Raw genomic sequence first — 121,896 nt, 5'->3', positions numbered from 1 at the left:
GCATAACAAAGAGCAGTGGGTGATATACAACAAAAACAGAACAGGTAACGCAGCACTACAATGTAAAATCAGTTACAGCATTTTTAAACTAGTCGGCGTTTGTAATGGAGGCGATGGAAGCGGGAAGGTGGTTCCATTCCTAAGCAGTCTTGGGGATAAAAGAGGCGAAGTGTAAGTTGGTGTGGCTGCTGGGTACGCCAACTTTGATCTGGCGGTCGCTGTTGGGATGAAATGTCAGATGGTGGTACAAGCAACGTATCACTGAGATGATGGTTTGAATGGTAGATTTAGTGGAATAGGCATAGATGGGAAATTCTCCAACGAATTGAAAGATCCGGTAAGTTCAAATTTGCTTTCATTTGAGTTACACTTCCAGTTCTATGATAGTTAGAGAAAATGAAACGGACAGCCCGATTTTGAATGGCTTTGATTTTCCGAATTAGTGAGTTAAGAGGAGGGTCCCATACAGACGACGCATATTCAAGTTTTGGCCTGACTAGTGTTTTGTACAGTATAAGTTTCAAGTTAGTGGGCGCCATAGAAAAGTTGCGACGTAAGTAACCGAGAGTACGGTTAGCGTTAGTTGTGACGTAGTCCACGTGACCTTGCCACGGAAGGTTACTGCAGATATGCACACCAAGGCACTTGTATGTAGAATTATGGGTTAAAGAGTATCACATAGTGAATAATCAGAGGAAACTTGAGTAGGTAGGCGGAGGAAATTCTCATAAACTTGCATTTCCTTACATTCATCTTAATTAGCGCTACACCAAGAGGAAATCTCATTAATGTCCGACTGGAGGGTAGGGCGGTCAGCAGAGCTTTTAATTTGACGGTAAATAACACAATCATCAGCAAAGAGTTTTATGGAAGAAGAAATGTTATTAGGTAAGTCGTTAATATAAATTAGAAAGAGCAACGGCCCCAGCACTGATCCCTGTGGAACACCAGAGGCTACACCGCAAGGATCAGAGCTATGGCCGTTAGCAGTTACAAATTGTGTGCGGTTAGACAAGAAGCATTCAATCCATTTTAAGACGTTCGGATCAAAGTTAAGCCTGCTTAGTTTCAGAAGTAGTAAACTATGGCAAACAGTATCGAAAGCCTTGGGGAAATCAATGAAAATTCAGCCAATAACTAAGTTAGAATCAAGAGCTGAAAAGAAGTCGTTTGCAAAGGCTAAAAGTTGAGTTTCACATGAATAGTTCTTTCGAGTTCCTGGTGTTCCAGGTTGGTTATTACGAGTGTTCTTGTTACCGTGATGATGATGTCTGTCTTGTAGCAGTGTCGTGGCCACCCCATATTCTGAAACGTTTCCGCTCGGCGGCAGTGTACATTTGGCGCATTTTGGTCCTGGGTGGGGACGTTGAAACAAACCCAGGCCCTATGACGAAGGGCCAAGAGGAAAAGCTCGAACTGGTATATGAAACTGTTCAAAGGCTTGAGATGAACCACACGAATATCCTCGAAAGTGTTAACAAGATTCTTACAATTCATATTGGCTTGTAAAATGAAATGAAGACTTTAAACGATCGTGTGCATGAACTTGAACTTAAAATCGAGTCTATTCCAGTTCTTCAAAGTGACTTACAGTCTTTAGCTACCCGTGTGCAGGAACTGGAACTTAAAAAACAGTCAGTGCCTACCACAGTATCTGCCACGAGTTGTACACACGATGTATCCAACATTCAAGTAAAACTTGACGACCTGGAAAATCGTTCCCGCCGATCTAACATTCTTTTTTATGGTGTTCAGGACACTGATGAGTCTGAAACTTGGGAAGACTCTGAGCGTCTTGTGAACGAATTCTGTTCTAGCAAACTTGGTATCACGTTGTCTTCCTTAGCCCGTGCTCACCGCATAGGCCTTTTTCTCAGGAAAAAAAGAGACCCATTATTGCAAAGCTGTTCAACGAAAAGGAAGTCGAAACGCTTATGAGTAAGGGCTATAAACTGAAAAATACCGATTTCAGCATTTCGCGAGATTACTCGAAAACGGTTCGTGAGAAACGCAGCCAACTGTGGAAGTATGCCAAATCAGTAAAAAAAGAAGGTGACAAGGTCCGTTTGTCTTTTGATAAACTGCTTATCAATGGTGTCTCGTATTTCTGGGATGATCAAACCAGTAGCGCAGTGCGCGTGTCCCTTGCCTGACACATCCCTTCCAGTCCTCGTAAAGTGGCTGGCAAACCACCCGGGCGGCCAAACGCGCAGCGTTGCTCCAATTACGATGTCAGTTTTCTGTACACTAACATAAGGAGTGTTCTTTCTAAAAACGTAGCTCTTTCTTCTTTAATTGATTCATGCTGCTCCTTGGTCATCGCGCTTACCGAGACTTGGTTAAATGACATGGTTCCTGATGATGTCATTTTCGCCTGTGACTCCGAATTCAACATATTTCGTTGTGACCGCACGGGCCGTAGAGGTGGCGGTGTTCTTCTGGCTGTCAATAAAGTGCTCACTGCTGTGCCTATCGAGGTCACGTCGTACATAGAATCGGTATGGGTTCGGTTGAGTTGTGGTCGCACGGTCGCCATCATTGGCGTCATTTACCGCCCTCCGGACATGAATTCGTCATTCGCAAGTCAGTTTTCTAATTTACTAAGCGATCTTACTTGTCGTTTCCCGAATTCAAGCTTACTTTTACTTGGTGAATTTAACTTTCCGGCTATTAACTGGTCGTCTTTAACAGCTCCTGCCAATGATCCCGAAGCTCAGGCTTTCCTCCAGTCCTGTCTCGATTTCTCTTTGTAACAACTTATTTCTGAACCCACGCGTCGTTCCGCCACTACAGCCAATATTCTCGATCTTATCTTGACAAGTGATCCTTACCTTTGCTCCAACGTTGCGCTCTTAGAAGGCCTTTCCGACCATTCCATAATCACGGGTAACCTGAATTTTGTGCCCCATAAAAAGGTAACTCGTACTAAATAAATAAGGTGCTACAACCGAGCAAACTTCGGCGAAATAAACGCTCAGTTGTCAGTCTTTGCTGATGATTTTCTTCACGATTTTTCGTCACGCTCCGTGGAAACGAACTGGAACCTGTTCAGCGTGAAACTTGCCACTCTCATTGACAGATTCATACCCGTCATCAGTATCCCTTGCACTAACACAGCGCCTTGGTTTAATAGGCATCTACGTCGCCTTAATAACAAGAAAAAGCGCCTTTACAGACAAGCCGACAAGAACAGACACTCCGAATCTTGGCAACGGTACAAACTATGTGATAAGGAATATCAGTCTGAGTTGATATCTGCACGTAGGCACTTCTTCACACACGATCTACCGGCAATGCTAACAAACAATCCACGGAAGTTCTGGCAGATAATAAACCCCGCTAATCATCCTGACATTACTCTTACTAACGCGGAAGGCAGCAGTGTTCCAGTGGCCGAATGCGCCGAACTTTTCAATAACGCATTCACATCCGTTTTTACCCGTGAAGATCTCCATCTACCTCCTATTTCTGTCAGCACTTCTAATACATCAATGTCCGAAATATTTATCAGTGAGACCGGCATCTTATCCTTACTAGGGAAGCTTAAAACAACATCAGCATCAGATTCCCTTGGCTTTAATAACAAAATACTCAAAAATTCATCTGATGGTATTCATCGCATCTTGTCCGCTATTTTTTCACAATCTCCATCATCAGGCGTGATTCCGCTGGACTGGCGCCTAGCTAAAGTTGTGCCAATTTTCAAGTCTGGCGATCGTTCCTCACCACTAAATTACCGACCCATTTCTTTAACTAGCACTGTTTGCAAACTTCTTGAACACGTAATTAACTCGCAGGTAATTAACTATCTTGAAGAACATAACATTATCTTTAAATATCAACATGGGTTCCGTAAAGGCTACTCTTGCGAAACGCAACTTGCCGGATTCATTCAAGACATACATTCATCGATTGATGCTGGCATTCAAGTAGACTCCATATTTCTTGATTTTTCTAAAGCTTTCGACAGAGTACCACACAACCGGTTATTAATGAAACTAGCACTTCTTAATATTAACCCTCTTGTGATTGCATGGGTTAAAGATTTTCTCTTTTCCAGGTCTCAATTTACAACTGTCAATAACCTCAATTCGTCTTTCAGCCAAGTACACTCTGGCGTCCCACAAGGAAGTGTGCTTGGCCCCTTACTTTTCCTAATATTTATCAACGATTTACCGGATTCCATTTCTTCCCATATCAGACTTTTTGCTGATGACTGTGTAATTTATCGCAAAATTTATTCTAACACCGATTGCCAATCCCTTCAATCTGACCTGGATTCAGTAACAGCATGGTGCTCAACCTGGTTTATGCAACTTAATCATTCAAAAACTAAATTGATGTCTTTTACTAACCGAATGTCTCGAATTCAAACAGCATACTCCTTAAATAATACCTCACTCGAGCTAGTCACCACGTATAAGTACTTAGGACTTCACCTTCATTCAGACTTAGCATGGAACCACCATATTAACCTTATGCTTGCATCTGCTAATCGGTCATCAGGTCTCTTAAAACATAACCTAAAGCATGCTCCTCCTCACCTCCGTGCTCATGCCTATACCACTCTAATTCGACCTAAAATTGAATATGCCTCGGCTATTTGGGACCCTTACCAATCTTACCTAATAAATAACATTGAATCATTGCAGAACCGCGCCGTTCGTTTTATTTACTCCGATTATTCACGTAACACCAGCGTCAGAGCCTTAAAGAAACGCGCAGGTCTCCAGGATTTATGTCTCCGCCGTAAAATTGCACGACTGTCACTTTTTCATAAACTTTATCATCATCCATCACTTCATAACGACTTTTTTTCTTTGCCTACTTCGATTTTTGACCGCCGCGATCATCCCTTTAAAGTTAGACGTTTCACGTGCAGAACATTTATCTATGCGCATTCATTCTTACCACGCACAATATCTGACTGGAACACTCTGCCTTCACATATCGCAACCACCACTGATCCTGATAAGTATTTTAAACTTATATCTTCAATAACTACTGCTTAACTCTTCGCACACATTGTTATTTTATTTGTTCATGGCTTCCTTTTTTGCAGGGTTTGTGACTAAAAAGATTCATTGTATTAGTGTTCTGTTTGTATAATTTTGATAATGCCGTAATCTTCGTTCTTTGCCGCGCTGCCATTCTTCTGATTCTTTTGCTTACTTATATGTCATGCAAAGTGTCTTATTTGTGCTTTTGATTGATTCTTTTGCTTACTTATTTCATCCAGTGTGTCTTATTTGTGCTTTCGTTGTTTGTTTTATATTTGTGGTTTTTCTTTTATTCTGTTCAATTGCCTGTGCCCCCCCCCCGATGTAATACCCTCTCGAGGGCCTTTAGGGGTATTCTGTATAAATAAATAAATAAATAAATGACATGTTCCAGTAGCTTGCAGGGAATGCTTGTTAGTGAGACCGGTCTGTAATTGGTAGGGGAATGAACGTCACCTGACTTGTGCAAAGAAACCACCTTCCCCACTTTCCAGTCCTCCGGAAGTTTACCACATTGCAAGGACTGCGAAAAAAGTTTCGTTAACAATACTGCAGAATACGCTTCAGTGTTTTTCAGGAATTTCGGACTAATATCATCGATGCCTGGTGAGGAAGAAAGCTTAATTCCAGATATTAATTTGCATATTTCGGTCCACTCTAAAACGACAGGATCAATACATGGGTGACCAATCTGAGACACAATAGGAAGGGTAAAGGGAACGCTTTTCAAAAAGGATGCTGAAAACACTGCATTTAAAACAGTTCGACAGCTTTCCGGAGGAAAGACAGATTGATCAGCAGCGAGTACAATCTGCGTAGTGCCATCACCGTGGACAACATTCCAAAATTGGCGCGGATTTGAGGCAAGCATCGATGGCAATGTGCGTTCGAAAAACGTGCGTTTGGCGATTGAAAGTGCATTTGTGTACGCTGCTGCCACGTGATGATAAGTCTCCCATCATTCTTCGCACGTGGATAACTTGGCCTTCCGGAAGATACGCTTTTTTTGTTCAGTAATCGCTTCAGTGAGGCTGTTAACCAGGGTGCATTGGACCTGCTTTTTATTCTACTTAGCGGAATAAATCGGTGAGTAAGCTCTAGTATTTTCGATTTTAAAGCAAGCCAGTTTTCTTCTACTGATCTGTCAGAAAATCTGGAAAAGTAATCACTTGTAAACTCTGCCAGTCCTGCGTTAATAGACGCATAGTCCGCTCTTCCGTAGTGTCACTGGTTTTAGAGCGCAGCTCTTTGGCGTCCGTTCCTGGGTTTCGCGTCGTCGTCGGCGTTGTCGTCGGCCTCGTAACCAGCTCCGCCCCCCTTTCATCCCCCCAGCGCTAGCAGCGACCGACTGATACCGCTGGATGCCGCTGACGCCGCTAGAGAGTCAAGATAACGTGACTGCATAGAACACCGTCGCCGCCATGCAGAAAGAGGAGGAAAGGGTCCCCCCCCTCCCCCTGTTCTTGTGTGGCGGATAGGGTGCTCTTCAGTTGCCGACGCGCCGGTTATTTCACGTAGGCCCCGGCACGTCGACGAATACGTGACCACCTTCCCACGGCTAGACCTGGTTCTTAGCGCTGCGGAAGCGAGGGTATCATATTGTTTGTGTCGGCATCGGCGGCGTTGTCCCTGAAACCAACTCCGCAGCTGGGGTTAACTATCGAAAAGGTGAAACAGCTTATTTGCTGCGCTCAAATTTCGCATTAGGAAGTAACGTAATCGTCGGTAATTTTTTTTAGTCTTTTGCAGTCTTTTCTTTGTTAGCACTCATCCTCGTTGTATCCTTCATAACCCGGAAAAAACTGATAATTTACTCGTTCACGCTCTGATTGTGTTGTGCTTAGATAAACCCCCCAGGTGGGCGTGTTCTGTGGCGTGTGTATTTAAGAGCGGGGCCTTGGGCATTCTTGAAATAAAGTTGATAGTTCAGCGCTCTGTCCTGTCCGCCTTCTGTCTTTTCCTAAAAGTGTTCGCGCTGCTAAAATCGTATGGCTTCCGTAGTCCTACTAAATTTTGTTCTTACTTGCTTGCGAGGGGAATTATTCCGCATATTAAAAAGTATGACGGAGTGATCACTCAAGACAGGCAGCTGAGAAAGTGACTGACTGAACGAGGTCCGGATGTGTGGTAAGTATAGATCAAGGAATCAAGGGATCAAGGAACGCGGATCGGGAGATATTGCGTGTTTGGGTGTACATTCATGAACACTGGTTAAACGAATTGTTCGAATCTAGCTTGGTTAGCTCTAAAACGACTTGTCTCGTCAAGGTAAGCTCGAATACGTCCATTTCAAGCAGATTGGGAGATATTACGTTTTTGAGTGTACATTCACGAACACTTGTGAAATGAAGTGTTCGAATCTAGCTTGTTTAGGTCTCAAACGAAGTCTCTCGTCGAGTCAAGCACGAATACGTGCATTTCACGATGATCGGGAGATATTACGGTTTTGAGTGTACATTCACGCACACTGGTGAAACGAAGTGTCCAAATCTAGCTTGTTTAGCTCTAAAATGATGTGTCTCGTGGAGGTAAGCACGAATACGTGCACTTCACGCAGATCGGGTGGTATTACGTTTTTCAGTGTACATTCACGAACACTTGAGAAATGAAGTGTTCGAATCTAGCTTGTTTAGCTATAAAACGACGTGTCTCGCCGACTTAAGCACGAATACGTGAATTTCACGCAGATTGGGTGGTATTACGTTTTTCAGTGTACAGTCACGAACACTGGTGAAACGAAGTGTCCAAATCTAGCTTGTTTATCCCTAAAATGACGTGTCTCGTTGACTTAAGCATGAATACGTGCATTTCACACAGATCGGGTGGTATTACGTTTTTCAGTGTACATTCACGAACACTTGTGAAACGAAGTGCTCGAATCTAGCTTGTTTAGCTCTAAAACGACGTGTCTCGTGGAGCTAAGCACGAATACGTGCATTTCTCGTAGATTGGAAGATATAACGTTTTTGAGTGTACATTCACAAATTGAGGCTAAAAAACAGCGCAAACGGGGACGAAGCAGAGAGAGAGAGGGACACGACGCTGACTATCAACCAAGTTTTATTGCACGTTCACCGGTTAAATTCCTCTCGTTCGTGCAAAAAAGGAAAGAAAAAAGAAGAAAAAAGAGAAAGAGGGAAGGCGTGATCGACGAAAAACCACGTGGCATGAGATTATGGATTCATACACAGATAATTAATTTCGCTGTCGCGAAGTGAAATGGAAGGGATGCTGACGTACTCTTCACCATTTTGGCGAATGTTGATGGCTTCTTCAATTTTTCTCGTCCGAAGGTCTGGGCAGATATGATTGTGGTGTTGCCAAGTTGGAGAGAACATTCATGCTGTCGGCAATGTCTTGCCAGTTCACTGCTGATGGCGCCTTTCAAAGAACTTTTATGCTCTTGCAGCCGTTCATTTAAACAGCGCCCTGTTTGGCCGATGTAGGTGTGCCTGCATGACAGTGGTATCTGATAGACGACGTTTTTAGTACATTTCACGTGCATGTTCTTGTGCTTCTTTTGGCACTGCTTCCTTCCCGTTCGCTCACTATTTACCTTGGCACACATCCTCCTTAACTTGCTAGGTGCTGACATCAGCACTTTTACGCCAACGTTTTCGCCTATCTTCTTCAGGTTGTGTGAAAAGCCATGAATGTACGGAATTACTGCATACGGCTTCCTTTCTCTTGATGTGGCCTTGATCTTTTTCCTGCCTCTAAGTTCTTGCAGTAATCCTTCTGCGATACTGGACAGTAGCTGCGTCGGGTAGCCTGCTGCTTCCAGCCGAAAAATTTGGGCGTTGAAACTAGCTTGTACATCATGGTGGCAAGATCTTGTCAATGCGGCTTAGAGTGCTGCTTTCACTATTCCCTGTTTGATGATCTTGGAGTGGGCTGAGGTGTAAGGAAGCAGTCCCTTTTTGCTTCGTGGTCCGTACCGCCAACAAACATGACTGTCTAAAAAGGTTAGCGTCAAGTCGAGGAATCGCAGAACGCTGTTTTCTGGGAGTTCGCTCGTTATTTCTAGTCCTTTTAGTTCTTCTTTTGAAACGTCAATGATTTGGCCAACGTGCTGTTGCGGTCGTGCTGTCTGGTCCTCTTTATAAAGAATTAGATAGTCATCTAAATAACGGACCACCTTAATGATGCTTGTCACTTGAATAGCAGTCATAAAACTTCTGTCAATACGCGCCAGAAACAAATCACTCAGAATGGGGGCGAGCGAAGACCCGATGCATAACCCCTCCCGCTGAATGTAGAAACTACCCTTATGACTGATGATAGTGGATTGTAAACAGCTCGTTAATAATTCCATAAAATTTCCTTTCGACAGGCCGCAGGAGATCTGAAATTTCACCACGCCGTGTCGGTCAATGCATTCTTCGACTTCTCTGCACACCAAATTCTGCGGGAGTGAGTAGTACAAGTCTTTTGCATCTATCGATAAGCCACTCACGTTGCGCTGACAGGAACCCTGAAGAAAGTGGTGCACGCTTTGAGGCTTGCGTATCAGGCACGGGTCGTCTACCGTGAGTTCGGTGAGGGCCCGTTGTAAAAAACCGCCCACAATGCTCTGCCAGGTTCATTTTTCCGACAAAATGGCTCTGAAAGGACACTCTTCTTTGTGAGTTTTGGCTATGAAGAAGACTGTCAGAGTTGTCTCTTCGCACTTGCTTATGGCAGAGGCCATCTTCGCCAGGCCCATATCCTCGCACATCGTCATCATTTTTTCTTCAATCTCGCCGGTTTCACACCTACCAGCTAATTGAAGTTGTCTGACACTGCCTTGTTCGCTTTATCGTTGTACACATGAGGTGAGGCTAGGACAAATCCTCCTTCCTTGTCGGACTGCAGTAGCCGCAGGTCAGCTTCATCCAGGGTCGTCACCGTTGACCCCAGAAGGTCAAGGCACGCTTGAGGCTGTCTTCTGGCAAGGCACTCTACTGCGCTGTCAATGCACCTGTATCCACTGCCATTCTTTGCCTTGGATGCCACGCTCCTGACAAGTCCCAAGAGCTCGGTCCTGTTCGGACGTGGGGGAACGCAAAACTTGGGTCCCATGTTCAAAAACCTCGTCGTCGTGTCGGATGCTGACGCATCGCCTAAGACCACTAACTCTTGACCTTGAGGTGTGGAAGGCCGCTGTTTCTTCTTCAGGAGCTGCTGTAGAATTTGGTGCCAAAGGATATTCGCCGTTTGGTTGGCTACACGACGATCTTGGCGATAGCGGCTCCGGCCGCATCGATCTGCGGAACAGTTCAGGTTCACCGCTAGCAAGCAGTCGGAGTAAAACCGAGCTTGTATCCACGCTTCTGAACGAAGAATCCGGCAAACTCTCTTGGCGTGACCTTCCGACGGTGCCGGGCCTCCGAAGAGCACTGCCACATCGAGTGGAAGAAATGAAGTCCGTATGGAAAGACTGTAGAGCAGGGCTCTGCAAGTTGGCCATGAAACTAGGTTGACATAGAACGAAGGAGGGTGGAACACTGAAGGGTAAAAGAAAGTGCCCGTTGAACTAGAAAGGTACTTCAAAAGGGTGGAAATTTTTGCTGGTTGCTGCACGATCTGAGGCTAAAAAACAGCGCGAACGGGGACGAAGCAGAGAGAGAGAGAGAGACACGACGCTGACTATCAACCAAGTTTTATTGCACGTTCACCGGTTAAATACCTCTAGTTCGTGCAAAAAAGGAAGGAAAAAGAAGATAAAACAGAAAGAGGGAAGGCGTGATAGACGAAAAACCACGTGGCATGAGATTATGCATTCTTACAAAGATAATTAATTTCGCTGTCGCGAAGTGAAATGGAAGGGATGCTGACGCACTCTTCACTATTTTGCCGAATGTTGATGGCTTCTTCAATTTCTCTCGTCGGTTGGTCTGGGTAGGTAGATATGGCCTAGTTTCATGGGCGGCTTGCAGATCCCGTATCTACAGTTTTTCCATACGTACTACATTTGTTCCACCCGATGTGGCAGTGCTCTTCGGAGGCCTGGCACCGTCGGAAGGTCACGCCAAGAGAGTTTGCCGGATTCTTCGTTCAGAAGCGTGGAGACAAGCTCGGTTTTACTCTGACTGCTTGCTAGCGGTGAACCTGAACTGTTCCGCAGACGGATGCGGCCGCAGCCGCTATCGCCAAGATCGTCGTGTAGCCAACCAAACGGCGGATATCCTTTCGCACCAAATTCTACAGCAGCTCCCGAAGAAGAAACAGCGGCCTTCCCCACCTCAAGGTGAAGAGTTGGTGGTCTTAGGCGATGCGTCAGCACCCGACACGACGACGAAGTTGTTGAACATGGGACCCAAGTTTTGCGTTCCCCCACGTCCTAACAGGACGGAGCTCTTGGGACTTGTCAGGAGCGTGACATCCAAGGCAAAGAATGGCGGTGGAGACAGGTGCATTGACAGCGCAGTGGAGTGCCTTGCCAGAAGACAGCCTCAAGCGGGCCTTGACCTTCTGAGGTCAACGGTGACGACCCTGCGTGAAGCTGACCTGCGGCTACTGCAGTCGGACAAGGAAGGAGGATTTGTCCTACCCTCACCTCATGTGTAAAATGATAAAGCGGAAAAGGCAGTGTCAGACAACTTCAAAGGGCTGGTAGGTGTGAAACCGGCGAGATTGAAGAAAAAAGTGATGACGATGTGCGAGGATATGGGCCTGACGAAGATGGTCTCTGCCATAAGCAAGTGCGAAGAGACGTCTGACAGTCTTCTTCACAGCCAAATCTCACAAATAAGAGTGTCCTTTCAGAGTTATTGTGTCGGAAAAAAGAACCTGGCAGAGCATTGTGGGCGGTTTTTTACTACGGGCCCTCACAGAACTCACGGTGAACAACCCGCTCCTGGTACGCAAAACTCAAAGCGTGGACGACTTTCTTCAGGGTGCCTGTCAGCCCAACGTGAGTGGCTTATCGATAGATGTAAAAGACTTGTAGTACTCGCTCCCTCAGAATTTGGTGTGCAGAGAAGTCGAAGAATCCATTGACTGACACGGCGTGGTGAAATTTCAGAACTCTTGCGGCCTGTGGAAAGGAAATTTTATGGAATTATTAACGAGCTATTGAAAATCCACCATCATCAGTCATAACAGTAGTTTCTACATTTAGCGGGAAGGGATATGCATCGGGTCTTCGCTCGCCCCCATTCTGAGTGATTTGTTTCTGGCGCGTATTGACAGAAGTCTTATGACTGCTATTCAAGTGACAAGCATCATAAAGGTGTTCCGTTATGTACATGGCTATCTAATTCTTTATAAAGAGGACGAGACAGCACGACAGCACCAACACGTTGGCCAAATCATTGACGTTTCAAAAGAAGAACTAAAAGGACTAGAAGTAACGAGCGAACTCCCAGAAAACAGCGTTCTGCGATTCCTTGACTTGACGCTAACCCTTTAGACAGTGATGTTTGTTGGCGGTACGGACCACGAAGCAAAAAGGGACTGCTTCCTTACACCTCAGCCCACTCCAAGATCATCAAACAGGGAATAGTGAAAGCAGCAATGAAAGCCGCATTGCCAAGATCTTGCCACCATGATGTACAAGCTGGTTTCGATGCCCAAATTTGTCGGCTGGAAGCAGCTGGTTACCCGACACAGCTACTGTCCAGTGTCGCAGAAGGAGTACTGCAAGAATTCATCTTAAAGCAGCGCGGTACACAGGACGAGAGAAAGAAACAAGAGACGACACGAGCGCAATGCAAGAACTGCAAGAACTTAGAGGCAGGAAAAAGATCAAGGCCACATCACAAGAAAGGAAGCCGTATGCAGTAATTCCGTACATTCATGGCTTTTCACACAACCTCAAGAAGATAGGCGAAAACGTTGGCGTAAAAGTGCTGATGTCAGCACCTTGAGAAGTTAAGGAGCATGTGTGCCAAGGTAAACAGCGAGCGAACGGGAAGGAAGCAGTGCCAAAAGAAGCACAAGAACATGCACGTGAAAATGTACTAAAAACGTCGTCTATCAGATACCACTGTCATGCGGGCACACCTACATCAGCCAAACAAGGCGCTGCTTAAGTGAACGGCTGCAAGAGCATAAAAGATCTTTGAAAGGCGCCTTCTGCAGTGAACTGGCAAGACATTGCCGAGAGCATGAATGTGCTCCCAAACTTGGCAACACCACAATGATATCTACCTGCCTAGAGAAACGGACGAGAGAAATTGAAGAAGCCATCAACATTCGGCAAAATGGTGAAGAGTGCGTCAGCATCCCTTCCATTTCACTTCGCGACAGCGAAATTAATTATCTCTGTATGAATGCATAATCTCATGCCATGTGGTTTTTCGTCTATCACGCCTTCCCTCTTTCTCGTTTTTCTTCTTTTTCCTTCCTTTTTTGCACGAACGAGAGGGATATAACCGGTGAACGTGCAATAAAAATTGGTTGATAGCCAGCGTCGTGTCCCTCTCTCTCTCTGCTTCGTCCCCGTTTGCGCTGTTTTTTAGCCTCAGATCATGCACCAACCAGCCCAAATTTCCACCCTTTTGATTCACGGACACTTGTGAAACAAAGTGTTCGAATATAGTTTGTTTAGCTCTAAAACGACGTGTCTCGTCGAGTTAAGCACGAATACGTGCATTTCACGCGGATCAGGATATATTGCGTTTTTGGGTGTACATTTATGAACACTGGTTAAACGAATTGTTCGAATCTAGCTTGTTTAGCTCTAAAACGACTTGTCTCGTCGAGTTAAGCACGAATACATCCATTACAGGCAGATCGGGAGATATTACGTGTTTCAGTGTACATTCACGAACACTTGTGAAACGAAGTGCTAGAATATAGCTTGTTTAGGTCTAAAACGACGTGGCATGTCGAGTTAAGCAAGAATACGTGCATTTCACGCAGATCGGGACATATTACGTTTTTGAGTGTACATTCACGCATACTGGTGAAACGAAGTGTCCAAATCTAGCTTGTTTAGCTCTAAAATGACGTGTCTCGTCGACTTAAGCACGAATACGTGCATTTCACGCAGATCGGGAGATATTACGTTTTTGAGGGTACATTGAAGTTTGAAGTTTGAAGTTTATTTCCATTTCAGTAAGAAATGATGGACTCGAGAGAAAAAGTGAACGTTAATTTACTTGACGGCGCTCGGGCCCTATTACATGGCAAGACAGGCAGGTATCGGTAGTAACTAACAGTTGTACTAGTACATTTACAGACATTGTAGCTTTTACTACACATAGTTCAGTTTTTGTGTGTGTGTTAAAGGCAAAGGCACAATGTGAAGAATAAACATGATCAGCAAATAGCAGCAATTGTGAATAGCAGCAAACCCAAAAAATACAAAAAAGACATAGGGACACACTGCTGGAAACAAGAAAATATTACATTTGTGAGAGAAAAAATGAATGTATTGTTTTCTTATTAACATTTTCAATATGAACATTACTTTGGCGAAAATCATTTAACAGAGTGGGGAGAGTATGTGCGAGCATTTGCTGGCCAAACGTCGTTCGTAGAAAAGGTACTGTCCAGTTATGAGCAGAGCGCGAAGGATATGTTCGTGTAAGTGTTGTTAAACTGGCGATAGACAGCATTGCACTCTCAGAGGTAGTTATGTGCTGTTTGTAGCGAACTGCTAAGTTATACGAGTAGAGATAGTGTGCTGAGATTACTTCAAAATTCTTAAAAAGCGGCGCGGTATGAGTGTAGTAGTCTTTCCCAGCTATATGGCGAATAGCCTTTTTTGTAGTGTATATATTGGATTTGAATTTGTTTGTGTAGTTGTACCCCATACAAGGAAACAATAATTTAGTTGAGACAAGAAAAACTAGTTACAGATATTGCCACACTGCTGACACTCTGCAGGCGCCACCTGGTGGCCGAAACTTGGCTCCCAGCGCGTGGCGGAGCGTCGTCTTCGTCTAGCTTGTGCTCGGCGGTTCGGAGCCCCGTCTGAGAATACGGCTGTGCTTCCCGCTTCCTGGTGACATTTGGTGGAGCCGTGCTGGGTACCGTCCCATGTACGCTGACCCCGACGACAGCCGTGACGCTCCTCCCCAACGCGCGGACACCACACCCGTCCACAAAACGAGCCGTCGCCTGCGAGGCCTGCAACCCGAGTTCGAGCCACTGACCAGGCCTGTGCGCGCTATGACGTCCGCCACTGGCAGCAGCCAGACAGGTCAGTGCTCCGGCAGTGCTACGCCGTTCGTCCTACTCGCACCTCGGTCGCCACCATCCTTCCACGGCGACCGGTTCGAAGATGTAGAGGATTGGGTGGCCAGTTTTGACCGTGTGGCCGCATTCAATCAGTGGGACGACGAGCGGAAACTGTTGAATGTGTATTTTGCACTGCTCGACTCGGCGAAAACGTGGTTCGAGAACCACGAGGCGTTCTTCTCCAACTGGGCAGCTTTTCGCCGCGAGTTGCTCGCTACATTCAGCTCGAGCCAACGGAAGGAAAATGCTGAGATCGCCCTTCGCTCTAGGTCACAGCAGTCGAACGAGAGCGTGGCCATGTTTATAGAGGACATGGCACGCCTCTTCAATCGGGCCGACCCTGCCATGCCCGAAGCTACAAAGGTACGGAACCTTATGCGTAGGGTGAAGGAGCAGCTGTTCATTCATTCATTCACATTCACATTCACATTCATTTATTCCACATTTATCCTGGTACAGAAAAAATGTGAGGGCAAGGACTAAAAGCTGCTAGTTAAGCAGCTTGACTAAGGCCCTTGCCCCCTTTGATGGCAGCGTACAGGGGTTTAAAATCACACAAAAAATTACACACAATGATTAGATTAGTTTCTGCAGAAATTCTTGCACTACAGCACAAAATACGATCAAATAATATTTTACGCGCGTGCACCAGAAAGCATTATACCGAGTCAACACACACACACACACATTATATATATATATATCTAACTCTATACACAAAAATTTATACATGTACATACTTCAAAAATGAAATCTGAAACACAGACAAATGTATTTATGCAGATATGTTTCTCTAATTACAACATGGAAATGCCAGTCCTTAATCTATTGCTTCATACAGTTAAATTCCTAAAATATTTAACGAGTGCGGGTCTTGACGATGTTCTTATGTCCATGTCTGTGTCTTGAAGTGTGTTTAATAATACTGGCAAGCGATGTTCCAATCTATTAAAACCGTTATTTGTGCGCGAAAAGGGGACTAGCCAAATGTTTCTGTGTCTTATGTTGTAAGGAACATCTAAAGATTGTCTAAGATTGCACAGCGAGAGAAAGCATGTATTGGATTTTGCCAACGAGATTTTATACTTCATACTTAAGTTTAAATTGTACAGATGTACAGCAGGGACTATATTATATGTTGAGAAAAGCTCTGTTGTATGGCCATCATACGGTAAGCCTGCAATGTGACGGATTGCTTTCTTCTGCATTAAAAATAGCCGGTGTATGTTCGCCTTTGATGTCGTTGCCCAAACAAGGCTACAGTAATTGATGTGTGGGGTAAATAAGGCATTATATAACATTAGCTTTATCTTAGGTGGGACAATGTAACGAAGTCTGCACAGAACACCACAGGCCTTGGCCAAGTTGCGAAGGACATTTGTTACATGTGCATCCCAATTTAGATGTTCATTAAATACTACACCTAAGGTTTTCACCTCATGTACAGTATCTATTTTTTCTTGGCCTATCTTTAAACAAATACTGTAATCAAGAATTTTTTGCACAGGTCGAAATAGGACAGCCTTGGTTTTTTTCGTATTTATTTCTAATAAATTTACTTTACCCCATTCTAACAGTTTACTAAATGTAATATTACCTAAAGACGATAATTCACTAATGTCCTCTGACTGAATAAAGAAACTTGTGTCATCGGCATAGACTACAAATAATGCCTGGTTGCTTATTGTTACTATGTCATTTATATAGATAGTAAAAAGAATGGGTCCTAATATACTACCTTGGGGCACTCCACAAGATATATTGCGTAGAGCTGACGACTCCTCGAGCTGGCCTCATGCGCGACCCTCCGCTAACCGTCGCCGCCTTTGCCAAGGAAGATACCTGCATGGAACGTTCGCTGCAGGAACGGAGTGCCCAATACGGCCGTCAGGCGAATGTAGCGGCCAATCACTACTTCACGTCCTTGCCAGGCCCAGGGGACGAGGCGCTGCGAGAGGTTGTACGGAGCATTGTCCGCGAAGAACTGCGACACCTCCGCTTGGATGCTCCGTCGGCAGGTATACCTTCAACGGCGAACGTCATCCGTGACGAAATCCAGCGAGCGGTGCAGTCACCACCAGCACCACTACCAGAGCCGCACGTCATGTCGTACAGCGATGCCTTGCGCCGACCTGCCCCCGTGCCGCGAGCGTTTCGCCCCGTTGCCGGACCTCGACCACCCCACCGTTACCTGCGCCCCGTCGAGCAGCAGCAGGATCTGCGCCCTCCTATCAGAAAAGTGCACGTGTGGCGCACGTCCAACGATCGCCCGCTCTGCTACCACTGCGGGGAGCCTGGCCATATTCTGCGGCATTGCCCGTACAGGCGTATGGGTTTGAGAGGATTTCCGCCGGACGCGCCTCGACCGCGCTATGATGAAAGACCGCAGGACATAGATGAGTACCTCGCCGCTCACGTGCTGCCCCCGACGACGTCGCAGCAGCGCCAATCGCGATCGCCTTCCCCGAGGCGCTTTACTTCGCCCAATCGGCCCTCCACCTCTGGTCAGTTCAGACGCACGTTCCCTCGCCGGGAAAACTGAAGACGGCGTCCTCCGGGGGTAGGGCCGCCGCCACTGCACATAGTCAACAGCCTCCACCCGACGATTCGACGCGACGACTCGGGCAGCGACCACCCGATCCGACGACGTCCCCGACGTGCTGCGAACGATTAGTTTCAGCTGAAATTTTAGTTACCGCCGACAGTTATCAAGTGAACGCACTCGTCGATACCGGCGCTGATTTTTCCGTGATGAGCAGTGAGCTCGCCACGACTCTCCGTAAGGTTCTGACGCCTTGGTGTGGACCCGTGATCCGCACCGCCAGTGGCCATGTAGTGACGCCGATCGGTGTCTGCACCTGCCGTATCCAGATCCGAGGTCTTACTTTCACTGGCTCCTTTGCCGTATTACGTGACTGTTCGAAAGATCTGATTCTGGGCATGGATTTCCTTCGAGAGTATGGTGCGGTCATCGACCTTCGGGAGCTCATGGTATCTTTTTCCGCCCAGCGAGCCGTTGACACCAAAAGCGAGCCCAGCAGAGTAGTGTTGCGCCTATGTGCCGACCACATAACGCTTCCTCCTCGAGCCAGCAAATTCGTCGCAGTCGAGTGTGATAGCAGCACCGGCACCCTTGGCATCGCTGAAGCGAACATGTCGCTGCTACTCGCTCGGCAAGTTTGTGTAGCCCGAGGCCTCGTAGAACTTACTAACGGTCGTACCGACATCCTAGTCACCAACTTTACCTGTGAACCGCAACATCTAACGAAGACAGCGGTCGTCGCTTATTTTGACGAGCTTGGAGAGTGTACCCGGCAGTGTTCTTTGTCCACGACGTCAGATCTGCACGACGCGACGGCTACAGCCATCCCGACCGATGTAAACCCGCACCTCTTGGCCAGTCAGAAACGCTGCGTAGAAAATCTCATTTATTCTTTCCGCGACTGTTTTGCATCAACTTCCAAGGTGCGACAGACGCCGCTCACCAAGCACCGAATTATCGTTGCGGACGACCAAAGACCCCTGTGTCAGCGGCCTTATCGTGTGTCTTCAAAAGAACGTGACGCCATCCGCCACCAAGTTACCCATATGCTCCAGGACGACGTCATACAACCATCCACGAGCCCCTGGGCATCGCCTGTTGTCCTCGTCACGAAGCAAGATGGCACCCTCAGGTTCTGCGTGGATTACAGGCACCTCAATAACGTCACAAAAAAAGATGCGTACCCTTTCCCACGCATTGATGATTCCCTAGACCGCCTGCGCCATGCCACTTACTTCTCGTTCCTTGACCTCCGCAGTGGGTATTGGCAAATCGAGGTGGACGAACGCGACCGCGAGAAGACCGCCTTTATTACCCCTAACGGTTTATACGAGTTTAAGGTGCTTCCTTTTGGCTTGTGTTCGGCCCCTGCCACATTCCAACGAATGATGGACACGGTGCTGTCTGTCCTGAAGTGGCAGTCGTGCCTCGTATATCTCGACGATGTCGTGATCTTCTCCGACACGTTCGATGAACACCTGAAACGTTTGCGTGCTGTTTTCGAGGCCATACGTTCCGCTGGTCTCTATCTCAAACCGGAAAAATGTCACTTTGCGTTTCATGAGCTGAAGTTTCTTGGTCATATTGTCAGCGCTCAAGGCGTTCGTCCAGACCCCGAAAAGACGGCCGCCGTAGCTGCCTTCCCCAAGCCCACAGACAAACGGAGCCTACGTCGTTTCTTGGGCCTCTGCGCCTACTATCGCCGGTTTGTTGCTAATTTCTCCAAGCTAGCTGAGCCTCTGACCCGCCTGAGCAAAGACGCTGAACCCTTCTTCTGGGGCCAGGACCAAGAAAGAGCCTTCACGGAGCTCAAGTCGCGTCTCCTATGTACGCCTGTACTTGGCCACTTCGACGAGGAGGCCGACACGAAACTACACACACATGCCAGTAACGTTGGTCTCGGTGCGGTTCTTGTTCAGTGGGAAGATGGCCTAGAACGCGTGATTGCTTATGCCAGTCGCACTTTATCCCGTTCCGAAGTCAACTATTCCACCACGGAAAAAGAATGTCTGGCTGTGCTGTGGGCCATTACAAAATTTCGTCCGTACTTGTATGGCCGCCCATTTCGGGTTGTGAGCGATCATCATTCACTGTGTTGGCTGGCGAATCTGAAAGATCCCTCGGGGCGGCTTGCTCGATGGAGACTTCGCTTACAAGAATTTGATATCACCATCGTGCACAAGTCCGGACAGAAACACAGCGACGCTGACTGTCTGTCCCGCGCTCCTATTTCCTGCCCCGCGGACGAGTCCGACGACGATTCCGCTTTCCTCGGTGCTGTCACCACATCCACCCACTCTTGCCCGCCAACAGCGGGCCGACTCCGAACTGCTTCCCCTCATCGAGTACCTCGAAGGAACCGCTCCATCTCCTCCTCAACTCTTCAAGCGCGGACTGTCGTCGTTTTGCTTGCGTGATGGTGTCCTCACAAAAAGAATTACGGCCCAACGGACACTGTCTATCTGCTTGCAGTACCTACAGCGCTTCGTGACGAAGTTTTGTGTGCGTGCCACGACGAGCTTTCTTCGGGCCACCTCGGGTTTTCCCGCACGTTGGCGCACATACGTCACAAGTACTACTGGCCCAGGCTTGCTGCGCTTGTCCAACGCTACGTACGAACATGTCGTGAGTGCCAGCGCCGGAAGACGCCGCCAACTAAACCAGCCGGGCTCCTGCAGCCTATTGATCCCCCGCGCCTCCCATTTCAACAGGTTGGCATGGACTTACTCGGTCCATTTTCGGCGTCTTCCATGGGTAACCGGTACATTGCTGTTGCCACTGACTATCTTAGCCGCTACTGTGAGAATATGTAGCTTAATTTTCGGCGGTAGGAAGAAATGGAGTTTTGCTAAAATACCTACTATTTTTGCCAGGCGGAAAATTATTTCATTTATGTGCCTATCCCAGGACATATTTTTGTGAAAATAAACACCTAGGGTTTTCATTTCATCAACAACTTCGATAGGAGCGTGGCCAAAAATTAGGTTATGATTTGAGGGCATGATAGGCATTGGAGACTGCCTTGTGGAAAAAAAACACGGCTTTTGTTTTGGTTACATTTATCTCCAGTGAATTTAATTTGCTCCAAGCGTTTAAATTATCTAGTGATTGATTTATGTTATTTACAAGCTGGCTGTGATCATTGTTTCGAAATAAAAGTGTTGTGTCATCAGCGTATATTATATATTCTGGCCTTGTACTAATGTTTACAATGTCATTGACATAAAAATTAAACGATAGGGGCCCTAGGATGCTTCCTTGAGGCACGCCTGTAGTAACACGCTGAGAAGAAGAAAGATTTTCGCCTATTACAACTCTCTGTGTGCGATGCTCCAGGCACGAACGTATTAAGTCCAAGGGTGTACCTCGAATTCCATATATTTCTAACTTTTTTAGTAGAGTCTGGTGATTTAAACGGTCGAATGCTTTGGAGTAGTCAATGTATACTACACCAGCGACCATCTGTTTTCAAAGCCTTTCAGGATAAATTCTTTCTGTGCCAGGAGGGCCAGTTCAGAGGGTCAGCCTCTACGAAAACCGTACTGTGCGGAATTTATTAGATTACATTTTTCTGTACACTTAATGATTCTAGATTATATTAATTTTTCTAAAGCCTTAGAAAAAACAGGTTGGATAGATATCGGACGGTAGTTCGACAAGTTGTTTTTATCACCCCCCTTGTACAGAACGACTACTTTTGATGCCTGCATTTTGTGAGGAAACTTTCCTGTGGAAAAAACCAAATTATATATAAATGAAAGAGGTGGCAAAATTAGATCTAAAACATATTTCACTGGCTTAATTTCTATATCATCGATATCACGAACCATTCTATTGTTCAAAGAAATGAATGCTGTATGAATCTCAGTCTCATTTGTGGGACTCAAGTAGAAACTCTCACTGTTCCTATTGATTCCATTTGTAGCCTCAGGATGATATGAACTCGAAACTAAACTTACAAAATGATTGTTGAAAGCCTCCGCCAACTCAATGCCAGAAACCAGGGAGTTGTTTATTGTTAATTCACCAACGCTATGATCTGTAAAAGAACGGTTAAAGATTTTATTTATGTTTTTCCAGAGAACATCCGGTTTAGAGTTGCGCTCTGGCTGAAAAAGGTCGTAAAGGTACTCTCGCTTCTTATTCCGTATAAAAGCATTGGTTTTGTTTCTATGGCGTTTAAATATCTCCCAGTCAGTTGTGTTTCTTGTAGGGATGAACTTATTAAACAATTTATCTTTCCTTCGTATCATTTTAAGGCATTCTTTTGATATCCAAGGTTTCTGAGATCTTGTTGGTTTTTACTTAGGGACTGAAATAAATGATACGAGATAGGCTTTTAGAAATAGAGACGAGAAATTATTATACGCTTCATCAGATGTTTCTGAGGTATATATGACATCCCAGTTTGTTCCTAGGAGCATAGTGCGAAATTTTTGTAATGTGCTATTGTTTACGTTCTGTACTTTTGGGATAACGGCTGGCTTCTTCAGCCTGTCTTTAAGTGTCATTCGACTAAATAGAAAAATTGACATGTGGTCACTGATATGTAAGGCAAGAACACCGGAGGTAGTATTTTGTGTAGCTTCATTGGTTATAAATAGATCTAAGAGCGTGTTGCTGTTTGGTGTCACGCGTGTAGCCGCTTCAATTAAGGTTGTTAAATCCATGCGAGTCAAGGAGTGTTTCAAAGTTATGCTGTAATGTAGATGGAGTTATGACGTCATTATTGAGATCACCTCCAAGGATAAGAACGAGCTTATTTTCATTTACATAATTATGTATCCTATCAGTAAGAAAGAGAAAACTAGAGACGCAACCCTCAGGGGGACGAAAGATTACTACAAGCAGATATTTTTTACATGTTACAGCAAGACACTCAGTACTCAACGTGATAAAAGAAAATTCTTCAAGTAATTCACACTTAAATGATCGTTTCATATGCATGAGCACACCACCTCCGCGTTTGTTTGGTCGGTTTAGAAAAAACGTGTTGTAATCTGCATCCTTCATGACGTCAGAATCGGATGTAAACCATGTTTCGGTAAGTATTATTACGTCGAATTGAAATCTAAAACTGTTTAGAAGAGCGGTTAACTGATCCTCTTTGTTTCGCACCGGCCGTATATTTAAGTGAAAACATGTGACACTGTTTAGACCATGGGAGCAAAAAATTGAGTTAACTTCTACAGGTGCTTTCGCCATTTCGGGATGCAGAAACACAGCACGAGGTCAGGCACACACACACGTTAGGCAATCTTTTCAGCATCACGCTCACACTGAACATGCCGCACGTTTGACTTTTCTTCCTTACGGGCAAAGATTATGCCATCCTTAACCCAGACAAATTTCCAGTTGCAAGCCTTTTTCCTTTGAACAGTTTTACCCAATAGCACATTTAGGGCTCAGCAGAGGTGTTCATTGAATTAAATGGGGTTATTTGAAGAATGTCCAAGGTCAGTCATTGAAAGTCGGGTTTTTTTGGCCTTCTGAAGAAGCAGGCTGCGCTGCGATCGGCTTTTCAGTTTAACATCAATGTTAGGGCAAGTTAAGTCATTGCGAGCCTTTATTCTGTGGCAAACGTGAATGTCGTCAGGCGTTATTGTCATGTCCAGCAATGTTGCAACTTTGCATACAGTGCCTGTAACATCCTCATCCTGCTGCTGCAAAATACCTTTTATTTCGACATTGCAGTTTCTAGAGTACTGTTCTCCTGCTACGATTCTGAGATCGTGCTCCTCTAGTTTCTTTTTTATTTTGTCATAGTTGTTCCGCAGAGCCTCGTTTTCCTTTTTCAATACTGCATTTTCCTTCTCTAGGGCTTCGTTTTTCCTTTAGCGTCTTCAAATTCGTTGTTGTTGAACTCAAGACTTTCTTTAATCTCCCTCAGTTTTTTTCGGGAATCTCGTTCAACCTTGCTCTTAAATTCCTTCATTTCTTTCTTTAACTCTTCAAAACGCGATTACATGTTACTGTACAGACAAGCAAACAGGAATGACAACAAGAAAACACGGGTGTGTGAAAATACTGGCAATATGAAAACAAACACTGGCAGCAGCGAAAGCAGCAGTATGCGACTTAAAGAAACCATAAAAATGGATGTAAAACCTGAATGTGCAAGAAAAGAGGATGCTCGGTGAAGAAAGCGTCCTTTGTTCCCTCGCTCCTGCCAAGTGGCTAGAGGCACCGATGTTCCCAGCTTTTGTAGCCTTCAGGTGACCACGTGGTAGCTGTCGTGCAGGGTCACGCCCCTCTTTAAGCGATGACAGTCCGGAAGTTCTTGGCCTCGCTATCTGATGCAGTCAAAGCGCAGCCGTAGTCACCAGTGCAAAATCGTTCGTTGTCGGGTTGTATCTGAATGTGCAAGAAAAGAGGATGCTCGGTGGAGAAAGCGTCCTTTGCTGCCTCGTTGCTGCCAAGTGGCTAGAGGCACCAATGTTCGGAGCTTTTGTAGCCTTCAGGTGACCACATCGTAGCTGTCGTGCAGGGTCACGCCCCTCTTTAGGCGATGACAGTCCGAAAGTTCTTGGCCTCGCTATCTGATGCAGTCAAAGGGCAGCCGTAGTCACCAGTGCAAAATCGCTCGTTGTCGGGTTGTGTCTGAATGTGCAAGAAATGAGGATGCTCGGTGAAGAAAGCGTCCTTTGCTGCCTCGCTGCTGCCAAGTGGCTAGACGCACCGATGTTCCCAGATTTTGTAGCCTTCAGGTGACCACATTGTAGCTGTCGTGCAGGGTCACGCCCCTCTTTAGGCGATGACAGTCCGAAAGTTCCTGGCCTCGCTATCTGATGCAGTCAAAGGGCAACCGTAGTCACCAGTGAAAAATCGCTCGTTGTCGGGTTGTATCTGAGTGCGCAAGAAAATAGGATGCTCGGTGAAGAAGCCGTCCTTTGCTGCCTCGCTGCTGCCATGTGGTTAGAGGCACCGATGCTCCCAGCTTTTGTAGCCTTCAGGTGACCACATGGTAGCTGTCGTGCAGGGTCACGCCCCTCTTTAGGCGATGACAGTCCGAAAGTTCTTGGCCTCGCTATCTGATGCAGTCAAAGGGCAGCCGTAGTCACCAGTGCAAAATCGCTCGTTGTCGGGTTGTACCTGAATGTGCAAGAAAACAGGATGCTCGGTGAAGAAAGCGTCCTTTGCTGCCTCGCTGCTGCCAAGTGGCTAGAGGCACCGATGTCCCCAGATTTTGTAGCCTTCAGGTGACCGCATGGTAGCTGTCGTGCAGAGTCACGCCCCTCTTTAGGCGATGACAGTCCGGAAGTTCTTGGCCTCGCTGTCTGATGCAGTCAAAGGGCAGCCGTAGTCACCAGTGGAAAATCGATCGTTTTCGGTGTTATAGCGCGTGGTCGCGTTTCAGTCGCGGAAGCATTGCCCGCCATTTGAGTGCATGACGTCACTGGCGGCAGTATATATATATATCTGTACTGCGTCGTGAATAAACGCTCAGTTGTTTCCCGGATGCCCTTGTGATAAGTTATATCATTTGGCGACGAGGGTGTCTACGTCCCGCGTAGGCATGCAGCAACAGGCGCCGGGTCGGCAGTGCAGGCACGGAAACGAATGGCAAGAGCAGCTTTCGTCTGGCACTCGAAGCCGTTAGCGAAGTACGTACTCCGGGACATTGTTCCTGACCACTGAACGACGCCTGGGATTGCCGACGGGTGGCAGCGCCAAACGACCACTGAAAGAGGACGGAGAAGCGCCGACCAAAGCGGACTACGCAAAGGAAGGAGCCAAGCTGATGAGTACTGCGTTTTGTTTTCGGCTACGGAATGTCACGCGTAGGAAGGATAGCAGAGTTCGACCCCAAAACACAGAACATTGAATCATACCTCGAAAGATTTGAGCAGTTGATATTGTCGAACGACATAAGCGACGAAAAGAAGTTACCAGTATTTTTAACAGTAATCGGCCCGGAAGCGTACGAAGTCTTGAAGAGCTTGGTTGTGCCGGCGTCGCCAAGCGAGAAGCCTTACGCCGAGGTTTCCAAGTTGTTGAAAGACCATTACAGCCCGAAGAGCTCAGTGATAGCGGAGCGCTGTAAATTTAACCGGCGTGTTCAGAATGAGCATGAAAGCGTGGAAGACTTCATAGTCGAGTTGAAGCATTTGGCGAGGAAGTGCGAATACGGCGAATTTTTGCAAGATGCCCTGCGCGACCGGCTAGTTGCAGGCATACGCAATGAAGAGAGTCAGCGTGCCTTATTGGAAAATCGTGGAAAACCTGACGTTTGAAGGCGCCTGCAAGGTCGCACTCGACAGAGAACTAGCGGAACGGAACACGGCGCTAATGCAAGCGAGAGACCAAGAGGCGTCGCTAAACGTGGTCAGCAGACGTTCACTAGGGAGATTTAAAGAAGTGAAACGCGACCAAGGGCAGAAGAGAGAGAAATGCGGAAGGTGTGAAAAGGACATTCGTCTAACTAGTGTTGGTACAAAAACTTTGTTTGCCGGAAATGCTCAAGAGAAGGACATCTGAAAAAAATGTGTCCGAACGGGGAAAGTCGTTACCGGAGAACGAATGCCCTAGAGTGTTCTGATGAAGACGATGAACAGGAAGTCTATCATTTCATAAACTCCAACCATTTAGGTTACGGAGTGAATGTGCAAGTTGAAGGGAAAGACTTAAGCATGCAGATTGACACCGGGGCGGCTGTCACAATTATCCCCGAGAGTGTATACGAGTCTCTTTTTCCGCATGTAAAGTGCCAACCCTCTCAAATGTCTCTCCGCACGTACACTGGAGAACAAATGCGTCTTAAGGGGCAGTGTGAGGTATCTGTTCGGTATAGGAACCAAAGAGCCACTTTACCATTGATAATTGTCAAGAACAATGGAAGGAGACTTCCAGCGCTCCTGGGACGAAATTGGTTGGAATACCTAAAGCTTGACTGGCCTGAAATTGGTCTAATTACGTCTGAAGATACGGTGCGAGCACTGGAGAAGAAGTATCCTTCCGTTTTTACCGACGCCCTAGGTACCATACAGAAGTTTGAAGCGCAGATAGTGTTGCGAACTTGCTGCGCTCCAGTTTTCTGCCGCGCAAGACCCGTTCCTTTCGCTCTTCGAGAGAAGGTAACAGACCAGCTGAACAGCATGGTGGAAAAAGGAATTCTTCGCGAAGTCGCGCACAGTAACTGGGCAACGCCGTTAGTTATTGTTCCGAAACAAGACGGCAGTTACAGATTGTGTGGCGATTACAAAATGACCGTGAACCCGGTCATGAAAACCGATCATTATCCCTAACCCAGGCCAGAGGATCTGTATTCGAAAATCGCGGGAGGCAAGGTGTTTTGTGTCCTTGACCTATCTACCGCGTATCAGCAGGTTCCTCTTAAACCGGAGTCACGACCACTTTTGACCATTAATACCAGCTTGGGACTTTTCGAGTTTCAGCGCCTTCCCTATGGTGTGGCCAGTGCACCAGCGATTTTTCAATCCATGATGGACGTGGCTTTGAAAGACATTCCGCACGTCGGATGCTACATTTATGATGTAATCGTGGCGGGGTCCGACACGGCGGACTGCCAAAAGACCCTTGAACGTGTCCTGGATAGGTTGCAAGAGCACGGTATCAAGCTGAAAATAGCGAAGTGCCGTTTCTTTCAAAATGCCGTGACATACTTGGGCCACACGGTAATCTCCGAGGGAATTTATCCCACAGACGCAAAGAAGACGGCAATTTTGGAGGCACCGGAACCGACCACAGCGACAGAACTAAGGGCTTACTTAGGCATGCTGAACTTCTATTCTAAATTCCAAAAGAATGGTTCCACCGTCGTAGAGCCGCTGTATCGGCTATTAAGGAAAGGTCAAAAATGGTCATGGACAGAGGAATGCCGTCAGGCTTTTACCGCAACTAAAGAGCTGCTCGCTAGCAGCCAGGTACTGACGATCTACGATGTAGATAAGCCGATAGTGATGCTTTGTGACGCGTCAGCGTATGGCTTGGGGGCGGTTGTCTTCCATGAAACGGCTGCCGGCGATGAAAGGCCGATAGCATTCGCGTCGAGAACGCTCACAGCAGCCCAGCAAAAGTACGCGCAGTGCGAGCGCGAAGCATTAGCTCTGAGCTTTGCGCTTAAAAGATTTCATCGCTACCTGTACGGTAGGATTTTCACTATCTACACAGACCACCAACCACTACTAGGAATTTTAGGGCAGGAGAAGCCAACGCCTACGTTAGCCGCAGCGCGAATGCAGCGATGGGCTATGATACTGGCAGCATACAAGTACCGCCTCCGGTACTGCCGGGGGAAAGATGTACAAGTGGCCGACGCACTTTCCAGATTACCAATGTCAGTCAAAGCTGAGGAAGTTCCAAGGGAGTGTCTCGCAGTGCTCCAATGCCTGCCGATAACGGCCGCTGACATTGCTAAAGCGACAAGGCGAAACTGGGCTTTGTCTCGTGTAAAAGAGTTCACCCTGAACGGTTGGCCTAGGCAGTATGCAGAACAACTTGGAGCCTATTACAGGCGTCGCGATGAACTTTCACTGGAACAGGGTTGTGTAACGTGGGGTGCTAGAGTGGTGATTCCGGAAGAAATGAGGGACAAGTGATGAACTTGCTGCATGAGGAGCATCCAGGCGCCAGTCGCATGAAGATGCTGGCTAGGAGTTTCGTTTGGTGGCCTGGGATTGATCTGGCCATCGAGAAGCACGAAGCAAGGTGTAAAATCAGCCAGGCGGTTCAACCCGCCGCTCAGTCTGTACCGCTGCAGCCGTGGAACTATCCGGCAAAATGCTGGGGCCGCGTGCATGTAGATTTTGCCTCCAAAGGCTCTCACGTGTTTCTTGTCTTAGTGGATGCATTTTCCAAGTGGGTCGAAGCGTGCCTGATGTCCTCAACATCCACCTCGAAAACTATTGACAAACTCCGCAGTATCTTTGCAGCGTACGGCTTGCCTGACGTCATAGTCAGCGATAGCGGTCCTCAATTTATGTCCTCGGAGTTTGCAGATTTCTTGTCTCGGAATGGAATCAAGCACATCCGTTCTCCTCCTTACCATGCTGCGTCAAACGGCGCTGCGGAACGCACAGTGCAAACGCTAAAGAAAGCATTGCTTGTGGGAATCCTGGCTTTCCGCCGTTGCCTTTGCGCGGCTGTGCCGGCTTCCCGCGTTGTTACTCCTCTTTCCCTTGCTCCCGCCTCAGGCGGTGGAGAGGCGGCTGGGTGACTAATCACTGTCATTTGGCCACAGCTCCGCCCCGGCTCCCAAACGGCCTTCTTATTGGCGCCTTTTGGCTTGATTTCGGGACCCGCTTTGGGGGCCGCGCACCGCGCGACCGTCCGAGCGGGAGCCCAGAGAGAGATCCCTCCGAGACAGCGTAAGGTGCGTACGCTACTGTTTGTCCGTGCCGGCTTTGCCGCTCGGACCAGTGCATATTCTCGAGCTCGCCCGCACGTGTCCTCTGACCTGCAGCGGCTCGAGCCTGTCCAGCGGGGTCCAGCGACCTCCGACAGGCGTACCATGCGTGTATTGCCCACTCTCTCTCGCAATCGGCCCAACGGTCGACACGAGAGGGAGATCACAGCACTGCCGCGGGGACATTCTCCTGCAGCGGCGTGCTAGCGGCGCGCATTGCTCGAGTGCCTTGCTCCTCGCGCGCCCCCGGGACGGGGTGACTATTGAGTGTGTGTGTATCTGCTGGAGGACGACGTGAATAAACGTCTCCTTTGTGAGATTGGAGGCCTATTTCTTTGCGGCGAATCGCTCTCCTCCCAGCGGAGGTTGAGAGCACCGCATCGGTGTCCCAGTGTGTGTGTGGTGACGGCTGATCGGGGCCCTTGGCTCGCGCGGAGCTCGAACCCGCGGTGGGTGGTGGCCTGTGTCCACTTAGAAACCCACAACTGGCGCCCAACGTGATAAGTCATTGGCGCTTACGCCTTTGATGGCACATTAGCCGAGTAGGTCGCCTTGCCTATCACGCTTGCGCACCATGTCTACCACCCCCAGCGGGGCTCTCGGCAGCTACATGTCGGCTCCCTACGGAGTTGTAGCGTCGTTTGATCCGCTGGCTGCTGTTCCTTCGAATAGCCAGACACCGTGGTTGGCCGCGGCCCCCATTGGGGTTTACGGTGACACAACCCAAAATGTCGACCACACGGCTCCCATTCGAGCTGTATCGGAAGCACCCTGCGGTGCATCCGCTGGTCACATGCCTCAGCTGTGCACGCTTTCCGCCCAGTGCGAAAGCAGTTCGTGTCACGCTGCCGCAACCGGCAGTTTCGAACAGCAGCAGCCGTGCCCCGCGAGCAGTCAATTCTGCTCTGGGAACGGCGAGACGCTGGCCCGGTTCCCTGTTGAAACCGCGCCGCTCATCGAACTAGGAGCCTTGCCTCCCTCGTTCGTGCAGCCCGCCCAAACCTCCACTGAGGCCGCGGCGCAGGCGCTGCTAGCCAGTGCTGCCCAGATGATCCAGTCGCTGTCAGGGGCTGTTGGGACACTTTTGGCCACGCCGAAGTTGTCTCACCCCGCGGTCAAGTTGCCCATGCCAACATATCGCGGGTATGATGACCTACTCAGTGCCCGCGATTTCCTTGAGTCCCTCACCAATTATCAGAGAACTATGGGTCTCACTGAACAGGTGGTGCTTGCACACATCATCCCCGCAGCGCTGCCTGACACGGCAGCTCGGTGGCATCGGCTTTCGGGCCACCGGGCAGCGACTCTCCAGAAGTTCCGTGCAGCATTCCTGCACGAATTCCTGCCCGCTGACTACGAGCGTAGGATGCGGCGAGAGCTGGAGCTCTGTACTCAGGCTCCGGATGAGTCGCTGCAAGAGTATGTTTCTTGCGAGGGAAGACCTTTTCTCAATCGCCGAGCCCAGAGCCTCGCACGAGAAGCGTGTCGAAAGGACGATCAGGCAGGCACATCCGACCTTTTCGGCTTACCTGCGCGGCGGCCGATTCCGAGATTTGGAGGAGCTGGCCGCCGAGGCAAAGCGCATTCAAGGCGAGATTCTCGCCGCGCGCGCCTATCGTCCACCATCACCGGCAAGCGAGGCCCTTCAGCCACGCTGTGCATGGAGAGGGGCCTTGCCCTTACCCAACCGGCGAACACCCGCACAACCTACCTTTGCAGCTGTTAGCGGGCAAAACGAGGCATGGGAGTTGAGCGACAGAGCTCTCGATCGCCACACCGTTTTCGAGCCAAACAAGTTAGATTTGAACACTTCGTTTTACCAGTGTTCGTGAATGCACTCAAAAAAGGAATACGTCCCGGTCTCCGTGAAATGCACTTATTCGTGCTTAACTTGACGTGCCACAGCGTTTTAGAGCAAAACAAGCTAGATTTGAACACTTCGTTTTACCACTGTTCGCGAATGTGCACTCAAAAAGTAATATCTCCTGATCTGCGTGAAATGCACTTATTCGTTCTGAACTCGACGTGCCACATCGTTTTAGAGCTAAACAAGCTAGATTTGAACACTTCGTTTTACCAGTGTTCGCGAATGTACGCTCGAAAAAGTAATGTCCCCCGATCTGCGTGAAACACACGAAATTCGTGCTTAACTCGACGTGCCAAATCATTTTACAGCAAAACAACCTAGATTTGAACACCTCGTTTTACCAGTGCTCGTGAATGCACTCAAAAAAGTAATATCCCCCGGCCTGCGTGAAATGCACTTATTCATGCTGTACGCTACGTGCCACACCGTTTTAGAGCAAAGCAAAATAGATTTGAACACTTCGTTTACCAGTGTTCGTGAATGCACTCAAAAAAGGAATATCCCACGGCCTGCGTGAAATGGACTTATTCATGCTGAACTTGACGTGCCACACTGTTTTAGAGCAACACTAGTTAGATTTGAACACTTCCTTTTACCAGTGTTTGTGAATGCACTCAAAAAAGGAATACGCCCCGGTCTGCGTGAAATCCACTTATTCGTGCTTAACTTGACGTGCCACACCGTTTTAGAGCACAACAAGCTAGATTTGAACACTTCGTTTTACCAGTGTTCGCGAATGTACACTCAAACAGTAATATCTCCTGATCTGCGTGAAATGCACTTATTCGTTCTGAACTCGACTTGCCACATCGTTTTAGAGCTAAACAAGCTAGATTTGAACACTTCGTTTTACCAGTGCCCATGAATGTCACTCAAACAAGTAGTATCTCCCGATCTGCGTGAAATGCAATTATTCGTGCTTAACTTGGCGTGCACCATAATTTTAGAGACAGACAAGCTAGATTTAGCACCTCGTTTTACCAGGTTCGGGAATGTACAATCACAAAAGTAATCTCCCACGATCTGCGTGAAACGAACGTGAATGCACAGTCAAAAATGTAATATCTCCCGATATTCGTGAAATGCACTTATTCGTTCTTAACTCGACGTGCCACATCGTTTTAGAGCTAAACAAGCTAGATTTGAGCACTTCGTTTTAACAGTGCTCATGAAAGTACACTCAAACAAGTAGTATCTCCCGATCTCCGTGAAATGCAATTATTCGTGCTGAACTTGACGTGCACCACAATTTTAGAGACAAACAAGCTAGATTTGAACACCTCGTTTTAGCAGTGTTCGCGAATGTGCACTCAAAAAAGTAATATCCCCTGATATGCCTGAAATGCACTTATTCGTGCTTAACTCGGCGTGCCACATCGTTTCAGCGCAAAACTAGCTAGATCTGAACACTTCGTTTTACCAGTGTTCGTGAATGTACACTCAAACAAGTAGTATCTCCCGATCTGCGTGAAATGCAATTATTCGTGCTTAATTTGACGTGCACCACAATTTTAGAGACAAACAAGCTAGATTTAGCACCTTGTATTACCAGGTTCGGGAATTTACACTCATAAAAGTAATCTCCCTCGATCTGCGTGAAACGCACGTGAATGTACACTCAAAAAAGTAATATCTCCCGATCTGTGTGAAATGCACTTATTCGTGCTTAACTCGACGTGCCACTTCGTTTTCGAGCTAAACAGGCTAGATTTGAACACTTCGTTTTTACTAGTCTTCGTGAATGTACACTGAAAGAAGTAATATCGCCCGATCTGCGTTAAATGCACTTATTCGTGCTTAACTCGGCGTGCCACATCGTTTTAGAGCTAAACAAGCTAGATTTGAACACTTCGTTTTACCAGTGTTCGTGAATGTACACTCAAAAAAATAATATCTCGCGATCTGCGTGAAATGCACTTATTCGTGCTTAACTCGACGTCCCACATCATTTTAGAGCAAAACAACCTAGATTTGAACACCTCGTTTTACCAGTGTTCGTGAATGCACTCAAAAAAGGAATATCCGACGGCCTGCGTGAAATGGACTTATTCATGCTGAACTTGATGTGCCACACCGTTTAGAGCAAAACAAGTTAGATTTGAACACCTCGTTTTACCAGTGTTCGTGAATGCACTCAAAAAAGGAATACGCCCCGGTCTGCGTGAAATGCACTTATTCGTGCTTAACTTGACGTGCCACACCGTTTTAGAGCAAAACAAGCTAGATTTGAACAGTTCGTTTTACCAGTGTTCGCGAATGTACACTCAAACAGTAATATCTCCTGATCTGCGTGAAATGCACTTATTCGTTCTGAACTGGACTAGCCACATCGTTTTACAGCTAAACAAGCTAGATTTGAACACTTCGTTTTACCAGTGCTAATGAATGTACACTCAAACAAGTAGTATCTCCCGAACTGCGTTATATGCAAGTATTCTTGCTTAACTTGACGTGCACCACAATTTTAGAGACAAACAAGCTAGATTTAGCACCTCGTTTTACCAGGTTCGGGATGTACACTCAAAAAATAATCTCCCACAATCTGCGTGAAACGCACGTATTCGTGCTTTGCTCGAAGTGCCACATCGTTTTAGAGCAAAAAAGCTAGATTTGAACACCTCGTTTTACCTGTGTTCGTGAACGCACTCAAAAAAGGAATATTCCCCGGTCTGCGTGAAATGCACTTATTTGTTCTGAACTCGACGTGCCACATCGTTTTAGAGCTAAACAAGCTAGATTTGAACACTTCGTTTTACCAGTGCTCATGAATGCACACTCAAACAAGTAGTATGTCCCGATCGGCGTGAAATGCAATTCTTCGTGCTTAACTTGACGTGCACCACAATTTTAGAGACAAACAAGCTAGATTTAGCACCTCGTTCTACCAGGTTCGGGAATGTACACTCAAAAAATAATCTCCCACAATCTGTGTGAAACGCACTTATTCGTGCTTTGCTCGAAGTGCCACATCGTTTTAGAGGAAAAAACCTAGATTTGAACGCCTCGTTTTACCAGTGTTCGTGAACGCACTAAAAAACCGAATATCCCCCGGTCTGCGGGAAATGCACTTATTCGTGCTGAACTTGACGTGCCACACTGTTTTAGAGCAAAACAAGCTAGATTTGAAGACTTCGTTTTACCAGTGCTCATGAATATACACTCAAACAAGTAGTATCTCCCGATCTGCGTGAAATGCAATTATTCGTGCTTAACTTGACGTGCACCACAATTTTAAAGACAAACAAGCTTGATTTAGCACCTCGTTCTACCAGGTTCGGGAATGTACACTCAAAAAATAATCTCCCACAATCTGCGTGAAACGCACGTGAATGTACACTCAAAAAAGTAATATCTCCCGATCTTCGTGAAATGCACTTATTCGTTCTTAACTCGACGTGCCACATCGTTTTAGAGCTAAACAAGCTAGATTTGAACACTTCGTTTTAACAGTGCTCATGAATGTACACACAAACAAGTAGTATCTCCCGATCTGCGTGAAATGCAATTATTCATGCTTAACTCGGCGTGCCACATCGTTTCAGCGCAAAACTAGCTAGATCTGAACACTTCTTTTTACCAGTGTTCGTGAATGTGCACTCAAACAAGTAGTATCTCCCGATCTGCGTGAAATGCAATTATTCGTGCTTAACTTGACGTACACTACAATTTTAGAGACAAACAAGCTAGTTTTAGCGCCTTGTTTTACCAGGTTCGGGAATGTACACTCATAAAAGTAATCTCCTTCGATCTGCGTGAAACGCACATGAATGTACACTCAAAAAAGTAATATCTCCCGATCTGCGTGAAATGCACTTATTCGTGCTTAACTCGACGTGGCACACCGTTTTAGAGCAAAACAAGTTAGATTTGAACACTTCGTTTTACCAGTGTTCGTGAATGCACTCAAAAAAGGAATACGCCCCGGTCTGCGTGAAATGCACTTATTCGTGCTTAACTTGACGTGCCACACCGTTTTAGAGCAAAACAAGCTAGATTTGAACACTTCGTTTTACCATTGTTCGCGAATGTACACTCAAAAAGTAATATCTCCTGATCTGCGTGAAATGCACTTATTCGTTCTGAACTCGACGTGCCACATCGTTTTAGAGCTAAACAAGCTAGATTTGAACACTTCGTTTTACCAGTGTTCACGAATGTACACTCAAAAAAGTAATGTTACCCGATCTGCGTGAAACACGAAATTCGTGCCTAACTCTACGTGCCAAATCATTTTAGAGCAAAACAACCTAGATTTGAACACCTCGTTTTACCAGTGCTCGTGAATGCACTCAAAAAACGAATATACCCCGGTCTGCGTGAAATGCACTTATTCATGCTGAACGCTACGTGCCACACCGTTTTAGAGCAAAGCAAGTTAGATTTGAACACTTCGTTTTACCAGTGTTCGTGAATGCACTCAAAAAAGGAATACGCCCCGGTCTGCGTGAAATGCACTTATTCGTGCTTATCACGGCGTGCCACATCGTTTTAGAGCTAAACAAGCTAGATTTGAACACTTCGTTTTACCAGTGCTCATGAATGTACACTCAAACAAGTAGTATCTCGCGATCTGCGTGAAATGCAATTATTCTTGCTTAACTTGACGTGCACCACGATTTTAAAGACAAACAAGCTGGATTTAGTACCTCGTTCTACCAGGTTCGGGAATGTACACTCAAAAAGAATCTCCCACAATCTGCGTGAAACGCACGTATTCGTGCTTTGCTCGAATTGCCACATCGTTTTAGAGCAAAAAAACCTAGATTTGAACACCTCGTTTTACCAGTGTTCGTGAACGCACTCGTGGCCATATGACATTCATATGGCCCACGTTCCGTCGTGCAAACTTCGGCAACGACTCTTGCGAGTTAAGGATCCTCTTGACCTCGATATCTTTCCAGGTGTGGTCTACAGGATCCCCAGCCGTGATTGTGACGCCTCCTATATAGGAGAAACAGGAAAATTCAAGACAAGGCTCCAGCAGCACCAAAATGACGTCGCCAAAGGAAAATCTAACTCAAACGCTTTAGCGCAACATCATCAAGAAACTGGCCATATCATCGACTGGGACGCAGCACGTGTAATTGGAAAGGAAAAATCATTACCAAAACGCCTTCGTATAGAATCATTGTGCATTCAATCCACGCCAAACACGGTGAACCGGACCCGTGGCAATCTCTCAGAGATATACCTGCGTACCCTTCAAAAAAAAGCGCCCATATATAGCTCTCCTGCCCGTTCTTCCCTTCTTTGTGATCAAGGCACCCGTACGGGCGCCAAAAAGTCAATTTTTTTATTTTCTTTGAACCTTGGCGAGTGTATGTTTTCTTCGACAAATAACTGAATTTTCCTCGCCAGACGGGATTCCGTCGAACCCTAGACTTCATTACGGTGCATCATGATAGCTGTGGAGCGGTTATAGATATCTAAAATGTATTTTTCCCCTGTACCAAGGGGCACAGGGGATTTTTAGTTAATTTATTTTTTTTGCTGTTGTTCGATTTAGAATATTACTGCATATGTTATCGTTTAAAGGTAATTGATTAGAAAAGCAGAGAAAAAACAAGCACATGCCGCCGGTGGGATCCGAACCCACGAATTAAAAATCCCCTGTGGCCCTTGTTTTCTGTGGCTGTTGGCTTCTCTCATAATTATAACGAGCCCCTCCTTCACCTTTCTTTGTCTGCTTAATTGCTTAACAAGGGCCTCGGTTCTGGCAGCCTTGATGCCTTAGGAAGCATAAGAGGGTTCTCACACAGCTTCCACCCTCGCCGTTCGATGACGTTCTACGTCACATCAGCGGTAACTGAGGACGTGCTACGTCCGCCGCTTAAGAACGTGGGTGGCGCTGGTGAACACTCCCAAGGTTATGTTATTTGTAAACATAAATACCCCCGAAAGCAGAAGGTTTGACAGCGTCACCGTAGCTCAGCGGTAGAGCACCGGACGCGTAATTCGGAGGTCGTGGGTTCGGATCCCACCGGCGGCATGTGGTTGTTTTTTATTCTGCTTTTCTAATCAATTACCTTTAAGCGATAACATATTCAGTAATATTCTAAATCGAACAACAGCAAAAAATAAATAAATTAATTAAAAATCCCCTGTGCCTCCTTGGTTTCTGTGGCTGTTGGCTTCTCTCATATTTATAACGAGCCCCTCATTCCCCTTTCCATATCTCTCTACGTTGTTTATACGTGCTCTTCACTGAATGTTGCAGAGAAAAAACACGCAGGCTAATAATGATCACCGGTTTAAAATAAAAGGCAATGTACACCATGCCCGTCGATGACATATCAGTGGCTTTGAAAGTTGCTTGGAACTTATAAAACAGACGCCGCCGCGGTGGCTCAGTGGTTACGGTGCTCGACTGCTGACCCAAAAGACGCGGTTCGATCCCGGCGGCGGCGGCTAGAATTTCTTTAGAGGAGAAATTCTAGAGGCCTGTGTACTGTGCGATATCAGTGCATGTTAAAGAACCCCAGGTGGTCGAAATTTCCGGAGCCCTTCACTACGGCGTCTCTCATAGCCTCAGTCGCTGTGGGACGTTAAACCCCATAAACTAAACTAAATTATACAACAGACGGTATGCCGCGAAGATTTTGGCTTGGTAAATTGGTTTTTAAGGAAAGGAAATGGCGCAGTAACTGTCTCACATATCTCGGCGGACACCTGGCTTCAACTTACGAAATGAGGGGCGATTTACTATGGTACTCTAGATAAGATATTTTCCAAAGGTTTCTGTCCACTGCATTACAGATCATGCGAAGGCAACAAACCATTTAACAAGGGGAGTGCATTAGCCTATTGGTTGTGGACGGATACTGCGGCTGATATCCTGTATATCAGCCGTGCGAGGCTACATGGAGGCGACTCACCAAGACGAGGAAGCTGAGATGATGACGAAATTCTCATTGGCATGAAGAGAGGGCGAGAGTCCGTTCAGAAACTGCTGTCTGCTTTAGCGTCTTCGTATGATTCAGTGCCGCTAGGAGTCAGGACAACTGCAACCTATTTTAATTGTCACTATTCGGTGCGCTCTGCTACAAATGCGTAGCAATTGATCACAAAATATTTCGTTTTCGTTGCGGATAAAGTTATACTACAATAGGCGGCGTTCCGCGTCCGAAGATGGCTTGTGAAGATAAAGTACATCTCTATGCGTTGTCACTTTTTCCATTTCTTAGCATGCGTTGTGCTCGGCGGCGTCCACGTGGCAATAAAAAAAAAAGCGCTCCTTTAGTGGCCCTGCTCAATACTAGCCGTACAGTTACTCAAAAATAATTTGGAAGTTTGGATACCTCATCACAAGATGGAAGCGAACCGTGCATCGTTCGAGCATGCATGATATCGCCGACCATATATGGCTACGGTTGGTGTCATATTATGCATCATCCTGCACAGGGCGACTGCCGAATCGTTGACGCCATCGCATTGTGCGTTTTCGGGCCACGAAAATAAATATAATGAAGTCCTCGAAATAAATTTCGCTTTTTTGTCTGAAATTCACTGTACTTAGAGATAAAAGGAAACCAACACACTATTATTAATTTAAGTCATCCTGTTAGAAAATAACGGAGCGAATGGCATTACACAACCAATTCGAGCTTCCGAATATACTCGTACATTTTGTGCTGACCATTTTAATATTTCTGATATGGTTTATTTCCACCTTATTTTCCAAATCATGCACTTTCATTGTGTTTCGGCCTCTAGGGAGAGAGAACTCATAGACCGACGGGCGAAAGCCCCTTGAAGTAAGTGTTTCGACTAAATCAACGACGTATTGTCATAGCGTCACTGTAAATCGCCATGCACCTGCTAGCCATCTTCAATGACATTCCAGGAGAAACAAGGTGACTGACCGCTGAATCGTGCCTATAGCTCGGCGCCACTGGACAAATGGACGCGTTTGACGGACAATTGTCACTTCGGCGTTGAGTTGTGACCGACTACTGTCGTTACATTTTTTGTCGTGACCCTCGTCCTGCTAAGAGCTAGCCTATCCTCGACGTTCTGCCGGATGCTAACCAAGACGAGTTGGAACGGTATTACAGATGTATTCGGGTAGGTGGTGCTATAGGCAGCGGTGGCGCTCTGCTCTATTAAGAAAACAAGTTATTAAAGATGACCGAAACGCGGGAAATGTTACAATACATGAGCATTTGTGAAAGCATTCAATCATCGCAACATACAGAGAGCCGGGATAATGAAGTGTTTTTTTTCCTTCGTCCGCTGACAACTTCAGCTGAAAGCATGTGTTCAGAACCTTCAATCATCTGGAAGAAGACGTGTTGCTATGCTCAGATACAAAACACCTGCAGCCATTAAAGAAAAAAAATTCGTGGAGTGCCTGCGCGTATATATCAGGCGAAGAGTAGCAGGTCTTCTTGGGCACCGAGAGACCTTTATTTGATACTTGGTCAGTAGTACGCCTGTTAATTATGAAAAGTGAGTAGCACGGTACTGTTTTTCATACTTGAAATTATTATGTCTTCAAAAGCCACAGTTATGAATCTAGGGCTTGTTCGTCATTGCCAATGATCGGTGTTGACTGCACACAGTGAGGAGTAAGGTGCGGAGGTAATGAGATGATACAGCGCACTCAAGGCGTTGTTTATAAATAATTATTTAAAACTGAGCACCCTAGATAGTTCCAATGCGGTGTCATCCGCGTAGTTCCAAATAATTGGTGAAGCGGAACAGCGGAAGACAATGCTGATTACTTCACTGCCGAGAAAAATGAACACTTCGTTCGTCTTAAAGGGAATGCTGGTGTTGCATTAATCTAATCTTGATACATCGAAAAATATGCCCATATATGTGAACGATCTATAGTTGTAGACAAAGGAGTATGTGGTCGTGAACATTTTCTGGCGCGTTACGTAGCAAAAATGATGGTTGTCTGATTCAGATGCAAGCAATGTTTACTTTCGTCATTGCACACGAAGGAAGCAAACATTTTTATTTCTCTTAAGCAGCGCTACAGGGGAGTTAGTACGCGGAAGCGTGTTCCATGTCATTCTGTCCTCGCTTGTACACATGGGCACAGGCAAAATAAACCAAATAAACAGCGCCGTTTTTGCAGTTAAGGGATCTTGTTGATCGCCTAGCCACATGCTTATTCATCAAATTAACAATTTGTTGCTCAAGCTTTCTAACCCTGCCGTAGCTACACCAGCGAGCTCCTGTTTGACTACGTAAATGACTCGGCGTCAAATCTACACAATACTTAAAAAAAAGAACCGCAGCGGTCACCTTGCGACTTGAGCGCCCCCTTCGCATGCGGGAGGTTCGAGGTTTGATGCCACCGGCGCCGGGTACCCACCGGGAATACATTGGACACAAGCTTTCCCCTGCCTGGTGCTCGGTTGTTTTAGGGTGAAATGCTTGAAAAATGAGTCTCAGATTCCACCATGAGTCGAACAGAAAACATTGCGGCATGGCGCTCTTTTACCACGGATTTCATAAAAATTACTATCATCATCATCATCATCATCACGCTTTAAAGAGACGGAAAAGAACTCGTGCACTCGAGTTTCTACAAATATTTTCAACCGCCTACAACCACAACGAAGCGTAGTGCATTGACGCCGTGCTACTGCCCATTTGTTCCGGTATTACGCGATGCCTTCTTGTCCTGCACACTTTGCGATGCCAGCTTCCCTTCATTGTAGCCGTCACCAGAACAGTAGGTGATCACCACACTGCAAATTAGTCAAGCGTGATAAGCTCCGGAGCAAGAGCGAGGGTGAAGTGTATCGTGACTGAGGGCACTCTCGTAGCGATCGCCCTGCAATTACGGGGCGCGAGTTAGGAGAGCTACGGTGCGGCCTCGCAGCCAACCCTGGCGCCTGAGCCGTCGTCTGTCCTGTTTTGTCCACGCCAGCACTTTAATAGTGCTGTATGCATACGTTTTCTAAAGCTGCCATATTGCGCGCAGCGTTTTATGATGGCAGAGCCGGCGCCAAGGGAATTTACCGGTGTACTCACGTATGCTCTACTTTATTTTCATGTGCGAACGTCCTTTTTCTGTGTATCGCTGCGTTAATCTCAGAAGGTAAAGTAATAGTATCACAATAATTTTGAAGTCCTTCTCCGAGGCTCCGCTCTTACCGCAGATATTGCGCCCTTTTTCGTTATTCTTACATAAATATTTCAGCGGGTAATATATCAGGTAGAAAATAGGCCGAATTAAGTATAAAAGAGCTTCTGCGGCGCAATAATACATGTGTTGGCGGGCGTCACAAAAAAATGTGAATAATGTTAAGTAGCAAAAAAAATTAACTAATTTCTGATAAATAACATTAGAGCTATTACAGTTTTGCGCCTGGTTGAAATTATATATCTGGAGGTGGCCGTTAGAAATACCCGTATTAGCTTTTAAAATCTTGAAAACGTGATTGCTGCAGGGTCTGTAGCTCAAGAAAAGTTGACCATCTCACACCGAAAGACGCGCGTTTTCGAAACGCCCGCGCGCAAAGGAATCCTCCCTGCCCCATCCACGTCACTTCGAGACGCATCTGTCAAGCGAACTTCTTTTCTCGAGTGTGCTAGAGTACCAAATAGCAGCGGTGAGCATGCTGCATTCTCTACTTCCGACCACAGGCGCCAATGAAACTAGATGAATTGTTATTTGTGATAATCTCCTCTATATTGGAGACGCCATCAATACTTGATGGCCGGGGCCGCTGAATTTCGATGGAGGCGAAATTCTAGAGCCCCGTGTACTGTGCGATGTCAGTGCACGTTAAAGAAGCCCAGGTGGTCGAAATTTCCGGAGCCCTCCACTACGGCGTTCCTCATAGTCTTAGTCGCTTTGCGACGTTATAACCCATAAACCAAACGAATACTTGATTATATAGACTTTTAAGTAGTATACGATATACATCGAGTTTACTGTGAAGCCTGTGCAGCACATGAACTATGGTTTTCAGAGCGATATCTTAAGGCGAAGGCTCCTGGGCAATACATAGCATTTTCGATCCTTGACGAGTACGCGATGAACTGAGCAGACGGTGGCTCACACACTTTCTCCGCCACCGCGGCCGCGTTGAAAAGAAAAGGTACGAAAGAAGGAATGCAAACGCCACGAATGTGCTTCCAAGTGAAAGGAAGAACGCAAGAAGCGCTGAACGAACAGCAATGAAAGAAGTGAAACAGATTTGGAACATTTTGGGGAGGAGTGCCGACGAAAGCTATGATTGGCTTAATGAGCAGCGACTCAGCGCAGTGCCGCGGGCTTCGATGGCAAGCGATGCTAACTATATTTAGATATTTATTGATTCTATCATCTCTTCGTGGTGCTCTCAGAGGAGTGGAATCAAAAAGAAAAGCGTAAAAGCAAGTAATACATCCTAATGAAGTTATTCAAAAAATAGAATGAAAAGAATACATGGTGTTAACAACGCTTGAAATGAAAATACAAAACATTTTTAGCCAGCACACAAGGAATTGAAGGAATATACGACATGCATAGAACGTTGAATGCACTAAAAATAAAGCAAACTCATTGGTTGGGAAGAACAATGTATGTAAGGCTTTGTACGAAGGCTTCAATGGACGTGCACTGTACAGCAGCTTTAGGTACAGAATTCCCCTCATTCTTCGCTCTTGGGGATTAATAACTCCACTTAAAAAATTACTACGAAAAGAAACAGCTGAAATAAACATAGAATGACAGTGGTGTGATGTCTCGTTTGACCGAATTTCAAAATAAAAGGGATTTTTCGATATTAACCTGATTATGCAAGATTAGGTATAAGAGCTCTAGCCTTTCATTCTTTTTTCGCGACTGTAAGGTCTGAATAGAAGTTGTGAACAGATATCGGAAGGTGAGATGTAATGTTGGTATTTCTGAAATATAAACCTATATATAAGCCACTGACGCCATGAAGCTGTGAGCAGGTGTCTTGCCGACCGTGTTGCTGCGTCCGAAATTATAAAAGTGTAATCGCTATCAATTACATGATACTCAGCGGGTAATCAATAATAACTAAAATTCAGCACGGCTATAGCTACCACGGAACCTACTGCTACCACTCTCTTTGAAAGCATTTCCGGCAAGCACGTCTGCATGTCGAAAGTGTGTTGGTTTTGTGGAAGTGGTGGTGGTCCACTCCACAGCTTGCGTCATAACAGCATGCAGCATATTTCAATTTTTTACGAACATTCATTTCAACAATTACATTCTAGTCATTCAGCCGTAGTCTACGAGATGCGATAAAATGCGTCTATAAGCCATGCACCTATCAGTTCATTCACATCAATCAAAGAAGTACAAGAAGATAGCTGGGCCCGTTGGTAACGGACCATTACGAAAAAGCAGCGCAAAAAAAAAACACACAACGAGGACCAAAACATTCAGGGGCACTTTAGCTCTCTACAGTGCTGCAAGGCGATAGCCTTTCCTGGCGCACTGTTTGGCATTGACTGCGAGACTGTTTGTGCTGCACTAGTGCTTTATTTGACAACACACTTTTACTACACATTACAAATACGCCCTTTGACTGCCGACTTTGACTGCGTCTTTAGCACGACTCTCTCTCTGCTTCGATGAGTTCGGTTGTATCCATGACTCTGTTCGCAGTAATGAGGTATGGAATTAGGTCCCCCACGGACGCCTTAGGCCCCCTGTCGGAGCAGACGACGACTATTTTATTAGTTGTCGTCTGCTCCAAAAGGGGGCGTCAGGCCTCCGTGGGTGACCTCATTACTTCGAATCCGCGCACTATGACCTCATAACCATTTCGACCAACCGAAAAGCGTGACACCTCTTCTGACAACCTTCTGTCGACAATCCTGCGAATCCTGCGTTTCGAGCCTTTCATGTGTAATAATGGTGTACCATACGAATAAGGTTAGCCGAGAGTTAGCGTTTCTTGTGCGCCTTGCTCTCTTTTGGTCCTTGCGTTTTTTTCGCGCCGTTTTTCATTGTTAGCAGCTAGCGCAACAAGCTCTGGTCGATAAATAAAAGTTTCTTGGAAAAAATTATAGAAAATATTAGAGGGAAGACGAAGAGAGAGGGGAGGCGATGGGTGGCGGTTGAGAAGGCCTCTAATAAATGTATTGCCCTCGTTAGTTCGCTACAGAAAGACAGCAGGTGAGCACATAAAAAAAGAACCCGTAGAGAACACCTCTAATGCAGACGCATCTTCTGACGGAATCGCACTGATCGTCTATTCTTTTTGTTTTCTTTCTAGATGCAGCAAATCAAGCAAATTTGTTGGAGAAGCTATTCGGAAATTTAGTTCCGCAGAGTGAAGGCCTTGATATGCCTCCTGTATACATTGCCGTTCACGATCCTCGGCATGGCAAAAAAACTCTATTCAGGTTCAAATTGACAAAAGGCAAATTGTACATGAGGAGCACTGAAAAATACCGTACAGGAAGCATCGGGAAATGTGGCTTTAGTTCAGATAGCGACTTCGGCTCCTGTCACTTGCCTATTGACGGTTTCTACGCCACGTATAATTCGTTCCTATATTATGGAAACAAAACCGTTGAGACATTTACCACCCAGGTAACTGTTGAGAGTTACCTAAAAGACTGGGGCAATCCTGCCGACATTTCTGCGTACATGCTCAACGAAAGCAACGGTAAGCACCTTTCATCTAAATTTTTCACACTTTTTCGCACCTTTCACACTTTCACCACTCCGACACAAAGAGGGTGCCAATAATTATCTATCAATGCATCTCCATCAATCCTGAAAGTGCCCACTAAGACGTGCCATTTTTTGAAGCGGAGTTTTTCGACTGGCCCACCAAGCTCGCTCAGACTTCTATTGGGCAGCAAAACTTTAGACGTAATTCATGCATTACGAATGTTATCATCTAAGAGTTCTGGTTTTAACACTTATTCTCCCGATCAAACACTAAACGTGCGCTCACGATGTCATACGAAACGCGGAGGGAGCTGTGTGACCCTACATGCCCATAATGCAAAATAATAGCAGCGTCATGTCCCTGTTTGGAATAACAATCCGCTTTTGGACGAAGCTTTGAGTCCGATTGTGCATGAAATACGTACCATATTCCAATAAAGCCTCTCACATCACGTCCGCATATAAAAATGTCTGTTTTTTATTTACATTTCAGTGCTGAACCTGACGCGAGTTGGAGTTACCGAATTCATGGTGAACACGGTGACAACTCCACCTTTCAAGAACTTCACTTTCAGCGAGCTCAAAGATGAGACGCCAATCGCTAAATACCTGTCGCCGTGCTTTCGAGTTTATTGGAAGAACATAACAATCGCTGATTACTTATGGCACAACTTCACTGAGCGCATCTACAGGACAGTAAAACAAAACATGTCGAAAGTAATGGAGAAGCAATATTATGGAAGGATTGAAAACAGAACACGTTTATTGGGAAAATAAAAAAACGCAACACCTTAATAGCGGCTAAGGAAAAGTTGCAAAACTATTAAACTATCGCACGCGCATACGTGCAACAATTTCCAGTTTTTTTTTCGCTCTGTCTGATTTGCAATGTTTTTTCGGAATATATTAATTGATTGAAACTGGCATGTATTTCTTGAACTCTCCCAACCAGGAGAAGAAGCAGACACTAAAGGTAAAAAAAAAACTTTATAATAGGTGCCGGCCTACAATATAGATTCAGCATCTCATGATAGAAGTTCAAATTAAGTTGAATAGCTCACGGGCAAAAAACTCAAGAAATATGAAAAGCAATGCAATAAACTTCGCTCTCGTCAGCAACCCTTTGACGTTTACACCCATACAGATGCATAAAAATAATATAAAAATAAAAAAATAATAAAATACCAGAGGCCCTTGTACTGTGCGATGTCAGAGCACGTTATAAAAACCCGAGGTCGTAGAAATTTCTGGAACCCTTCATTACGGCGTCTCACATACCTTCAGTCGCTTCGGGACGTTAAAACCCATAAACCAAAGCAAATTTTATCCAAAGCTTGTAGCCATCGCGAGAGTGGTAGGATGTGCTTTTAGTTCCGTGAAACCTCACTATCAGCAAGAACAGACTAGCGATAAAAGCATGAGTCCTTGTCTTTCATAACCTCGCCACATAAGTGCGTCGCAGATGGTGGTGGTGGCGAAAACATTTATTTGGAAGGGAGAGGAGCTATCTTTGGATCAGCCCGTAAGTGACCAATCCTTACAAGCACTAGGTGGAGGTCCCTGGTGGCCGCCGCCCGGGAACGCCCGACTAAGGCTTGTTGGGCCTGTAAGTCGTGGCAGCCGAGCAGGATCGCTGCCCAGTCCTCCCGGGTTGGCCGGGTTGGAGAGGAAGGCCCACACCGCGTGATAGGTGTCCAAAAACACCGCACTACAGTGCGGGCAGCTGCCTCTATAGAGGGGTCAAAATGTTTTAGTGTTGCCGGGCACAGCAATGTATTGGTGAGAAGACGGAGAAGGAGCCGCTCATCCGCCTTCTTGAGGCCTTTACATGGGCTAGGGTAAAGGCGATGACTATCCTGACAGTAGGTTGTAATATCTTTGAAGGTATAGATCGGCTTAAAATCGGATTCCTGATCGGGTGGGGAGGAGAAAACAGCCCGGTGAGAGAGCGCGTGGGCAGCTGCTCCTGCTGCCTCGCTTCCTGCCAACCCCTGATGAGCAGGTGCCCATATAAGGTAACGGTGCGCAGGGTCCGTATCCCGTACGCAATTTTAGTAGAATCGATTGGCTAGGAAGAGAGTACAGCCTTGTTCCACGTTCCGACAGGCCCCACGCGAGTAGGTGATTATGTATTGCGAATCGGAATGTGAGGCCGCGAGAGGAATCGCGACCTCTTCTGCCTGTTCAACAAGGGGAAGCTTTGGGCCAGTTGGTCAGACATGTTGGGGAGGAGGGATAACCGCAAACTTGACAGGACTGAAGATCGAGATACCGCTCGTCCTGTCCTCTTCTCGATCTTCAGTCCTGTCAAGTTTGCGGTTATCCCTCCTCCCCAACATGTCTTCTGCCTGTGTTGCACTGCGGGCTCTGAAGGTGAGGTCGTTAACTGTGTTGCTGTTGTGAACTACCGCGACCGTGTACCATCCCCCGTGGTGAGGACCGGAGGCGTCCGTTTGGTATACACCTGTTTGTTGCCATAATGTCTAGCTAAGGTTTTCCGCTCGTGCCAGGCGGCGACCCTTATGGTCTTCGGGCGACGTGTTGCCTGGAAGAGGTCGCACATCGAGGGCGCTTCTCCACAGTTCTGGGATGTGAAACCTGTATTCAATGGAAGTGGTGTATTGGATATGGAGTCGAGCAAGAAGGCGTCAACGCGACTCCGTTTGCGACAAGCGCGTGTACTGGTTTGTAAGGTGCGCCTCCCGGAGCTCCCAGAAAGTATTCACCACCCCAAGGGCCATAACCCGGTTATTTGAAATGGTGATGGTGGTCAAGAGCACGTTTAACAATTTTGCGAAGGGTTACCTCAAGGGTATCCTCCTGTTCTTTCCGTTGGTGGAGATAAGGAGTCTAACAGAGAATTCGACTGGTTACGAAGGCGTTTGCCAGCCGCAATGCATCCTTACTTCGTAACCCTCCGCGTTTGTTGGAAACCCGGCGGACCATGCGGCCTACCTGGTCCCCCACCTTACGGAGTTTGACCGATGTAGTGTCTGGCCGTTTGTGTTTGTGGATCCGAGTACCCGTATCTCATAGGTTTCGTGCATGGAACCACTCTCAGGAGAAAGATATTTTAGTTGTGCACTTTTGTGGTGGGCGGAGGTGCACGAATTCCAATTTTTGTGGCCAACATTGAAGACCGCAGCGGCGGGCGTAGCGGTATACTATCGTCGCCGCTGTTTGCAGGCGTAGCAGATGGCAGCACTTCCACTCGCAGCACTGCCGTGTCGTCTACTGCCGTGATGAGACATAAATCTTTTGCAACGAGTGCACATTCTCATTTCTGCAAACAAACGCCACTTGCCCAGGCCCTCCCTTGGCTAGTTTCACTGACGGTGGACAATCATTTGTTTCTTTTAATGCGATAGCACTAATAGGGCCACCAGGGCGGAAACTCTAGGCTGGAGTCGGCGTCCGTTTGAAGCCTGCACCTGCCAACAGTGGCAGGTGCTGTTTAAGAGAACTTCTTTCTCTCCACTTGCCACCTGCTAGCCGTCACTTGTTCTCTTTTACCCGAACTGTCAAGCGTCCCCTATACCCACCCCTCTCCAAACGTGCAGGCAAGTGGATTCAGTAAATGAAAATCACTGAGAAGGAAGTGACTCGAGCAACCGCAGGTCTGCATGCAAAATATACAGCCGGTCGAAGAACTACCTACTCCAAAACTAAGCTGTTATTTTCGCATTGCTCTTGAAGAGCAATCTAATTCTCACAAGCTCCTAGCTCCAGGGGTGGCTGCGTTTGATGCAGTAAACATGTGGATGCAGTGTTCCAGCGCTTAACATCTGCGCCAGTAAATCACTAAGCCGGGTGGTCTGAGGAGCCACTACGATCTCACAATGCGACCAATTTTGCGCAAATTATTAATCACAATTCGAATGCAATTAGAATGGTTTGGGTTATGGAGGTTTAACGTTCCAAAGCTAGTCAGGGTATGAGGGACGCCGTAGCGAAAGGCTCCGGAAGTTTCGACCACCTGGGGTTTTGACATCGCACTGACATCGCACAGTACACGGGTCTCTAGAATTTTGCCTCCATCGAAATTCCAGTGCCGCGGTCGCGATAGACCCCGCGTCTTTCGGGTCAGCAGCGAGTGTCATAAGCTCTGAGGCACCGCGGCGGCACAATCAGAATGGGAATATATCAATGAGTGAAAAAAGCATGCTATCATATTTCCTCCACATACCAAACTGTGCGCCCCTAAAATTTCTCTTCTCTTTGTGTTGTGCAAAACTTTTGCTTGTATTTGCTCGTTTTCTTTATATTTAATTCGTTCAAGACCGTCCTTCCGTAGGGCATTACGATATTGATTATATCCCCCCACTTTAAAGTACATTTTCATGCCCGCCAAACGCACGTATATTTTGAACTTTCAAATACAACACGTAAATTCCTGCGGTGGCTCAGTGGTTATGGCAATCGGCTGCTGACCCAAAAGACGCGGGTGGTAGGTTCTCGTTTCGATGGAGGCGAAATTCTACTAGCCCGTGTACGGTGCGATGCCAGAGCACCTTAAAGAACATCAGGTGGCTGAAGATTCTGGAGCCTTTTACTGCAGTGTCCCTCATCGCCTGAGTCGCTTTGGCACGTTAAAGCACCATAAGCAATGATGTTTAGGTACAGATTAACGAAAAAAATGATTCATGTCATTTCTCTCATGAAACTAATAATTTGGTATTATATTTACAGCCCTGCTTCGAACAGATTGATTTCAAAAATACAAATATTCTTGCTGTGGAGAATAAAAACGTTTTCATGTTTTCCTTATTTTGCGATAAGTTGTCTTTGTTTAGTGCTTTAGTGCTGCATAGCAGAGGTGTGGTGTAGGAACCGGAAAATTTTCGTCTCCCTATATTTATTGATATATGAATTTCCGACAAACTTGGAAAAACACGTGGGAGAAAGGTCCGCTCGGTGAGACGTGGTGGGTGAGACGCGGCCTATTATAATAGCGTATAGCAAGTGTTGGAATAATAAAAAAAATTGCATGTAGACGAAACGCTATGCGTATACACTTAGGAAGACATTCTCAGTCATTTGTAGAGCCGACATTTGGCAAGAAGTTCAAGTGAAAGGAATTGGGAGGAATGGGTGAACGCTACGCCGGAACTTTCTGTATTGAAAACGTTGACGGTGCATCCAACTACAATGGGCACTCAAAATTATCTTCCACTCGTTCATAATGCTCGTTTGTTCAAATTTCTATGATTAGTTATCACAGGTTTGAATTTCAGTTCCTATATATTTTCACGTGGTGGTGACGACGCCATGAACGATGGACAAGCCAGCTGAAGTGGTTCCTATAGAACTCTTTATTGGGCTCACTTGCGCCCGCAAACAACACAACAACCCGGCAGCGGTGATGACAGTCTTGCACAGTGGTTGTCGAGGGGCAGAATGCCTGCCGCTCTCGGCCCCATTGAATTTACAGCGAGGAAACTTCGTGAGACGCGCGTCACAACAAGCGCGTCCGCCGATGCGACGCCAGCTGTAACAGATACTCCAGTCCTCAAAAGGGGACTGAGGAGGGCGGGGAGTAGATACCCCAGTCCCCAAAAGGGGACTGTGGTATCTCTCACAGCTGGCGTCATCGCTTCCGCGGACGGGGTTGTTGCGACCCGCGTCTGTTCTTTCAACTTCCCCTCTCACACCGTTCAACTCTCCTTTGTCTGCACATGGCAGCCATTGTGGCTGAGCCCGAGCCAGTGGGCAGGCCCGTGCGCTTCCCTTGTCGTCCTTCCTTCAACAACAACAACAAGGCACCAAAAGCAATCACAACAACTTGAGCAGTTGCGCCTGGCCGTGATCAATCGGGAAAAGTCTGCTCGCATCCCGCGTGAAAACAAAATGGCTAAGCAGCGTGCCGGCGGCTTTGAGTGTGAACAAATAATACGAAACATAATAATACTAATAACCTTCATTTTGTATCAAGGTGATAGGGGAGGATGGAGAATAAAGCTGATAAGACAGCTTCATGTTCCCTCCCCCCCCCCCTCCACAGAAAATACTCATTTACATTAAATAAATGAACAGTTGAGCGAGCCGCGTGAAGCATAAAATATTTTTTATTATACAGGGTGGTTCACCGAAGACTTTACGCGATGCTTAAAGATAGGCTTTTTGGCTTAGAAGACCGCTTTTTTTTCAGCATAGAATTGTCAGGGGTGTAGTACATCAGAATACAGCTAAGACTTGCAAATTAGCAGGATGGTTAACTAATTCTGCATAGCTAACCTTATAACTAATACTTTTAGGCATCCTAATTACTGAGTGGTCGGTGGCCCACCGTAAGTAGTTTTCATATCTGTCTTTAGAGTTTCGAAAAGGCGGTTACTTTGGGCGCTGTGGCCAATACATTTTGGCTATTTCGACCAGTTGCGAGCGCTGGGGAGGTTGCATTGCTTGCGAGCTTCTCAAAAGGGCATGTATTTACCGCGATGAGGCCAAAATTTGTTGGGCAATGGCGCCGAAGGCAACCGTGTTTTTGTAATTCTAAAAACTGATATGAATTTTACTTATGGTGGGTACACGCCTCTTCATAATTAGGGGCCTAGTAACAGTTAGAAAGTTAATTATGATATATTGTTAACCAGACTTCTACTTATCATTTGTTAGCTGTATTGTGATGTACTACACTGCTGACAATGATACGCCGAAAAAAGCGCTCATCTAACTGAAAAAGCCTATAACTCTAAAATTGTGTAAAGCCTTAGGTGAAACGCCCTGTATAACAACTAGGCATACTCATTGGAAGCATTTATGTCGCACCACTGCCCTGTAAAAGCAATATTGACCGGATGCTTCCAAACATCAACGTGACCACAAAAAAAATGATTAGATATAACTTTATCGGTTCAGCCGGCAGCCGCGAGGTGCGGAGTGACAGAACGATTGTACTTTTCGTAGGAAAATGCCCGATTGGGTGTCTCACAGGCTTGTTTTGGCATCCTTACATTTAATTCAACATGCAAGGCGTTCTTCTGCTTGCGCTCTTCGGTGCGGCCACGTTTCCAGCACACTTTAGGGACCACAAGGCCCTGAAGTGTCATGCTGTCATTCGATCACGGGCAACTTCATAGTCGAGTTCACCTAGTCGACGAAGAACTTTGTACGGGACAAAATAGCAGCGCAAATGCTCTTCGCTCAATCAAAGACTGCTAATGGGCTTGCAAATCAAGAATCGGTGTGCCGGCTTGTATTCCTGGAGGGCGTAGCGTGTGGCGTCGGTCCACTGCTGGTCTTTGATAAGTAATCGGGCGAGTCGTCGGGCTTATTCTGCATTCTTCCAGTAAGCGGCGGCATCGAGGTTATCATTTTTGGTGACGTTTGGTAGCATGGCATCGAGAGTGGTCATTTTGTCGTTACCGTGAACGAGCCTGAAAGGCGCCATCTGTGTGGTCTGTGGTGCTGCGGTGTTGTAGACGAAGACGAGGTAGGGAAGGATGGCGTCCTAGCTCTTGTATTCGGCGTCTACATGCGTGATGAGCGCATCGGCAATCATTTAGTTTAGGTGTTCTCTTAGCCCAGAAGTATGTGGATGATACGCAGTCGTCTTTCGGTGGCTGGTTCCAACTATAGTGCTGGACGGCTTGGGTTACCTCGGCAGTAAACGCAGTTCATCTGTCCGTAATCGGAACTTCGTGAGCACCGTGGCGGAGGAAGCTGTCATCAACGAACAATTTGCCAGCTTCTGGCCTTTCGCTTCGGCGTAGCATAAGTGGTCGGTCGCTGCTATTTCCATTTGTTTACAGATAATGACGTGGGGAAGTGGCCAAGAAGGTCCGTGTTAATATGCTGTAAAGGTCTTGTTCGTGGTTTAACTGCTTGTAGAAAAGCTGAAGCTCTCGTCGATGGCGTCTTCTGGCATTGGCATTGATGACACCTCTTGCAATAGTGGATGACGTCAGCGGAGACCTAGGACCAGTATTTCTTGTCCTGAATTCGTTCCAGGGTGCGGGTAAAGCCGAGGGATCCAGCTCTCGGTTTGTCGTATGAATCCTGCAGGAATAGTTCTTGAAAGGTGTCATGAACGACGAGAAAATAAGCAGCCTTGTTGGTCGGAAGTACTTCACGACCATCGCGTTTTGCAGACAGAAGGACGATAACACACGTTTAACGTTGCAGGGGGTGAGGAGTCATGCCTTCCAGGTACTTGAAGATGCGGTGAACGTCGGGGTCCGAGCGTTGCTGCTGCGCCAACGTGCTGCTGCTGTTAAGTCGAAAAAAGGCGCCGTCATCATCGTATTTCAGAGTTGCGTCGGTAGGGACCCGTGACAGGCAGTTTGCATCGGAGTGATTTTGCCCAGGCTTGTAGACCACGTTGACGTAAATTTTCTGGGAGCCCTTAGCTCCATCGAGAGAGGCAGAGGAAGGATGTGGCAAGCCAGCATGAGTGATGGTCACCCACAATTGTGAAAGGCCTAGAACAAAAAAGGCCTGAATTTTTACGTGGCCAAGGCTATTGCAGGCCACTCCTCTGTCGTTCAATAGTTCGTCTGTGCCTTCGACAGAAAGCGGCTGGCATATGATATGACTCTCGCAGCCTTATTTTCTATGCACAAGAACGACTCCAGCTGCCACCATGAGTGTGATAACAGTTTCGTGAGATGCGTGACGTCAGGCAAGATGCACTGGTTCGAAGGTACAGTCCCGGCAGTGATTTCGGGCCAGGCCTGGAAGTCAATGAAAGAGTGGCGTATGCGTTGACGAGCTTAACCGAACAGAGTGCAATGGTGTAGGCCTACTCGCCCACACCTAGCAAAGATGACCGTACCAGTGAAAGCTTCTATGAAGACGTGGAATGGTAATGAATAAAGTAAAAACACAGTACACAGTACTGATGAATGACTTCACTGCAAATGCAGGCAAGAAGCAGTAGGCAGACCAGGCGGTAGGCGGCTATGGCATAGGCTCCAGGAATAGCAGGCGCTAGTTATAAGTAGAGTTCGCAGAGGAAAATAATTTGCGAATCATGAATATCTTGCTTGGAAAAAACCGCGCTAAGACGAAGGACAAAGAAAAGAGGTCTACAGGACCGGCGCTGACTATCAACTGAAAGCTTTATTAGAAACAACACGCAATATATACTCCATCGACAACCAAGAGCGCATGGCAACACCAAAAGCTACAAAGATACATCAATAACTTGGATCAAGATACTTTAGTTCACAGTCATGAACTGCTACAGAGGTGATGCTCACGCGCGAGTCACTGTTTTTTTGGATATGAAATGCTTCACGGATTTCCCGTGTTAGTTTTCCCGTGTTAGCGCTGTTTTTTCCGAGTAACATGTACCAACTAGCTCCACTCTCTGTTTCATGAATGTCTTCTTCAGGAAACGAGAGAGCAGAAAGTGAACGTGGAAGAGCCCCAATGGTAAGAATAAAAACGAAACAGACTTCATCCTATGCGCTCACCCTGGTATTCTGCAGGAAGTGGAGGCCCTCGGAAAGGGGCGTTGTAGCCACCACTCAATGGTAAGGTCTTGATAAGTTAACAAAACTTCTGTTTGGGCTAGATGGTGCATAGCTTATTTTGAAACGAATTCAAGCGCACAACAACACGCACACAAGAGAGGAAAGACACAGGACAGGCGCTAACTTCATCTGATTTATTTGCAGGTAAGAGAGCAGATTATATACATAAATGGAGACATGCGCAGTAGAGAACCACATCGTCGGGTTCACAATGCGTGCTCAAGATACCTGTACTCTGCGTGCAAAAGATTAACAGACGTGTCACTCACACAGTCATGCCCCTCTTCCTGATGTGAAAGGCTTCTAATAGTTCACGTGCCGTCTTATCACCGCCTCTACCAAGTATATTTATCTCTTTCAGCCGCGGCTCGCACGCTCTGCAGTTCGCACAATGCTCTGCCAAATGTGTCCCTCCGCCCCTTAACGCCCGCAAATGTTCCCCCGCCCGGTCGTTGACACACCGCCCGGTCTGGCCTATGTAAGCCTTCCCGCAGGTCAACGGTATCTCGTAAACGACACCGGTACAGCAGTCGATATACTTTTTTGAGTGCTTCTTCCTGCAGCCACTCTTCTTTTCCGCGCACTAAATGCGTGAGCAAAGTTGGGCAAGTTTCTTCGGTGCGGAGAACACCACACGAACGCCGTGTCGGCCTGCCACTTTCTTCGCATGATGGGCAGAAGAGTGGCTGCAGGAAGAAGCACTCAAAAAAGTATATCGACTGCTGTACCGGTGTCGTTTACGAGATACCGTTGACCTGCGGGAAGGCTGACATAGGCCAGACCGGGCGGTGTGTCAATGACCGGGCGGGGGAACATTTGCGGGCGTTAAGGGGCGGAGGGACACATTTGGCAGAGCATTGTGCGAACTGCAGAGCGTGCGAGCCGCGGCTGAAAGAGATAAAGATACTTGGCAGAGGCGGTGATAAGACGGCACGTGAACTATTAGAAGCCTTTCACATCAGGAAGAGGGGGCATGACTGTGTGAGTGACACGTCTGTTAATCTTTTGCACGCAGAGTACAGGTATCTTGAGCACGCATTGTGAACCCGACGATGTGGTTCTTTACTGCGTATGTCTCCATTTATGTATATAATCTGCTCTCTTACCTGCAAATAAATAAGATGAAGTTAGCGCCTGTCCTGTGTCTTTCCTCTCTTGTGTGCGTGTTGTTGTGCGCTTGAATTCGTTTCAAAATAAGTAAGGTCTTGAATTAGCTTAGACTTGATGAGGAATGGAAGAAACTAATGAAGCGGAACCGCATTAACGAGCTAGCTGTGAAATGGAAAATAGAGCAATTCACGATATTGGTGCAGAACAGATAATCGGGTTTAACTGAGGTAGACGATCTTAATGTTGAAAGAAGGAACGATAATCTGACAGCTATCATTACGGACTGCACAGTAGAAGTAGGCGGTAGGATGGTTCGACTGGATACTGGCAAGCTGTCTCAGGAGACAAAACATCTGATTTAGAAAACTCTAAGCATAAAAGCTTCTCAGCATAGAAGTGGCTTGTGAAACTTTTGTCCGCAGTAGGCTGGAGTATGCATCCGCGATCTGGAGTCCTCATCAGTCCTACCTAATTAACATGCTTGAAGCCGTCCAGAACGGTGCAGCCCGCTTCATATCATCAACATACGACTTTCATTCCAGCGTAAGTTCCATACAAATCATCACTTGACCTCAGTTCCTTAGCTCTCAGACGAAAAGTTGCGCGCCTTTGCTTGTTCCATAAGTTATACTTCAATTTCCCCTATCTCCGCGGTTCCCTCATATCTCCTCCCTTTCGTACATCGCGCCGCCTTTTTAATTCAAATAGCGTCCAACGACTTCATGGCTCCACCAATGCTTTCAACAAGTCGTTCTTTCCGACTGCAATTGAAGAATGGAACCTTCTGCCCGATCCACTAACAAATGTGCACGATGCGACAAGGTTTAAGGCGATGTTGTTAGATCACCTTTGTTGACATGTCTTTTTTTGCGATTTGTGTTTATATGTAATTCTTTTTCCTGTATTGAGTTTTGCTGCCCTAACCTCTCGCCGACGTGTGTGGTGCTTGTGGCCTAAAGGCATTTTTTACCTGCACCGTTCTAACTATCGCGTTCTTTGCTTCTCTTATGTTCCTATTTTGCATTGTTATATTTTTGTGACCTTTGTTTTTCCACATCAACCTGTATACGGTCCCCCCTTATGTAATACCGCGACAGGGGCCTTTAAGGGACAATAAATGATGATGATGATGATGATGATGAGCTACCAAAGCTAACAAAGAAGCCCAAGGTAGTGGACATAAAGAAGTTTAATATGGAGAGAATCGAGCACGGTCTAAGGAACGGAGATAGCCTAAAAGCAGTGAAGAGGGAACTACGCATATATGTAAAAACCAGATGTATGCTTTAAGCGAAAATGAGGGCAATGTCATTAGCAATATGCAGGATAAGATTGTAAAAGCAGCCTAAGGGTCCTGGACAAATCTAGACAGTAGTCAGCGCAAATCAGAGCGTTAATGAGAGAGTCTATACTGGCATCCAACGATTCAGCGCGTTACGCAGCATAACATTGCTAGTCAAATAAAACTGCAGCATGTCAGAGAAATTCGCACAGACAACCTTTGGTCCCCCAAACCATGACTTCTTGAAGCTTCAAACGCACTACGACCAAACTAATTGGCCTAGGACGTTCGAAGTGGCGTCAGACGATATTTTCTTCTTGCGCCGTATACGTTGGCAACAAAAAAGCAGATATTTGGATGTAATGAAAAATTTGTACCTGACATAGCGTAGATGGCTCCTGACGCAATATTTGTTCGATATTTCCAACGCTCCATACTCATACGCTGCCTCAGCGCTTTGTTTCCTCTCGCGATCAGTGGCCCTGTTCTATCTGCAAACAATGTTTAGCAAAACTTGTGGACGGGATAGTTGGTGGAAAACTTTTTGGGATGAAATATTACCGAGAAAGAGACACTCACGAGAAAGACAAGGACACGCGCAAGGAATACCAATCACCCTTGTCTTTCTCTGTTTTTTCGTCAGTGTCTATTTCTGCGCTAGTCTTTCATTTTAAGAAAAATTTCACCTGCGAGTATCAAGAACTGGAACCGCGTTTTACATAACTGTATCGATGGAGGGAAAACGGCTGAAATGATGTCCCAGTAATACTCACTTGTTCCACATAGGTTGGTCTTAAAAAGGCGAGAAGCATGGTAAAAAAGTTCGTGTTCTACACAACAAGCTGTCACAAACCTCGCTCCATATAGAATGAGCGGGTAACAACTGGAACATATGCGAAACCAGACAGTAGTGTTTAACCTAGATCGATGTTGCAGTTAGCATGATTCGCCTATTTCTTCAGATTCGCTAATGCTGGTGTTATTATGACGCAAACACAATATTATTACCTCATAAACACCATTTTAATAATCAGGCTACCTTTTCGCCCCTGTCACACGGCCTGTTTTAATGTCCATTGAATCGAGACCCTTCAAGATTCTCAATAACTATCTTAATCACTAAATCTCTCAATCGAACGAGTTGCGTCACTGCTACACGGCAAATCTCAATGGCCATTGAAATGGTCCTCGTGCTTTACGCCAAGATTTTATGGTGCCACAATTGCTACTTTACATTTTGCGCAAATAACAGATGTATCTTAGAAATGAAATTGAAATCCACCTTTTGGAGTCATGGGAGATTTTTTAGTTATTTTTAAAAGCCAGTTGCGTTGTCTTGAAAAGACATCATTTTGAACAATTTTCACTATATATAGTAACGCTCTGGCAACACTGATACCGCTGGCGTTACCGTCTTTTGCGATGTGAGTAAAATTAATGAGCTCTAAATCTGACCGGTACAATTTTTTTAATTATTGTACAGACTAATAGTTTACTGCTTGCTTTAAAGTTTAGGAGAATAATGTTTGTTCATGTTTTTGTACCGTGCAGGAAAGAGCGCTTTGGCATTGCTCGAAGCAACGCTGGCAGCCTTGGGCAACACTCGCACTTCTCTGTTCCGCACTGCTCTGTTGATTCGATAGGCTATTGACCCGTTGGCCACTGAAACTGCCCGTGTAGCAGCGCGTAAATCCCTTTAAGTCGATAGCCTAACGATTCGAGGGCCTTCGAAGTGCCCGTGCGACAGGGGCATGAAGCATGGTATAACGGCAAGACCGCCGTGTAGGCCTAGTACTTTGACCATCTGCCTAGCAACATGGGAGGTAGGGGAGTTTGATCTGAAGTGCCGCCGTATAGACATCCGTAATACAGTGGGTACAAGCTTACTCGTGATCTCGTGCTCAGATTATATGGCCTTAAGTGTCTGGAGAATGGGTGTTGCACTCGAACTTGAGTAGGGCCGAGCATCTGGTCCCATGGCGCTCTTTGCCCAAGCTGCCATTTCAGCACCATCATCCTCATTTATCGGCAGGTGCTTGCAGACAGCGTAAGGGGACGGTCCACCGTCCGAAACCGTCGGTAAATAAATGTTTCTCTAAGAAGTGTATTTCAACTCTTTCCGGCGGCATGTGGTTGTTTTTTCTTCTGCTTTTCTAATTAATTGGGTTTAAGCGACAATATATTCAGTAATATTCTTACTTGATCAACACCACAAAAAAATAAATAAAAAAAATCCCCTGTGCTCCTTGGTTTCTGTGGCTGTTGGCTTCTCTCATATTTATAACGAGCCCCTCATACCCCTTCCCTTGTTTGCTTAATTGCTTAGCGAGGGTCTCGGTTCTGGCAGCCTTGACCCCATAGGAAGTATAAGAGGGTTCTCACAGCTTCCACCCTCGCCGTTCGATGGCGTTCTACGTCACACCAGCGGTAACTCAGGACGTTCCACGTCCGCCGCTTACGAACGTGGGTGGCGCTGATGAACACTGTCAATGTTATGTTATTTGTAAACATAAATACCCCCGAAAGCAGAAGGTTTGACAGCCGTCGCCGTAGCTCAGAGGTAGAGCACCGGACGCGTAATTCGGAGGTCGTGGGTTCGGATCCCACCGGCGGCATGTGGTTGTTTTTTCTTCTGCTTTTCTAATTAATTAGCTTTAAGCGCCAATATATTCAGTAATATTCTTACTTGATCAACACCACAAAAAATAAATAAATAAAAAAAAATCCCCTGTGCTCCTTGGTTTCTGTGGCTGTTGGCTTCTCTCATATATATATATATATATGCCGCCGCGGTGGCTCAGTGGCTATGGTGCTCGGCTGCTGGCCCGAAAGACGCGGGTTCGATCCCGGCCGCGGCGGCTGAATTTCTTTGGAGGAGAAATTCGAGGCCCGTGTACTGTGCGATGTCAGTGCACGTTAAACAACTCCAGGTGGTCGAAATTTCCGGAGCCCTCCACTACGGCGTCTCTCATAGCCTTAGTCGCTTTGGGACGTTAAACCCCATAAACCAACCCTATATATATATATATATATATGTATATATATATATATATATACATATATATATATATGAATGAAGCCAACAGCCACAGAAACCAAGGGGCACAGGGGATTTTTTTAATTAATTTATTTATTTTGTGGTGTTGATCAATTTAGAATATTACTGAACATGTTATCCCTTAAAGCTAATTGATTAGAAAAGCAGAAGAAAAAACAACCACTGCCGCCGGTGGGATCCGAACCCACGACCTCCGAATTACGCGTCCGGTGCTCTACCTCTGAGCTACGGCGACGGCTGTCAAATCTTCTGCTCTCGGGGGTATTTATGTTTACAAGTAACCTAACCTTGAGAGTGTTCATCAGCGCCACCCGCGTTCATAAGCGGCGGACGTAGAACGTCCTGAGTTACCGCAGGTAGTGACGTGGAACGTCATCGAACGGAGAGGGTGGAAGCTGCGTGAGAACCCTCTTATGCTTCCTATGGAGTCAAGGCTGCCAGAACCGAGGCCCTCGCTAAGCAATTAAGCAAACAAGGGAAGTGGAATGAGGGGCTCGTTATAAATATGAATGAAGCCAACAGCCACAGAAACCAAGGGGCACAGGGGATTTTTTTAATTAATTTATTTATTTTGTGGTGTTGATCAATTTAGAATATTACTGAACATGTTATCGCTTAAAGCTAATTGATTAGAAAAGCAGAAGAAAAAACAACCACTGCCGCCGGTGGGATCCGAACCCACGACCTCCGAATTACGCGTCCGGTGCTCTACCTCTGAGCTACGGCGACGGCTGTCAAATCTTCTGCTCTCGGGGGTATTTATGTTTACAAGTAACCTAACCTTGAGAGTGTTCATCAGCGCCACCCGCGTTCATAAGCGGCGGACGTAGAACGTCCTGAGCTACCGCAGGTAGTGACGTCATCGAACGGAGAGGGTGGAAGCTGCGTGAGAACCCTCTTATGCTTCCTATGGAGTCAAGGCTGCCAGAACCGAGGCCCTCGCTAAGCAATTAAGCAAACAAGGGAAGTGGAAATCGGATCCCACCGGCGGCAGTGGTTGTTTTTTCTTCTGCTTTTCTAATCAATTAGCTTTAAGCGATAACATGTTCAGTAATATTCTAAATTGATCAACACCACAAAATAAATAAATTAATTAAAAAAATCCCCTGTGCCCCTTGGTTTCTATGGCTGTTGGCTTCATTCATATTTATAACGAGCCCCTCATTCCACTTCCCTTGTTTGCTTAATTGCTTAGCGAGGGCCTCGGTTCTGGCAGCCTTGACTCCATAGGAAGCATAAGAGGGTTCTCACGCAGCTTCCACCCTCTCCGTTCGATGACGTTCCACGTCACTACCTGCGGTAACTCAGGACGTTCTACGTCCGCCGCTTATGAACGCGGGTGGCGCTGATGAACACTCTCAAGGTTAGGTTACTTGTAAACATAAATACCCCCGAGAGCAGAAGATTTGACAGCCGTCGCCGTAGCTCAGAGGTAGAGCACCGGACGCGTAATTCGGAGGTCGTGGGTTCGGATCCCACCGGCGGCAGTGGTTGTTTTTTCTTCTGCTTTTCTAATCAATTAGCTTTAAGCGATAACATGTTCAGTAATATTCTAAATTGATCAACACCACAAAATAAATAAATTAATTAAAAAAATCCCCTGTGCCCCCTGGTTTCTGTGGCTGTTGGCTTCATTCATATTTATAACGAGCCCCTCATTCCACTTCCCTTGTTTGCTTAATTACATATATATATACATATATATATATATATATATATATGTATATATATATATTCTGCTTTTCTAATCAGTTATCTTTAAACGATAACATATTCAGTAATATTCTAAATTGATCAACACCACAAAATAAATAACTTAAAAAATATCTTCTGTGCCCCTTGGTTTCTGTGGCTGTTGGCTTCTGTCATATATATATATATATATATATATATATATATACGTAATTCGGTTGACACACGGTAGAAAAACAACAAATTTATTCTAACGTTTCGACCAGGGTCTGGCCTTCGTCAGAGTGATGGGGTACAGGCAAAAGACACAGTTTATAAGGGAATGTACGCGGGGAGGGAACATTCTGATTGGCGCATCGCAGCGGCAAACACCTCAGTATGAATCGCCAGTGAATGATAAATGTAGTAAAGAAAGCACAGTCAAAAATTACTAAATCATCGTGGAGTATAACTGCAATCACATTGTGAAAAAAATGTAAATAATACAAAAATGTTTTGGTCGTAGCTGAAATGCACAAGAAAAGGCGAACAGCAACCACAACAAAATAATAAAAAATATAATAAAATCATCAGACACGAGGACACGGGTGAATACCACTTTTGATTAAACAACGCCTCTTGTCAAAGGGTATGGTACTAAGATGCGGTGCTATTTCAGAGAAAAGCCATTTACTAAAAAAGAAAAAAGCGGCGCTAACAGTAAAAAGAGGACGAAAATGATCAGTGTAGATGAAACACGGCATGATACTATGAAGTGTTGCGGTTATGATGATAGACAAGTCAGCTTCCCAACATTTTCATTGAGACCGCAAGAAACAGTATTAAATTTGTGTATAAAAAATGATTCACGAACTTCGCGTTCATGATGGGTCTTGAAGCCTGATTCCAGTAAAGTTACTTGCATTTTTTCGAAAGGGTGCTTAGTGTTCACATGTTTAGAGATAGGAAGGCTAGGCACTGTCTTGCAATGAGCTTTGTGATTATTGAAAAGATATCTGATTGGTGTTTCTGTTTGGCCAATATACTGAATTTTACAGACTGAGCATTCGAGCATGTAGATTACGTTGCTGGTATCACATGAGTAGTTTCCCCGAATTTTCACTTTGAAGTTCGATGCAGTGCTGGAAGCCGTTACTGATGTCATCATCTGTGAGCAGACTTTGCAACGTGATTTATTACATGGATGACAGCCGATCGACATACTTGTGCTTGTTTTAGACGAAGTGAGAATGTCACTGAGGTTTTTGCCACGGTGATAGACGACCCGGGGAGCTTGTTGAAAAATGTGTTTGAGTCAATCACTTTGCATGAGAATGACATGGTGTTTTTTTCAAAATGCGCGCGACGTTTGGAACCGATGCTGAGTGGGTTAGTACCAGGTTGATATGCGAGTGATGGGATGGTTGGTGCTTTGCTTTGAGGAGTGCCTCACGGTCAAGAAGGCCTGCGCGTTCTACAGCGTCGTTTATTAATTGCGCAGGATATTTTCGTTTAGTCAGGGCGTTTCGGAGGTTAGTACAGTTTCTTTCGAAGTCGCGCTCGTCAGAACATATCCGTTTAAAGCGGACGGCTTGTCCATATGGGATGCTAGTCTTCCAGTGTTTAAGGTGGCTGCTTTCGAAATGTAAGTATTGTGGTCTGTCACTGGGTTTCCGGTATAAATCTGTGCTAAGTTTGCCATTCTTTATTGAAACTGTTACATCTAGAAAACTAATTGTGGTTGCCGAGTAAGAATGAGAGAAAGTAATGGCCTCATGCGCGTTATTAAAACTAGAGATGAATGATAGAAGTTCAGCTTCACCATGCTCCCAGATAAGAAAAATGTCGTCAATGAATCTTTTGTAGTAGAAGGGTTTAAATGGGTGCGTAGCAAGAAACTTGTCTTCTAATACACCCATAAATATGTTGGCGTAGTTGGGACCAATCCGTGTGCCCATCGATGTCCCGTTTATCTGGACATAATGGCTATTATCAAATTCGAAGTTGTTAAGTTCGAGTATTAATTTCAAAAGTATGGCTAGCGTGGGACCATCCACGTTAGAATCAAAGTCTTGCTTCTCAAAAGCCTCCACAGCTGACCGGATGCCGTCTAAATGGGGAATGTTAGTATAAAGCGACGCAACATCAAGGGTTACAAGCAAAGCACCATGGGGGATGCTGATGTCGGCTATCTCGGCTAAGAAGTGTGTTGTGTCCTTTATGAAGGACTGAAATGTTGCAGGAATTTTGTTGATAAGGGTGTCAACGTAGCTTGACAGTCTTTCAGTCACGGTTCCTATTCCTGAAATGATCGGTCGGCCAGGGTTGTTCGGTTTGTGAATTTTGGGCAATAAGTAAAACCTGCCTGGTACAGGGCTTAGTGGAATTATTGAATTTACTGTACTTTTATCAAGTTTGTTGCTGAGAATGAGATCGGACAAAGTTTTTTCCAAATCAGTTTTAAACTGAGCAGTTGGATCGCTGTCTAGGAGACGGTGAAATGAAGTATCTGCAAGCTGCCTTTCGGCTTCAGCGACATAATCGGTTTTGTTCATCACCACGATGGCACCACCCTTGTCAGCCGGCTTGATAACAATGTCAGTTTGAGAAGCTAGTCTTTTTATTGCTGCGGTTTCTTTTCCGGAAAGGTTGCGACGGAAATTATTTTTAGTGTTGTATGCCTCTAGCACATCCTCAAGGCAGTTCAAAAGGATGTGCTAGAGGATGTTCAAAAGGATGTGCCAGGTAGTTAACTGGGGATGTCTGCTGAACAACGCGATTGGGGCCTTGGTATTTGCTCAGCAGTTTTGTAGACTGCCCCGAGCTGGAGGAGGGCACCCAAAGCCAAACCAAGGATTGAGGAGCATAAGACGGCGGCAGACCGGGGGAAGCGGCGCGGGCGCTTTTCTGACGGTGCTGGTCGTGAGAAGTAAAGGAACGGGCCAGTTGACGGCATTCTTCGGCGTACGCAGCGGCTTGAGAGACGGTGGTCAATTCGGACGAATCGGGGTAGTAAGGGAGTACGGTGTCCATGATGGAGGAAGGCTCGCGGCCATAGAGAAGAAAATACGGGGAAAAACCAGTAGTGGCTTGCGTTGCAGAATTGTAAGCGTAGGTAACGAAAGGGAGAACTCGGTCCCGGTCTGAGTGATCGGCAGAAATGTACTTGGCCATCATATCGCCGAGGGTCCGGTTAAAGCGCTCGGTCATGCCGTTGGTCTGCGGATGGTACGAAGACGTCGTGCGGTGAACGATATGACATTCCCGAAGGAGGGCTTCCACGACGCCGGACAAGAAGACGCGACCCCGATCGCTGAGCAATTCCTTAGGCGCACCGTGACGAAGAATGATGTTCTGAAGTATGAAACCGGCTACTTCAGAGGCGGTCGCAGCTGGTAACGGTGCAGTTTCCGCATAGCGCGTGAGATGATCAAAGGCGACGATGATCCAGCGGTGGCCGGCGGCAGTGAAGGGAAGAGGACCATAAAGGTCAATTCCAACACGGTCAAATGGCCGGACGGGACACAGTAAAGGTTGCAGAGGAGCAGGTGAGTGCGGTGGTGGGTTCTTGCGACGCTGACATTCCAGGCAAGAGCATATGTACTGACGGACAAAACGGTACATGCCCCGCCAATAATACCGAAGGCGTAGGCGGGTAAAAGTTTTTAGCAGACCGGCATGACCGCATTGCGGGTCATCATGATAACTGGCACAAATGGCGGAGCGGAGATGCCTAGGAATCACGAGCAGCCATTTGCGACCATCGGGAAGGTAGTTCCGACGGTACAGGAGCTGGTCACGCACGACAAAGTGATGGGCTTGACGACGGAGCGCTCTAGAAGGGAGGTGCGCTGAGCAGTTGGCTAGGAAATCCAGAAGAGAAGTGGTCCAAGGATCCTTGCGCTGCTCAGACGCCATATCAATAGAGTCAAGAGAAGGTGTGAGGCCGGAAATAGATGATGGGTCAGGCTCAGAGGTCACAGGGGAGCGCGAGAGGGCGGCGGCGTCGGAGTGTTTACGACCGGAACGATAAATGACCCGAATGTCGTAATCTTGTAAACGCAGAGCCCAACGAGCGAGGCGGCCAGATGGATCTTTGAGTGACGACAGCCAACAAAGGGCATGGTGATCGGTAATGACATCGAACGGGCGCCCATATAAGTAAGGACGAAATTTTGTGATCGCCCAAATAATCGCCAAACATTCTTTTTCTGTGACGGAATAATTAGTCTCCGCTTTTGTGAGCGCACGGCTGGCGTAAGCAACAACGTACGCATTGAAACCAGGTTTCCGCTGAGCTAGAACGGCACCGAGACCAATGCCGCTGGCGTCTGTGTGCAGTTCTGTAGGCGCGGAAGGGTCGAAATGGCGCAAGATCGGAGGAGAGGTGAGGAGCTGGCGCAGCGTTGCAAAAGCTTCGTCGCATGCAGGGGACCAAGCCGACTAGTCGTTGTTACCAGCGAGAAGTTGCGTCAGCGGGGCGATAACGGCAGCAAAATTCTTGATGAACCGGCGAAAGTAGGAGCAAAGGCCAAGAAAGCTTCTGAGTTCTTTCAGGGATGTGGGCTTCGGGAAATCAGCAACTGCGCAGAGCTTGGCCGGGTCCGGGAGTACACCATCCTTGGACACGACGTGGCCTAGGATAGTCAGCTGTCGGGCGCCGAAGCGACACTTTTTCAAGTTTAGCTGCAGTCCAGCGTCACTGAGGCAGCGAAGAACACTCTCGAGGCGAAGAAGATGAGAAGGAAAATTCTGGGAGAAGATGACAACATCGTCCAAGTAGCAGAGGCAGGTCTGCCATTTAAGCCCACGGAGGATGTTGTCCATCATACGCTCAAATGTGGCAGGCGCGTTGCGGAGACCGAAGGGTATAACATTAAATGCATACAGCCCATCAGGTGTGATGAAAGCTGTTTTCGGGCGATCGACTTCGGCCATCGGCACCTGCCAGTACCCAGAGCGCAGATCCAAAGAAGAAAAGTACTCTGCTCCCTGCAGGCAATCCAGCGCTTCATCTATACGAGGCAGGGGGTAGACGTCCTTCCGAGTAATTTTGTTTAGCCGGCGGTAGTCTACGCAGAATCTAATGGAGCCGTCCTTGTTCTTCACGAGCACGACCGGAGAAGCCCACGGGCTGTGAGAGGGCTGGATCACGCCGCGGTGTAGCATGTCGTTCACCTGTTCATCAATGATGCGGCGCTCGGCGGAGGAGACGCGGTAGGGGCGTTGGCGCAAGGGTCCATGGGTGCCAGTGTCGATATGGTGGCGAACCGCTGCTGCACGACCCATCGGTGCTTGAGGGGAGTCGAAGGATGCGCGGAAGCGCTGCAGCAAAGCGATGAGCTGGGCGCGGTGGTGAGGTGGTAGAGCGGCATCGACAGAATGGGAAAACATATCCGAGGAGGACGGGTCGGCGATGTCGGCGGGAGGAGTGAGGGCGTTGATGTCATGAGCGGCAGGCTCATCAAGGACAGGAGAAGCGTCGTCGAGATCGATGACATCAACTGCGCCAAGCGATTCTCCCCGAAGTAAAGTGGTGGGGAAAGGCAACGGGTTCGCGACGTAAAGGGCACCACAACCACCAGAAAGTGTGAGCACGGCATGAGGAAGCATGACAGATTTTCGGTGCGCACAAAGAGGAGAGGGTGAATAAAGGACAGTAGCGTCAGAGAGGGCAGCACAAGTCAGCGGCACGAGAACAGATGAGAAAGCTGGCACGTCGACGTCGTCAGCGGCGAGAATAGGCGCGGCGGTAACAGGGGAGGCGTCCTGAAGAGCATCACACAGCGGCGACAAATTAATTTCAGCACGTGCACAGTCAATGATGGCGTGTTGCGCGGACAGAAAGTCCCACCCGAGGATGATGTCATGAGAGGAGCGGGTTAGAACGAAGAACTCAATGGTGTAGGAGAGGCCATGGATGACGAGGCGGGCAGTGCACGCTGCCAGAGGGCGAATGGGGTCAGCGCTGGCGGTCAGCAGCGCCGTTCTGCTGGGCACGACTGCGCAACCGTTGTGCAGCACGAAGTTTTCGGACAGCGGGGCGTCCGAAGACGCCAGTCAGGCTGGTTTTTAGAGCCGCCCAGGTAGTAAAAGCCGCTTCGTGGTTGCGGAACCACAAATTGGCGACATCGGTCAAGTAGAAGATGACATTCGTGAGCTTTACGACGTCATCCCACTTGTTGTAAGCACTCACGCGTTCGTAGGAGGCCAGCCAATCTTCTACATCGGTGTCGTCAGTGCCGCTGAAAATCGCAGGGTCGCGCTGACGGACGGCACAGGAACAGATGACAGCGGTGGGGACAGGTTGGGCCGAAGGTTCGGTTGTCGTGGTAGAGCCTGGTAGCCTGGGCATCGTGGCGTAGGTCCAGGAGAAGAGCAAGCAGCACCTCCACCAAGTGTAATGGGACGACTCGCACAATTAATGTGAATGGCCGGTCTTTGTTCAAGCGGTGCTGTTCAGCAGGCCAGCGTTGTTGTTGTTGTTGTCCTCTAGAAAATGGCGCATACCCACTGCGGGGGATTGGCCAAGACACAGGCGGCGCAAGCGCGCTCCCGAGCTTCGTCAGCTTCGTCTTCTATCTTCTTCGTCTCCTTCGTCGGCGCTATCCGCTGGGGCAGCAAACCCCAACTCTCTTTATTACACAATAAATAAAAAAAAGCTGGCATGGCGGAGTGGTAGCGTGCTCGACTCCACTCCGGAGACCGGGGTTCGATTCCCAAGCTCGGCCAATTTCTTATTCGGTTTTATATATTTACCTGGTCTGACTAGAACGGTTAATTAGACTAATTGGTTAAGTAAGCAATTAACTAAACTCCGTCAAACTTAATTGGAGGATCACTATACGATCCCTTTAATTGGTTGCATGGTTAGTAGCCGAACTACAATTGGCGCCGATTGAAATTCGCGCACTGTGACGTCACGACCGTTTCGACCAATTGAAAAGCGTGACATTTCTGTCGACAACTCCTGCTTACAACGATGAGGCATTAAAGGCTCCCGCCTTAAAAACTTCATTGCATAAGGATTCTTTCTCGCAGCGTAGGTGGAGCCCTCAGTCCAGGGCCCCAGCGGCCTTTGCAGTCTTGCGAGCCCTGTCGATCAGCTTGAGCTGCTCTTCAGGCTTCGAGCTGGACAACGCAGCCTCCCACTGCACCGGTGTTGGTGTGTTGTTTATCGGCGCTGCCTGCATTTTCTGACAGGCCCATGTAACGTGGTAAAGCGTTGGGTGTTCACCACATAGCGGGCATTTGTTGGCAGCAGCGACGTGCCCCGTGCGCACTGTGTTAACAGTTGAACGCTCTTGTCACAGGCACAAACCGCTTGGCGGCTGCACTCAGCGCCCGTACCGGACCAAGCCAGCTCTCCGCGCCGCAGTTCAGATTGCTACGCCGGATTTTTCGCAAGTTGTCCCAGGAGGCGTGACCGTCAGCTGCGCAGAACTACTGCGCTGCCCTACGCCAGTGCCAGGGGCTACAAAAGGAGACATCACCGCAGCTTGTATCTGTCCTCGCTTCGGCGAGTGCGGCTTCGGCCGCTTATCTGTTATTTGAGCAGCGTCCGCTCCGGCGGACGCCGTTGTTGCTGCGACGCGCGTCTTTTCTTTCCTTTTTCTCTTTCCTCTGGTCTTTTAACTCTCCTCTATCTGCATGTGGCAGCGGTGGTGGCTTGGCTCGAGCCAGTAAGCAGGCCCGTGCAATTTCCTTTTCATCCTTCTCTCAGTCACAACAACAACAACAGCTAGCCGCACTTGGCAGCAGCGACGTGCCCCGTACGCACTGTGTTAACAGTTGAACGCTCTTGTCACAGGCACAAACCGCTTGGCTGCACTCAGCGCCCGTACCGGACCAAGCCAACTCTCCGCGCCGGCCTTCAGATTGCTACGCCGGATTTTCCGCAAGTTATACCAGGAGGCGTCACCGTCAGCTGCGCAGAACTACTGCGCTGCCCTACGCCAGTGCCAGGAGCTACAAAAGGAACCACATCACCACAGCTAGCCTCACTTGGCAGCAGCGACGTGCCCCGTGCGCACTGTGCTAACAGTTGAACGCTCTTGTCACAGGTTAGTGTTATCGCCGTGTCGATTCCTTGACTTATCTTCTGTATTGTGTGTCGTCGCTGCTGCCTGGTTTGGACTTGTGCTTGTGTGTTGTCTCAAACTGCAGTGCTCTATTATCAGCTTGTTGCACCCGAAAGGCTGCTTGCTTTCAAATGTCTAAAGAATTAAATAAGCTGAAGGAAGAAATGAGGGCTGAATTAGTTAAACTTAAAGACGAAGTAAAACTTGAACTTAAGGCCTTTCGAGAGGCTATGGAAAGAGACTTGCGAAACGAAATTCGTGAGCTGAAAACCGAGCAAAAAAGCTTGATCGAGAGCCTTGAGTTCGCGCATGGAACAATAGAGGACATCAAAAAACAACTGGATGAAGAGGTTTCCAAAAACGTGCAACTATCAACTGATAATGAGGCTCTGTGTGCCAGATGCGCATCTCTCGAAATTAAATTGCAAAATTCAGAAAGCAGGCTTACTCATGCTGAACAACATTCAAGGAAGTGTAACATTGAAATACAAGGAATAGCAGAGACTGAAGGCGAATCCCTGAGTGACATTCTCTCTAAAATTGGTAACACCATCTCATAACCGATAGAGGAAGCTGACATGGAAGTCTGCCATCGCGTGCCGACGTGAACTGCTGGGAAATTACATTCTCGTCCAATTCAAATCCCGCAGGAAGCGATACATTGTCCTGACGAAGGCGAAAAAAACACGGCTTACAAGCAAAGACATCGGCCTAGACAAATCAGATGCAATATATGTTAATGAGCACCTCTGTCCCGCATTGAAGAAACTACTTGCAATGGCTGTGAAAAAAAAATACGAGTGCAACTGGAAATCGGTGTGGTCCTACAACGGAAAACATTTGCCAAGCAGGCAGATAACACGCCCACTGTGCATGTGACAGGTGAGGACGTTGTCGACAAGATTTTTTCTACTCAAGCGGGCGACACAGCTCGTGATGCCGATAACGTGTGATTGCCGACATTGTGCTCATCTGGCTATCTGCTTCGTGTTTTCAAAGCCTTGAAAGATGGATTATCAGGAGCTTACTCTTCCATCTGATGTGAAGTTTGATTATTTATCATGCGACTCAGTTATGCATACCAATGCACGTTCAGTGAGCTGTAAAGAAGATGACATTGTCCTTTTATTACAGCAACTTTGCTCTAAATTATCTGTCCTAATGCTGTCGGAAACTTGGTATACAAACAGCAGCAAAATGTTGGAACTAGATGGTTACGATAACTTCTTTCTTAATCGTAAAAACAGCAGGGGTGGTGGTGTCGCAATTCTAGTTGCAAAGCACAAGAAATGTGAAATTTTGTCGGAATTCAGTAAGACCACTGTGGATTATGAAATCTTAACGCTGAAAAATAAACAAGAAATAATTTCTGTCTTGTATCGTCCACCAACTGGGAATGTTGCACGCTTCTTAGAATTTTATGAAGACTTCTTGGAATTTATTTGTAAAAACAACCTTAGGCTCATCAGTGGTGGAGATTTTAACGTAAACATGGTAGAGGAAAATAACTGTGTTCGTGACTTCAGCACAAAACTGGTTTCATCTAGTTTCATAAATGTGATTAAAACACCAACTCGAATTACATGTTCTACATCATCCATGCTAGATCTCATTGTTACGAATATTGACACTGAAATTTACAATGCAGGCACAGTTGCCTGCGACGTTAGTGATCACTGTACTACTTTCTTAACATATCGCATTGATTCACTGGACAGGAATGGGAAAAGGGAAACATTTTTTGTTCAGCGCATTAGTGAACAAAAGCTAAAGTCGTTCAAAAATGAAATCATGAACCAAAATTGGTCTGCCGTGCTAAAAAATGTGGATGCGAGTGACGCTTATAACGAATTCATAAATCGTTTTGTGTGCATCTATGCTAAACATTTCCCTTTGCAAACTATCGTGCCAACAAAAAGATTAAGAAACCATGGATCACTCGAGAACACTTATAAATGATCAAAAATAAAAATCGTCACTTTCATTCTTTCTTGCGTACACGTTCAAAAGAAACTCTAAAGGAACTTAAAATATTGCGGAATAAGCTAAACGCTGAGCTTCGGAGAGCCAAATCTTTGTACTATGAGCAGTTATTTGCAGATTGCGCTCTACAACGCCCGGATGCTGCATGGAAAGCAATAAACACTGTTCTGGGTCGTAAAACTAAAAGTTCTCTTCCGGATGTTTTAACACATGAAGGTGGTGAATTGAGCGGTAAAGCGCTTGCGGATTACCTTAACAATCATTTTGTGAGTATTGCAAATCCTTGTGACCATCCTCCAGATACAACTGGAATCTCCACTAGTACAATGAAAACAATATACCTTGAGCCTACTGATGAGCAGGAGATTTATAACACTTTCATGTTGCTCCGAAACAGTAAGGCGCTTGATATTGAAAACATTCAAATCATGCCGATAAAGTATGTATTGACCTTATTTACACCCGTACTAGTTTACATATTTAATTTAATACTGGATTCGGGCGTCTTTCCTGAAAAAATGAAATGTGCCAGGGTTTCTGTAATCTTCAAGGGCGGCGACCCAAACTTGGCAACAAACTATCGCCCAATTTCAGTCCTCCCTGTATTTTCTAAGGCACTAGAAAAAATTATTTTCCCTCGTATAACTAACTTCTTTGACAAAGAAAACCTAATAACAAATGCACAGTTCGGTTTTAGGAAGGCCAGATCGACGGAAACTGCTTTACTAACGTTAAAAGAAAATATTTTGCGAAACATAGAAAGTAATTTGTTCTCGTTGGCTGTTTTCATAGATTTCAGCAAGGCTTTTGACTGCCTGGACCATAGCATTCTTCTATCCAAAATACAAGCTTACGGGATCCGCGGCACGTGTCTAGCTTTGCTGAAGTCCTACCTCAGCAACAGGTTTCAGAGAGTGTTTGTCAAAAACTGCAGCTCATCCCTTTTTCCGATAAAGAGTGGCGTACCCCAAGGAAGTGTGTTAGGTCCGCTGTTGTTCAATACATACGTTAATTACTTGGTGAAGATTGACAATACAGTAAAACTAGTGATATTCTCCCATGCGGACTCCGGCCAGCGTCGCATCTCGCGATCACCATCTCCGCGCCGCTACAGTTCTCCGGGACCCAGCGACCAGGGCCAGTCTAGAAGTCCCCGTAGGGGAAACTAGACGCGGCAGCCTCTGGAGGTGCGGCTGCTCGACGACAAGAACGAGACCCTCCAACGCCGCCAGACACATCGCCAATGCCGTGCAACACACCGTCCTCGACGACCCACGAACGACAGCATGTTAAGACAAGCCGACAACCCGCCGCACTTCTTCGTAACCACGACGCTCTCTTCGACGCCGCATCCCTTCGACGCACCAAAGCCGCGATCGGACTCCTCGACAGTACCGCAAGACGCCACCACCGGCCGATTTAGACGTTTCAGTAGACGGCACAGCCGTAACTGCTTTAGTTGACACTGGTGCCGATTATTCTGTGCTCAGTAGACAGTTCGCCGCCGCGCTCAAAAAGGTTATGACAGCTTGGGACGGCCCGCAGTTACGTACCGCTGGGGGACATTTGATTACGCCGATAGGAATGTGCACGGCTAGGGTCACGGTGCAAGGGCAAACGTTCCCTGCAAGGTTTGTTGTCCTCGCTGATTGCTCTCGTGATGTTCTCCTGGGTATGGACTTCCTAACGGACAACGGAGCCATCATCGACCTGCAGTCACAGTCCGTCCAGTTTTCGACAGAGAATGCCATTGACACCACAGATGCCCTCCCGCCGGCGCTCCATATTCTTGACGAGCAAGTGACCGTGCCTCCCCGCTCCAGTATACTGGTGACTGTCGGTTCGCATACCATTCGAGACACTGAAGGTATAGTCGCGAGTAAACAACTTTTGCTTCTCGACCGCGGTATTGCAGTACCTCGGGCGGTCGTGTTTCTGGAAGACGGCAAAGTTGATGTACTCCTTACTAATTTCAGCAATGAGCACCAGCACCTGAACAAGGGGACGACTGTTGCTTACATAGATGCCGTCACTGATACCAAGTGCGCACAAAGCCTGACTCGTGTTTCACGACCGGATCCAGAGGACATAGTCGACGTCAAGTACGACATTAATCAGACATTGCCGCAACAACAACAAGGCATGCTGCGCGACCTGCTCAATCGCTACAGACACACATTTGCGTCGTCTCCGCGAGTCGGCAGGACACACCTTGCTACACATCGGATTATTACGGACGACACGACGCCACCACTGCGACAGTCACCCTACCGTGTTTCCTCTAGAGAACGCGTCGCCATCAGCACGCAAGTAAAGGAAATGCTTGATAACGACGTCATTCGACCATCTCGGAGCCCCTGGGCCGCACCTGTCGTGCTCGTAAAGAAAAAGGACAGAACATTGCGGTTCTGCGTTGATTACCGGCGACTAAATAACATTACTAAAAAGGACGTTTACCCTTTGCCCAGAATCGACGACGCTTTGGATCGTTTATGCAATGCCAAGTATTTCTCCTCCATGGATTTGAAGTCTGGGTACTGGCAAATAGAGGTAGACGAGAGGGACCGCGAGAAGACGGCATTCATCACACCAGACGGGTTGTACGAGTTCCAGGTCATGCCATTTGGTCTTTGCTCCGCCCCAGCGATCTTTCAGAGGCTTATGGACACAGTACTCGTGGACCTGAAATGGCACACTTGCCTCGTATACCTGGACGATGTGATCGTATTCGCCCCAACTTTTGACGAGCACCTTCGTCGCCTCGAGGCGGTGCTGCAGGCCATAAAATCCTCTGGACTCACTCTAAAAGCCGAGAAGTGTCACTTCGGTTACGAGGAGTTGAAGTTTTTGGGTCACCTCGTGCACCAAGAAGGGGTCCTTCCGGACCCTGAAAAAACCGTCGCCATCGCGAATTTCCCGCCGCCACGCGATCAGAAAGAAGTTCGGCGTTTCCTTGGCCTATGTGCGTATTATCGCCGCTTTGTGAAAAACTTCTCTAAAATCGCTGCGCCCCTTACCTACCTGACCAAGGCCGATGTCCAGTTCCAGTGGGAAGCGCCGCAATGATATGCTGATGATAGTACTATTCTTATTTCTGGCCCTAATGCTGATTGTTTAATCATGTAATGTAATGAATTTTCAGCTAAGTTATTTATCTTCATGGTCCAAGTTAAACAGACTTCAAATGAATTGCACTAAAATTAAAGCTATTATATTCCGTGCTAAAAACAAATTGGTTGAAATAAGTCACACTATAACCTATGAGCACCAAGAAACTGAAATCGTTGACAACCATAAAATATTAGGTGTACATTTTTTCTCGCATCTAACCTGGGATGCTCATATTGATCACCTTCGTAAAAAGCTTTCCTCGATTACAGGAGTTATATCGCGCTGTCGTACAGTACTTCCACCCAAGATAAAACTTCAAGTATATCATGCTTTGTTTAACTCCCATTTAAGATACTGTAGTCTAGTTTGGTGCACAACCACAAAAACAAATTTAAATAAACTCCTGGTTTTACAGAAAAAAATCATCTGTTACGTAGCAAATATTGAGCCCATGGAAACTACAAAGGGTGCATTTGAATCACTAAGTATCATAAGTGTAGACAAGCTGTATGAATTTCGCCTATTACAGTCAATCTACTTTTCCTCCCCTGAAGTTACTAACCTTCTAACGTCCTTGGCATCCTTAGAGCGACGAAATATTTGCGTGCAAACAAGAAATCTTGATGCGTGGGCAGTTCCTCATTTTCGTACATTTTATAAATATCAGTCGCTTACCCATAACCTTCCTACAATACTAAACAAATATGGACGCACAGAGGGCTTGAACAAAAAACAATTACATTGCTATTTCGTGCAGTTGTGATCCATTAATTTTTGTTTGTTGTTTCCGCGTATGTGCTTTTCAGTTGTTTTATTTTGGTTTCAGTTCATTACTGGCTGCTTTATGTGACTGACATCATTATTACTTGTCACAGTAACTGTTTTATTATTATTTCCCTATTACTGTCTACTTATGTACTATTGATCTATTATGTGTCTATTCATTACGCTGCTGCCTTGTAATGGTCTCTTGGGCCTCGTCAAGCTTTTGTGTAGCTTTTAGCCCAAGAGACCATCCAGTTGTTCTCTGAAAAATAAAGATGTAAAGATGTATATGTCTAAGGATAGATTTTGCTGAGTAAACTTAGATTGGGCTATGTATTAGTCTTGCAGTTGTCTCCAGGCAACCGACTGCTCTCTACTAAGGTCTTTGTGGGGAGGAGGGTAGGTCCTCCGGAGGGCTGGTTGGTGTTCTAAGATGGCTCCGTACCGTCTAGTGACTGCGTCCACTTCCCCTTCGGTGCGTGCCTCCCGGTTGGCGTATGCTCGGGCATTGGCGTCCGCACATTGGTTCCCTTTGACAGCCTCATGGCCTGGTGTCCACGTGATGAAGCACCTCGTAAAAGTGATTGTCCTCGCCTTGTGTATGTGAATGGCTGCAGTGGATATGCGTCCACTGCTGTATCTTCTGCACGCCTCTTGCGAGTCTGTAATGATGTGTACATGGGGCTCGTCCCTCTGCTGGGTGATGGCGAGTGCAATTGCTGCTTCCTCAGCCTCGAGGATGTTGTTGGTTTTTATCGAAGCGCAGTTGATTTCCCTGAGCTGGTGATCCGCCACGCTGGCTACCGAGCCGTATCGGTGTCTGTATGTTGTTGCGTCAACGTATAATACGTCTCTTGCCCTGGCGAAGCTTCTTTAGTGGAATTCAGATCTTGCCTTTCTTCTCGCCTTAAGTATATGTGGATGCATGTTTTTTGGAATCGGACTGATCTCAATGATCCTCCTGATTTTATTTGGAACGCTCTCTGTGCTATTGATTTGTTTCAAAGCGTCCCTCATGCCGAGCAACCGCAGCGTGTTTCTGCCTGTTGCGGACAGGATCAGTTTTGTTTTCTGCGCGAGAAGGTGGGCCTTAATATGTTCTTGTACTGTGTTGTTTATGCCCAGTTGAAGGAATTTCTCCGTCGAAGTGTTGACCGGCAGTCCGAGAGTGCATTTGTATGCTTTTCTAAGAATTGCCTCTAACTGTTCCTTTTCTTGCTCGAGCGGTGTTTGGTAGGAGACGCCGTATAAGATCCTACGAGGGCCTGTACTAGCCTACATGTGTCTTCCTCCTTCATACCTCTTCTTCTGTTGGAAATTCTTGCAGTCATCCTGGTGATCTGTGCTGGGGTATTTGTTAGCTGTCTGATCGTGTGATCAATACGACGGTTGCTTTGGATCCACATGCCGAGTATCCTAACTTTCGATACTTCCGGAACCTTCGTTTCCCCTATGTAGATATCTATGGAGTTTTGCAGATCATACCTTCGTCTGTGGACTCTGAGCACCTCGGATTTTTCAGGGGAGCATGCAAGTCCACAGTGTCGGGCGTATGCGTTGACCGTGTCTGCTGCTCGCTGAAGAAGCTCTTGTTTTGCTCCTAAGGATCCCCTTGACACCCAGATTGTGATATCATCTGCGTAGATGGCATGCCTGATTCCTTTAATTTCTTCGAGCGCCCTTGCTAAACCAATCATTGCAATATTAAAAAGCATAGGTGATAGCACAGAGTCTTGCGGTGTTCCTCCAGCACAGCCCTGTGACTGACGTTGTCGAAGGCTGCTTTAAGATCGAGAGCGAGCAAGATGTTTTCTCCATATTTTGGGACGGTAGTAAGCACCTCCTGCTTGATCTGCAGGAGAACCTCTTGTGTTGATTAAAAGGTCGCCCTCACTACCAACACACCCGAGGTGGACAAACATCTCTTACATCTTTGGGACGCCAGACAGGGCTTACTAAAAAGGTGGAAAAGGCAAAATCATAATAGGCGGCTCAAGCGTAAGATCGCTGAGGTCACCAGACAAGCCGAAGAATATGCGACAGAGCTCTCGAGGCGCGACTGGAACCAAAAGTGCAACGAACTTCAGGGGATTCTAGGTTGGGCTAAGACATGGGCCTTGCTAAGGGCTCTGTTAGAGTCAACCACGACAAAATCCGAAAGTCGTAAGATGACCCAAAGGATCGCGCACCAGTTGCAAGGCACTGACGAGGAAATGCTACAGGACATCAAGCAGCGTTATATCGGCAATGCAACACACGTCGACAGCAGCACGGGCGAAGCGAATCCCGCTCTGGACGAACCCCTTACCATAGAAGAAGTCAGACGCGCTGTGATGTCCGCCACAAAGAACACAACCCCAAGGAAGGATGGCATTTTCTAGTATCCTTTTCGAAATTCGGCTTGATCATTTGGCTGATTGAAGTCTATGGTTGTCCTGACTCTAGTAGCATTTACCTTAGAAAATACCTTGTAGGCAACAGACAGTAAGCGGATCGGTCAGCAATTCTTCAAGTTCTTGACGTCTCCTTTCTTATGAATTAAGATAATGTTTGCGTTCTTCCAAGCATCTGGTACTCTCGAGGTCGCAAGGCATTTCGTATATAGGGTGGCTACTTTTTCTAGCACGATTTCTCCTCCGTCCTTCAACAAATATGCTGTTACGTAATCCTCTCCAGCCGCTTTCCCCCTTTGCATTGATTCTAAGGCTTTCTTTACTTCCTCTTTCTTTGCTGGCGGGATGTCCGATTGCTGTGCTCGACTGTCCCTCTCAGTAACTTGATGATTACATTCGGTACTGTACAGATTTGTGTAGAACTCTTCGGCTACTTTGACTATCTTATCCATATTGCTAATGACATTGCCCTCTTTGTCTCTTATCGCATGCATTTCGTTTTTACATGTGCCCAGTTTTTTCTTCACTGCTTTTAGGCTATATCCGTTGTTTAGAGCATGCTCGATTTTCTCCATGTTAAACTTTTTATGTCGGCTACCTTGCTCTTATTTATTAACTTTGATAGCTCTGCTAGTTCTATCCTGTCTGTGGAGCTAGACGTCCTCATGCTTTGGTGTTTCTTAATCACATCTTTAGTCTTGTGAGAGAGCTTGCCGGCATCCTGTCGAACCATCCTATCACCTACTTCTACGGTGCACTATGTAATGAGAACTCTGAGATTATCATTCATTGTTTCAATACTATGGTCATCTTTTTCAGTTAAAGCGGAAAATCTGTTCTGCAGCGAAATCTTTAGTTCTTCTACCTTCCCTCTTAACGCTCACTCATTAATAGCCTTCGGAGTCACTAGATTCCTCCGTTCCCTCGTGAAATCTAAGCTAATACGAGACCTTACCGTTCTGTGGTCGCTACAACGGACCTTTCTGAGGACCTCCACATCCTCTATAATGCCAGGGTGAGCGCACAGTATGAAGTCTATTTCTTTTTGTGTCTCACCGTTGAGGCTCTTCCACGCTCACTTCCTGTTTGCTCGTTTGCAGAAGAAGGTATTCATGAACCTTAAATTATTTCTATCGGCGAACTCTACTAATAACTCTCCCCTACTATTCTTAGAACCTATGCCATAGTCACCTACCGCCTGGTCTCCGGCCTGCTTTCTACCTTATGGGGTCACTCCGCGTGCAGCCGGCCGGGAAGGCCAGCTTCCGTGCCAGCTATGCGCGGGCGCTCTGGTGTCCCGAACCCGTGGCGCAAAGTCACAGCCACGGCGGGTTCGGACGAAGTAGGGAACGCTAGGAAACAGTTTATTAACCTAGCGCAAGGCAAAGCACACTAGGGAAGAATGTTCTATCCGATAATATATGGTTCAGCAGCTTACCAAGTCGTCGTCGACCGGCGTTGGATAGTCCGAGAGGCGCGGGCAGGAAGCGGGATCGGCGGGGCGGTCGGGCGAGGCAAAGCGGCAGTAGCACCGCGGCGAGAAGAGACCTCGTTCCCGCGCGAGCTCTCCTTAAACCCCTACGACATTGCCTCCCCCCTCTCCCCTCGCCCGGCGGCGTGCGCTTTCGTCGCGTGACTCGGCGCGGGAGCGATGAAGGATATTTGTATATCCCACAACCTATCTTCTCATCAAGGTCGCATTAAAGCTTTTCGATAGATCGAGGCAAAGAATTCGAGCAAGACATGTATGTACAATTACAGAAAACTTATTTTTCACACATGTTCCTTCTTCAAGAAACACTCCACTAACAGTTCTTGATTGCCATGAAGGCAGCTTTGTGGACGGAGAAATAGATGGATATATGCTCGACTTGCTGCACCAATGCCTGATTCTCAAAAGACGAGGTGTGTGCAAGTATTTCGCGAGGTTGTCACAGCTCTGGGAGCCATTACGAGCTAGATGAACGGGATGTTCTCCGCATAAGTGTTAAGAAATTCCTACTTGTCTTTATGTCTACATAATTGTCGCCACCCACTCTGCCACCCTTGCTGGTGGCAGCGTTTCTGGCACAACGTTGTCAATGCCAAAGCCTGCAGCGCAGATCTGTCACTACCGCCGCCACGTAGCTTAAAGCACGATTGAGGTGTCCACTTTTTCAAGAGGGGAGTTATGCGCCTTCCCTCTAGTTCAGGTGTCCACCGAGTTGTGTGAGACAGTACTTCGCATTTCCTTTCCTCAAAAACCAATTTACAAATTTTACCCTCCTCTTTCCAAGCCCCGGCACTATTGTTTTCGCAGCTGTGGGAGACAGATACTGCGCATTTCCTTTCCTGAAAAAAATACCGCAGACACTTTGGAAATTGTAAAGTGTGCTTGACACAAGCCTTGTGGTCAACCCACTGCCGCTTCCCGAACCGCTTGGCTAGGAATCACAGTGCCGCTTCCGAGCCATGCGTCTCGCTCACTCGACTGCAACGAGACGTCTGGCGAAGGAGCGGTGGTGTAGCTGCCGGCGCCTACGCGCGCGCGCTCGTTTCTATGGCTACTGTGTGACGTCACGGTTGCTATGCACAGCTACGCCCCCACTGGCGTTCCGGTTGCTAAGGAGGGGAGGAGGTTGCGCTTTTACTTTCTCTTTTCCAAGCTCCCGCTCCATTGCTTTCGCAGCTTAAAGGGTGTCCACTGCTAGTTACAACGAACAACCGCGACACCGCGATACGCAGAAACGGATTCTTAAGAGATGCGCTCTAAAATGGCATGTATAAGCTTCTACACGCTGGTATAGTTCAGGTCACTGGATCCATGCGGGGCTGTCGGGTAGGCGATCCAAATTCAGGAGGGCGAGCCTGGCTGCTTCTGAGCGGGCGATTGCTGCTACAACGTTTGGGTGTAGGCGGAGTGAGCAAGTAGGAAGCGTCGCCCAGGACAAACCGGGTGGCGCTTTCACTGCGTGCAAGCGAGTATCCGAACTGACAGCGGTAGGCTCTATGCGGACTCGCAGGCAGAGCAGGGTGACAGCCAGCGGAGGGAATGGCGGCATACTTGCGCTCAAGAGCTTCGTATACGCTTGCAAGGTCGAATACGATGGGTTGGCCACGAGGTCTGCTTTTGTATGAGCAGGCTGTGGTACCGGCGACGCAAAAGCAGCGACTTATGTCGCAGGGCGTGCGGATTGCTGTTACCCTCACGGGCTGTAAGGCACTCAAGGAGCGAAGACGGTGGCGGGGTAAGAGACTTATCGAGCCGGCCGCAGTGATGAGAGCTGAGGCTGTGCTGGCCGCCGCGTAGTAAGTGAAGGTAAAATAGGAGTTCGGACGGCATGGCCAGAATTGGCTGGAAGAGATGGTGCAGACACCACCGGCTGCTGTGAATGTGACGCACAGAGGTGTCTCGACGCCTCGCGGAGAGCAAGCAGGAGCTGCTGTGGTTGTTTCAGCTGGCATGGTGGCACAGGCATTGATTGCGGCGTCCCATGTATAACCAGCGGTGTGGCGCGATTGAGGCGGGTTGTCCGGCGCAACTGGCTAGCGTTGAGGGTTTGTGTGGCTGGTGGCAAGAGGCAGAGGGGACCGCGTAGCAGGCAGGGATGGAGGTGTCGATGAACTGTGCGTGGAAGGCGATGGGGAACCACAGGTCGAAGAACGAGTGGAAGGCGATGGGGCCCTCGGCGAGTGGTACCTCAGCCGGCAGTAGTGCGAGTAATCACGGGGGTGCGACGAAGGCTGACCTGGAGCTGCAGTCGTACAGATGCTTGCAGCCGTATTGGCATCCGTTGCCACTGTGTGCGGCGGAGTGCTGACAGCGGGGTGGTGGAGTGGACCGCCGTAAAAAAGGAAAAATGCGTCCTTCAGTCCATCAAACAGGTTGTCATCCGGCGGTGCAAAGTCGAGCTGGTCAGAGATGTTATCGGGCAGCTCCCACTTGACGAGGAGGAACCGCCAAATCTGGGACGACACGCCATTGACGACATGCCATTGACGTACAATGAGCCATTGACATATAACTGGGCCTCCACTTGCGCGGATCATACAATAGGGTTGTGCGGGCGCAATGGCCACGGCTGTACTCGGGTTGGTTGTTTGGTTGGTTTGTGGGGGTTTAACGTCCCAAAGCAACTGAGGCTATGAGGGACGCCGTAGTGAAGGGCTCCGGAAATTTCGACCACCTGGGGTTCTTTAACGTGCACTGACATCGCACTGTACACGAGCCTCTAGAATTTCGCCTCCATCGAAATTCAGCCACCGCAGCCGGGATCGAACCCGCGTCTTTCGGGCCAGTAGCCGAGCATCATAACCACTGAGCCACCACGGCGGCCACGGCCGTACTCGGGATGGGTACCGGGGCGGGATCGGGCGCCACTCATCTTGCGGTAGGTTCACGGCGAGGCAGGAACTCGAAGGTGTAACGGCGGTGCACCGGTTGAGAGAGCGTCCAGGCTGTCCTAGGTCACCAACTATATGGCGTACAGTGGTAACAGAAGCGGTGCGGCCATGTTTATTTGAGCTGATTCCGTTCCATGGACGAAGGCGGTTTGTGCAAGCCATGAAGAGCTGAAGATGATGGCTGCCGTTCGAGCCGGGCGCCTAACCTGTTCTGTTCTGCTCGTGTTCGCCAAGCTCTTTTTCGCGCTAGCAGAAGCGGTGGCGCTATAAGCTTTTAAATTACAAGACAGAATAATTAGGAGAAGATGGAAAGTGCTTTTATCCGATATTTTATTAGGTTTTTCGTTAATTTTGCTGCATCTCTCTGTGTAGCTCTTCCTTTTTATTTTTTCGGAAAAGTCAAGCCAAGTGACCTGTTTCCAATCCTGAAAAAATACTCAGCACGCATCACTTTTTTCATGTCCTGTTTTACGGTCCTGAACATGCGCTCAGTAAAGTTCTCCCAAACGTAGTCTAAGATTGTGATGTTCTTTCGGTGCTCTTGGTAGTAGTCGGAGAGGCAATCAGCAATGGGCGTCTTATTTTGGAACTGGCTAAAGTTGAACTTCTGGAAAGGTGGAGAAGCAACTGTGGTCACCATGAATTCCGTAACTCGAACTTCTGAGACAGTCAGGACTGAAATGCAATCAAGAATGAAAGGTTACATTTCCAGCTTTTGGTTGCGTGACAGATGTTTGATCAGAACCTAAAAGGTACTTCCTAAAAGTTGAACCTAGAAAAATCTCACCAAAGGTGTTTACTTTTGCATCTTTTGCATCCTACTGTCTTCAGAAACATGCTGGGCTGCGCAGTTGTTGCGTGCTTCCTGGCAATTTACGACCCCGTTTCTGGTACCCTTTGCACACAATTTACAATGCGCAGCCTTTGGCTGTAAGCGGCCAGAAAATGAATGGTGGCATTAGAGATTCCGTTGCTGTGTCTTAGTTCAGTGGTCGCCCAGTGCGCTTTGAGGTATAACCATACATTTTCTCAGTGAGTTGCCTTAAAAGTTGCCAAGCGCAGCATGATACAAAGAAGCTTTGGAATAAAGTGCATGCGTACTTTTGTGCTGAGCTGTCATGCCTTGGGCCCAGTGGTCACGCCAAGAGCCGGTTATCGTTTAGCGCACCGCGTATTTGGGCCTATCACAGATTCAACCGCCAATTCAAAAGCAATGCTAGCTCTCACGCTCACGCCGCTGCATTCGCCGCACTGCTCTGAATACGCCCGTATCTCCGGCGCTGCCTGCTGCTCCCCGGCTGCGAGTATAAACTGCCTTAAGTAGGCTCCCGGTCCCTTTCCTCGGATGATAAGGAGCGGGCTGCTTGGGCGGCTTTTGAGGGCTGTAATAATGTGTTATGGTGCAAGTTTACGTCAGCCAGTTTACACTCGTGCCGGGGAGCAGAAACCAACGCCAGAGACCGCAGCACCGTCCCTCAGCTGCGAGCACAAAACCACCAGCGGCGTGGCTTGCCACTTAATCCTGACGAAATCTGTACGTAAATCACGAAACAAGAGGTAGACCAACAAACATTTTGCGGCAATCTTAACATTGTGTTTAAGCTCTGTTTTCCGGTGTAAGCAATAACATCATCTGGCGATAAACATTTTTGAACAGAGCTCTTAAAGCTCCACCGTACCGTTCTCTGCATCGGTAGATCTGTACATTAGACAGGATAAGTGCTGAAGTTTTTCGACCATTTATTATAGGTATTGCTGCATGGTCTAGTTGTAGCATTCTCTTCTATGCTTGTCTATTACCAGCGCTTGTTATATTCCTGAAGAAGATGAACGGAAACTAACAAGCCTAACTCGCACCTTAATTTTAGACCTTTAATACGTGCTGCCATGGGGACTTGAAGTCTAAAGTTTATTCAAAGAAACCGAAATACTTTAGTATATGGTTGCAGTTCCAATTTCCGACTTTGTTTTTGGTTTTTGTCCACGTTGTACAGTGAGAATGTATCGTGGTATGCTAGAATGAGCTACTATGATCGCAGACAAGTCCCATCGTGTGCAGGCTTTATCAGGAAATTTAAATTTTCTGTGTACGCCTTGTTCTTGTGTTCTCGTGTTGTGCTTACTCCTAGAACTATGCGCACAATGAGCCTCCAAGCTGTAGATATCAGGTTTTTTTCGTTGTGTCTCCTCTCAAGAATGTATGGTGAGGGAGAAAGCGCTTTCAATTCAATCCTGAGGTGTGGGATAGGAGTCGTAAGAAATTTTAAAAGCAGCCAGAGCACAGATATATAGGTGCAAAAGCTACTTAACTTAGAGCGGCAGGAGTTGGTCAAAAGGAAAGGGCCTCAGAGTGGTGGAAATTAGCGATAAAGATATCTTTTCTGATCCCGTGTTAGAGTAAAAACACTGGGGAACCCTGCAGGATCCTTGTTCCGTTTCGTTGCTAAAGTACTGAAAAGTAGTACCCAGGAAAAACTTTTCGGTTGCCAAAAAAAAAAAAAAAACACGATCCTGTCTACCAAGTACAGCAGCAGAAATTAACCGCCGGATCGATGCACAATAGGCTACATTATGAATTTAGGCGCCCCCCCCCCCCCCATCTGAGCAGTACCATTTCAAGGAAATATAGGTTTCACTCCATTTGTGGACGTTGTCATTTTCTTGCGTTCAAGCATATTAGCCCTTGTATTGATTAAGATGCTCAGTGATGGCGAGCTAACTTAAAAAGAGCGACGTATTTGCACGAGGGAACGCTGAGTTTATATACCAATGGAGAGTTTTTCAAACAAATCCGGTTTAAAAAGGCTGACAGTTTACCTCCTTCAAAACTAAACGCTTTAATGGGCACTCTGTGGAATCGGCGAAAGCATGAAACAAACATGAGACATAGTTAGGCTCATGCTCATGCGCTTCGTCATATTCCGGCTCCCATGCAGTTAAGGAAAACTTGGAATTGTCGAATCGTATAAACAAATGGCTTCCACGTCACCTATCACAACAGATTCCATTTTAAGCTTTGGTAGGCGATGCTTGCATGCGGACATCCAGGCCTGTGCCGTTCAGGAACAAGAAAGATTTGGAACGTTACGCTTGCTCAGATAATCGCCCATTCCCGCAATAGCTAACGTAAACGTTTATTTTTAAATATTATCTCCCCCTTTCACAAGATTCTTTACTACTTGACGGCACAGCACAGTGCCGTACTCGGGACGTGTAGGACACTACTCTTAGTATTTACTTTTATTGCCTACGCTAACCAATGTGGACCTTTGGTCAAACTGCTACCGCGCCGTTCATTATAACAACTTAAGCGCTTTCGGAGACACCAATTATGTGGCTTCGGCTGGAGAGAACTCATGTTCGGCGAAATCATAGCATATTACCAACTCCGCCGCAGGAACTACGCAGCCCCCCCCCCCCCCCCCCCGTTCCCCAAAGACCCGACTATATGACAAAACATGCAAGACCGCGCGCTTCTCAAAGCAACTCGACCCAATAAGATCTGGCCCGAGCGATACCCCAGTAATCCATGTCCGGCCCGAGGCGAGGTTCTCTACGTGCTCCACATAGTATTGAACTGCCCCGAGCAACATAGATCATATAATTCTTCCACCCCACCCTTTTCCTCTAATCATGAACCTCCATCAGCTCTGATCACGTAACCACTAGGCTCCTACACCGCCATGGTTAAAGGATCCTCGGTTCCAGCGTCCCGCTCTTCCCCTACACTACCCTCTCCATCCCTGACTGACGAGAGCCGCCCGTTCGACCTCCGGCTCCCTATGCTCGAACGCCAGCAGCGAGAGCAGCAGCGCATTTCCCACGACCTACAACAGCAGATCCATGCCTTGACCCACTTCCTCTCTTACCTCCCAGCTTAGAAAGCTAAATGAGCACCTTGCCACACTCACCACTCCCTCCTCCACCGCCCAGGTCGCCCCTTTGTCTGATCTTGTCGAAACCACCACACAGGCACACCACACTCGCTTGGTTCACCTGGAGACTTATTTCTACTGGCCGTTGTATCTAAGTTCGCCTCATGGAGCACAAGAATCTGGCAGCTGTTATATCAGGCCCTGGACACTTGACGGCACACTGCCAACTATGTAAGCACGATGAAAAAACTTGTACCCCTTTGTTTGAGCAGACACGTGCGATACATGTAAGTGCAGACCAGAAAGAGCGGGAGGCATTAGAAGCCTTTCTTAGTCACATGGAAAGGCAATTGTGTGTGAGCAAACCACATGTTTATATTTGTACTAAAGAATTGAACTTTCTTTGTACTAAAGGATTGAGGTTCCTGTATCGGGAAGTGCCGTCACGCATGTGATTTCATTGTGGATTTTTTTGCACCTGATTGTCACCTATAAATTCATCGTATTTTTCGGAAATAAAGTCAGTTGATGCTTAGCGCCTGTGCTGTGTTCTTCTACCCTGTGGTCCATGTTTTTTGGCGCTACGACTATGTCCTCTCAGTATAGAATTTCGTCTCAATCGAAATTCGACCGCCGCGGCCGGGATCAAACCCGTGTTTTTCGATTCAGCAGCCGAACTTCATAACCACTGAGCCACAATGGCGGCTGTCATAATAAAGGTTTTTAGGTGTATAGCCTTTAGATTAATGGCTCTTTAGGTGAAGGCCTTCAACGTAAATGCTTTCAGGTTAAAGTCCTTCATGTTGAAGCATTGAAATAATTTGCTTTTGTGGTAAAGGCCTTAGGGTAGACTGGCTGAAGATAAAAGGCCTTTCGGGAGAAAAGAATTCATGGTAAAAACCTTGGCAGCAAAGGTGTTTAGGTGAAATGACTTTAGGTCAGCAGCCTTTATGGTTAAGGCTTTAAGGCCAAAGTAAAACGCTTTGCTCATTCTAACCACGTATGTTTCAACGCGCATTGACCTTTTTTTAAGATCTACAATTTCAATACGGTTTTGAAAACGCTTTGCTCATTCATCATCATCATCATTTATCACCATTTATTTACCCTTAAGGGCCCTTGGCTTAGGGCATTACATAAGGGGGGGGGGAAAGGTCGTTTCATAATCAGTGGTCAGTAAAATCAACAAGAAATACAAAGTACAGGATACATGGTCAACATTAACATTATCAAAATATTAACATGAGAAAGACACAGCAGCTCAAGAAAAACTTGAGATGAGAAAAAAAAACAAAAAAACACATGCACATACTTCCATCCACCTATGTTTCATAGCGCATTGACCATCCACGTAAAGTGGACATTCCACCTTGTCACACTACCACTCGCTAAAATTCTTTAATTCCAACTAAATGATCCGAGTGGAATCACTAGCCAACAGATATGGCACTCACCGATGATCTCGAGCATTTTAAGAAAAAGTTAAGTGTCTGCTTTTCTTCCTCATGACATGTGTGCCCTTCGGTTAGGAGTGCCACATGAACTCTATGCTGCTGATTTGTAGTTTATCTGGTAGTTTGTTGTTCTCTTTTTCTCATTTTTTTCTTCTTCTTCTAGCTTCCCATGGAGGTGCACAATTGTTGAAATCAGTAATACTCATTGCAGTGATCAATCTGTAGTAATGCAACCTGTGAATGTAACCTATTTCTTGTTATGTGCGCTATTGTACGTCTTGTTCCACTTCCACAATAATGCCCGCCAGGACATGAGGGTATTTCAAACATTTAAATCATTAAAGAACTAAATATATTATTTCGCATTCGCGGCACGTAAGGACATTAACTTCCCACTATAACATTTTTTTAATATCTGCTTATTTCCTGTTTCTGGCATTCATAATGCACCATCGCTTTCTTGGCTGGAGTCTGGAAAAAACTTCTCACGGCCTGAAGGCACCTATCTGACCTGCATAAATAAAATAAACATGGCCGTGACTACGCCGCTCCTGGGTTTCAAATCTACGGTGGCACGAACAGGTCAGCTTCGCCGGCCACTGCACGAGAACACCACGCTATCGCTGCAACCGATCACCCCTTGTGTTGAGCTGACACTCTCTCTCGCTGTGCGTTGCATGCCATCATATTCATCAACTTCCATCCGTGCGGAACGTTTCCAGACGACATCCTATCGCACTGCCCTCTCAAGGTCTGCCTTGGCTGGGATAACCTCAGAGGGCCTCGCTGGCGCCCGGAGAGGCACGCTCGGCTCGTCGCAACTTCTGTGAACGCAACGTCATACGCTCTCGTCGACGGTTTCCTGAAGAGAGCGGTGTCGAGTCGAGGGGAGTTTTTCGGTTGGCATGCCTAAAGGTTATGGCTCTTGCCATCTCACGAACCATTTATCGTTAGACACACGGGCGCCTGTCACCCCAACAGCTGCCGGCGTTGTCCGGCAGTCCTGCGCCCACATATAGATTCCGGTCACTAGCCACCCTTCCTACCCTGACCATTAATGCGACGGAGCGATGCATATCCTGCTACCATACAATGTGCGTCATGCTGGCTCATCGACCCTTACACTCATCAAATACCATATGGAAACTCTAAAGGAATGCTCGTGTTGAGCACGGATTACCTTAATACGCCAAGTGTTGCAAAGAAACGCGATAAAAGGCCTAGAAGATAAGAAATACACAAAGAAATGGTACCATGAGTCCAGGCACTCTTTACGTGTAGTTTCCTCGTGTGCTCCTTTTGCTCTCGCCATTTTTATCAGTTTCGTTTGGCGTGGTATCTGCCACTAGCCTGCGAGCACATTTTGTGACCAGCTTTTGTCAGTATAGATTCGTGAGCTGAACGCAGAAACCATTGAAAGGCATTCTTTTTCTGCACTTTGTTGCATTCATTCTGGCATTGTTAATGCTGATTGTCATTTTTATGCTACAAGGGCAACTGGGGCCAAATAATGCCATGACAAAAGGTATTTTTCTTCTTCTCAAGGTTGTCTCAAAGACCGATTACCCAAGCATTTCACCCAAACAAAACCAAGCACCAGGCCAGGGGAATGCTTCTACCCGTGGTATCACCGGTGGGTATACCCGGCGGCAGTGGGGATCGAGCCCCGCATATCCCGCAAGAGAGGCAGGTGTTCAAAACACTAGACTACCGGTCCGATTTCTCACAGTATTAGTCCAAGAACTACACAAGGTTGGATTCGTCTCCCTGATTTGCATCTCGCATCCTACTCTTTCAATAAGTGCTAACTCACCGTCAAGTCTAACCACAAAAAAAGTCAAAACCTGATAAAAGCCATTACTCTCGCCTTCCTGAAGTCTCTTCCCTTCGAGTGTCATTCACAATCTTATGTTTCAATATTCATAACGATATGTTCACAATAATCATTGGTTCACAACACTCAAGAGAAGTGAATAGTGAAAATAGAATGGGGTATAGAAAAATAAATGACGCCTCTTTCAAATGGTAAAGCATGCGGTGCGATGCAGTGGAGGCTTTGCAATTAGCCGGCGAGTCATTGGTGATGGCAGCCGCAATAGTAGTTCTGCCGTGTTTCTGGGGTGCTTGACATCCCTACGCCTTCACACACTTCGTTTCTGCGAGCTGCGTTGGGCGGCGCGCTTCGTCAGCTCGGATGTCTGGCAGGTTTAATAGCTACCGCTATCAACCGCTCTTGTGGGTGACGAGCACGCTCAGTGACCTTTGCTACTTGGGTTTCTTGGCTTGCCTTAGCTGTCTGCCGCTGTTCGTCCGCCTTAGCGACGCGCTCGGTCCCCCTGGTCACCTTATCATCTCCGTGCGGAGGCACATAAAGCAGCTGTTGGCTGCACAGGTAAGTCATCCTACTTGACCCTTCTGCTGCTGCCACATTTTTAGCAGTGCTGCCGGCTATCATTAAAAAGCACACAAAAGGCTGGCGAAGAAGATGACGAGAACAACTTAATGTCTAACAAGAGCTGCATATCAGTTACAATAGATACTGCGATACACGGCGGCGATCACCAAGACATTTTCTGGGATGTTCTTTGAATAAGGACTGCTTGGAAGAAACGCTTTCATTTGAATTGACGAGCAGTAGGTTACCTAACTGCACTACGCTTAGTTGATGCACATTACATGGTATTTTTTCTTATTAGGCTCGAGCTCCTTTAGGAAAGCATACATAACTAAATGGGTGCGGCAGCAATGCCAAGATGCTTCGTTCAAACCCGTTCTTGTTTGCAACACAGGTTTCGCTTGGTTTGCTGATGGCTTCTTCCGAACCTTCTTCGACGACTTCTACAAGCAATTCTACGACGGAATTGTTCCGGCTGCCTGTGATACCGTGTCCTGACTGGGACTTTCATCTAATACCAGCTGGAGCTAACGACTACTCCGCCCCCCACCCTCCGAAGAGTGCAACGCTATCTGTGGGATCGACCATGACGTCACGAGATGGCTACTTAAGGAACAGTTTCTGCGACGGAACCTTTAGTGGGTGCAGAAGAACTGCCAAGATGCTTCTTTCAAACCCGTTCTAGTTTGCAACCCAGGTGGCGTATTCGCCAACTGCAGCCTGTACACCCACATGGCTTGAAACCACGGTGAATTGATCACGGTGACTGAAGATTGTCACAACGGCTTACCTAAAAGGGATAATAAATCCTCTTAAACGGCGTTATATGCCACTAAGCATCACGATTTGCGACCTAAAAGGGAAAAAATGGAAAAAAAAATGAAATTAAAAAAACAATAAAATTACAGTACAGAGAGCGGAGTCGAACAGCCGACCTTCCATACGCAACACGTGCCTCTAATCCACTGCGCCATAGCGGCGATGTCAAGCCGTCGTTCTGAATGAATATTTATAACCAGCCTTAATGTGGCTGCTAACTGCCGGTGGGTGGCGCTGTCATCGCTGGCTGTACCGGCTGCATTTGGCGAACACGCACCCAGGTGAGAAAGCGCTTTGGCAAGTCATTCCACAGCAATAATTTCCGCCTTCTTGTGCTGCCGTGCCGTTACCATTTGCTTCATTGGTTTCGTGATATGTTATACCCCTGTCACACTAGCAAATTTAATGTCATTCGAACCTTAGCGCTCGTCCTGTCTCCTTCTCTGTCTTTGTCCTAGTTTTATGCGCTAGTCTTTTAATTAACCTAATGGCATTCGATGCATCGAATGTCATTCGGTCTCTTTCGGTGCTACACGGAAAAAAATAATGTCATTCGAAAATGATGGCATCGACGATCAGTGAAAAAAAAATAGTCGAACTGAACGACATCAGCGAGCATAAAATATGTTTGAAATTGTTGTGCAGTGTTTCAAAAGTGGGTGAGAACATTTGTGTGCCGTATTATAAGCTTAAAATATTATTTGCGGTCATTCTGCACCACTTTAGCCATCAAAAGCCAAGCCAAGTACAAAGTCAACCGCAAATCCGATAAATGTAAACAAACAAAATGGCTGACATGGCGGCGCGCGGACACGCGCGGAGCTTGGAAATGGTTTCCTAAAGGTGAACTGCTCAGTTACGTCTTTAAGTACCTTCGAGCTTAACGAACATGGCGCGCCAACCAATAAGAATCACGCATCCCAAAATGACCGACAGTCGCGGGAAAGACGCTTCTTCACGCTCGGCCGCTGCGGTAGGCTGCTGAGACCGAGAGTAACAGCCATCCATGACAGCCTCTAGTGTTAACAGATTCACATAAACATTAACTTCTTTTAGCAGAACTAAATAAATGCACTTTCTAAGTTTGGCAGTGTGCACAATATATTTTTCCCGTCGCTTGTTCCTGCTGCGTATCTGGTGTCCAGAGTACGCATTCGGTTCGAGATCGAATGCGAATGAGTTCCCCTAACTCATTCGATGGCGAATGTCATTCGAACCTAATGACATTACATGTTCCCGTGTAGCAGTCATTTAATGACATTAGGTGCTAATGTCATTCGATTCGAATGACATTAAATCTGCTAGTGTGACAGGGGTATTAGTTTCTTTGCGATTTCTGCTGGTGCTAGCAGGGGCTGTCGAGACTAACCCTGGGCCCGACGATACAAGAGCCATCGAGCAACTTAAAGCAATTGCAAAAGACATCCAAGAGATAAAGAATGAAAAAGTGGTCACCAATAAAAAGCTAGGTGCGATAGACAAAAGGCTAAAAAAGGAAAAATAAAAAAACAGCTATCAGAATGCGTGGATAGAGATGAAAATTTCGAACAGCTGGTGCTGTCCTTTACTAAAAAAAGCCGACGAATTAGAAAACAGAAGTCACCGATCTAACCTCATCGTGTATGGTACTACAGAACAAGAAAATGAAACTCATCAAGATCTGCTGAATGCTGTCGAAAAAAGAATCTTTGAAAATGTTAGGAATAAAAACGGCTGGTTTCGAAAGAATACACTGCCTCCGCCGAAAGCAAGAGACTGATAATCCCAAGCCCAGACCTGTCAATATGAAGTTACTCGACTATCGCGATAAAGCCAACATACTTAGCAATTGTAAGAAGCTAAAAGGATCAGAATACTCAGTGAGTGAGGTCTTTTCGCGAACAGTAAAGGACGTTAGAGAGAAGCTATGGGAAAGAACTGAAGTTCATCGGGATCAAAAACACAAAGTATTTCTGTCTGATGACAAAGTCAAAATAAATAACCGCTGTACGTCAGGGACGAAGAAACCAGTGAGATAGTGGAAGCTGCAAAAAATGAAGGCATGGACGAGGGACCAGCCAAGCGAACTCGAAACCGCCGTCGGCCGTAACTGTCCTCATTGTTAACGCGCGCAGCCTTGTGAAGAAAACTGAACTGTTAGAGGCGATCCTTATCGCTCACGCGCGGGATATTATCTGCCTGACTGAGACATGGCTGCACGCTGACACTGAAAACCACGAACTGGTTCCTCCGGGCTATACCATTGTGCGAAAAGATAGAGCATCTAGAGGCGGCGGTGTTGCTTTGCTCCTGAAACAAGGCATAAGCTACTCAGTAATGCCAGATGTCCCAGGTGTAGAAGCGGTCTGGTGTAAGATCCAGACAGGCCAGAGCCATGACTGTGTCGGTGCCGTGTACAGACCCCCCAGGCTGAAGTATCTTATCTTGAACAGCTTCTAGACTATATGCGCACGCATATGGTGGGAAGTGCCTTAATAATGGCAGGAGGCTTTCACTTCCCGGACGTGAACTGAAGCTCTTTGAGCCCATGCCCATCGAATGTTACAAAGTCTTGCTCACTTTTCTGTTTATCTTCAACCTGACCCAAATAGTTTCCAAGCCTACACGTGTGCAAGGCACTTCGAGTTCCCTTTTAGATCTTATTTTCGCTAGTGACTACTTCTTAAAAAGGAAGGATTAATTTCGATATACTTGAAGGCTTATCTGACCATGATATGGTCTGTGCCTGCTATCGATTACAAATCAAATTCGCCAACGCAGTACTAGAAAGCGCGTGTACGCATTTAAAAAAGCAGATAATGATGCCATTATGGCTTACCTTGCCCACGAGTACTACGATTTCCATGAACTCTTTACAAAGGGCTCTGCTAGCACAAATGAAATCTGGTTACTGTTCAAAGTACAAGTAATGCACTGCTTGAGGCAATTTGTACCGCAGGTAATAAAGACTATAAATAAACACAATCCTTGGATTACACGTGTAGTGCTCCATTTAAAACGCAGAATTAAAAGGGTAAGGAAATGTAATAAGTTACGCCCAGTTCCAGATTACCACAAAAAATTAAATTCGTTAAACAGACAAATAAAAGAACAAACAGCAGCAGCCAAACAGTGCTTTTGCAGTACAACGCTGAGCAATTTTATCAAAGATTCGCTCCAGAAATCCTGGCCTATATTAGTCACAAAGATAACCCCCGAGAACCGTTGTCATCGAAAGAAGGAAGCAAGCAAGCTGAAGCGTCTTCTTCCATTCAGTGTTTACTCCTGATAATGGCACGATGCAAGATAACAGGCCAGAAATTACGCAGCAAAACGATGCATTAGGTGCACTAGTTATAACTGAAGCAGGAGTGTTCTCGCTGCTGTTGAATTTAGATGACAAAAAGTGCTATGGCCCAGACGGTATCCCTAACTGCTGTCTTAAAAGTTATGCGGAACCTATAAGCAAATACTTACTTATCCCTAATTTACAATAAATCCATCAGTGAATAGTGCCTTCCAGCGATTGGAAAATTTCAAAAATAGTGCCTATCTTCAGGTCGGGAGATATTTCTTGCCAGTCAAATTATAGGCCTATTTCTCTGACGTGTACTTGCTGCAAAATTTTAGAACATATAATTTTAATATTTATTTCGCAGTTTGCCGAAGGAAATAAGATTCTTCCCCCTCACGAACATGGCTTCAGAAGAGGTCTGTCTACTGTCACCCAACTTGTTGAGGTTCTACATGATTTCGCTAAAGCAATTAATGACCAACCACAAATAGACGCAATTTACCTGGACTTTTCAAAAGCCTTTGACTGTGTCTGCCATGCTAATTGCTTCTGAAACTCGAATATATTTTAGGGGATGGGCCAGTTGTGCAATGGATCCGCTGTTACTTATCTGACCGCCCCCAGTTTGTTCAGTTCGGCGCCCATACATCCCAAACAGTGAACCTCTCAGGTGTACCACAGTGCTCCGTTTTAGCGCCTATCCTGTTCCTCTTGTTTATAAATGACATAACTAGTGAGGTGGATTCCAAGGTAAGACTGTTCGCAGACGACTGCGTCCTGTATAGAGAAGTTCTGAACCGGCAAGACCAAGTTGCTCTAAACAAGGATTTTGGTTTGATAGTTTGATAGCCCAATGATGCTCGGACTGGAAAATGGCCATAAACCGTAACAAAACAGTATCAATGTCTATGACAAAAAAAAATCTAATCTGTGTTTTTTGTACGGATGTGACGGTAATATCCTCAAAATAGTCACTGAGTATAAGTACTTGGACGTCGGGGTCTCATCAGATGTGGGATGGTCCGCTCCTGTAGACTATGTTGCAAAACAAAGCGATGCGGAACTTAATGTATCTAAAACGGGTCCTGCGGTACTCTACGAGGAAAGTCAAACTTTTGGCTTATGTGAGGTGCATTTTCCCGATCTTGGAATATGCGAATGTGGCATGGTTTCCGTTTGTCAAAATCAAATATCTGCGCTCGAAGTTGTCCAGCGGAAGGCCACGCGTTTTATCTGCAACAGATACCAGCGCATTGACTCACCCACGCAGATGCTGATCGAGATTGGGCTTTATACACTAACCAGCCGTGCGATGCTGTAACGTATGAAATTCTTGTACCTTACGCTGCATAACATGATTAAAGTAAATCCTGATAGCTACATTTCTATCAATACTTCCAGAGAAACCCGTCATAAGCACCAATTCACACTCCAAGAATACGTTTGTGCCAATAATACATACAGTTTTTCGTTTTTCTCGCGAGCTGCGCGTGATTGGAATTCTTTAGATCAGAGTGTGGTCTCGCAGTCTACTATTGACAAAATTGTTGAACTTGCTGCCAATTCTGTACTGTCAACAACGAGTATGTGATGTCATCACTGATGTGTCTTTCTTTTGCTTTTTTATGTATGAATGTAAATCTTTGATAATGTCAGTGCGTGAATAACGGTATCTTAAGTGTTTTTTCATGTGCTTGCCTCTTTTTTGTTTCAGTGGTCTTCGCATACTCTTGTGTGCAAACGTGTGTATGACTGTATGAGCAAATGTATACAGGTCCTTAATCCACTGCTGCAAAAATCCCTAAAAGGATTGACAGTATCTCCAAATAAAATATATAAATAAATAACTGACCGCCAGTTCGTTCCCATTCTTTGGCATTTCCATTCTGTTTTTTGCGATCCTGCCTCCATTGAAGTTTTATTCTTTTTACCTGCTTTCTGCTAATATCTAATCATTTGATTGGGGGTAGTGGGGTAGTGAGCTTAAAAATGCTTTTTTTAACGAGATTTATTGCCTTAGGGCATCAATGGCGGAAGTGTTAAGGAAGGATGCAAAAATGATTTATAATAAAAAAATAATGAAAAAATGAAAAAATAATGCCACGCGCCTAACGCGCCGCGCGGCCTCCGCGCTGAGTCGAAGACGACAACGAAGCGGTGGTGGACTCTCGTGACTAAGTGCTGTGTTCACGCTGTTTCGTACCTTCCCCTTACCCCACGTGTGAACTTGACTCTCCCTGCATGTCATCTAGCGCGCACTGTATAGTTCACCTCACCCCCAGTCTTTTTTTTTTTGTTCCTCCTCCCCTCACTGTACATACCCCATTCCACATCGAGACGATGTTTGCTTTCGCGGGGGGGAATAATGCCACGCGCCTAACGCGCCGCGCGGCCTCCGCGCTGAGTCGAAGACGACGACGAAGCGGCGGTGGGCTCTCGTGACGCGCTGTTCTGTTCTGTGTCGTGGAATCTGGCTCCATAATTAAAAGAAGGCTCCCGGTCTTGGGTTCTTCCCGACGTCTACCTTCACGGCTCCTCTGGTCGTGACAACATAATGCGAATATGTTAGCTGATTTCAGGAAGTCCAGTAGTGAGCGATGGTATGGTCCCTGCGTCCAGGCAATACATAAAGCAGGGTTGCGCGGTGAAAGACACGTTGCCTTCAGGTGCCGGATCCTTGTATTCTTGAGAGCAGGGCAGTCCCACAGTAAGTGCTGAATCTCGGCTTCAATACCTTCGAATTACACATCGAACACCTAAGCCGAGGAAAGAAATCTTGCCACTGAGGCCACTTCCGAGTGACGGCAGGTGTGAGGGCAACTCCGACTCGGAACCTCCGAAACGCAACCTCCTCAGCATGGTTAAGACCGCCGGGTAGGGTTACCGCAGACGGAGGGATGAGAGCACGTATGCGGCGCCTGAGTGCTCCTTTCTTGATAAAAGGAGAGTAAAGTTTCCCAAATGAAGGAGCCGAGGCAATGATGAGCGTAGAGTTACAAGGCGGGTCGCTAAATCTGCCTTGCTTTGAGCGGTCAGCAGGTCCCGTGGGACCCGCTAAATACATACTGGCTGCGGGATGCGTGCCGCGAGCCGGTACATCTCTTGACTTATTACCGGGCAGCGGATAACACGTCGTTAGCAACCGACATGCTTGAAGAGCGTCAGTGCGGATGAGAACGGGGGCCGCAGCGAGTATACTTGTAGCGGTCACAAAGAAGAGTGCCTCGGGAACTCCAACGAGCTCAGCACAACAGGACGTAGCGGGCTCCATAAGTTTAAACCTGGAGAATCGATTTATGGCAGGTCTACACGGGCATTAGATAACTGTTGTTGCTTCACAGACTTTGATGTTTGCGTCAACATAGAGGACAACGGATCCTTTAGGCAGACAAGTATCGTGTGCTACAAATTTCTGGCCAAGCAACGCAAGGGGGAAAAACTGGCGTTGGCGGCTGAAAAATGGAGTGTGGCGTTGCATAATCCCTCCGTGCGTGCGTGCAGTGCGACAGACTGGTCTAAGGCTGCGAGCATCACGGCGCTGCTGCGCCAATCTTCAAAGGTTTTAAGGTGCTCATTCTGTTCTAAAGCTATGACCGGTGTGATGCTTGGCAGACATGTAATGGATCCTGATAGCTTCTCTGTTCACGTCTTCAAGGTGATCCTATTGTGCTCTTGTAAGATTTTGAAATTGGGCTTGATAAACAATACTTGACTGTAGAACTGCTCTCGCCGAGACAGCGCCACCCCAACTAGGAACAAATCTTTTAGCCAAACCCAAAGTCTGAATCACTGCTCTTTTTGCCTGAAAAAGCCACGCAGTCACTGATCCTGACTGGTGAATCCTTAAGTCTAGGAGTTTTAAAAACAGCCTTTTTTTTGTAGTGGGATGTCTCATAGACGAAGACGGATTCGACTTGCAGCAAGTTTACGGCGTCTTCGGTGGTTAGCGACTGACGCGTATGTTGTTTTATGCGCGGAAATTTGAAGGCCGATTGATGATGCTTAATTAGAGGTAACATCCAAGGCTGATTGAAGGGCAGCCTCCTCAGCAAGCAGATGGTGGCGCGTGCTCCACAGCGCGATGCCATCAGCATTTTTATACGGAAGAATATTGCATTATAACAAATGCCTTGAGCAAACAAAAAAAAGTGTGGCTATGAACGAGGTTGAAACTACCTCAGGTCTTTGCAATGAAAAAGCTTTCTCTGATGATGACACTAAGCACCGCGAGTTCAGAAAGGGCTTCTTCCCTATGATTCTGCCCATTCGAAGATAGTTAAGAGAGTCATAGTTAGCTCGTGTCTGGAATCTTCTCTGACGAATTCATGCCCGCATGCAATGCACACCAGCTTTCATAAACAGATAAACAGGCTGCTATCAGCCGGCTTCCCCTTCGAGGTCATCTCAGCTGTCGCCGAGAACCTTCTTAAGAAGGTAAAAAAAGGAAACCGCTCAAACAACAAGGAGAGATTGTCGCGAGGAAAGATGACGGTCGTCCCTTATATGCACAAGGTGGCCCACAACATAAAAAAGTGGCAAATAGGCATGGCGTCCCTGTGGTGTTTTCGGCGCCACGCAAGGTGGCCGGGTTGTTCCCAAGGATCCGCGCGGAAGGCGCTCGACGAAGAGCATGCGAGATAAAGCATGCGGCAAAATTTGTCAAATGCGCCACGGGCGTTGTATATCTGGTTCCGCTGAAGTGTGGTCGCGTGTATGCGGGCCAGACAGGACGCCGCGTGAATGAACGCGCAGGGGAGCATCAGCGCTCAATTAGGAACAGAGAAGGAGCAAATTTGCCTGCTCATTGCATTGCGTGCACCGGTTGTGAGCCACCGCTTAAAAATATCAGAATTCTGGGCAGGAGCAATGACAAAGTTTCCCGTGAACTTTTAGAGGCAGGCCACATCAAGGCAAGAGGTGATAACTGTGTGAGTGACACCACCGTTTCATTGCCCAACACGGAAAACAAATTTTTCAGCGTTTTTGATGGATTGTCGCACGGGATTTGATTTGCCTCCTCATCCTCTCTTTCCCCTCTTTGTAGGCACGCGTGCACACTGTTATAAAGCGGCACTGAATCGAATAAACACCAGTTGATAGTTTGCGCTCTTTCAGTCTCCCTCGTGTTTTTTCCTTTGTGTGTCTTTTGTGCGCGATTCGTACCTACAACTGATGAATACCGTTTGGACAGAATATTTATGAATGTTTCGGAAGATTCAGTGTCTTTTTCGGCATCAGGTATGCAACGCTTTTAATTTCACCGTGAAGGTTCACACATCAATAAAACGGAGAGTTGAGCTAGTTGGTACATGTTGCTGGGAAAAAAGAGCGCTAAGACGAAGGACAAAGAAAAGAGGACAACAGGATCGGCTCTCACACGGGCTTTCACACATCAGAGAGCGTAGTGGATAAAAGAATACAAATGAAACAACAAAAAACTAAAAAGTTAGCAACACAACTGAAATGATTGCAAGGCTTTGTGGGAAGTTAGCGCAAATTTGCCTTGCACAGAAGCCAGGAGCCAAAAAATTAGACATCGCGCTTTCAGCCGCTATGGCCTATGTTTGGACATTTCCTCAGCGTACCAGCAGGCAAGGGGTTCACTGCACATGAAGCAGTGCAGCACCAATATACTAGTTGTAACAAGCTTTCGTCTTCTATCTGCTCTGAAAGTATATTACTATAGAATTTTGTAGACCTGTATGCAGTTCGCCAAATATTTGAAAGGATTCGCATCATTCGCAGTAGAAGCCGCACAGACTTTTACTGTTTTACAGCTTTTACTGTTCACTTTTCACTGTAAGCTGTCGTTAAGTGGGCCCTTTTCCTCTCACGTTCTTGTTGAAGCGCATTGGAACGGCAGTGTCAATACACAGGAACGTAGAAAAAGTCATAAAGGCCACGTGGTAAGGGTCTCTACGGTCAGGTGCAAGGAAATAAAGATGACCTAATTGAGCTGTGTTTGCACATTTTCGTAATCATGACGCCCAAATGGATAAATACTGAAACCTCGAGGCGACATTAGGCGCTGTTGAGGTGCTGTCTTGATAAATCTAAAAATTTCTAGCATCTCTGGTTATAATCCCTGCTTACCATTGTTATCCTTGTGCACGTATGCTGAAACATCGGCAGGGCTGGTCCATCCTTGGTAGACTTCAACAGTTACGTTGATGGTAAAGTTCTCAACTATGGGTCTTCCATACGAGAGAAACGAATCATACGTCGCAAATGATCCATCAACTGGGAAATGGCATGAGCCGAATTTGCCATCTGTGTCGAAGCCACATCCTCCGACGCTTTGTTTATAGCTTTCAGTACTCCTCATGTACAGTGTGCCATTGGTCAAGTTGAACCTGAAGAGAGTGCTGCTGACGTTACGGGGATCGTAAACGGCGAAATACACTTCTGGCATTTCAAGGCTTTCATTGCTCGGGACAATGTTATCGAAAAGCTTCTGCACCAACTTTTCTTCAGGTGTGGGTTCTACAGAAACAAACAAAAAATGGCAACAAATATCACTTGACATATTGCACTACTTTCCAAGCCGTAGTATGCATAATACACGCCAACTTAATGGTCGTTTGATGAGTAGAAGCTAGTCACTGCAGTATAAGGCAGACACCCACGAAATGGCCAGAGTACGCATAGAAAAGAATACAGAGCTTGTTGTAAAAGGAAGTACTAAAGTAAAGTATCCGTTTGTCTTTTGTTTACGGCGCAGTGCCGTTCGCCCATCGTGAGTCGTCACAAACAAGCCCAACTTGCTGCTTTACTAAAGTAAAGCTCAGAAAGTCCAAAAAATAATTTTGTCGAATGGAGTACGAGTTGCTTCTACACCTGAAGTTGCGGTGCACGGTCAAGGTGAAGAGCGTATCCGTCAACTGAGAGAAAACTAGATGACTGTCGGCGTACTGATCTCTACTGTGAAAAAGAAAAATATTAAGCGAACGTGGAACCGAATGATGGGCTGAGATCAGTTGTGTAGCATTCTTTACCGTCGTATCCATTCGCTAGTGTCGTATTCAGGGTCGACTGAGTCCAAATCGAATCTCTGCTATTAGTACAGGTTCGCCTGCACAGGCCGATATTGCTTAGAGGAGGCTGCTACCTACAAAGCGAAAGCGTCTGAGAAAGCGTCGGTAAAGTTACCTTTAAGAGACACTAATCGAGATATTGCATAATCTTCCCAGGAAGTTTTCTAAGCAAATTATCCTGCTCATAAGTGCACACAGTTATTGCTCCCGGCTTCAAGATGGAACGGGTCATCACGCACACAGAATAGATAGTACTGGGTGTCGCACTCCGGCCCAGCAAGAACTAGACGCGTCTGCTGTGGTATGTATTGAATTTAGCATGTTTTGAATGAAGTACTGAAATGGCTTGTCACGCCACTCATAGCTGAGCGTTTGATGTAATTATGACGATAAAAATTAAAATATATACCTCAAATTCTACGCCATAAGCGGTGTTGTCACTAACTTGTGACACAACTTGCGCCTTCATGATGACAGCGTGCTTAAGCACGTCCTGTTCGACGCAGCGCACGTGAGCCATGAACAGATGTAGCTTAATTTTGCCACTGCGAAAATGACGATGACACTCAGCTGTCTTCTTAACGCATCAGAACGTGCACACTGCTGCATATATAAGTGAAGCACGACAACGTCCAAGTGCGAGATAGAAAGCACAAGTGCGCGCAAAACCAGTTCCTTTCACGTGCAAGACGTCCTCCATGAAAAAAACGAGGTGGCGCTGCAGTCGCTATCGGGCTCGCTATAGGCAAAAAGCCAGGCAGCAGGCGTCACGGGGAGGTCTTGAACATCGGTTTTCGAGGCTTGTAGGCAAGTTTTCGTTTCTCCGACTAAAGAGCGGTTCGTACATTCAACATAGTAACTTCGCTCACAGCCACGGGTTCGCGTTCACTACGTAAAGGGAGTTGTGGGAAATAGCTCGGTCCTGAGCATTGTTGGTGGCAAATAAAAAACGCCCCAGCCGTTGATTTCTACCCTAGACATTGAATAAAATCGCCAGTCGTTCATACACTGTACTAGCCAGAGCGGTCTTTCTTACTTCGTAATAATAGTGAGAAAAAGAACCATGGCGTCGTCTCGGCCGAGCAGACGAGCGTTGACCATCTGTTGGCACACCTACCGTGCGGTGCTTTGGCAGCTAGCGCTGCACTTAATTAATACCTTATTGCCCATATCTCCTTACAGTGTTTCACCCGACAGTTTCTTTCAGCTAACGAATCGGTTGCTGAGCAACGCAAGTGTTTGAAAGACGCGGCGGCTCTAGTCGCAACTACTACTCACGTGCAACGTACGTGTGCTGGGCAGCAAAGCACGCTCGCTAATGTTTTCACATGTGTATACAGTACATTTTGGCCGGTATTGTAATGCGATGACAAAATGAAAATGAGACCAAAGAGCGCTGCAGCTAAGGCAATTCCCGCCCGCGGGTGTTTTCTTACTAACAAGCTTCGCGGTCACACACAACCTCGTGAAACATCTTAAGACACATCATGCAATAAAAAGTAAACGTACTTGCGTGGCTTTCTGCATACGTTGAAGTGCGCATTATTAAGCAGTGATACAATTTAGCAGACCTCTGTACATGAATCAAATACAATTGTGTCGTTCGTATTAACAAATAGTTGCAAGTAAATATTAAATGCTATGAACGCTCTCTTATATTTTCGTATAAATTGCGCGCACGTTATCATATGCTGTGCTATCAACAAGAACGTATTCCTCAGTGGCAAGGGAACCGGGTGGCATCTGTGCAGATGGAAACGGCTCTGGAAGATAATTACGAGCGCAGATAAATCTTTGTTGGTTTATTTCTTCCCCTGTTTTAAGGCTACCATGCTGTTGTATAGGCGAGGGAGCGTAACATCTTTCCCGCTGCAAATTCTTCGTAGTCGCAGCGTCGAACCAGACCCAGACTGAGCTTTATATGGCGGCCTATTTAGGTATTTCTCTGCGAGAAACCTATCCAAGCTGATTTCATTTTCATTTTTATGTTACTGCGAGGATCCCACAGAGACGGAGCTGGTGCCCGCGCCCGCTCACTGTAGCTGGCTGCAGTGCGCGGCCACAATGCAGCCGCTTCGTTTTGCTGGTAGCTACGGCCACCAGGCAGTACATGTTTTGCCTACCGTGCGAAAGTCGCTGATGACATCAGCGCCACGGCATCTTCGGGACGTCGAGGCTTAAAGGAGGCGTATTCTCTACGGGGCTAGTCTGCCTGCCCGCGCAATTATATCAGGTGCTCAGAGAGGGCACTAAAAGCCGAGCATGGTAGCAGCTACCACCACCCCGTTTCAAAGGAGACGCTCCCGTCTTCCATCCATCCATTCGCAGCGATTCACAGTAAAAGATTTCTAATTCCGCGAAGTGGCGAGTGTGCGTGGGAGCTTCTTTCTTTTTCCATCCTTATAAGCCCAGATCCGCAGTTGCGGAAGGCTGCCAATGTTATCTCGGCCAGTGCACTGAGTGCTTTTCATTTCTTCTTTCTCAGCGACACAGTCCTCTGCCGCAGCTCTGCAAAGTAAGTATGTGTTCAGCCCATCAACTCATTCCATTTTAAATCTGAACGAAGCTTCATAAAGTAACAGAACAAAGCGTTTCTTGGATACATTCGTTACTGAAGATGAAATGGGGTGCTTTTGTTTAGTTGCAAATTTTGTTTATTTACTTATACCTTCAAATGTCCACATATGATGCATTGACGAGAGGCAACTGACTTGCAGTAAACGCCTGAAATAGCCACTACCAGCTTCATAGACTAGACGGATTTGTGTGGAAATATTCAATACTATTTGTTTGGCAAAACCGCTATCTTATCCATGGCTAGCTTTAGAGCAAAGGTGGTGATGGACGGAATGTCACAACATGCTTGCGATGTGTGATGAGCACAAAAGTAAAAAGTTGCTCAACAAAATCAAGGAGTTTATTCATTAGACGACGTGCGATTGTTACTGAGTGAAGATGAATATATTATATTAATGAAAAGGAAAAAGACAAAAAGCCTATCAGAACATATCGGTAGCTTACTCTAAAACGACAGAATACTTCCATAAAAAACTGCCACATGCTATCTAGGCATAAAAGCATGTGACGTTCCAAAACACATAAGCAACACAATATAACAAAGCCTCATCCAGGCGCTGCAAACAAACATCGATACCTCCGATCCTATGATTGTGAAGAAGTATTCGAGACATAATACTGCTGCTAAGGCTACGACTTAGATGTTCATGCTGCGTCTGGCCTCAAAAACAAACTCTAAAAAGGACGACGATGACGGGCACATATCTGTCAACCACGTAGACCAGACAGAGATACATTCCCTCCCTTAATTCCCTTAATTCAGGGAAACCATTGCAGATAATGCAAATAAAAAACAGCAGATTTTGTGTAGGTATTCTGGTGTCTCCACCGACGTCAGCGGGCCACTTCTGCCCTGAACTGCACCAGGAATGAATTAGTTAATTAATTAAGATGTTGACCACCAGGAACATCAAGCGCCCGTGTTGCGGAAATCCGGCAAAGAGTACTACATCTCACGTGTAACTCAGCTTTGCAGTAACGTGTTAGGTGATGACAGTCAACGAATAATAAGAAACTAAGTGCCCATACCTATCTTTTACAATGTATAACAATGCGTTTGGATCATTTATATTGCCGCACTTAGTTTAGACATCATTCTACAGGCGCCCCCGTGCGGTCTGTCTTCGACCTCTGTCGCGCGCCGGACTTCGTCCTCTTCTGCTCGGTGCTAGGGCCTGCCGGCTGCGCTCTGCCCAGTGTGCTCGCCAGGTACTGTTCTGCCAGGGATAGAACGTTCTACCGGCGTCCGTGACATTTTTGGTGGAGGTGCTGGGTTCGATCTATGTACGAAGAGGTCCCAGGAATCTCCAGCGCTCCGTCGCACCCCCTGGACACGACACCTGTCCACAAGTCAAGCCGCCGCTTGAAAGGCTTAGCCCCCGAGTACAATCCCCTCACCGCGCCATCCCGCAAGATGACCTCTACGGTGGCCAGCCAGACCTTCTAGCAATCTGTGAGTTCGCCACCGTTGCTTCTTCATACGCCTCGTACGCCCGCGTCGTTTCATGGTGATAAGTTTGAGGATGTGGAGGACTGGTTGGACGGGTATGACAGGGTCGCTGAATTTAATCTGTGGGACGAGGACCGCAAGCTTCGAAACGTCTACTTTGCCCTCCAGGACGCCGCCAAGACGTGGTTCGAAAACCACGAGTCCGCCATCTACACCTGGCAAGACTTCCGGCGGCAGTTGTAGGATAAGTTCAGCAGCAGCGAACGGAGGGAGCGTGCTGAATTGGCCCTGAAATCGAGAGCGCAGCAGCCAAACTAGAGCGTGGCGATGTTCGTGGAGGACATGACCCGGCTTTTCAACCGCGCTGATCCTTCGATGTCGGAAGCCAAGAAGGTGCGCCATTTGATGCGTGGAGTGAAGGAGCAATTGTTCGCTGGGCTCGTGCGCGATCCCCCGGCTACAGTCGCCGATTTTGCAAAGGAAGCGGCAGGCATGGAGCGCGCCCTGCAACAGCAGTTTGCGCACTACGGCCGTACATCAAACATCTCTGCTGTGGAGTGCCACATGCTGAGGCCCTGGGATGAGAACACCTCCCTCCGAGAGCTCATCAGGAGCATCGTTCGCGAAGAGCTGCAGAAGCTTCGCTCTGTGGAGCAGCCTCCTAGTGTCACCGCCATCTCGGATGCTGTCCGTGACGAAATACGCCGCTCGGTGGAGCCCATTCCACCTCCCCAACCGCCAGCGCCCTATGTGATGACATACAGCGAGGTATTGCGAAGTCCTGCGCCACCACCGCCGGCGTTCTACTCTCCTGCCCCTACTGCACCGTCCCACCGATTCCCGTATACGACAGCGCTGCCAGACGACCGCCCACCTGTCACGAAGGCAAACATGTGGCGAATGCCGAACAACTGGCCCCTGTGCTTCCACTGCGGCGAAGCAGGCCACATCCGTCGTCACTGCCCGTACCGTCGGATTGGCCGGCGCGGCTTTTCGCCAGACGCACCCCTGCCACGCTATGGTGAACGACCCCGCGAGTTCGGTCAGTTCCTAGCCGCCAACGTCCCACCTGCACCCACTGCCCAACGTCAGTCCAGGTCACCGTCACCTCGACGGTTTTCTTCACTAGTCCGCCAGTCCTACGTCCGGCAGTCCTCCAGCCCGCGCCGGGAAAACTGAGGACGGCGACCCCCGGAGGTAGGGCCGCCGTCACCGGACATAATGGCGAACATCCTCCGCTCATCGACGTTAGCATGCGACCCGACCTCCGACCCCACGCCGCGACGACCTTTCGACGCCCAGAGACGCCTTCGCTTGACGCCTCAATTGGACAGTCTGAACGACCCTGAAGTCCGACGACTTTTCGACGAACAGAGACGCCTCCGCTTGACGTCCCAACCCGACCGCGAGAACGATTCGCTAGTCCGACCTCCCCCACACAGCGTTTTTCTGAAGGTGACCAAGCTTCGGCTGAAATCCCGGTCATCGTTGATGTCCGCCGCGTGACTGCTCTCGTAGATACCGGCGCCGATTTCTTCGCCATGAGTCGTGGTCTGGCGCTTGTCCTGAGGAAAGTACTGACACCTTGGCCTGGAACGCACATCCGGACAGCTGGAGGCCATCTGGTGACACCGCTTGGCGTCTGCACCGCTAGAATGGAGATTCGCGGTGTCACCTTCACTGCCTGCTTCGCTGTGTTGGCTCATTGCTTGAAGGACCACATCCTCGGGTTTGATTTTCTTCGGGAACACGGTGCGATAATCAACCTCCGCGAACTTGTCGTGACGTTCTCACCTCAGTGTGCCATAGCCGAAAGCAGCGAGCCCGACAGGCCTGTTTTTCGCGTGTGTGATGACAATGTCACGCTACCACCACACTCCAGTTTGTTTATTACGGTGGAATGCTCCAACCCACGCACGCCTCACGGAGTTGCGGAAGGTAACCTGTCGTTACTGCTGAGTAAACAAGTCTGCGTTGCGCGGGGTGTTACTTCCCTCCGCGGACTGCGAACGCAGCTTTTTGTTACCAACTTTAGCGCCGAATACCGCCACTTGCCGCAAGCAACCGCCATAGCCTATTTCGATGAAATTAGTGACTCAGTCTCCCACTGCGCCTTGTCCCTCAACAGCATCCATGCATCGACGTCTGACGCCCCCGTTATGACTGACGTAAACCACGACCTAACCGCCGATCAGAAACACCGCCTCCACATGATCCTTGACTCTTTTCGTGACTCCTTTGCGACCACTTATAAAGTTCGGCAAACATCGGTCGCTAAACACCGCATTGCAGTGGATGAAGGCGAGAGCCCTATACAACACCACCCCTATCGAGTGTCTGCGAAAGAACGGGAGGTGATTCAGAGGCAGGTTGAGGAAATGCTCCGCGACGAGGTTATCCAGCCGTCAACAAGCCCGTGGGCTTCGCCCGTTGTGCTGGTCGCCAAGAAGGATGGCACTCTCCGCTTCTGCGTCGACTATCGTCGCCTCAACAAGATTACTAAAAAGGACGTTTATCCGTTGCCCCGAATTGATGACTCGTTCGATCGCCTGCGTCATGCCCGATACTTTTCCTGTCTAGATCTGCGCAGTGGGCAGTGGCAGATCGAAGTCGATGAACGTGACCGTGAAAAGACCGCGTTCATAACCCCCGACGGTTTGTATGAGTTCAAGGTGCTCCCCTTTGGCCTGAAACTGAAACTTTTAACTGAAAGAAAAATTAACACTAGCTAATAAAAAACTTCAGTGCAGTTCGGAACTTCAGTGCACAATGCGACGTCGTTTAGTCTCGCAGAAAGTCTTTCCTAGTGCATACCTGTGAGTGCCGAAACGCACATAACTTAAAATATCTTTAACAATAAAAATCACGCTAACGAGGTGTGTAAATATCACTAAATTCTTGATTATTGTGGCTCCTTTAGAGGCAATTTAAGTGCAGGTGTTTAAAAAAATTACCCCTGCTCGGTTTTGTAGAACACTCCGTAAACACAAATTTATGCACACTGATTGGACTCTCCTCAGAGGAATATGTAAACATGTGTGATCATGCACAGAAAGCCTATGTTTATCAAATATGGGCATGCGGTCGCGGCTTAATGAGACGCGTACTGTCATTAAATCCTGATGCCTACGCACCATAATCCCCTACTAGAACAACACGGGCAATTATTCAAGGGCAATTATTCTTTATAGCCCTGCAGTGCATGAATACCTTGTAGAGAGAAAAAACAATAAAAAAACAATCAATACAAAATCCGCGAAACCTACGGCATTAGCCACATTAACTACCTCACAAAACAAAAAAATAACAAGCGCCTTCCTTAGTGTGAAATTGGAAACTCAAGAGCAGGCACGTCGCCTAGCGCCGCCGCGGTGCCTCAGCGGTAATTGAGCTTGGCTGCTGACCCGAAAGACGCGGGTTCGATCCCGGCCGTGGCGGTCGAATTTCGATAGATCCGAAATGCTAGAGGATCGAGGGCTATGCGATATCAGTTCACGTTAAAAAGCTCCAGGTGGTCGAAATTATTCCGGAGCCCTTCACTACGGCGTCCCTCATAGCCTGAGTCACTTTGGGACGTAAACCGCAATAAATCCTAACCCAAACCACTTCGCCTGTGGGGTTGCTTTGAGTGCACTCCTCCAACTACACAACGACAGCTCCTGGCCTTACCGGGAGATTACAAAAATTGAACGCGACTTTCCATGAAATAGAACAGCACTGGTTCTATTTCACAGAGGTCCGTGGCCGCCCGAGCCTGTTTTCTATGCACACGCTTTGGCTCAAGCATACAAAATCTCGTTCTGGCAACTAAAATCAAACAACGTGAAAAACAAAACTCTCCAGCCATGCGGCACTGTACAGCGCTCTTAAAAATGCGCATATATTGTCCGCTGATACGAGGCCGGTTTCACAGCGTCGCCACTTTTTACTTACTTTATCTTCCTTTTGATTCCTGGGCAACAAAACAACTAAATGACAGACATCATCATGAAAGGGCACGTTGGCCCCACCGCGGCGGCTCAGTGGTAACGGCGCTCGGCTGTGACCCTAATGACGCGGGTCCGATACCGGCCACGGCGGTCAAATTTCGATGGAGGAGAAATTCTAGAGGCCTGTGTACTCTGCAATATCTGAACACGTTAAAGAATCCCAGATGGTCGAAATTTCTGGAGCCCTTCACTACGGCGGCTCTCATACCCTGAGTCGCTTTGGGACGTTAAACCTAAATAAACCAAACCAAACGAAACGGCACGCTGATGTTGGCATTCTCGAGAGCTTTTGACGTAGGCCAGCACGGGTTCAACGTAAACAACGTCTGTAGCAAGCGCGCGAAGTATTCAGTTGCATTCGCATGCGCTTGAAGCAAGGAAAAAATTATGAGGCAATAGTGGTGGCGGCGGACAAAGGTTGCCCCTGGCAAGCGAGCGTCTGCTGACTGTGTGTGCGCTTAGCAGGAGAAAGGGAGGGTATGCCTGTTCGCGCCGGGCGCGCAGCCGCAAATAATCACGCGCCAGTGAATAATCACTCAAAATATTCGCCGCAAATATTCACTTTCTAGAGCTGCGGTGGCATGCTTATCTTTTAACACGGAGCCGCTTCAAAGCCGGGCGCTAAAAAGCCCGACAGATCTATTTATTTATTGATTGATTTATGAAAAATTTCTTAAGAAGAGTCAATGTAGGGAGGGAGGATGGTGAATGAGACGGCTGGCAGCCCTTGAGCCCCGACGACCTCCGCGGCACAGGCCTCTATGACGTCTTGTGCCTCCCACGGCTCCGTGTCATGGATATTACACCGACGCGTGGATAGCCTGCCGCAGCCATGTTCGTACGGCTTGTATAAATCCCAAGATAAAACTGCAAACGAAACACGGGTGCCGAAGGGGCAAAGACGCACACAAACGCAGCCTAACAACTTTATTCCGTGAAGGAATACAAAGGGCATATGTGGCGATCTTACCACCTTATCGGAACAACGCCTGAACGTCAACAAGCGCCCAGGAAAGAAATCAAACTGCAAAACTATCGAGCACAAAAACGATTGTCCAAAACTTGATCTGCGAACTCTGAGAAAACATAGAAACCAAACGCGTCCCACAACGAAAGCACACAGTCAAGTGCCCCACTAACTGGATAGTAGGAAACTGCAACCAAATAATTGGAAGAAAAAGCCCAATCGCCTACTAGAGAGCTAGAGACGTCCAAAAAACAACAAAGCGAAACGAAATATCCCCTCCATTCTACCCCTTAATCAACAAGGAAGGAAAGGAGGTGCCTGGGCACAGTAGCACAACACTGTCGACGTGAGGAACAAGCAAACTATGCTCCCAGAGACATGGTATGTGTAAGAGTATACACGGAGGCCACACGCTCTACTGTGGGGTCATACGCGTATGTAATGCATGCATCCGAATACCACACATTACCTATACAGCTGTGCCATTTTCCAACACTCTCACTCTTTTTCGAAAGCAGGACGATAATATATGCCATACAGGAAGCACTGCTGCTCACTAAACGCCACTCGCAGAGTCACTCGCAATATACAGCGCCGAGTACTGGAGCTTCACCTACGTGACGTTCTAATAGAATCCTGTAACCGCAATCCGAGCATAGGAAACAGCCTGCTTTCGATACCTGTTCAATGCTGGGGTCGAGGGAAATGATCTGCTTCATCAATAGGCCCACGAAACTAATAACCGGGTACCCTCGATCCCCTGGCCCAGATCACGGGATCATATCGGGGCAGGTGCACTTTTGCACTCGGCCAGTAGTCGCCTTGAATGAAGTTTCTTCCTCCTTCTTTGTCACTTACAACGTCTACGGCGCTTAGGCTGTTCTATGGGACACCAAGCGACTGCATGAGAGAGCAGCGGCCCTCGAGGGACGTACGATGATGATGGTGCTGTCTTCTTGTCGTTCAGCTATTACTGCTTTTTTCTATCCGAGATGTCTGCCATTAGGCATACTGAGAAAGAGAGAGAAAGAAGAAGGAAAGTAAGCAAGCCTCGCTTAAAGAGTGGCAAAAGTCCTTGATAAAGCGATGCAGTCCACTTGCAATAGTCGCCTGCAACGTCCCATCGCAATCCTATCTTCCTTAGGAAGCGTCGGCTCACTGAGGCTGTAGCCGGGCAAGTCAAGAGCAAGTGTTTTTTGTCACACTAGTCAGGCGCAGCACCACAATGGGGACACTCTTCTAACCATTTGTCACGCCATCGATGACGCAAAGAAGTTAGAGCCGCTCCTGCCCGAATCCGACGCACAGATACCTCCTCCTCCCGGGTGAGACTACGGGAGAGAGGGTACGAACACGCAGGAATTAGAGCTCGTGTTCGCTGACGCAAAGCCTGTAGCTCGGAAACATGGGACGGGAACGGATCTGCGTGAAGAGGGGAAGGTGGCCGGATGTCTGATGCGTCAAGGTGTGTCATTGTATTCACATGAATATTATTCGAATCGTGGGCATGGCCGCGAATCCAGCGTATACGCACAGGACAGGAGTATTTTGGGCAAGGCTGGTGAATGGATTGTATAGTTTGGAATGTGCGCCGGATAGCCTTAAAGGGGCTGCGAAACACTGCCTGGGGGAATACCGGCTATACTTCAGGTGGGTTCTTTGTCACACAGATGCTGACTTAAAAAGAATTACAGGAATCGATGCACAGGAACGGGAGTTATTCAGTGAAGAAATTTCAAAATACAAGCAAACAAAACGCTGCCCTCAACTCGATTTTGGCGGGGCTTCCCACTCCTATTTCGCTCTCCCAATGACGGCACCTGGCGCAACCAATCAAAACAGCCAGCCAGAGCACGTCGCGGAAGTTTGTACTCCATGGTTGCCTGCTCTCTGTGAGACTGGCAGCGTTGTTTCCATGCCAGAGCGCCCCTGGTGGTGTATTTTTATTTTACTTGCTTTGCAGGGCTTTAATCTAAGACAAACAAATTGTTTTTGTTTATCTAATATAAAACGCAGACAGGTGACAAAATGTGTCTCTATTTATTCACACCATTTGGAGTATATTTACTGTTTGCCCGGTCATCAAGCTCGCGCCAGGTGATGTCATATCCGCTGCTAAAAACCCGCCACTGTGTGGCGACACCATCAGAGCCATGAAGTTGTTTTTGGGAGGACATTAAAATATTAAAAAACGGAATGTACGCGGTATTACCGACGCTAATAGCACCATTATAACTCACTGTATGCAATCAACAGGCAAAACAGTTAACTAAGATTGTGTTTCTGGGCCCCTTTAAGCTGCTTAAGGGCGGCAAGGGAGTCACTGTAAATGTCAACAGTACCGAAAGTGGGTACGGGTGGAAAGAAAGCAATTGCAGTCTGTATCGCCTGAAGTGCAAGGGAAGGAGGGAGCAAGTATCCGCGCTATATGTAGCGAGGGTGTTAAGATGAGGGTGGGAGGGACTGTAAACTGCGGTAACTCCCTGCAGTGCCATGTGTGATGCATCGGTATATAGTATGCACCCTGAAGATAGATGCGTGCCAGATATCGGCGTCGAAGCAGAGGAGCGATTTATATTTATTTATTTATACAGAATACCCCTAAAGGCCCTCGAGAGGGTATTACATAGGGGGGGGGGGGGGGGGCACAGGCAATTGAACAGAATAAAAAAAAACCACAAATATAAAACAAACAACAAAAACACAAATAAGACACACTGGATGAAATAAGTAAGCAAAAGAATCAATCAAAAGCACAAATAAGACACTTTGCATGACATATAAGTAAGCAAAAGAATCAAAAGAATGGCAGCGCGGCAAAGAACGAAGATTACTGCATTATTAAAATTATACAAACAGAACACTAACACAATGAATCTTTTTAGTAACAAACCCTGCAAAAAAGGAAGCCATGAACAAATAAAATAACAATGTATGCGAAGAGTTAAGCAGTAGGTATTGAAGATATAAGTTTAAAATATTTATCAGGATCAGTGGTGGTTGCGATATGTGAAGGCAGAGTGTTCCAGTCAGATATTGTGCGTGGTAAGAATGAATGCGCATAGATAAATGTCCTGCACGTGAAACGTCTAACTTTAAAGGGATGATCGCGAGGGTGTTAAGATGAGGGTGGGAGGGACTGTAAACTGCGGTCAGTTGGTCGGTCAGTTGACAGTATGACCATGGAGGAAGAGTCTGTAAACGATGAAGCTGAAGTGACATCTTGCGTGCTCTGTTTGGTTTACGCTGGTCGATGATTTCACTTAATGATTAAGTCGATCGTACTTTTGTGGAATGGGTATTGGTGTGGTACGAGGAAGATAATTTAAGGAAGATAAATAAATAAAGGAAGATAAATAAACCCGCACACTGTCTACTTGAGGAATTTGAAAGTTATCTACCGTGAAGGTAAAAGGGGTTGCATTCCGTAAGCCACATCTGTTTCCAGTGCCAAGGAAACATTCACTACACGATAAGGTGAGACCAAAACGCGGTAGTCGTGATGATAGGCATCCAGCGCTGCTAGAGGGCTGACATTGGAATGATTATGTGACCGAAAACCAGACGACCGATGCATGTTTAACAGAACGCGGTGCAGAAAAAAAATCGCTATACTTATAGATACGAGTGGGGTTCGAACACGCGGCGGCGCGAACAGATCAGTTTCGTGTGGCGGTGCTTTAGATCCCCGACCATGGCCACAGCCTTTCCTTCTGCCGGTTATATGACCATCCTCTCGCTATGTAACTGAAAGTTTCGTCGAGATTTTATTGAAGTAATCGAAGGTAGCGAATGATCGAACTACGCAGTTAGGAAAGTGGCTGCAAGAGTTTTTGCCGTAGCCGGGTTTTTCTTCAGATGTTGATCCCAAAGTGAATTTTTGTGCAAATTTTGTGCTTGCTGGATACATTGCCGAATTATACTCTCTGCAGACCTTGCTGATGACGAAAACCCATACATCTGTTCATAAATAACCCATTCACTCACTGAAGTCAGCAAGTATTGCTTCACTGAAATGAAGCTTAGCTCATCCTCGGCCTACTGAGTGAAGGTTAGACAGACAGCTTGGGAACGGCTCCGGAAATACACTCGTTCGGTTACAATCTAATACCATTTTCTTATCAGAGAGGTTTATCCAGGTGAAAGCAAATACGGTTTTAAAATGGCTTGCCCACAATTACAAATGCACGCAGAAAGATTCGGTACATCAGTGAGCAATGTGACAATCAGCGAGAGCGCACAGAAATAGACCGTTGTAATTATAATTTTTACGAACCAGAGAAAAACATTCAAACATACGCGACATTATGCCCATACTTTTGAACCCGGCAAGGTATGCACTCTGCAGGATTCTAACGAGTAAAAACCGGGCCGCATTGCCATCACCGTCTGTGCATGCCAAACGGTAGCACTTCGAGAACGAAATTCACCGCTGTGACTTCATCTTCTGAGCAATGTACGCCTCAAAATGCTGTTGCGCACAACTATGTTGTTGTTGAGCACCTGCCGAAGCAGGTAGAGGCTAGGTAGCTCACATTGGCGCTGCTTGCAGTTGAAAATTCCCGCCTGTGAAAATCGACGCACAACCAAGCGAGTGTGCGTTGTATAGAAGTATAAACATTTTGCTTAAGAGCTTCTGTCGCAAGCTTAATGATAACGTAGTGGATTACCTTATCCTGTAAAGAAATTGAAATGAGATATCTACTTCTGGTTTTTGAACACATTTTATTAAGCACAAAAAATGTTAACTATCCGCATATAAATCAATGCCAAGTATTTGTGCAACTATTCCAGTTGAGTGTAATTAAGTGCAATGAAGCTTTAGAGGGGAAACTCTGCTGGAGACCCATTTCCAAGCACAAAAAAAAACAAATGCTGCTTTGAAGCTCTGTTATGGCCTCATCACTGTGACGTAACTGAGGAAACGCTGACACATTACCTTCTCCAGACGGCGAGGATGGTACATGCCGTAGCCCTCCTTCGCCGGGCCTGTGAACATTATCTTGCAGGCGAAATATCCCCTCTTGCCTCGCAAATTCTAAGACGCGCTCTCACCGATCCAACTCGCACAAAAGTGATCTGGGCTCCTGGCCACCAGGGTCTACGAGGCAATGAAGCCGCTGATGCGGCCGCCCGAGCGCTCACACACCGGGCTCCTCATCCTAGCTCTCCTGGCTCAGAAGCTCATAAACCGCTTCTGCGGTTCCGCGAAATCCTAATTCACTATTGCGACAGCCACCGTCTCTACCCAGTACCTGCCAAGGGGCTGAGTAAGGCGGAGGAGCGAACTCTGCGGCGCCTGCAGACAGGAACTCATCTCTGTCGTGCCATAGCAAAACACTTCGATCCGAACACAGATGGGCGCTGCCCGCACTGTGGAGAGATCTGCGATATCTTTCACATGGTGTGGGCATTGTTGAGACGCGGGCTCTCAGTTGCCGTCGGGACGCGGGTCCGCTGTCGCCGACCAGCCGGAGCAATGAAGAGACGGAGGGGTTAAGGAGCAGCGTGGAAAAAAAAAAGGTATATGTATTTACATATTTACAAGTAGCGAGAAGCACGATACATGGCACGATGTATCTCAACAGGAAAAAGACACAGACACAGGAGATGGGAGCCCTTAAATAGAGTCGGCACAGACTCCCGCCCCTTTTCGTCCAATCAGGAGCGTCCTGTTGGCTGATTGGCCGGCAAGGCTTGAACGCCAACCCGGGTAGCGTTCCCGTAGCTGTCCGGCCTAAAAGCTCATAAAGGGACTTTAGTCCGGCCCTAAAGTCCCTAGATCAGCTTTGCTAAGTAGCGACAAGTCCCTCCTCTCCTACCGCCCTTTCCCCTGCGGCTCGCGTCGTCCGCCATGTTCTTCCTGACGCGCTCCGATGGCGCGGTTGTATGCACTGGAACGGCGGATCTTGCAGAGTCGCGGCTTTGCTGTAAGGGGCAGTGAAAAATGTAGTAAATGAGCTTGGTATGAGAAGAAGGGAAACGTGCCAGTAATGCGCTCCGAATGTGATTTGCGTTCAGTTTTGTCGGAGACAGCGAGTGCGGCAAAACTGCAGTTGTGGTGCGGCGGCCAGTTCGCGAGAGAACACGGACACGCGTGCAACTTTATATATAGCATATTATTGCAAAGACTACCAACGGCGGTTTGTGGCGGTTTGCGGGGCAGTTTTGCTGGCCGGTGAGAGAATATTGACGGGACAGCAGTGCATTTGTTTCTTTATGCTAAGCTTCCTCAGAATTATGGGCTCGAATTGATCTTCAGTAAAATGGAGCTTTAAAGAAGGTACGTAGTCGTATTAGGAATATATATGAAGATGAAAAATACAAAAACCTAGCTGTGCAGGTGAACACACTGAAGTCCCTTCATGAATTTCTAGGACAGACGGAAGCCGATGTCTGCGGGGTGCCGGTATGCACGAAATAATTACGGTGCTGCCTCGCGGATTACTTGTATGGTGGGAATAGAATGAAATGAATGTTATGGGCACTGGATGCTGAGACTGACCGTTGGTTTCGCACAGCAATAAAATTCCTTTGCGCCCGCGTCACAAACTTATGGCACGTAGAGCACTTGTGCAGCAGACACTCCAATAAATCAGACATGCTATGCGCGAGTGTGAACACATGTAAATTCATCTAATTGGAGCGCGAGTTATGTACACACCGCCAATCTTTAATAGTACCGCGCGAGCGTCGATGGACAACGCCTTATCATGGCGCGGAGCGCGAATCAAGCGAGAATAAGCGCATTTGTTTCAGATGTACTGGTTCTCGCTCGTTTTGCCGCTCAGCGCTGTCATCAGGCGCTGACAAGCCGGCTGGTCGACGGTCGCGCGGTACTATTAAAGAATTGGCAGGGCGTACCGCAGAACACTTCGCAAGAGGTTACGGTTTCAGGGCGCATTACTGAGCGAAAAGGTTCTGGCTACTTGATCTCAATGGACCAGCTGCAGTAGGTGCCGGAGTGGGGCCGTAGGCTGAAATACGCGCGCATACTTGCACTGACATGCATGTTTACGAAATGACAAAGGCGGACAGCAGCGCGTAATCAAACAATCGTCAAGCATAGTGCGAGCTGGGAGCTTTAGCAATTCTGACTCGCCAGCCAAAGTTTGCTACTAGAGCATCGAATCTCAACGATGGAAAACAGGAATTGAGCTTACATCGTATAACTTGCTAGAATTCGTCAGCTTGAAATTTTTTCTCCCAATCCTGTGGAGCCACGCTTTCTGTCGCACAATATCGTTCTTCGCCAGCGGCACTGAAAACAACGCCAGACCTTTTACTGACTGGGTTGAGTACCCGAAGGTGCAACAGCCCGGAATTTCGGCTGCTGCTGCGGACACAAAAAAAGAGCCCGATAAACTAAAGTGACTTCCAGCAAACAGCGACAAATATAAAGTCACCTCCACTGAATGTCCGTGGCCAGCACAACTATAGTGTCACGTTGTAGTGACGGCAGTCCAGCGGTCAGGAAGACAGCAACAAAACTTGCAAACGAAGCTCTTTATTTGTGCTGACTTGCGCCCGCAAAACAACTGAATCACTCGGCGGCGCCGTAAGCAACAGACGTGCTCGTCAGTAGCCGAACTACGAAATGCCGGCCGCTCGCGGCATAGCTCAATTTAAAGCCGGCAAGGAAACTTCGAGACAACCAGGTCAGGATCATCTACAATAATCTGGAAAAACGTAGATGCAGCTCTGCACGACTGCGATCAGTGGAGGTTAGTCCGGGCGCTTCTCGCGTCACGAAGAAACGTAGCGTGCAAGCGCCGTCAAACTATGCAGCCGGACGACTTAGGAAGAACATGGCGGAACGGAACTAGTTCCCAACCGGAAGTGGGCGCTGTCCAATAGTGTGCGTCGGCGGCGCCGCAAACGTTTTCGGTACTTAGATTTTTTTAGAAAAGCTCATAAAGGGACTTTAGTCCGGCCCGAACGCACAACGCGCTCCACGATGACGACGCGCAGGCTCGGAGAGACGCCGGCTTGGACGCCGTCCTTGGGGAGCGTCTCTGTAGCTCACCGGCCGAACGCGCAACACTAGGAGCGTTCCGGTGTTAGAAATTCACGTTCACAACAGCTCGCCCCCGCCCGGAAAATCGTGCACGAAGGGAAGAGGTCCGCAGCCACTTCGCGAAGTGCCGAGGTCGGGGCTTAGTCTTTGTCCGCCGGCCGTCATCTGCTCGCCAACCGGTCTCTTCAGGTCTGGAAGGGAGCTGGTCTGGACCGGACACAACAGCAGCCAGCAAATGCCCTTCCATCTCCCCAGGGATCTGCCAGGCTTCTATCTTACCAACAATTTCGTTGACAGGCGACAGGTTCAATCGCGAGTGCACCGTCGCATCACAGACTTCTTCGCGAGTAGAAAAAAAAGAAGACTACAAAACAGAAAAAAAAATTAACAGCCCGTCCAAATCCCTTCTATTCCTTTCCCTTTTCAGAAGCATCGGCTTAAGCCATCTGCGTTGGCGTTTGCCTTTCCTTTTTTGTACTGAACCTCGAAGCTAAATTGCTGCAGAGCAAGGCTCCAGCGCAGGAGGCGACCATTTTTGCCCGACATGCGTTCTAGCCAGGTTAGAGGACAGTGGTCCGTTTGTACGATGAACTTCGTACCAGACACGTAGCAGGCAAGTTTTTGTATCGCCCACACCAGACACGCGCATTCCTTTTCAGAAGCTCTGTATGCTTCTTCCCTGGCAGTGAGCTTCCTGCTTACATAAAGGATTGGGTGTTCGTTCCCTTGATCATCGGTCTGGCAAAGCACAGCACCCATTCCCCTGTTGCTCGCGTCACACTGGATTATGAACTGTTTTGTATAATCCGGGGACTTTAACACGGGATCCTTCCTCAGGGATTCCTTTAGAGTTAGAAAGGACTTTTCTTTCACGTAGTTCCAGGCGACGCGCTCTGGTTCAGTTTTGCGCAAAGCGTTGGTGAGAGCGCTAGCGATGTCCAAGTACCGCGGGATGTATTGCGGGTAGTACCCTACAAGACTGAGAAAGGCTCTCACATCATCCTTTGTTTTCGGTGGAGGGCACGTTGAAATGGCGAGCAGCTTTACCTCAGAGCTACGCATGTCTGTCTCCCTGCGATTGTCGATCCATTTTCTACGGGAGGAACAAGACGAGAACGATTTGCTTTCTCTTGCTTTCTTGTCCCTTTCCTTACGCCTTGCGCGCCAGACGCGACTTTTATTTCGCGTGCGTAACGCTTCCGGTGGAACCGTCCTTTCTTTTTCTTTGTTCGTGGTGGCAAGTGACACCTTTCACAAGTGTTTAATTTCTTGCGCACCCTTCCTTTTCGCTCGGTGTGAGGTTCGCACCTATCCGGTCTTTTGATTTTGCGTCTACTAAATGGAGCTATCTTAGCTCGGGGCTTTCTATCGCGATAACTATGCTTGTCCTGATAGCGACAAAACAACAGCCCCTTTCTTTTAGAGTGCAGCTCTTTGGCGTCCGTTCCTGGGTTTCGCGTCGTCGTCGGCGTCGGCCTCGTAACCAGCTCCGCCCCCAATGTCACGCTTTTCAATTGGTCGAAATGCTCGTGACGTCACAGTGCGCGAATTTCTAATGGGGCCAATTGTACTTTGGCTAGTAACCATGCAACCAATCAAAGGGATCGTATAGTGATGCTGCAACTAAGTTGGACTGAGTTTAGTTAATTGCTTAATTAATCAATTAGCCTAATTAATATAGAGGAGAATGAAGAGGTCAGAAGAAAAGAAAAGAAAGACGCGCGCCGCAGCGACAACAGCGTCCGCGGAAGGAGACGCTGCTGAAAAAAAACAGATAAGTACGAAGCCGCGTTCCCTCCACCACCACGCACTTCCCCACTCAGTAAGACGTTGCTCGTTTCATATACGTTGTGTCGAACATCCTAGACAGTTCCAACAATTGACAGGTTAATGACAGAACACGATGGATAGAAATACAATAATATAAATATGAAATAGCCTAATTAACCTTTCTAGTTAGACCGCATAAATCAATAAAACCGAGAACGAAATTGGTCGAGTTGGGGAATCGAACCAGGGTCTCCGGAGTGCGATACAAGCACGCTAGCCACTCCGTAATGCCAGCTGAATGGTTTGGAATGAACAAAGGCGCGTCTAGCTAATACGGCGTCTTCGTTCACTCCCATCTTCCCCCTTTCCCTTACGGCGAGGTGCAGGTGTCCACCCAGATATGCGAGAGAGATACATTTCCTTTCCTCAAAAAATAAATTTACCGTCCAGCAAGGCGTACAGCCGAATTGGCGATGGCGTTCTGTGGACTCCCTGGCAGCGTTGCAAGACGCTGTCGCGTTCCACTCTTACAGGCGAAGCTTAACATGTTAACCACACATCAGTAACACACGCAGACAGCCAATGGACGCGTCATTCGCTGGCAGCACTTGATTCATCATTCACAACCACATTCGTGAGAGAATGCTGTACTAAGGCTTTCGCCTTGCACCACTTTAGTCGCCAAAGTGACTCCTAATTTTAGAGCGCAGCTCTTTGGCGTCCGTTCCTGGGTTTCGCGTCGTCGTCGGCGTCGGCCTCGTAACCAGCTCCGCCCCCCTTTCATCCCCCCAGCGCTAGCAGCGACCGACTGATAACGACCGACTGATACCGCTGGATGCCGCTGACGCCGCTAGAGAGTCAAGATAACGTGACTGCATAGAACACCGTCGCCGCCATGCAGAAAGAGGAGGAAAGGGTCCCCCCCCCCCCTGTTCTTGTGTGGCGGATAGGGTGCTCTTCAGTTGCCGACGCGCCGGTTATTTCACATAGGCCCCGGCACGTCGACGAATACGTGTCCACCTTCCCACGGCTAGACCTGGTTCTTAGCGCTGCGGAAGCGAGGGTATCATATTGTTTGTGTCGGCATCGGCGGCGTGACACTCTTCAGCCGCGCCCTGCGCGGTCGCAGACCGACAGTAGCTTTAGCAAAACCGAAGGTCTTAAGTGTGCGTTGACCCCTGCGAGCTCCAGACGCCGCGCAACAATGATTCGTACCGCCTCGGCCGCGCGTCTCCGACACCTGAGCAGTACTTTAAAAGTTGAATGCCAAGGGGGAAAGATCGAATACCAAAAAAATGCCTGGGTGCCTTCCTTTCTCAGTTTCTGAACACCCTTCCTTTCCTTTTTTCCCAGGCGCGCGTTCTGCTGCGTTCTTTCACGCGGTGGCATTGCGCGCTTGTTTGTGGCCCACTGCGCGTTCCACTCCTCGTGCAAAAACTTCTGCAGTTTCGCCGCAATGGGGCAGGTGGCTTTCGCTTTCTTTGAACCCGTCTAGTCAGTTTGGCCTGCGTGTGGTACCTATAGCATCTGGAGTGCCGTGGTGAAAGTCTTGCATGATTACATTGTTGACGTGCCTTCACCCTTATGACGTTTTTGGCCCGTCCTTTGTACTTTCTCTGTGGACTACCCCTTCGCTTAGCTCTCCTTACGCGCAGCCGCTTTCCGGAAACTGCCCTAGCTGTTCTTTTTTGCACACCTCCCTTTATCGTGGTGCCTTCACCCTTCACATCTGCTTTTTGAATCAGCGCCGAGCCGCCTTTCCCATCTGAATTTAAACTATCGGCTCGCGCTTTCGAAAAGTCACTGCACGTCGTAGCCACAAATTGTCCCGACTGCACTTTACTTTCCGCTGAGTCTAGCAACCTGCTCTCCTGGGGATTGCGATCCGACCGCATGAAACTAACCTCCTGGCCCGCAACTGTATCTGAACCACACTCTTTGGCTAATGTTGCGTTCTGGCCTGGCGTTTCAGCGACGCACTCAGGTGACTGACGGTCACTCTGATTATAGCAAAGCGTCTCCAATAATTGGCTACTATTCCCCATCAGCCGCATTGAAGAAGGTTCCCCTTTGATTCCTTCACTGCGCTGGCCTGTGAGCTCACTACTCTCTTCCTGAGAGATAACTGACTCACTTATAAAAGCAGCATCTGCTTCTGGGCTTAAACATTCCCTGCCGTTACTTCCCTGAGCAACGGTTGTGTCCTCAGCTGACCAAGCGGGGTTCCTAGGCTGGTCGCTGACACACAGATGGGAGCGCTGCCCCCTTTTATCACTTCGGACTTTAGCGTCCGCCTCTCCTTTTGGACGGTCGTCCCCTTTTACTGCTCCGGCATTCTTAAAAACTGGCTTCGCGCCTGTTTCGTCTGCTCTATGCCTAGCGGGGTACCGTTGCTTGTACCTGTTGCTTGTACCA

The 121,896-nt window shown here is 47.2% G+C and overlaps 1 protein-coding gene across 1 annotated transcript; it reads left to right on the top strand.

Moving 5' to 3' along the window:
* The first annotated feature begins 14,969 nt into the window (after positions 1 to 14,969).
* LOC149325327 (uncharacterized) lies at positions 14,970 to 90,082 on the top strand. Its single transcript, XM_089564234.1, has 3 exons — positions 14,970 to 15,572; positions 16,957 to 17,674; positions 89,979 to 90,082. The coding sequence occupies exons 1-3, from the start codon at positions 14,970 to 14,972 to the stop codon at positions 90,080 to 90,082; spliced, it is 1,425 nt and encodes a 474-aa protein (XP_089420360.1).
* The last annotated feature ends 31,814 nt before the right edge of the window (positions 90,083 to 121,896 follow it).

Source organism: Amblyomma mixtum, chromosome 10, assembly GCF_055824585.1.
Source record: "Amblyomma mixtum isolate Tamu chromosome 10, ASM5582458v1, whole genome shotgun sequence".
Lineage (NCBI taxonomy): Eukaryota > Metazoa > Arthropoda > Arachnida > Ixodida > Ixodidae > Amblyomma > Amblyomma mixtum.
Note: the sequence above shows the minus strand (reverse complement) of the source record. Positions and strands in the feature narration are given on the sequence as shown.

Bases quoted from the DNA above. Each gene is read 5' to 3' on its own strand.
- LOC149325327 (XM_089564234.1), top strand. From the start codon at position 14,970: ATGTACGCTGACCCCGACGACAGCCGTGACGCTCCTCCCCAACGCGCG. The intron at 15,573-16,956 runs ATTCATTCATTC...ACGACTCCTCGA, and splicing joins GGGTGAAGGAGCAGCTGTTC to GCTGGCCTCATGCGCGACCC. The intron at 17,675-89,978 runs GTCAGTTCAGAC...TTTGCAACACAG, and splicing joins CAATCGGCCCTCCACCTCTG to GTTTCGCTTGGTTTGCTGAT.